Source organism: Hyla sarda, chromosome 5, assembly GCF_029499605.1.
Source record: "Hyla sarda isolate aHylSar1 chromosome 5, aHylSar1.hap1, whole genome shotgun sequence".
Taxonomy (NCBI): domain Eukaryota; kingdom Metazoa; phylum Chordata; class Amphibia; order Anura; family Hylidae; genus Hyla; species Hyla sarda.
Window position 1 is genome coordinate 324,724,325 of NC_079193.1, and position 140,466 is coordinate 324,864,790.

General features: G+C 43.8%; 2 protein-coding genes across 5 annotated transcripts; one reads left to right on the plus strand and one right to left on the minus strand.

Moving 5' to 3' along the window:
• Positions 1-47,160: 47,160 nt before the first annotated feature.
• LOC130274240 (RNA-binding protein 12B-B-like) lies at positions 47,161-83,971 on the minus strand. 2 transcript variants are annotated; one of them, XM_056522320.1, is made up of 4 exons: positions 83,752-83,971; positions 79,494-79,542; positions 64,295-66,571; positions 47,161-49,217 (listed from the first exon to the last, which is right to left on the minus strand). In XM_056522320.1, the coding sequence occupies exon 3, from the start codon at positions 66,547-66,549 to the stop codon at positions 64,315-64,317; it is 2,235 nt and encodes a 744-aa protein (XP_056378295.1). In that variant the 5' UTR covers positions 66,550-66,571; positions 79,494-79,542; positions 83,752-83,971; the 3' UTR covers positions 47,161-49,217; positions 64,295-64,314. The 2 variants fall into 2 exon arrangements, with proteins under 2 accessions (XP_056378295.1, XP_056378294.1); XM_056522319.1 differs by lacking the exon at positions 47,161-49,217 and adding an exon at positions 54,281-54,501 and having other exon boundaries at positions 83,752-83,969.
• Positions 83,972-84,138: 167 nt separating this feature from the next.
• Positions 84,139-108,844, plus strand: RBM12B (RNA binding motif protein 12B). 3 transcript variants are annotated; one of them, XR_008844296.1, is made up of 3 exons: positions 84,139-84,274; positions 91,598-91,630; positions 105,606-108,844. XR_008844296.1 is itself a non-coding variant. In XM_056522321.1 (3 exons), the coding sequence occupies exon 3, from the start codon at positions 94,417-94,419 to the stop codon at positions 96,265-96,267; it is 1,851 nt and encodes a 616-aa protein (XP_056378296.1). In that variant the 5' UTR covers positions 84,139-84,274; positions 91,598-91,630; positions 94,393-94,416; the 3' UTR covers positions 96,268-97,708. The 3 variants fall into 3 exon arrangements, 2 of the variants coding, with proteins under 2 accessions (XP_056378296.1, XP_056378298.1); XM_056522321.1 differs by lacking the exon at positions 105,606-108,844 and adding an exon at positions 94,393-97,708; XM_056522323.1 differs by lacking the exons at positions 91,598-91,630; positions 105,606-108,844 and adding an exon at positions 94,393-97,708 and having other exon boundaries at positions 84,163-84,274.
• The last annotated feature ends 31,622 nt before the right edge of the window (positions 108,845-140,466 follow it).

The window sequence follows — 140,466 nt, forward strand, 5'->3', positions numbered from 1 at the left end:
CGGACCACTGTTCCAAAAATCTGTCAGACACATGTGGGGCGTAAATGCTCACTGTACCCCTTAATACACTACATGAGGGGTGTAGTTTCCAAAATGGGGTCACATGTGGGGGGGGGGGTCCATTGTTCTGGCGCTATGGGGGCTTTGTAAACTCATGTGGCCTTCAATTCCGGACACATTTTCTCTTCAAAATCCCAATGGCGCTCCTTCTCTTCTGAGCATTGTAGTGCGCCCGCCGAGCACTTTACATCCACATATGGGGTTTGTTCTTACTCAGAGGAAATGGGGCTACAAATTTGGGGGGGCTTTTTTCCTATTTTCCCTTGTGAAAATGAAAAATTTTGGGTAACACCAGCATTTTAGTGAAAACATTTTTTTTTTTCATTTTCTCATCCAAATTTAATGAAAATTTGTCTAACACCTGTGGGGTGTTCAGGCTCACTATACCCCTTGTTACGTTCCGTGAGGGGTGTAGTTTCCAAAATGGGGTCACATGTGGGTATTTATGTTTTTGCGTTTATGTCAGAACCACTGTAAAATCAGCCACCCCTGTGCAAATCACCAATTTAGGCTTCAAATGTACATGGTGCGCTCTCACTCCTGAGCCTTGTTGTGCGCCCGCAGAGCATTATGCCAACATATGGGGTATTTCCGTACTCAGGAGAAATTGCGTTACTAATTTTGGGGGGATTTTTTTTACTTTTACTGCTTGTGAAAATAAAAAGTATGGGGCAACACCAGCATGTTAGTGTAAACACTTTTTTTTTTTTTTTACACTAACAGGTTGGTGTAGCCCCCAGCTTTTTCTTTTCATAAGAGGTAAAAGGAGAAAAAGCCCCCCAAAATTTATAGTGCAATTTATCCCGATTACAGAAATACCACATATGTGGCCCTAAACTGTTTCCTTGAAATACGACAGGGCTCCGAAGTGAGAGAGCGCCATGCGCATTTGAGGACTAAATTAGGGATTGCATAGGGGTGGACATAGGGGTATTCTACGCCAGTGATTCCCAAACAGGGTGCCTCCAGCTGTTGCAGTGGCTGTCCAGAAATGCTGGGAGTTGTTGTTTTGCAACAGCTGGAGGCTCCGTTTTGGAAACACTGCCATACAATATGTTTTTCATTTTTATTGGGGGGACAGTGTAAGGGGGTGTATATGTAGTGTTTTACCTTTTATCATGTGTTAGTGTAGTGTTTTTAGGGTACATTCGCACTGGCGTGTTACGGTGAGTTTCCCGCTAGGAGTTTGCGCTGCGGCGAAAAATTTGCCGCAGACCAAAATTGAAGCAGGAAGTTTACTGTAAACCTGCCTGTGTGAATGTACCCTGTAAGTTCACATGGGGGGGCAAACCTTCAGCTGTTTCAAAACCACAACTCCCAGCATGTACTGACAGACCGTTCATGCTGGGAGTTGTACCTTTGCAACAGCTGGAGGCACACTGGTTGGAAAACCTTTAGTTTGGAAAATTCTGAGTTAGGTAACAGAACCTAACTAAAGATTTTCCAACCAGTGTACCTCCAGCTGTTGCAAAACTACAACTCCCAGCATGTACTAATCGACAAAGGGCATGCTGGGAGATGTAGTTATGCAACAGCTGGAGGTTACGCAACTACAACTCCCAGCATGCTGAGACAGCTGTTTGCTGTTTGGGCATGCTGGGATTTGCAGTTTTGCAACCTCTGGAAGACTACAGATTATAGACAACTGCACAGTGATCTCCAAACTGTGACCCTCCAGATGTTGCAAAACTACAAATCCCAGCATGCCCAAACAGCAAAGAGCTGTTTGAGCATGCTAGGAGTTGTAGTTTTGCAAGATCTAGAGGGATCCAGTTTAGAGACACTATATAGTGGTCTCAAACTGCAGTCCTCCAGCTGTTGCAAAACTACATATTCCAGCATGCCCAAACAGCTGGGAGTTGTAGTTTTGCAACATCTGGAGGGCTACAGTCTCAGACTGTAGCCCTCCAGATGTTGCTAGGCAACTTACCGGCTTCCGTAGGATCCAGGGAGCCGTCCTCTTCTGCCGCATGACGTCGCTGCCCGCCAATCACCGTCGCCCGCAGCCTCCGGAGGGGTAAGTGGACCTTCGGCGTTCGGTCCCCTTCAGTTCCCCGTTCTGCCCCACCTATTGTGGGTGGGCAGGAAGGGGAAAACGAAAGTAAACCCCTCCGCCCCCAATCTGCTATTGGTGGTTGCGTCTAGACCACCAATAGCAGGGATAGGAGGGGTGGCCACCTCACTCCTATGCCTTCAGGGGGATCGTAGTTGTCTTAGACAACCGCGATCCCCCTTCTATTCCGGGTCACTATAGACCCGTAATGACCCAGAATCGGCGCAAATCGCAAGTGTGAATTCACTTGCGATTTGCGCCGATCGACGACATGGGGGGGTCTAATGTCCCCCCTGGGCATTTGCACGGGGTGCCTGCTGATAGATATCAGCAGTCACCCCGGTCCGGTCCCAGTGCGGCGGGGACCGAAATTCCCACGGGCGTATGGATACGCCCTTCGTCCTTAAGTACCAAGACGCAAGGTATTCGCCCTTCGTCCCCAACAGGTTAAAATTGTCATCTTCTGACCCCTATAATTTTTTTACAGGGCTATATGAGGGTTCATTTTTTGAGCCGTGGGCTGTAGATTTTATTGGTACCGATTTTTGTTTTGATGGGACTTTTTGATCGCTTTTTATTAGTTTTTTAGGGTATATGAAGTGATCAACCCATGCGGTTTAGTTAACCTTATAACTTAAAGGAAATCTGTCACCAGTGTCACCTGCACTAACCTGTCGGTACCGACAGTGCAGGTGACACTGATGACAACGGTACTTTCCTTGTCCAGTTCCGTGGCGGGGATTTTCGGTAATCTCCATTAGCTCCGCTCCGGGCACCAAGCATGGGGCACGGGCGGACCTTTCTGACGTCACCGCTGCTGTTCTCTCACAGCGGGACCCAACAGGGAGCAGCAGCGGTGACGTCACTAAGCTCCGCCCATGCCCCAAGCTGCTGCTGCTCTCTGCAGGTTCTCGCAGCAGCGGTGACGTCAGTAAGCTTTGCCCGTGCCCCAAGCCGGCTGCAGGGACTGGACCTTACGGAGGAAATGACCAAAGATCCCCGCCACGGAATGGGACAAGGTGAGAACCGTTGTCATCAGTGTCACCTGCCGACAGGTTAGTGTAGGTGACACTGGAGACAGATTTATTTTAATAGTTCAGACATTTACACACGCGGCAGTACCACATATGATTATTTTTAATTTTTATTACATTATTTTATTTAAAAAGTGGGAAAAGGGGGGTGATTTAAACTTTTAATAGGGAATGGGTTAATTAACTTTTTTTTTTTAGCCCTTACAGGGGGCTACAACATGCAATCTTTTGGTTGCTTACACTGATCAATACTATGCAATAGCATAGTGTTGATCAGTGTTCTTGGCACTCTGCGGCTGTAGCCTGCTGAGCAGGCTTGGAGCAGGAGATCGCCAAACGGACAATGAGGAAGCAGGTGAGGACCCTCCGGTCATTCAGTCAGCTGATCGGGACTCGCAATTTCACAGTGGATGTCCCGATCAGCTCCACTGGGCTAACTGGCACCATTAACCCTGCACTTAAGATGCCATGATCAACTTTGATCGGGGCATTTAAAGGGTTAATGCCGGGCATCGGCCTGAGAACGGTTTAAACCCCATAAATGTCACCAGGGCATACAGATACGTCCTTGGTCCCTAAGTACCAGGGCGTCAGGGCGTAACTGTACGCCTTTGGACCTGGACAGGTTAAAGGAGTACTCCGGTGGAAAACAAATGTTTTCAGATCAGCTGGTGCCAGAAAGTTAAACAGATTTGTAAATCATTTAAAAACATTAATCATACCTCAAGGATTTTACCATCGCAAATGGTACACAATGAAAAACAAGTTCACAGAGAGACGTGTCAGCCAGCACTGCTGCAGCTTGATAGCAATAAGACAATCACTGTAGACTGACCACTAAGAACCACTCCTAATCCTTGAGCGTGCAGTGTAAGTTTCAAATCCTCAAAGCAAATGTGAATAACGTGAAGAAAAGAAGACAACTGCACTCACCATCCAGTGAAGAAGGTAACTTTACTGTAGTCCGTTAGGCATACACAGTACAATAGTGACAGGCGTGCATAAAGCAGGAGGCAGAGGTGGTTATGGGCCGGGGGTCGCGTAACTAGTTAGCATGGAGGAGTCTCGTTCGTTATCAGAATTAACCAGACAAATTGCTCCACCAACTAAGAACGGCCATGCACCACCACCCACAGAATTGAGAAAGAGCTATCAATCTGTCAATCCTTTCCGTGTCCGAGCCGGGTGAGGCTGTTTCCACTTGTTTTTTTTTTTTTTTTGTCCTGCGTTTTTAGGGATTAAAAAAACGCCAGAATAAACGCCAGTGCAATCTACGTCATCATGCGTTTTTTCTGGCGTTTTTTCTGGCATTTCTTTTTTCATTTGTGTGGAAATTGCACCTTGGCGTTTTTTTTTTGGTACCCAAAATTTGTTGGGTACCAAAAAAAAAAGGATGCAGCAGTGATGGAAAAATTGTTATTAACCACAATGTATATATTTTATAACCCAATTTTTATAATTTTTTAATAAAGTGTGTGTGTTTCACTTTCTTTTCTCAATTTTTAAGATTTTTTATGTAGTACTACTAGTACCTGTACTATAGATATCGCCTCAGTCCTGACACCCGATGCGATCGTCCATAATATAGCAGAGAAGCGAGCGGGTCTATGCAGCGCTCGCCTCTCAGCACTATACTCTGGCCAGTGATGTCAATAGAAATTCATATCACTCATTCATATTTTCTGCCCAGAGCTGTGATTGGCCGGATGGTTGCAGCCAATCACAGCTCTGAGGAAAAGATGAATGAATGAGTGGCCGGCCCGGAGTATGGTACAGAGCAGGGATGCGAGCGATGTATCCAGCCGCTCCATCTCTGCTATAGACAGGACCATCACACCGGATGTCAGTAGTGATACCCGCTGTGATCTGTTCTTATCTGCAAGTACTACTACTCCCAACATGGAGCACACTCTGCTCCATGCTGGGAGCTGTACTATCTGCATTAATAGACAGATCACAGCGAGTGTAACTTCTGACACCCGCTGCGATCTGTCTATTTAATGCAGGTACTACAGCTCCCAGCATGAGGCAGAGTGTGCTCCATGTTGGGAGTAGTAGTAGCTGCAGTTATGGAAAGATCTCGGCGGATGTCACTCCTCCTGACACCTGCTGTGATCCTCCTGTATAATGTATAGATGCATCGGCCGCTCTTATGGTCCCTTGCACGACCGTATATATACACATGTTCCTATTTCTCACAGAGAGCTGTGATTGGCTGGAACCATCTGGCCAATCACAGCTCTGCTGGAAATATGAATAAGTGTATATATACGTCAGTGCAGGGGACCAGAGAAGAGTGGCCACCGCATCTATACATTATACAGGAAGATCGCAACGCCGATCTGTCTATTAGTACAGGTACTACTACTCACATCATGGAGCAGTGTGTTCCATGCTGGGAGTAGTAGTACTAACTAAAGTAAATGTAAAAAATAAAGCAAAAAAGTGAAAAACACACTCAATACATTTTTATAATTGTCGGCTACATTTTTATTTCCCCACACACATAAATTGATCCGTTTAAAAAGTAATAAAAATTTTTTTTAAATAATATAAATTTCGTTAGATACAATTTTTTCCTTCACTACTGTATATTTAAAAAAAAAATGTATAATGGTACCCTACAAAATTTTATCTCCATCACTTTTTTGGAAACTGCCCACAAAAACACCAAAGTTAAAGCCCACATATCGTTTTTCTTGGCGTTTTCTCACTCCCATAGATTTCTATTGGAGCAAAACGCAACGAATTGGCGAAAAAATGCCGGTTTGAGCGACATACAGCGTTTTTTTCAAAACACCAAGGAGCTGAAAAAATGCCAAAAGGTTTAAAAATACGCCAAGTGGAATTCGAAATTTGCGATTTCTCATTGATTTACAGCTAACATCTGGCCGCAGCATTTTTTGGCCCAAAAATCGCCATGCGGCAGAATTGGCGTTTTTCTTGGCGTTTTGACGGAAAAAAAACAAGTGGAAATTTAGCCTGAGGTTTCCCGTGTTGAAAAACAAATTGTCTTAAAATAATGTAAAATGTATTACACAATTGTAAAATAATTATAAATAAACATAAGATAGAAATTAATTAGAATATTGCACTATTGGACAAAAGAATAAAACATTCACAAATAAAATAAATGGAATATTAAAATGTAAAATGAATTATGCACTATAATTGTACCTATTTACCATTGGGCCCTAATGGTAGAAATATGGTATATGAAACACTGTTGCTGGATCTCAAAGCGCTATTCCTGGATGTATTGTATCTGTAGCTTAGATGTTCTGATAGTCCGGCACAGAATATTACTAATGAGATGGTAACTGTGGTTTGAACATTAAGACAGTCCTATATCCTGTATAGGACTGAAAGTATCCTCCTATACAGTTGTTAAATTGTATCTCACCGATCCTCCGGCCGCTGGTCTCGTGCTGCGACGGACCTAGTAAAAAGTCCTGCGGGCACTGGAGTTGCTCTCTCTAATGCGGGCAGCTGTTAGCTCCGTGTATGCTGTATGGAGTGATCTCCCGTGAGGCAAGTACAGTGGTCCCTCAACATACGATGGTAATTCGTTCCAAACGAGCCATCGTTTGTCGAATCCATCGTATGTTGAGGGATTCGTGCAATGTAAAGTATAGGAAGCTGTACTCACCTGTCCCCGCCGCTCGAGATGGTGTCCCCGCCGCTCCCAATGGTGATCCCGGGCCTCCGCTGGGCTCTTTGCTGTCTTATCCGGTCCTCCGCTGTCTTCTCCGGTCCTCTTCTGTCTTCTCCGGTCCTCTTCTGTCTTCCGCAAGGCCTTACTGGGCCTGCGTAGTGATGTCATTACGCCGCTGCGTACGCCATTCCTATTGGATGGCGTGCACAGCAGCGTATTGACGTCATCGGAGAGGGCCGAGAAGACGCCGGAAGACCAGCGCTGGACCCGGAGGGCACCCCGGAGCATCGTGGAGGGGTAAGTAATACTTACCGCACCACACGGGGAACATTAAGCTACTATACGGCAACAGCTTAAGCATTTGGCGCTGCCGGATAGCACTTAATGCGATGGCCCCGACATAAAAAAGCATCGTATGTCGATGCTGACATCGACATGCGATGGTCTCTGAGAGGCCATCGTATGTCGATTACATCATATATCGGGGCCATCGTAGGTCGGGAGGTCACTGTATAGTTGTTACTCCGGCAGGAGACTCGTGGCTGACTGGCAGCGTTCCCGGACACAGAACATAGGATCAGGTGTGGTAGGCTGGGATGAATGAAGCCGGTACTTCAATACAGATTATAGCCAAGCAGCAGTGCTTCTTTTTAGTGCTATATTCAGACAATATAAATTACTCTAGACGCGTTTCAGGGTATTTGATCCGACCCCTTCCTCAGTAGACGAATTGTATAGAAAACAGCAAGCGGGTTACATTTATATGATCAATCTGCACTTGTTTCATATTAACCCCTTAAGGACTCAGGGTTTTTAAGTTTTTGCACTTTCGTTTTTTCCCCCTCACCTTTTAAAAATCATAACCCTTTAAATTTTCCACCTAAAAATTAATATTATGGCTTATTTTTTGCGTCACCAATTCTACTTTGCAGTGACATTAGTCATTTTACCCAAAAATTCACGGCGAAACGGAAAAAAAATCATTGTGCGACAAAATCGAAGAAAAAAATGCCATTTTGTAACTTTTGGGGGCTTCCGTTTCTATGCAGTGCATATTTCAGTAAAAATAACACCTTATCATTATTCTGTAGGTCCATACGCTTAAAATGATGCCCTACTTATATAGGTTTCATTGTGTCGTACTTCTGGAAAAAATCATAACTACATGCAGGAAAATGTATACGTTTAAAAATGTCCTCTTCTGACCCCTATAACTTTTTATTTTTCCACATACAGGGCAGTATGAGGACTCATTTTTTTTGCGCTGTGATCTGAAGTTTTTATCGATACCATTTTTGTTTTGATCAGACTTTTTGATCACTTTTTATTAATTTTTTAAAGGTATAAAAAGTGACCAAAAATACGCTATTTTGGACTTTGGAATTTTTTTACGTGTACGCCATTGACCGTGTGGTTTAATTAATGATATATTTTTATAGTTCGAACATTTATGCACGCGGCGATACCACATATGTTTATTTTTATTTACACTGTTTTATTTATTTTTTTATGGGAAAAGGGGGGTGATTCAAACTTTTATTAGGGAAGGGGTTTAAATGACCTTTATTAACACTTTATTTTACTTTTTTTTTTGCAGTGTTATAGGTCCCATAGGGACCTATAACACTGCACACACTGATCTTTTACACAGATCACTGGCGTGTATTAACACGCCTGTGATCAGTGTTATCGGCGCTTGACTGCTCCTGCCTGGATCTCAGGCACGGAGCAGTCATTCATCGATCGGACACCGAGGAGGCAGGTAAGGGCCCTCCCGGTATCCTGTAAGCTGTTCGGGACGTCACGAACAGCCCGACTGAGCAGCCGTGTTACTTTCCCTTTCACTTCAGACGTGGCGGTCTGCTTTGATCACTGCGTCTGAAGGGTTAATACAGGGCATCACCGCGATCGGTGATGTCCTGTATTAGCCGCAGGTCCCAGCCGTTGATAGCCGCCGGGACCCGCCGTGACCCTGCGGCATATCGAGGGAGTCGGCGGAGGACGTAAATATACGTCCTTCGTCGTTAAGGGGTTAAAATAAATTGTGTTCAACGTTCAACATAAGAAATGGATTAGAAAGAAATGGATTTTCTGACACAAGGGCAATATACAAAAACCAGGATTTTCTTAATTTTGTTAGAGACATACACACATAAAAAAAAAACAGAATGGCAAAGAATAGCATTTTGTTCAAACCTTGTTCACACTGGTGTATCATGGACCAAAATGCACACAGTGTGAAACTGATTTTCAACCCCCATACATAAAATTCAATACAAGGAAGATAAATACAATAGAACATTAATTTCAAAATGATGGATTATATTAACACACAAAAATAAATAAAATAAAAAGCAAATACAGCATAAAAATAAAGATAATGGCCCTCATATACTATTGCAAACCCGACGTGTTTTGTCGGGTTGTGTGCCAGATTCTGTTGCATTGCGCCAGAAATTCTGTCTGCACCAGATTTTGCACCAGAATTTGTGCCAGAATTAAAAAAAACCTGACTAACTCTCCATTTTGCTAAGAAAACCGAAAAATGGGCGTGGCCACCGGGAAAAGGGGCGTGGTCTCAGAAAAGGGCTGCGTTCCCGACATTTTCACAATTACCCAATTTACTAAGGTTTCAACATAAAATGTGGTTGATTTCAGCGGAGGAAAACCCGACAGATCATAGCATGTGTGAAAAAAGCAAAGTGTAGGTAAAGTGGAAAATGTAGGGAAACCTTAGTAAATACCGTGGAAAGTAAATTGTAGGGAATTAAAACCCACAAAGAAACCTACACAACACTCTTAGTAAATGAGGGCCAATGTGTACACATACACACAATGCATACGTGCACACACATATATTTTAAAAGGTGGATGAAGCATGAAAAAAGTAAATACTAGTTGAATAAAATGGATGAAATAAAAATAACATGACAATAAAATAAAATGGAATAAAATAAGATATGAAATATCAAATAAAAAATAAAAAAAATAATGTAACAAATAAAAATAATGAAACAAATACAAATTGAACATAATAATAGGAAAGTTGAGTGCAGATTAATTGAAGGTCTGGTGTGGGACCGGCCTCCGCCGACCTTTGTACCACCCGGAGGTGGGCGACGATCCCAGACTAGACCTTTCAAAGGAAACCAAACAATTCAAAACTGGAATTAAGCCCCTTGGGCTCCATTGTATTAAATTCATAATTTTTTTTACTCTCGGCTTTGGACATTTTGATCATATAGCTTCCACCTCTCCAATCTTTCCTTATAATCTGTAAACCTATAAATGTTAAACTTGATGGATCCTTTTTGTGGTGTTTTAAAAAAAATGTCCATCTATAGCTTTGATTTCTAAATCTAAAAATTCTATACATGTAGTGCTAATAGTCGAAGTGAAAGAAAAATTGTGCGAATTAGTGTTCAAACTGTGAATAAATGACTGTAAATCAACTAAAGACCCCTTCCAAATCAAAAAAATATAATCAATGTACCGCCTCCAGAGCACCAGGTCCACGCCAAGTTTGGGATTGAAGGTTTCCTCTTCCCACGCCGCCATAAAAAGATTGGCGTAACTTGGCACGAATTTGGTGCCCATGGCAGTACCAGTCTTCTGTAAATAAAAGTCACCCTTAAAGTAAAAATTATTGTGAGTGAGAATAAAGTAGATTGCCTGTGTTATAAAGTCCACCTGTTCTGTTTTAATTTTGCCATCTGTCAAATTTTTTTTACTGCCTTTATACCTAAATCATGTTTAATTATAATATATAATGAAGACACATCAAGCATGGCCATGATATGTTGCTCCGCCCAAGGGAAAGCCTCAACCATGGTCACCACTTGAGAGGTGTCTTTTAAATATGACTTGGTTCGTTGAACAAAGGGCTGCAAAAATTTGTCCATGTATTGGGACAGATTAGAAGTAAGAGAGCCTATCCCTGATACGATTGGTCTACCCGGGGTATTTTTTATATTTTTTTGTGTTTTGGGTAGACAATAGAACACAGGCAATCTACTTTGTGTGCCCAAAATAAACTTAGAGTCGTTTGTGGTGATAATACCCTTACCCAGTGATAAGTTACATAATTCGTGCAATTGTGAAGTATATTCCTCCGTGGGATCCATAGTCAATTTCATGTATGTACAAATGTCTTCCAGTTGTCTCAGACATTCACGGTCATAATCTACGGCACTGTTGTCAAACACAAGGCCCGCGGGCCGAATCCAGCCCGCCAGACCTCGTCATGTGGCCCGCGTAGACGCCGCCGGCCACCAGCCTTCACCAACGTCTGCCCTCTAGCGATCCTCCTTCGGTCCTCCTGGTACTCCGCCTCTATGGTTGTACGCACGGGGCGTCAGTGACGTCCCGTGCGTACAACCATACAGACGCGGGAGGACCAGGAGGACGGCAGGATCATCGCAGGAGGATGCTCTACGGCCAGGGCCTGGTAAGGTGGCGCGTTATCTTCTTCTCTTCAGCGTTCCGGTCACCGCTAGAGCGGTCCTGGCACCTACTGCTATGGTCCATAGGCCATAGCAGTAGATTGTGACCCCGAGCCGGAGGAGCGGTGACCGGATCACAGTGGGGGCAGCACACAGACATACAGCCTCCAGCCATACACTGTATATGGCTGGAGGCTGTATGTCTGTGGGGAGGGAGGGGGGGTGCTGCCAACCTAATGTGGGGGAACTATACTGCCAACTAATGTGGGGGAACATGCTGCCAACTAATATGGGGGAACATGCTGCCTACCTAATGTGGGGGGAACTATGCTGCCTACCTAATTTGGGGGGAACTATACTGCCAACCTAATGTGGCAGTCAGTGACGTCCCGTGCGTACAACCATAGAGACGCTGGAGGACCAGGAGGACGCTCTCCGGCCGGGGCCTGGTAAGTGACCGGCGGCACATTATCTTCTTCTCTTCAGCGTTCCGGTCACCGCTCGACCGGTCCTGGCACCTACTGCTATGGTCCATAGGCCATAGCAGTAGATTGTGACCCTGGGCCAGAAGAGTGGTGACCGGATCACAGTGGGGGCAGCACACAGACATACAGCCTCCAGCCATACACTGTATATGGCTGGAGGCTATATGTCTGTGGAGAGGGAGGGGGGGGTGCTGCCAACCTAATGTGGGGGGAACTGTACTGCCAACTAATGTGGGGGAACATGCTGCGAACTAATATGGGGGAACATGCTGCCTACCTAATGTGGGGGGAACTATACTGCCTATCTAATTTGGGGGGGACTATTCTGCCTACCTAATGTGGGGGGAACTATACTGCCAACCTAATCTGGGGGAACATGCTGCCTACTAATGTGGGGGAACATACTGTCTACCTAATGTGGGGGGAACTATACTGCCTACCTAATGTGGGGGGAACTATACTGCCTACCTAATGTGGGGGGAACTATACTGCCTACCTAATGTGGGGGGAACTATACTGCCAACCTAATGTGGGGGAACTATGCTGCCTACTAATGTGGGGGGAACATGCTGCCTACTAATGTGGGGGGAACATGCTGCCTACCTAATGTGGGGGGAACTATACTGCCTACCTAATGTGGGGGGAACTATACTGCCTATCTAATTTGGGGGGGGACTATTCTGCCTACCTAATGTGGGGAACTATACTGCCAACCTAATCTGGGGGAACATGCTGCCTACTAATGTGGGGGAACATACTGCCTACCTAATGTGGGGGGAACTATACTGCCTACCTAATGTGGGGGGAACTATACTGCCAACCTAATGTGGGGGAACTATGCTGCCTACTAATGTGGGGGGAACATGCTGCCTACTAATGTGGGGGAACATGCTGCCTACCTAATGTGGGGGGAACTATACTGCCAACCTAATGTGGGGGGAACTATACTGCCAACCTAATGTGGGGGGAACTATACTGCCAACCTAATGTGGGGGGAACTATACTGCCAACCTAATGTGGGGGGAACTATACTGCCAACCTAATGTGGGTGGAACTATACTGTCAACCTAATGTGGGGGAACATGCTGCCAACTAATGTGGGGGAACATGCTGCCTACTTAATGTGGGAAGAACTATACTGCCTACCTAATGTGGGGGGAACTATAATGCCAACCTAATGTCGGGGAACATGCTGCCTACTAATGTGGGGGAACATGCTGCCTACCTAATGTGGGGGGAACTATACTGCCTACCTAATGTGGGGGGAACTATACTGCCAACCTAGTGTGGGGGGAACTATACTGCCAACATAATGTGGGGGGAACTATACTGCCAACCTGATGTGGGCAAATATCTAAAAACAGCAAAGGAATAGAGAGGGCGCTACCTAGCGCATTACCACTAAAAACCAGGGTGAACAGAGGTAATTACAATGCTCACCCAGAATGTTACACTCGCCAAGTGTAACAATGGAAAATAACTTGTGTGTAAGTATGCCGGCAGCCGGTCCACCTTCAGAAAGATGCACAAAGAACACAAGGAGCCTCCAAGGAGGTGGCGGACATCAGGAGGCGCTGGACACACTCGGAGGGTAGAATCAACTTTAATCACCCATCATGCAACGCGTTTCTGATGGGTGATTAAAGTTGATTCTACCCTCCGAGTGTGTCCAGCGCCTCCTGATGTCCGCCACCTCCTTGGAGGCTCCTTGTGTTCTTTGTGCATCAACCTGATGTGGAGGGAACTATACTTCCAACCTAATGTGGGGGAACATGCTGCAAACTAATGTGGGGGAACATGCTGCCTACCTAATGTGGGGGGAACTATACTGCCTACCTAATGTGGGGGGAACTATACAGCCAACCTAATGTGGGGGAACATGCTGCCTACTAATGTGGGGGAACATGCTGCCTACCTAATGTGGGGGGAACTACAAGGTACTGTAAATTGCGGTAGGAGGGGTAGTCTTATATGGCGAGTATATCCCAAACTCTACATTTTAACTGTAAAAGTTGGGGGTCGTCTTATACACCCAGTCGTCTTATACGCCGGCATATACGATATGTTGGGGGGGAGGGGTCTTACAGATACAACCGGCCCTTTGAGGGTGACCAAACTGCTGATGCGGCCCCCGATGAATTTGAGTTTGACACCCCTGATCTATGGTGTTCAGTAGAACTATTACCCCCCCCCCCCCCCTTATCTGCATAATGGATTGCATCCTGGTTCTGTTGTAATTATTTTATTGCTTGTTTTTGCTGATAGTTTATATTCCCTTTATTGTACTTTGGTATTTTAATTTCACGCAGATCACTTTCTACAAGTTTTTTAAAGGTGGTGATGTCTGCTCCCATCTCCTGTTTTGGAAAAAACTATGATTTGGGTTTACAATCAGTTTGTATATAACCAGACTCTATCATCTGTCTTTCCACAGGATGTTTTATAAAATGTTTTTTTAAACATAAATTCCTATGAATTTCTCCACCCCTACATACACATCAAATTTCTTCAACGGATGGGTGATTACTTAGATGAATAATTGATATTTTGGGTGTTTCTAATTTGATTTTCCTATTTTCTGTGGAAGTTGGGACAGAATTTCAATTTCTGGTTCTTCTACGTGTGTTCTTTTTCTGGGGGTTGTGTTTAGATGTAACGGTTGATGGATTCCTGCTACTACTATCTGGGTTTTTGGTTTTGGATTTTAACTGTTGGAAATGTCTTGACTGGGGGGGAAATTGTTTTTGATTTTGTATTTGCTGGGTATGAAATTTTTTTGGGGTGTATGGTCTGCGATATGTGTAATAATTTTGGTTCTGATAAGGCCTTCTGTGTGTCCTGTATGGCGAGTTGTGGTTTTGCCAATGTCAATGCCAATGGTGATTGTGATTTTGTGATGGGGGTATATGTGTCACATTCTGATTTTTCCCCAAAAAATGTTGTTTATCTTCCACAAGGGGAAAATACCTGTTTTGAGTAGGGATCCCATAGGGATCTTCATCTACTCTATTTTCAGACTTATTTGAATTGTTTGTTTTCTGCCATACTAATTTCTTGGTTTTTCTATTCATTATTTCCATTTCTAACTTATCCAATTTTTTATATAAAAAATCCTGTTGCTTTAAATATTCAAAATTTTTCTCAAAATTTGCAAGTTCTATCTTCAATTTATTTATTTCTAAAACGTGAATTTGTATCAAATTAATTCTTCTTTCTATTACAAGTTTCACCAGACCTCTTGAGTAATCCTTCAAAGTGTCAATCCATTTTTTATTAAATTCTGGGTCATCCAGATCCCCAGCTGGAGATCTTGACAAAGTCAGACCCTTGGGAATTAAATCTATTTCTAAAAGACGGGAGAGACTTTTCACTTCCCATTGATTTTTTAATCTTTTAACCATAACATTTTCAAATTTTTTTAAATTCTGTATTAATGAAACATTGGTCTGATCACCCATAGAGGTCTGATGAGACTCCTCCCTAGTGAATATATAACTGTCAATAGACTTTTTTTTAACCCCTTAAGGACCCGAGGGTTTTCCATTTTTGCATTTTTGTTTTTTCCTCCTTACGTTTAAAAAAATCATAACTCTTTCAATTTTGCACCTAAAAATCCATATGATGGCTTATTTTTTGCGTCACCAATTCTACTTTGTAATGACAACAGTCATTTTACCCAAAAATCTACTGCAAAACAAAAAAAATAATAATTGTGAGACATTGAAAAAAAAACAACGCCATTTTGTAAATTTGGGGGCTTCCCTTTCTACACAGTATATTTTTCGGTAAAAATTACACATTCTCTTTATTCTGTAGGTCCATACGATTAAAATGATACCCTACTTATGTAGGTTTGATTTTGCCGTACTTCTGGAAAAAATCATAACTATTCTGACCCCTTCAACTTTTTTATTTTTCCGCGTATGGGGCGGTATGAGGGCTAATTTTTTGCGCCGTGATCTAAAGTTTTTAGCGGTACCATTTTTGTATTAATCGGACTTTTTGATCGCTTTTTATTCTTTTTTTTCATGACATAAAAAGTGACCAAAAATACACTATTTTGGACTTTGGAATTTTTTTGCGCGCACGCCATTGACCGTGTGGTTTGATTAATGATCTATTTTTATACAGAAAAGGCACAATGTGCACAGCACCACGATCATATTCCCCTGCTGTCGGTTGATACATTGTACTTTGGGAGTCATGGCCGCAACATTGTTTAACTGCTACTTTGTTTTCGCGGTCGCAGTACCACTAATTCTACACAGTGGAAAATACTATATGGTTGCAATACCGTCGCTTGAACTGGTGTGAACTGTTATACGGTCGCAGTACCGAGATCATATATAAAACACAGACTTGAAAGAACTCCGTCCGGCACCAAGGTATGAGGTAAAAAAGGCTTGTCTTTATTTATCCCACAGCAGGATACATACAGATAAAGATTGCTGACGCATTTCGCCCTTTGCAGTGCTTAATCGTAGACTAATACATCTTATAACAAACACGATTAAAATACTGAGCGGTCCGGTCACATGACCTAACGCATCATCACATTAAAATTGCATGGAAAAACTGGATACCTGGATAATACATGGATCACACCCTATTTTAGGAAAACCTGAGGTGGCTCTCTACGAGCTAATTCACACCATCCTATTTGGCCGTTACTCCTGTGTGCGAATTTATCCTAAATTTATACCGATATGGCTGTAAGCCTGACTAATTTGATAATCCCAAATATTAAGTACAATTAGTATGAAACAGAAGGGCCATGTATAAAACTATATAGCTTATAGGAGTGGTAGAAACGCCAAAGTGACTAATACTATCTGAGATCTAGTTTAAGGCTATACGGTATTTCTGAGATAGTGCCAAACTCACGCTTATTTTAATTTTTTATCTTTATTTTATTTAAATTTTCTGTTATTCTAGATATTAAAGCCTGTAATGATTTTACGGATAGAAATGGATTCTACATATATTCATCACACAGGATAGAGATGTGGGTGAATTTAGGTAGTGCTTAGTACATATTATTTTATTCTTGTATATAAAAGTATTTATCGATCATGGGAAACTAGATTATAACGTTGGCTATAACGATATATACCTATGGTTTTATAGTTACTAATGTATATTCTTCCCAATTTCATGATTATTATATTTATACTTTACTATATTCTTGTTTTATTTATATTTTTATTTTATTTTTAATATTATTATTACATTGTAACTTAAGTTTTTATTTTATTATATTTTTATTTTTATTGTTATTATGATTTTAGTTTTTTTACTATTTACTACTATATCACTTTAATTGTTAGTGTTTCACCAAATATTATGCGCTATAATGGTTATCTTTTATTACCTATTATTTTATTTTAATTTTACTTTTATTATTATTGTTACCTTTTTTAATATAATTATAGCAAGACTCTTCTTTTTATATATTGATGAATAGCATAGTTAATAGGTATTATTTCGTTATATATTATTAATTTATTTCATTATATTTATTTGTAAACGGCAATACTCTAACAGATGCAGACCAATTTTTTACACGTATAATCAATATGAATGGGACGATATATTTCACGGACAGGTAATTATCAAATCTAGTCTCTTATTCAGACCTTGCGGATGTCTTGTTGCTAATAGAAACATCCAAAATGTTTCCCGATTATATAGCCGTCTCCTTAAATCACCTCCCCTGGCTCCTAGTTGTATTTTTTCCACTCCTGTGACCCTCAAAAAGCTATCGTCCCCTGCGTGTACTTCACTAAAGTGTTTAGAAAGCATCGACACACTGGATACATTGTTTTTGATGTCTGCCACATGTTTACGAAACCTTGTTTTTAGGGTGTTGCCTGTACAACCTGTATATTGGATCCTACAGGCAATACAAGTGGCCACATATACAATCGATTTTGAATTACAATTAATGTAATCTTTAATTTTATATTCTTTTCCTGTGCAACATGATATTATTTTGTTTGTTTGTTCTATAAAGTTGCAGGTAATGCATCTAGTGTGTCCACACTTCCAACACCCTGTTGTTATATAATCGGGAAACATTTTGGATGTTTCTATTAGCAACAAGACATCCGCAAGGTCTGAATAAGAGACTAGATTTGATAATTACCTGTCCGTGAAATATATCGTCCCATTCATATTGATTATACGTGTAAAAAATTGGTCTGCATCTGTTAGAGTATTGCCATTTACAAATAAATATAATGAAATAAATTAATAATATATAACAAAATAATACCTATTAACTATGCTATTCATCAATATATGAAAAGAAGAGTCTTGCTATAATTATATTAAAAAAGGTAACAATAATAATAAAAGTAAAATTTAAATAAAATAATAGGTAATAAAAGATAACCATTATAGCGCATAATATTTGGTGAAACACTAACAATTAGAGTGATATAGTAGTAAATAGTAACAAAACTAAAATCATAATAACAATAAAAATACAAATAAAAATATAATAAAATAAAAACTTAAGTTACAATGTAATAATAATATTAAAAATAAAATAAAAATATAAATAAAACAAGAATATAGTAAAGTATATATATAATCATGAAATTGGGAAGAATATACATTAGTAACTATAAAACCATAGGTATATATCGTTATAGCCAATGTTATAATCTAGTTTCCCATGATCGATAAATACTTTTATATACAAGAATAAAATAATATGTACTAAGCACTACCTAAATTCACCCACATCTCTATCCTGTGTGATGAATATATGTAGAATCCATTTCTATCCGTAAAATCATTACAGGCTTTAATATCTAGAATAACAGAAAATTTAAATAAAATAAAAATAAAAAATAAAAATAAGAGTGAGTTTGGCACTATCTCAGAAATACCGTATAGCCTTAAACTAGATCTCAGATAGTATTAGTCACTTTGGCGTTTCTACCACTCCTATAAGCTATATAGTTTTATACATGGCCCTTCTGTTTCATACTAATTGTACTTAATATTTGGGATTATCAAATTAGTCAGGCTTACAGCCATATCGGTATAAATTTAGGATAAATTCGCACACAGGAGTAACGGCCAAATAGGATGGTGTGAATTAGCTCGTAGAGAGCTACCTCAGGTTTTCCTAAAATAGGGTGTGATCCATGTATTATTCAGGTATCCAGTTTTTCCATGCAATTTTAACGTGATGATGCGGTAGGTCATGTGACCGGACCGCTCAGTATTTTAATCGTGTTTGTTATAAGATGTATTAGTCTACGATTAAGCCCTGCAAAGGGCGAAACGCGTCAGACATCTTTATCTGTATGTATCCTGCTGTGGAATAAATAAAGACAAGCCTTTTTTACCTCATACCTTGGTGCCGGACGGAGTTCTTTCAAGCATAAGGAGTTGCCGGAGGCGGTGCCGGCAGTCCGCAGCACAGGTGCAAGAGGTGTCCGGAGCTGGTGAGAGCGGTATCCATATCCCTTTGCCTTAAAAAACACAGACTGTCCATTATGGAATTAGATTTGCTGATTTGCGAGCAAGTTATCTGAATATCTGTATTAGTGCTTCAGTCTATTGACTCTGCTGACTATCTGCTTATTATTGATATTTATGTTTTATTGTAAATATTGGAAAGTATAAGTGCTAGGGCCCAGCACTTTTTCCTTTTTTATACATTATAATAAATTGAACTAATTTTGAATCTAATTTGAAAGAAGGACTTGGAGTGGCTCTATGTTCAGACCGTAACCAATAGCAACCCGGGCTACCCAACAGTAACACCTATACCCGATGTGAAATAAAAAAAAATAGTACTATTTACAAGAAAGAATTGGGGCTCAGGGTAAAGGATGTATGAACACAACTGGCTTGTTATATTAAATGTTGGTATTTATTATATTATCCAATGATAAAAAAAACTATTTAAATTATAAAACATGGTAAGTACTGTGACCCACAGGGCCCTTGTAGAGCCACGGCACTCCCTACAAATAATTAAGTAGTGAATATAATAGATATACAATAATGCTTAATAAAGCATGATAATCCTACTGAGACCAATCAAAATGTATAAAATAACTAAAAAAGTTCAATTAAAACAGATCGTCCTCTTTAAAATGGAGACCCCTTTGTATGGTGGTAACTAATAGCAACCAGTGAAGTTAAAATGTATAGCAAATTGTCCAAAATTAAATAAGTCTTTTAGTGAATAGCTTCATGGGTCAGTATCCAGTTCATAAAGTACATCAATGTCCTGCAGCGCTGTTGTGGATATATGTCACTTAGTGGAAAAGTTGCAAAATAGTTGCCGGCAATTATAACAATTGTAACAGTTAGTAGCAACAGTGTGAGTGGTTTGGCAGATAATGATTACAGTTGTGAGCGGTAAAGTGATACAATTATGCTCACCGCCCCGGGACCGATGTTTGTCAGGATGCTGTTGCTCTTTGGGGATGCTACGATCCCTCCTGCGGCTCTTGGGGATACTGCAATCCATCTTGCAGTCTCTCCTGGATACTTGGCTGCAAAAAACACAGTTGAGTCTCTCACTGCGGGAGAGGACACTACTGGAAGACTCGGCCATCTCCTATGATAGTATTGCCGTGGCTGGCGGTGGGCTCCAGGTATTGTAGCTCCAGCGCTTGTGTTCTGAATAGAGGGCGTGTCCTCGTGGCTTCAAGGAGCGCGTACGTGACTGGCAACTGACCGGGTAGGACACGAATGTTTGTGGGGCTCACAGAGGATAAGTGGGGATGGTCTCAATGGTAGTCTTTGGGAGGCTGGACGCGTTTCAAGTCTATACTCAGACTTTTCTTCAGCAGCTATATAAATTATATATGGTTCCCGTCTCAGACTTAAGCTTATATATAATTAATTCCTCCTCTAACAAATTCGTCACTTCCAGTGTAAATAAATACATAGTAGTAGTATTGGAATGAATGGGATTCGTAATATTAATATTAATAGTGATAATACAACCTAGAAAATGGTTATATTTTGTTTATAATGCAACAAGGTGCATATAGATTAGCTAATAAATATAACGTATAAAATATATGACCTATATACACTGGAAGTTGGACAAATCCTACTTTTAATAATAAATATATATGAAATCAGTGAATATGATAGAAACTGTAAATCTATATATATATATATATAGTGAAAAATACATAAATATACATATATATATAAAGATCTATAAAATATATAGAAAAAAAAATATATAATATATATATATAAAAATGGATATTAAAAATATAAGAAATAGAAATATAATTGTACATCAAGACACATTGTGATAATATACGAAATAGTGTTTAAATTAAGAATATATACTTATAGATATATCTGTAAAAATATGTAAATAATCTGTAAATAATTTAGTAGAAATAAATATTATACAGTATGAAATACAATTTATATGTTGTGAACTATAATGAAATGTATAAAAATGATCGAACTGTCTTGTGTAGATGGGGACTTCTATGTGTATATAATGTATATAAGAGTGAATGTGAATGGTGATGATATCATAAAAATTATGGATTATAACTTTGAATCTATCCAAGTTTCCCCCATTTTTCTTCTCTCTGTCTCTTGTTTTCTTCCTTTTTTTCTTTTCTCTCTTCCTACCTCAGTCATAATCACAATTAAAGCCATAACTACACTTATACACAATTTAACTACAAACACAATTTCTTCAATCTGACAATAACTAATTTATATTACACCACCAATAACTCATCAGTTAAAACCTACCTATATCACACCACCAAAAATACTTCTCTAACTCTTAGAATCAATCACTTAACACATCCATAACTACATTCATACACCTACACCATCTTTTCTCCTTAAGACCTTGAGAACTAGTCACTTCATTTTTTCTATTTTATATATATTTTTATAATTCGGACATTTCCGTACGCAGCGATACCACATATGTTGATTTTTTATTTACACGTTTTTTTAAATTTTTTTTAAATGGGAAAAGGGGGGTGATTCATACTTTTATTAGGGAAGGGGTTAAATGTTCTTTATTCACTTTTTTTTTCACTTAGTTTTTTTTTGCAGTGTTATAGCTCCCATAGGGGGCTATAACACTGCACACACTGATCTTTTACATCGTTCAATGGTTTCTCATAGTAAACCATTGATCGATGATTCTGCCACTTGACTGCTCGTGCCTGGATCTTACGCGGCCTGGAACTTTGAACGCCGCGTCTAAAGGGTTAATCGCGTGTGGCACCACGATCAGTGCCGAGCGCTATTAGCCACGGGTCCTGGCCTTTGTTAGAGGAGAGGCCCGACCGGCTATGACGCGTTATAGAACGGGAGCGGATTCATGAAGTACATGTAAGTCATGGGTCCTGTAGGGGTTAATTTTCAAGATGAGACCAAATATTCATTGTGTGGTTGGAGCATGTTCACACTGAGGATATAATGGCAAAAAATGAGAAGAAAGAATTGTGTGTGCAGCTCACAACCAAAAAATCCGAGGTATATATGGTTAATAAAGTCGATCTTCACCGACTAATAATAAGGAAGAATTTTATGTATGGGGGTTGAAAATCAGTTACACACTGTGTACATTTGGTCCGTGATACACCAGTGTGAACAATTCTATTCTTTGCCATTCTGTTTTTTTTCTATGTGTATATGAAGAAAATCCTGGTTTTGTATATTGCCCTTATGCCAGAAAATCCATTTCTTTCTAATCCATTTCTTATGTTGAACACAATTTATTTTAATATGAAACAAGTGCGGATTGATCATATAAATGTAACCCGCTTGCTGTTTTCTATACAATTCGTCTACTGAGGAAGGGGTCGGATCAAGTACCCTGAAACGCGTCTAGAGTCATTTATATCGTCTTGGCTATGATCTGTAAAGTACCGGCTTCATACATCCCAGCCTACCACACCTGATCCTATGTTCTGTGTCCGGGAACGCTGCCAGTCAGCCACGAGTCTCCTGCCGGAGTAAAAACTAAATTTGCCTCATGGGAGATCGCTCCATACAGCATACACAGAGCTAAAAGCTGCCCGCATTAGAAAGAGCAACTCCAGTGCCCGCAGAACTTTTTACTAGGTCTGTCGCAGCACGAGACCAGTGGCCGGAGGATCGGTGAGATACAAGGATATAGGACTGTCTTAATGTTCAAACAACAGTTACCATCTCATTAGTAATATTCTATGCTGGACTATCAGAACATCTAAGCTACAGATACAATACATCCAGGAATAGCGCTTTGAGATCCAGCAACAGTGTTTCATATACTATATTTCTACCATTAGGGCCCAATGGTAGATAGGTACACTTATAGTGCATAATTCATTTTACATTTTAATATGCCATTTATTTTATTTTTAAATGTGTTATTCTTTTGTCCAATAGTGCAATATTCTAATTAATTTCTGTCTTAATTATTTTACAATTGTGTAATAAATTTTACATTATTTTCAGACAACTTGTTTTTCATTGTGTACCATTTGGGATGGTAACATCCTTGAGGTATAGTTAAAGGGGTACTCCGGTGCTTACACATCTTATCCCCTATCCAAAGGATAGGGCATAAGATGCCTGATCGCAGGAGTCCCGCAGCTGGGGACGCCCGTGATCATGCATGCCCGTGATCATGTTCGCTCCGGGTCTGATTACGGTCGACCGCAGGGCCGGCGGCGTGTGACGTCACGCCTCCGCCCCCGTGTGACATCATGCTCCGCCCCTTAATGCAAGCCTACGAGAGGGGGCGTGACAGCTATCACGCCCCCTCCCGTAGGCTTGCATTGAGGGGCAGAGCGTAACGTCACACCTCGGCGGCCCTGCAGTCGACCGTAATCACGGGCGTCCCCAGCTGCGGGACTCTCGCGATCAGGCATCTTATCCCCTATCCTTTGGATAGGGGATACGTTGTGTAAGCACCGGAGTACCCCTTTAATGTTTTTAAATATTTCTTCCTTATTATTAGTCGGTGAGGATCGACTAATGAGGATCGAATTCTTTCTTCTCATGATTTGTAAATTAGCCCTATATAATCCCACACCTCTCCACTACCTATCATGCATCTGATGAAAGGTAACATGTTCTGAAACGCGTCATGCCAAGCGTTTCCTGAGTTTTATCTCATTACTAGAGATGAGCGAATCGAAGCAGACGAACCCAAATTCGCTACAAATTTCAGGATTTATTCAATTCGTATCAAATGCAAATATAGACACGATTCTATAGCGTGAATCGTTTTATCAAACTTCATTTTACAGCGTTACAGGCTCCTGGACACCCAAAATGGCGGATCCACATGTCAGTACATGGGGCAGGGGATGCTGAGAAGGGAGGTAGGCGGGATGACCCTGAATCACATGCAGGATGCAGCCGATCAACATTCATTGACCCTTGTGATGTCACAGCCCTATATATTCGGCAGCCATTTTGCGGCTGCTCATTTCATGCCACTCACTGCAGAGAGAGAGAGGACGGCTGCGTGTCTGTGTGTTACTGAATTGATCATACCGCAGGGTTCCACTTCCAACTGCTAGTCACATCAGCGTTGTGGACAGAGAGCAGTGCAGTACTTTGCTTGTTGTCACTGAGAAGGATTTTTATGCCAGCCATAAACCTCCCAGTCTCTTTATTCAGCATTTTATCAGCGACAGGACAGATAGCTTTTATCAGGACAGATAGCTTTTCGTTGCCTCATATATATCAACAAGCTGCCTGAACTTCATGAACCGTATCACAGGAGGCAGGAATGATTTTTCAATTCTGTGTATTTTTTCCACAAGAAATCATCTGCTGCTTATACTAGTCTGTAGACGGTATAATAACCAGCAGTTCACACCATTTTTAATACTCTGTGACAGAGTGCAATTATTATATTTTTGTTGTTGTGGTGCTGCACTGTCGTGTCCTGCTGCTGTGCAAAAATACGTTTTTTTCAGCAGGCTGTAGTGCATTTTTCTGCCCTCATATGTGCATACTACATACCTACATCAAAGCAGTCTACTATTTTGTATCTGTAAATCTGTAACAAGTCTAGATACTGGGAAAGTCCATGCAAAAGTAATCACCGGCTGCTTTACGAAAATACGTCTTCAAAGTGTGCTGTAGCACATTTTTTTGCACTCCATATGCCTACATCTAAGTAGTGCACTTTTTTGTACCTGTTAATCTGTCAAGGGCCTACATACTGTGAAAATCCAAGAAATAATACTCACTGGCTGGTGTTTTACAAAAATACTGAGTTTTTAATGCATATTGTAGCGCATTTTTCTGCCCTCATCAGTGCATACGGTATATGTACATCTAAGCAGTGTACCATTTTGTACCTTTTAATCTGTCAAGGGCCTACATACTGTGAAAGGACAGCCAAAAGTAATCACCTGCTGCTGTTCTAGACAAATACTGTTTTAAGAGTTGTGAAGCGTATTGTAATACACTCATATACGCACTAAGTATGTCAGGCAGAGAAGTGCCAGGACGTGCACAGAGGAGTGGCAGAGGCCTAAATCCTTCAGGCAGAGGTCGCAGCAGACTATGGGCGAGTGGCAGCAGGAGTCGCAGCGAGAGGCCTGAGCTCCTGTTATCAGCTAGCGGTCGTGTCTCGACCAGCAACTCATCTGCCGTCGTCGATTGGTTAACACAGTCATCCACTTCATCACAAGTGACATCTGACACCCCCAGTCAAAAGTCGGTGGGTTCCTCAGACACAACCCTCAGTTGGCATGGCCTGGGAGTAGTCCCTGTCCTCCCATTGCCTGTGTCCCATGCTGTTCCCTCTCCTACAGAAGTATCTTATGTCGGCAGAAGGTGAAGAATGGCCAGGGTCCCAATGTTGGCACCACGGCCCTGCGTCAACACATGCTTTGCCACCATAAAGCGGCCTGGGAGAACCATGGCTCCGATGTAGTGGTCCAGCCTGCTGCATCACCCAGTGACCAGCTGCTCCCTCCTTCAGCCAGCCAAGGCTCCACCACCTCAGCCGAAGGGAGCTGTGTGTCATACCCTCCTGTCGCTCCAGATGCTCCTGCTTCTCCCACTTTTAGTCAGCCATTCCGCCAACAATCCATCCGCGAAGCCATGTCCAAGAGACAACAGTATGCGCCCACTCATCCAATGGCGCAGAAGTTGAATGTGCTCCTATCTAAGTTGCTGGTGCTGCAGTCTCTCCCTTTTCAAGTGTGGACTCTGCACCTTTCAGAGAACTGATGACTTGTGCCGAGCCGAGGTGGAGAGTACCAAGCAGTCATTTCTTTGCGAAGAAGGCATTACCAGCCCTGCAGAAGTTTGTGGAAGGGAAGGTGGGCCAGTCCTTGAGCCTGTCGGTGTGTACCAAAGTGCACGGCAGCGCCGACATCTGGAGCTGTAACTACGGTCAGGGACAATTCATGTCCTTTATGGCTCACTGGGTGAATGTGGTTCCTGCACAGCCACAACCCCAACTTAGACAGGTAACGCTGCTTCCTCCACGCTATCAGCCCGTTGGTCCTGTGACAGTGTGCGACTCCGCCTCCTCATCCTCCACCATGTCCTCAGCCTCCACTGCCCGGACAAGTCTCAGTGGCCCTTCAGCATACCATGTGTGCAGGGCACGGCGGTGTCACGCTGTTCTTCACATGGTTTGCCTTGGTGAAAAAAGTCACACAGGCGAGGAACTGCTAAAAGTCATTTGTAAAGAAATCGTAGCATGGCTTACTCCTCGAAATCTGGATATTGGAACCATGGTGACAGACAGAACATCTTGGCTGGGCTGCGACAAGGAAGGTTGAAACATGCGCCCTGCATGGCACACGTGTTAAATCTGGTTGTCAAGCAGTTCCTGAAGTGTTCCCCCCATTTGCAAGACATCCTAAGAATGGAAAGGAAACTTTGCATGCACTTCTGTCTCTCGTACACCGCAAAGCACACCCTCCTTGAGCTGCAGCGTCAGAATGGTATCCCCCAACATAGTCTGATTTGTGACGTTGTCACACATTGGAATTCCACCCTGCATATGTTGGACCGTCTGTACGAACAGAGAAAAGCCACCACTGTTTTCTTCTTGATACAAGCGGATAGGGGTAATCTCGTGTGTAATTTCAATGTGAACCAGTGGCAGTTCATACGCGACACCTGACGTTTGCTCAGGCCCTTTGAGGAAGCCACATTATACGTAAGTCGCAAGGATTACGGAATGAATGACGTCATTCCACTGCTTCATATCCTACAAGTGTTGGAAACTATGGCTGCTCAGGGCAATGGAGACGTTGCGCCTACATCTCACGGCCACATGAGCCCTGTGGGGGCTGAACTGGAGGAGGAGGATGAGGGGCACAGTGGAGCACAGTTTAGGTTTGATGAGATGGGCGGTGTTTCTAGTAATCTGACAGGAGAGCAGGAGCAGGCAGAGGAGCTAGAGGGTTATGAGGAAGGCAAGACAGAGGACCCAGACACACCATGGCAGTATGCAGTGGAGATGGAGGCAGGGAGTCCCTCCGAGTCACTTGCACCAATGGCACGATGCATGCTCACTTGCTTGCGTAGTGACAGCCGAATTGTCACCATTCGGCAGCGGGATGACTTCTGGGTGTCCACCTTATTGGACCCTCGCTACCGGCACAAAATGGGTGCCTTTTTTTCACCCAAAGGTGTAAAGGGGAGGGAGGACAAACTGGCCTACTACAGAGAGATCCTATGTAGTCAGTTGGCTGATGCCTATCAGCGCCATCGCCCATCCACTAGCAGGTCTTACTCGGGGGGCCCTCTGTGCTCACCTTCCACTGCCATGGCTGCTGGGGAGGGGTGGCAGGAACAGTACCAGTTCCATCAGCAGCAGCCTCAGTCTACAGTCACTGATGAGTAGCTTTCTTTGCCCACATAGTGAAGCAACTCATCAGCAGCAGGTAGACATGGAGCAGGACTTAAAGGGGTATTCCAGGCAAAACCTTTTTTATATATATCAACTGGCTCTGGAAAGTTAAAAAGATTTGTAAATTACTTCTACAAAAAAATCTTAATCCTTCCAATAGTTATTAGCTTCTGAAGTTTTCTGTCTAACTGCTCAATGATGATGTTATATCCCGGGAGCTGTGCATGATGGGAGAATATCCCCATAGGAAATGCACAGCTCCCGGGACATGAGTCATTAGAGAGCAGTTAGACAGAAAACAACAGAAGCTAATAACTATTGGAAGGATTAATATTTTTTAATAGAAGTAATTTACAAATCTGTTTAACTTTCCGGAGCCAGTTGATATATATATAAAAAAAAAGCTTTGGCCTGGAATACCCCTTTAACCAGCAGGTGGTGGCATACCTTGACATGCCCATGCCAACACAACTTGAAGATCCGCTGGACTTCTGGGCAGCCAAACTTTGTTTTTGGCAACTTGCAGAGTTTGCCCTGGAAAAGCTGTCCTGCCCGGCCAGTAGTGTGGCATCAGAGCGGGTGTTTAGTGCGGCGGGGGCCATAGTCACCCTAAGTAGAACTCTTCTGTCCACGAAAAATTTTGTGAAGATGAATCAGGCATGGATCAGCCAGGATTTCCACCCACCAATACCAGATGCGTCAAAGTAGATTGACACCAACACTTCACAAATATGGACAGTGCAAAACAGACTGAAGGCACTGCTCCCCAGTTACAAACATTCCAGCCACCTTCATCACTGGGTACTGGTATTGCCATCCACCGCACCACTCTGTCACCAGGTCGCTTTCAGGACTCCTGATGCTGCCACCTCCAGGCTGTTTCATTCAGCCACTATTTTGTCTCCATATGCTTCTGCCAACTCCAGGCTATGCCATTCAGCCACTATATGGTCTCATGCTTCGGCCGACTCCAGGCTGTACCATTCAGACACTATATGGGCTCTTATGCTTTCCCCCATCTCCAGGCTGTGTGTTTCAGCAACTATATGGTTTAGTGATGCTGCTGGGCCTGTGCCAAAAATTTTTTGAGGTTAGCACTAGCTAACATACATCTTGTATACAGATTTCAACATTAACATTTTAATGTTAGTGGTTGTGAAGCCCTCTTGTAAACTGATGCTGATGCCTACTCCAGGCTGTGTGTTTCAGCAACTATATGGTTTAGTGATGCTGCTGGGCCTAGGACATTATCTATATATGTTTATGGCAGCACTAGGTACCATACATTTTCAATGAAAATTTCAAAATTCATCTTTTATTATGAGAGATTGTGAGGACCTATTGTCTCCTCATCTGCCGCCAACTCCAGGCTGTGCCATTCAGACACTATATGGTCTCCATACATTGACTGTGTATTGTAGGAAACATGTGGCTATCCTTGAGTTACTCTCCCAGTATTATTGCCATGTTGATACCAGACCAGTAATAAAAGGAATATTGCCAAGGACTAACAGAAACAGGGAATTGTGGATACTGACCACCAGCTGTTGGAATTGACTGACTATCCCAGGTAATAGATTTACCATTTTGAAGTTCCTCAGTTTGAGTAGGCTTTAAGTCATTCATTACTTGGCATATTGATGCTGCTGGGCTTGGGCCTTACATTTTTGGATGTTTAGCTCAAGTTAAATACATGCTTAATAGAAATTTCAATATTGATCTTTCAGTGTAAGGGATTATGAAACCCTCAGGTGTAGTGCTGATGCCTGCTCCTGACCTCTTCTGTGTCTTTCAGGATTTACTTGGCTTACTGATGCTTCTGGGTTTGGGCCTTACATTTTTGGATGTTTAGCACTAGCTAAATACATGCTTACTAGAAATTTCAACATTGATCTTTCATTGTAAGGGGTTATGAAACCCTCTGGTGTACTGCTGATGCCTGCTCCTGACTGTATGTTTCAGGAACTACTTGGCTTACTCATGCTTCTGGGCTTGGGCCTTACATTTTTGGATGGTAGCACTAGTTAACATGCATCTTCAATAGAGATTTCAACATTCACCTTTTAATTTTACCATGTATGCAGGGCACGTTAGTGTCACGCTCTTCTTCACATGGTTTGCATTGGCGAAAAGTGTTGGAAACAATGGCTGGTCAGGGCAATGGAGTCGTTGCGCCTACATCTTACGGCCACATGAGCCCTGTGGGGGCTTGTTAGATTTGGCCCTTTGTACCCACACGCCGGGGTCCGGGACACTAAAACTTGGGAGTTAAAAGTTCAATTTCAAAATCATTAATTGAAATTTCAAAATCTTTAAATAAAACAATCGTACATTTCAATGGTCTCCTCATACTTCAGCCAACTCCAGGCTGTGTCATTCAGGCAATATATGGTTTACTGATGCTGCTGCTGGACCTGGGAATAAAAATATTGTTATGGTAGGTAGCACTAGCTATCCAAAATCTTCGGTTTACATTTCTGAAGTCATCTTTTAATCTTAGGGATTGTGAAGGCCTAATGTCTACTCATGCTCCTGCCAACTCCTGGCTGTGCCATTTAGCCACTATATGGTCTCCTCATGCTGCAACATCTCCATGCTGTGTAATTCAGCCACTATATGGTCTCCTCATGCTGCCAACACCTCCACGCTGTGTCATTCAGCCCCTATATGGTCTCCTCATGCTTCAGCCTCATCCAAGCTGTGTCATTCAGCCACTTTATGGTCTCCTCATGCTGCCAACACCTTCACGCTGTGTCATTCAGCCACTATATGGTCTCCTCATACTGATGCCACCTCCAGGCTCTGTCATTGTGCCACTCTATGGCAGTGATTCTAAAAGCGATGCCGGTAATCTGCATGTTATTTTGAATAACAGTATAATTTCACTACCCTAACACACTCCATATGCTTGTTAGAACACAGCAAAAAGATTTTTTAACCTGGATGAAAGATGAAGTTAATTTTACCGCTGACTTCTGTTGTTCTATTGCTACTATTGCAGACTACTTGCCGTGCGGAGGACTGAGTCGAGCTGACTGCTTTTTGCACTGTCCATGAACTGTTCCATAGGTGTAACTCGCACCTGTCATGCTCCAAGTCTGGGATATCTTCACCTCCAGAGACTGATGCAGCATCTCCGGTACAAGATGAGGACCTGCTTCTCCTCAAAGATGTTGAAAACCGGATTGAAAGATGTGATGCAGCTCTTGAAATTTTCAACGTGGATCAGGCGTCTCATGACATCAAATAAAAAATGCACCTTAACTCTTTCGAAAAGTTGCTCGCGAAAGAAATGAAATTATGGTGGGAAGTTACCCCAATGGCTTACGCCTGAAGAAAATTCCCACAATTAACATCAGTGAACAGCTAGAAAAGTCATGGAACAATGCTCTGAATGAATGTTCTGCTAAACTGATCAATATTCTGCTTATATCCGAGAAAAATTCCTTGCTACAGGTTAAAGCGTACCCGTCAGATTTTTTTAAAAATGTATCACTCAGTACCTAATCCTGAACATGTAAGTCTAATTTTTATGTGTCTAGCACCTTTATTTATTTTATTACACTTTTAATTTAGCTCATTAGTCTGAATTCCTCTCAAAGGGAGGGAACGTGGCCTCACTGTTCAGGTCGTTACAGACGTTACAAGTAAGCATGACTTCGGATGTTATTATTTTGTTTTGTCACCACTCAGATTGAATGCCTCCCATATTGCAGTATTGGCCAAAGGACTAGGTTTTTCCTCCACCTCTCACTTCAATGTCTACAATACTATCCTGTACGTTAACAAGTTTATCAGAACTCTTACCTTAAAAAAACAAAAACACTTTGATTCAATAGACAATGATCCTTCAGATGGGACTTTATAGTGTGATATCAATGCGGTTCCTAGCCTGTCATTAACCACCTTTTCTTCCTTTCAGGAACAAAATCCTTTTTGTGACCTAAAGTCTCTTGATTTTGAGACATGGCGACAGGATAAATTTGTGTCCAAGTCCCAGTCTTTCAAAACCAAAAATCCTGATTTTATCCGGTCCATTCTAGAAGTCCTCTTCTAGAATGGACACATTTCAGGATTTGGTTATGAAGGAGTTAATTGACTTAAAAACAACAGTGCTAGTTCTAGGGTTGGCAACCTGATGAAATCTGAAAGAATATCTCTCAAGGAACTTAGGGACATTAAAAATAGCACCATACGTGCTGCAGCCAAGGGAGGGGCCATCATCTGCATGGACACTGAGCTGTATTGTATACTTAAAGCCATATTGAGTTATACTAAGACGTATACACCTATTGCTTTCAATCCCACAGCCCTGTTGAGCAAAAATTTGGAGATGCTGTTGAGGGAGGATCTGTCTCTCTGCATCATCTCCCAGAAAAGGTATGATTAAATGTTGGTTAAAAACCCAATAACTCCCATTTTCCACTCATTACCAAAAATACATAAGGGCAGGAATCGGTTCCTTAAATGAGCCCTATGTGTTGATTCCATTCTTCAACCACTTGTCGCCATATGTCCTAGTCACATTAAGGATACGCAACATCTACTGTCCATTATGGACAACATTAAATGGCATCCATCATACTCATGGCTCACTATGGACATTGAGTCCATTTACTCCTCCCTTCCCCATTCCTTATCTTTGAGCAGTTTCAGACATTATGAGGAATTTCTCAGCCTACAATGATGCTTTATGTCAATTCACTGAGAAGCATTGTCCTACATTTTGTCTCAACTTTTTTAGTTTTCAGGAACAATTTCATGTTCAGAGGACAGGAGCTTCAATGGGGGCCAAGTCCTCCCAGTCAATGGCAAATATTTTTGTCCACTGGTGAGAGATGTAATACATTTTTGGGATACCAACCCTTTCTTTTCTTATATTGTTTGGTATGGAAGGTATGTGGATGAAAGAGGACGTCATAAGGAGGAGTCATTTTTAATTAATTATGTTAACAATAACCCTCACAATTTGTTTTTTTACACACTCCTGGCATAAATCTACTACTCCACTTTTGGTAATTCTCTTAGAAGCCAAAGAGGCATGTGTTCACACTACCACATACAGGAAGCCTACTTCGGGCAACACTATCCTCCGGGCCAAGTCATGCCATCCCAACCATACGGTTCTTGCCGTCCCTGTGGGTGAGCTGACTCAAGCCCAGAGGAATTGTTTGCCCGAAGAGGCTTACCAAGCTGAATTGGACATGGTATGTCACCAGTTGCCTGATAGATGTTATCAGCCCTTGTCCCTGAATAGAGCAAAATGCAAAGTTCAGCTTAAATCTTGGAAAGACCTCCTCACTGTTAAACCACAACAATCTTCGCTGCTCCCCTCCACATTTAAGCCGACTTTTGTCCCTACATACAGTTTGGAATTCAATAAGTATCATAGCAAAGTTCTTGCCAGTATTACAAGATCTTGTACTAAACAAATTTTTACAATCAGGGGTTAATTTCTCTAATAGACGGGCTCAGAATCTAGCCAATCTGTTATCTCCTAGTGCCCTTCCATCTCCACATAGTTCTAATGCCCATTCCTCTTGGTTGTCTATGAGAGGATTTTTTAAATGTGATCAAGCGAGGTGCGTTGTATGTGAATACACGGTTAAAACTACCAACAATGTGACTGAATCCAAAACTTTGGAACCATTAGGGTTAAACCCTCAGTTGCTACTAGCACACCTGTTCTATTTAGCCCTATATAATTCCACACCTCTCCACTAGCTATCGTGCATCTGATGAAAGGTCACGACCTGAAACGCGTCATGGCAAGCATTTCCTGAGTTTTATCTCATTACCGATGTTCCTGACACTATTCCATGTCAATGTTTTAACCTGGATGAAAAAAAGGTGAAGTTACTTTTACCGCTGTCTTCTGTTGTTCTATTGCTAGATTTGTAAATTACTTCTATTTCAAAATCTGAATCCTTCCAGTACTTATCAGCAGCTGTATACTACAGAGAAAATTGTCCAGTTTTTCAGTCTAACAACAGTGCTCTCTGCTGTGCACCTCTGTCCGTCTCAGGAACTGACCAGATTAGAAGCCTATCCCCATAGAAAACCTCTCCTGCTTTGGACAGTTCCTGACACTGACAGAGGTGTCAGCAGAGAGCACTGTGGTCAAACTGGAAAGAACTACTCAACTTCCTCTGTAGTATACAGCAGCTATTAAGTACTGGAAGAGTTAATATTTTTAAATAGAAGTAATTTACAGATCTGTTTAACTTTCTGGCCCCTGTTGATTTGAAAGCATTTTTTTTTTACCAGAGTACTCCTTTAATAGCATCCTTTTGTTAGTATGGTCCGTTTAGCAGCAATGGCGGGAGAATAGTGGGAATGTAGACAACAGCCGTGTGAACCCAGCCTTAGAATTCAGAACATAAAGGGGGTGTTGTGTCAGATTATTGGCCCAGAAAGGGGTCCCATGTCACTTCCAATTACACAAAATCAGCTTCTCAGGTTATTGGGAACAGTTGCTCATATGCAAACATCGCACATGCCCGCTCTGCTTAGCAAAAATGACATCACTCGCAGACAGACGGAATCTATGGCAGAGCACCTTCCGCTCTTTGCGTTTCTCCAAAAAAGTGTTTCTCTTGCCCATCTAGTGCTACCGGCACTTAGAGGTGGCAATGTATGGGATTAGGATGTGGGGATAGGGTACAGAAACCTTTAACCATATACCAGGTATAGACCACCTTCGACACTGCAGATGTTTTGGACTAAATCTCCCATGATGCTTTGGCAGCGTCTAGGCTGTAGAAGAATCATGGGATATGTAGTTCAAAACGTGCAGTGCCGAATATTATCTATGCCTGTCCTATACGCTAGATGCATGCACAAGGTGGGTACAAGCAGCACTCCCAGAAGAAGCACTATGAGCAGAATGCTTGATTGCTTCTGCCTGCGAGTGGTCATTTTTTGTGAAGCAGAAATGGATGTGTTAGCGCATGCACAGCTGTTTGCAGTAGCCAGCAAAGCTGATTTTGCATCACATGGGACTGCTTTTCTAATAAAGGACAATAATCTATCACAACAGGGGCAGCACCCTAGTAGTGTTACATTGCAGCTACTATTACAATTATGCCAGTTGTGTCATTTTTCCTGGCCCGTCGAATAGTGTCACTTTCCGTTGACGCAGTCTGCTGTTCCTCTGAAATTAGAGTTACTACACATATGTGTAAGTGTGTGCTAAATGCAGTGTTTAGGTTAAAGGGTTAGCCTATGTATAAAATAGAAACTAATACTGTGGTGCTTAACAACTCTTCCCCTATACAAAGAATGGGGGATAAGTGTCTGATCGTTGGGGGCCTGACCGCTGGGACTCCCCTGTGATCTCCTGCATGATGGGCCGGTCTTCACATGAACAGAGCTGTGTTGACCATTGCACATACCCACCGGTGACTGGTGCCCCTCCATGCATCTCTATGAGAGAGCTCTCAAATGGAGATACATGAAGGGGACATGTTGATCACCGCTTTGTGCTAAGATTGACAGTCTTCTTGCATGGAGTAGAAATCACTCCATGCACTAGGAGAGTGGGGCACCGGTCAGGAGATTGCAAGGGTCCCAGTGGTTGGACCCACACGATCTGACACTCATCCCCAATCATTTAGATAGGAGATAAGTTGTTTAGCCCCACAGTACTCCTTTAACCCCTGAACCTGTACACTGCTGCCCCTTAGAGCAACAGAATAGCTCTGCCATTGCTTGATACTGCCTTCATGTTTTGTCAAACAGAGCAAGGATGGCTGTGTGCCCACGTTGTAACATTTCAGGGGAACAACTGAGACTGACACCAGATTCTCCACAATGTTTTTTTTCCTTGTGATTGGCACAGTAACAAAGCCGCAGGCTCAGGTTTTGATAAACCTCACCAACTTCTGACTTTTAGCAGTCAGAAGTTTTAGGGGTCCTAGCGTTGGACCTGTCATGACTATTTTCTTCTCATCCCTATGGTACAATGTACCCTCCAGGCTTCACAATTTTTTTCCATCTGTCCTCTGTTGCATTTCTTGTAGGACTAAACAACCTTGCAGAGATTCTAGAACAGGGTCTCTACTTCAACCCAGAGGTTTGCCACCACCCCTTTTCCAAAGACACTATTCCACCTGTACTTATCAGAAATCTTAGTCAAACAATAGCCAATTCCTCCTTTTACAACTAGTGAATGTGGCTAGATCCTGTAGTCTAGCTCATTAGAAATTCTCCTCACCTCCCTCCTTGTCACACACACACTTTATTAAGCAGACAAGATTAAGTGAATGAAGACTTTAACGGCATTGTTATCAGGATGGTCGGGAGCTTCCTTTTCTCTATGGTATCTGCAGACACAACCAGTTACTCTCCAGCGGTTGAGTCCTGTGGTTTCTTGCTTCTTAAAAGTGACAATGTCGATATTCTTGTGTTGTCGTTTTTCTTTTACAACTCCCCCCCCCTTTTTTTAACATCCTCGCTTTTTTTTCTGTAACAAACACTGTTACCATTTGTCCATTCATATCTACATACTCTAGACTTAAAGGTATTTTTTTTTTTATTGCTAGTTCTCCCTAGGAGGTAGACTAGTTCATGACTTCTATTTCATGTTCTCCGAAACGTTGATTGAATGACCAAAGCACATTGGTCTATTTTGATCATTATGCTTCTACTTTTGTATTAAGTTCAGTGTTTCCTCTTTTGGCAGATTGCATTCCCACAAATGTTATACTTGTTAGGTTATACGTTCCCTTTAATCATGGCAGAGACCACCCTGATGACATGTGCATACAGCAGCATAAAAGTAATGAGAGGGTTCCCTCTGAAGAGCTTGAATGGAGTCCTAGGAAACCTCAGACTTTTCAGAACAATCAGGGCACTTTTGCTCAAATTAGACCCATAACAAACTCACCTCTAGTGATGAAAATCGTCCCCACTTCTCACCTTTTTTCCAGTTTTCATAAAAAGGCCTGATATATGAAGACCATTCAAGCACCATGAATCAAAAGAGAAGAGTCATTGTGGGAAGCGGTTCCTGAATATACATATTTTGCTAATAGACTTACTGCACTCCTACCTCCTTAAAAATATGCCCACTTCCATCCTGTGTGTTTTTAATTCAGTTGAATCCTTTCTTAATGGGCAGCAAACGAAAGAGATTGAAATGCGGCATTTCATGGACTGGAAGAAATAAATGTAGAGCTCAAACTTTTGGAGTTTTCAACACAATTTTTCTAAAAGAGATCATGTTCTCAGCTTACCCATCCTCTCTCCACTGAGAATGTAACAATCAGCTACGAAGAACATTCATGTTTATGGTGAGATCAAAAGAGAGGACTGTTGGACAAACTGTTCGGGTGGCAGCTAATAAAGTTGCAAGGCAACCTTTTAAAGTGTGATAATCTTTCCCATAGTATGCTGCACTATTTTGGGCAGTATGTTTAATAACAGAGCCTTCAATGCCTAACTGGGAAATAACCTAAACTTCCTGGAACTGTAAAGGAGTATTCTCACAATCCCATGTTAACATATTTCAACGGTGCCTCAACTTGGTACTGAGTAAAGGGTACAAATACTTATGTTCATGCAAGGTCTTAGTTTTTCTTTTTAAAGAAATTAGCAAATACTTTAAACATTTTGTTTTCACTTTATCATCATGGGGAATTGAGAGCAGAATAAAAAGGGGGGGGGGGGGGGGGCTAAAAAAAAATTTTTTTGTACCACAAAACTGCAAGGTAATAAAACTGAAAAGAGTGAAAAGGCCCAAAGCCTTTCTGAATGCATTATATCAATCAGCAAGGCAGACAGAAGGCACCTGGAATTATCTGAATGACTCACAGTTCAGGCAGCAGGAAAGATAAGCTGCGATTGGTTGATATTTCTCAAGACAAAAATCAGACATTTTTTTTCTTAGGATGGGTTCACACCACGTTTTTCAAGTACGTTTCCCGTGTACGCTTTCATTATTGAAAACATATGGAACCGTATTGAAAACCGTATAGACAAATAATTGAAACCCAAATGCATCCAGTTGTGTACGGTTTGCTTGCAATACGGTTTTCTCCAGTACTCAAAACCGTGGTTGACCACGGTTTTGTCTCCGGTTTAAAAACCGTACTGCAACCGCATAAGTTTTTTTTTCTTAACATGGACGTCAATGGGAAACACACATGTATACGGTTTTTACTTTTCACATGCGCATTTGCATCCTAAAGCCCCCACCCAAGACCCCTCATTAAAAATGGACAATTTTCTAAAACTTTTTTTATAAAAACAGAACTGTATGCACTTTTAAAACCAGTATACAGTTTAAAAACGCATACGGTTTACTTTTTCCCATACTGCTCCATCCATTTTTTTGCCATACACTTTTCTTTAGAAAAACAGATTGAAAACAGTATGGCAAAAACGTGATGTGAACCCAGCCTTAGATTGATAAATCTGGAGCAGCTAAAGTCTGTTTGTCTGCACATTCTAATTACAGTCCAACCGGCAGATAATGTAATGATATATTGGGAGAACAGAGCTCAATGGCTATTAGTTTTGGCTACTAATATTTGGCAGGATAGGACAAGAGGAAGGCAGTTGTTTTCCTTGCTGGAGTTGCACATTTTTTCCCCCTGTTATTTACCATTTGCATCTTTTTGAGGATGGGGTCAAACATCTGAGATAAGCCTCACATGAAAAACATTTTACCTCAAAACTAGTTGTTTTGTAATGCTGTAATATTAGGTACACAGATTTTATGTGTTTCACCTGTAAAAAACACAGCCAATAGACAAAACATGCCATTTTGCTACATGGTAATTAAACATGCTACTACTATGTGTAACCTCAGACTAAGGGTAGGGTCACACGTGCTGTACTTTGCTACATACCATCTGCAGCTGCGTAACCCTACCCTAACAGACTTCCAGCATCCATAAGATTTTTAAGTCAATATAACACTGCTGTTAATAAAATTGACATCCAATGGCTAATAGTTAAAGGGGTTATCCAGGAAATATATATATATTATGTATGACTACACAATATATATATATATATATATATATATATTATGTATGAATACACGGCCTCATGAAGCGCCAGTGGGCGTGATACGGTCCGTGGCCAGCGTCTGAGGCTCCCCTCGTTACACCTGCCGCCTCCCCGCCCTGGACACCCGGGACCGAGACCATCTTCAGCCGACAGCCTTCGCTCAAGTGTCACAGTGTGAGTGCCCCGTATCTGCTTTTCTATTACAGTTACTATAATTTACAAATCTCTAACTTTCTGGAGCCAGTTGATATATAAAAAAGGTTTTTCCTGGAATACCCCTTTAAAAATAACTTTTTATACTTCCCCCAGGTTAGGCCAAGGGAAACCTCATGTCAATGATATTAACTAGGAGTACCACCTTTATCTTTTAAAGAAAACTTGGACCACGTGATCAGCCCCTTTACACATAAATAGTACCATGCCTCATCATCACCAGAAAACTATGTATATTCTGTGCACTCTTTTTACCCTATGTGTACTTATTAAGTGTAAGAAAGAAGCAATTGTTTCAAAGATCTTTTATTTATGACATTGCAGTCGCACGTCCTGAAAAAAGAGAACTTACACTGGGTGTATAAAGTCCCCCCCAATATACACAGAGAAAAGGTAAAGGAAATCAGTTTGTCGCAAATACATTCCAAATTGCTGCCACTGTTAAAGGGGTTATTAAGGAATAGAAAAACAGATCTAATTTCTTTCAATAAAATGCACCCCATGTGTCTCCATGTTAAGTGTGGTATTACAACTTTGCTCCATTCACTTTTATGGAACTGAGCTGCTGAACCACACGCAACCTGGAGACAGACAGGGAGCAGTTTTTGAAAGAAAATAGCAGTTTTTCTCTTCCTGGATAACCCTTTTAAAAGGGGTACTCCGGCGCTTAGACATCTTATCCCCAATCCAAAGGATAGGGGATAAGATGCCTGATGGCGGGGGTCCCGCCGCTGGGGATCCCCGTGATCTTGCACGCAGCACCCCAGTTAAAATCAGTCCCCGGAGCATGTTCACTCTGGGTCTGATTACCGGCAATCACGGGGCCGGCGTGTGACGTCACGCTCCGCCCTTCAATGCAAGTCTATGGGAGGGGGCGTGACTGCTCCCATAGGCTTGCATTGAGGGGCAGACCATGACGTCACAGGGGCGGAGGCGTGACGTCAACGCCGCCGGCCATGTGGTCGCCGGTAATCAGACCCAGAGCGAACATGCTCCGGGGACTGATTTTAACTGGGGTGCTGCATGCAAGATCATGGGGGTCCCCAGCGGCGGGACCCCCGCGATCAGGCATCTTATCCCCTATCCTTTGGATAGGGGGTTAAAATGTCTAAGCGCCGGAGAACCCCTTTAAATAGTTGTTAGAGCAAGGAGAGACATTGTACCTTTCCTATATTTCTCTGTGCTTCCATAATGTAGCAAAATGATTTTATTCTCTGGTACAAAGTTTTAAAGAAGAGTTCCCAAGACCTTAAAGAGCTGAGGGCTACGACACCTCCTCACTCCACCTCCCATGTTTGTTCCTGCTTGATTGCCAGTCAGCTTGAAGCCAAAGCTTGTTTTTCAGATCTCTCATCTGGACACAACTTGTATTAGGGCCGCACGATATGAGAAATATGTGCAATTGCCATCATGGAGGTAAATATTTCGATTTGCGATATAATAAACAAATCGTGAAATCCCCCCCCCCATTTCATGTTCAATACCCTTCTTTCCTATAGCCACCACCCACCCACTGGAAGTATGTGATGTCCCTTAACAATGCCGGATGTAAATGTACGGCCTGTTGAGGTGGTACTTAACGCACCAGGACGTACATTTACGTCCTATACTTAACCACGAGCATCAGAGCGATGCTCAGGTCATCCGCGGCTGGTCCTGGCTGCTGATAGCAGCCAGGAACCCGCCGGTAATGGCCGACATCCACAATTAACCCCTCAGATGCCTTGATCAATATAAATCACGGCATCTGCAGCACCTTAGCCCAGTAAATGTACAAAGTCCCATTTTCCCCATTTCACCCCCAAAAAGTGAACAAAAAAAATTAAAAATAAATGTACCGTATATACTCGAGTATAGGCCGAGTTTTTCAGCACGATTTTTCGTGCTGAAAACACCCCCCTCGGCTTATACTCGAGTGAAATCCCCCACCCGCAGTGGTCTTCAACCTGCGGACCTCCAGAGGTTTCAAAACTACAACTCCCAGCAAGCCCGGGCAGCCATCGGCTGTCCGGGCTTGCTGGGAGTTGTAGTTTTGAAACCTCCGGAGGTCCGCAGGTTGAAGACCACTGCGGCCTTCAACATCATCCAGCCCCCCTCTCACCCCCTTTAGTTCTGAGTACTCACCTCCGCTCGGCGCTGGTCCGGTCCTGCAGGGCTGTCCGGAGAGGAGGTGGTCCGGTGGGATAGTGGTTCCGGGCTGCTATCTTCACCGGGGAGGCCTCTTCTAAGCGCTTCGGGCCCGGCCTCAGAATAGTCACGTTGCCGTGACAACGACGCAGAGGTGCGTTCATTGCCAACGTAATTCTGCGTCATTGTCAAGGCAACGGCTCTATTCCGGGCCGGAAGCGCGGAGAAGAGGCGCCCCCGGTGAAGATAGCAGCCCGGACCACCTCCTCTCCGGACAGCCCTGCAGGACCAGCGCCGAGCGGAGGTGAGTACTCAGAACTAAAGGGGGTGAGAGGGGGGCTGGATGATGTTGAAGGCCGCAGTGGTCTTCAACCTGCGGACCTCCGGAGGTTTCAAAACTACAACTCCCAGCAAGCCCGGACAGCCGATGGCTGCCCGGGCTTGCTGGGAGTTGTAGTTTTGAAACCTCTGGAGGTCCGCAGGTTGAAGACCACTGAGGGCGAATGATGAGAAGAGGATGATGAAGGGGGGGGTGTGGGGGTGATGAAGGGGGGGGGGGGGTGTGGGATGATAAGGGGATGATGAAGGGGGGATGTGTGGGATGATAAGGGGATGATGAAGGGGGGATGTGCGGGATGATAAGGGGATGATGAAGGGGGGATGTGTGGGATGATAAGGGGATGATGAAGGGGGGATGTGTGGGATGATAAGGGGATGATGAAGGGGGGATGTGTGGGATGATGACAAGGGGATGATGATGAGGATGTTAATGACGGGTCTGGATGATGACAGGGGGGGATGAGGTATTTCCCACCCTAGGCTTATACTCGAGTCAATAACTTTTCCTGGGATTTTGGGTTGAAATTAGGGGTCTCGGCTTATACTCGGGTCGGCTTATACTAGAGTATATACGGTAATAAAACATATTTGGTATCCCCGCGTGTGTAAATATCCCGAACTATTAAAATATGTTAATGATACCGTACAGTGAATGTTAAAAAAAATAAATAAATAAGAGTCCAAAATTGCTGCTTTTTAAAAAACATTTTACTCCCCCAAAAAATTGATAAAAAAAAATGTATTAAGTTTTATATATGCAAATATGGTATCAATAAAAAGTGCAGATCACGATGCAAAAAGAGCCCTCATACCGCCGCATATACGGTAAAATGAAAAAAAGTTATAGGCCTTCAAAATAAAGGGATTTTAAACGTACTAATTTGGTTAAAAAGTTTGCGATTTTTTTTTAAGCTTAAGCGCAACAGTAATAGAAAAGTATGTTATCATGGGTATCATTTTAATCGTATTGACTCAAAGAATAAAGAACACATGTCATTTTTACCGTAAATTGTACGGCGTGAAAACGAAACCTTCCAAAATTAGCAAAATTGCGGTTTTCTTTTTCATTTCCCCACACAAATAGTATTTTTTTTAGTGGAAGCACACTAACTGACTGTTGAGTCACCGGCAGATCCACAGCGCAAAATACACTGCGGATCCGTGTCGTATGACCCTACCCTTAAAAATGAGAAGCTCCCACCACCTTTTTTTCCCCCTGTACCTACCTATTGCTCATCTATCCCTAACGCGGCACAGATTCAGTGCGCGCAGCCACCAGACTGTATATGCCGGGGGCGGGCACGGCCGGCACATTAGGCCAGGGAGCCAATGCGCGCCGCCCCGACGTTCACAGCACTTGCTGCCGTGTGTCTGACATGCAGGGAGAGAGAGCGCAGGCTGACTGATTTCGGACTGATGCCGGGATCAGTCCAAATTCAGCTGTGACGTCACCCACTCTGCAAGCCCGCCACTAGGAGGGAGACCCCTAATGGCCGTAATTTCAAAGGGGAAATTAAACTAATTTGCAGACAGAAAAAAAAAAACAGAAGTATATTAGAGATATGTTGTATTGCATAAGTACATACATTAATTAAAAATTATGATAGTGCCCATTTAAACTTTCATTTTATTTAATTTTATTTTCAATTTTTAGGGTAGTGTTTTTCAGTTTGTCTCCAGTTGTTGCAATACTACTGGAGACAAAACACTTTTTTTTTTTACACTTTAATAGTCCCCCATAGTCCCCATAGCAATACCATGATTGCTAATACTGATCTGTTCTATGTATAGGACATAGAACAGATCAGTATTATCGGTCATCTTCTGCTCTGGTCTGCTCGATCACAGACCAGAGCAGGAGACGCCGGGAGCCGCACGGAGGAAGGAGAGGGGACCTCCGTGCGGCGTTATGAATGATCGGATCCCCGCAGCAGCGCTGCGGGCGATCCGATCATTCAAATCGCGCACTGCCGCAGATGCCGGGATCTGTATTGATCCCGGCACCTGAGGGGTTAATGGCGGTCGCCCGCGAGATCGCGGGCGTCAGCCATTGCCGGCGGGTCCATGGCTGCGATCAGCAGCCGGGATCAGCCGTGCATGACACGGGCATTGCTCCGATGCCCGCGGTTATGCTTAGGACGTAAATGTACGTCCTGGTGCGTTAAGTACCACCGCACCAGGACGTACATTTACGTCCTGCATCCTTAAGGGGTTAATACAGTCTATAATCAGGAGCCAGAAGTTCTGTCTGAAAGCATTTTTGGATTTTGTCCATCTCAGTGATAGGGCCAAACAGATTCTTCTGGCCCAATTTCTCTAATTCCCCATTGTGGATCCATAAATATTTCCTTAGGAGAAGATTCCTATTCTAAAACTTAATTGGAATAGTAAACTTGCTAGTATACATCTGGAAAAGCTGCAGCCGAAGTCTAAGGTCTAGCTATCCCTAACCCCTGGCTATACTTTTTGGCAGCACAAGTCCAACAATTTATGGGTGGGGCATTTGTGGTAAATTGGTGATGTACTGGTCGGGTGAAAAACCGCCATATATCTTTTAGAAATTGTGGTCTATTCTAGACCTCCCGATGGATTTCCAATTGTGGCCTTAATGTGCAAGTTATGAAAGAAACCAAAATCTCTCATATACTTTGAGGGGCCTACAAAATTTACATCTCTATGGAATAACCTGAGTTTGTCTAAGTTGAGTGATCTTTGGGTTGTCTATTTGTGTGCCTAGGTGGGTTGAAAGACTGTCTTATTTAATTTTGATTTTTCCCAACTACAGCATAGCATCTTTATGCTCAATTTTACTTTCTATAGGTATTTGCAGCTGCATCATACAGATGAAGGCCAATCTTGGTCAGTTCCCTTGTCCATGCAGTCTTATTTTATAATTGAAAACCTTCTTAGTCCTATTGCTACTCAATTTTAATCTCCAAGCACTCCACTTCCAAGGGATTTTTAGCCAGCACAAGTGGATTCTAACACATGTATTTACTTAAACTTGTTCAAGCAGTTTTATTTCAGAACACCACGTTTCAAAACCTGGACTGGCCTCTATCAGGTTCATATGAATGGAGATTACTATTAGGCTAGTATTCCACTGAGATTTTTTTTCCCACCAGCAAAAACGCCAGGAAAACTGCTACGAATTTTCCTTGCATGCTGGCAGTTTTTCTGGCATTTTTTATGGTGTGTGGAAATAGCCAGTTTTGTCCCCTGTGGCAGTTTTCTCACTGCCTTCAGGGTACCACTCTGTGGGTAGGATGCGGAGCGCCCGGTCCACAGAGTGTAGGGAGATGAGGATTGATGTATAGCATCACTACTCACCTCCCCGGCACTATAGTATACAGGGGTGCATAGTGTACCCGTGTATACTATACAGGAGCAGAGAATCCTGTCATTATACTGACAGGACTCCCTGCTCCTATAGCCTTTTGGGCAGTATACAGTAATCTATAGATAGCTGTATAGTGTATAAAGAAGACGAGGTCCACTTACCTTCCTCACTGAAGACGAGGTCCACTTACCTTCCTCACTCCCTATCCCCGCCAAGTCCTTGTAGCTCCGCCCCTAGTGATGATGTGATTAGGGGCGGAGCTGCAGAAGGGAACCAGGCTAGTAAATCTGAAGCTCTGTTCATATTGTCAGTTTTGTATTATGTGAACAGACCCTTCTGGCAGTGTCTACCCAGACAGGGAGACTCCAGCTGTTACTATAGATAGCTGTATATAGTGTATACAGAAGACTAAGTCTGCTTTTTTCCCTCGAGTCCCGGGCAGGTCCGTGTAGCTCCGCCCCCTAGTGATGACGCTTATTATAGGGCGGAGCTACAGAAGGGAACCAGGCTAGTAAATCTGAAGCTCTGTTCACATTGTCAGTTTTGTATTATGTGAACAGACCCTTCTGGCAGTGTCTACCCAGACAGGGAGACTCCAGCTGTTGCAAAACTACAACTCCCAGCATGCCTGGGCATGCTGGGAGTTGTAGTTTTGCACCAATTAGTGGCTCTGTTTTGGTATACATTGCATTATGGGTGCTCTCCCCAGCAGACCGCGCCAAAAATGTCAACCAATTTTTTGTGTTTTTTTTCTTTTTGTTTCAGATCCGTGTATGCAGAGGATTACGGCGTCTTAATTTTTTTTTCTTTTAATAAAATGGTTAACGAGGGCTGTGGGGGAGTGTTTTATAAAATAATTGTTCCAATGTGTTTTTTTTATTGAATTTTCAGGCTTAGTAGTGGAAGCCGGTGTTATTGACAGAATCCATTACTAAGCCGGGGCTTAGCGCTAGCCCCAAAAACAGCTAGCGCTAACCGCCAATTATTACCCTGGTACCCACCGCCACAGGGGTGCCGGTACAAATGGGCCCTAAGCGTTAAAAATGGTGCTCCTTGGCCTAGGCGGTAACAGGCTGTCGTTATTTAGGCCAGGGAGGGCCATTAACAATGGTCCTCGCCCACCATGGTAACGTCAGGCTGTTTCTGTTTGGTTGGTCTTGTGCTGAGAATGAAAATACGGGGAACCCTATGCTTTTTTTTTTCTTTCATTTAAATAAAATAAACGTATAGGGTTCCCTGTATTTTCATTCTCAGCACAATACCAACCAAATGGCAACAGCCTGACGTTACCAGGGTTAGCGAGGACCATTGCTACTGGCCCTCCCAGCCTACATAACGACAGCCTGTTACCGCCTAGGCCCAGGAGCACCATTTTTGACGCTTCGGGACAGTTTGTACCGGCTCTTCCTGGCACCCCTGTGGCGGTGGGTACCGGGGTAATAATTGACAGTTAGCGCTAGCTGTTTTTGGGGCTAGTGCTAAGCCCTGGCTTAGTAATGGATTCCGTCAATAAGACCAGCTTCCACTAAGCCTGAAAATTCAATAAAAAAATAAAAAATAAAAAAAACACAACACATTGGAAAAATGTTATTTTAAAAAAACTCCACCTACAGCCCTCGTTAACCATTATTAAAAAGAAAAAAAAAAAAACAGGGAGCCACCATTTGTGCAAAACTACAACTCCCAGCATGCCCAGCCAGCCTTTGGCTCTCTGGGCATGCTGGGAGTTGTAGTTTAGCAACAGCTGGAGTCTCCCAGTCTGGGTAGACACTGCCAGAAGGGTCTGTTCACATTATACAAAACGGACAATGTGAACAGAGCTTCAGATTTACTAGCCAGGTTCCCTTTTGTAGCTCCGCCCCCTAATGATGTCATCACTAGGGGCGGAGCTACACGGACCTGCCCGGGACTCGAGGGAAGAAAGCAGACTTAGTCTTCTGTATACACTATATACAGCTATCTATAGATAGCTGTATATAGTGTATACCACCCAAAGGGTTAACCTACAGCAGTGTAAGTTAACTCTTTCCTTGCTGGGCTTGCGCATAGCACACAGCTCAGCAAGGGGATAGGTGAGCCAGCAATGTGTATACTGTATACACATTGCAGGCTCACTAAGTTCTTGCTGGGCAGTAGATATACTATGTATACCTACGGCTCCGTATCAGCTGTTCTCCCGACTCTGTAGCCCTGAGAACAGCTGATCCCGACATTCACATCAGGTGTCAGGAGGAGTGACATGCACTGTGATCTGTTCCTTACTGCAGGCACACTCTGCTCCATGCTGGGAGTTGTAGTACCTGCATTAATACACAGATCGCAGTGAGTGTAATTTCTGACACATGATGCGATCTGTCTATTAATGCAGGTACTACAGCTCCCAGCATGGAGCAGAGTGTACTCCATGTTGGGAGTAGTAGTACTTGTAGTTAAGGAAAGATCACAGCGGGCATCACTACTGACACCTGCTGCGATCCTCCTGTATAATGTATAGATGCGGCTGCACTTCTATGGTCCCCTGCACTGCCGTATATATACAAATATTCCCAGAGCTTTGATAGGCTGGAACCATCTGGCCAATCACAGATCTCTGCGGGAAATATGAATAGGTGTATATATACGTCAGTGCAGGGGACCATAGAAGAGCGGCCGCCGCATCTATACATTATACAGGAAGATCGCAACGGACGATCTGTCAATTAGTACAGGTACTACTACTCCCATCATGGAACTGTGTGTTCCATGCTGGGAGTGGTAGTACTACCTAAAAAAATGTAAAACAAAAAGTGAAAAAAAAAAAAAAAACACATACACACTACATTTTTAGTATTGTCGGCTACATTTTTAGTGCTTTACCCGCACAGATAAATTGATCCCTGTTTAAAAATGAATAAAGATTTTGTAATAAAAAAAAAAATGCCGTTAGATACAATTTTTTCCATCACTACTATATCTTATTTTTTTTAGGGTACCCTACAAAATTTTAATAAAAAAGGTATCTCCATAATTTTTTGGGATCGCTGAAGTACAAAAAAGAATAAAAACCGCTTGCAAAAACGCAAAATTTTAAACCAACATAGCATTTCAGGGCAAAAAATGCCAAACTAGGTTTTGTCGGGCGTTTTGAAAATCCAGCCTCTGAGCCCGAAATTGCTGAAAAACGCCAAAAGGATAAAAAAAAAAAACGCCAAACTGAAAAACGCCAAGTGAATCTGGCATTTTGCAGTTTACTATTGACTTGCAGCCAACATCTGGACATGGGAAAATTGCGGGAAAATTGGCGTTTTAATGGCATTTTTGCACAAAAAAAAACCTCAGTGGAGTTCCAGCCTTAGACCTGAAGGGCAAAAGGATCGGCTGCACCTGGATTGTACCTTGTATGCATTCATCAGTGTTGTGCCTGCTCACTGCACAACTAAGCGGGTAAGCGCTTCCAGTAGTTTTATGTGCATATGAGTGACGGATGATTGCACTATGGAGCGCTTTTGTATTTGTGCTACCGAATTTTGACAATAAAAGGTATGCTAGGAACCAGATTTTGATCCTCTTTAGAATAATCACTGGCCTCAGCCCTAACTGCTACATTTTGTTGATAGAACACCCTGTTTCTGCATAAAATTGGATTAAATCCTGACTCTAGATGTCTGCGTTGTAAGATAGATGGTGTCCACTTAAGGCATCTTTAGGTGGGAATGGACTGCTCTTGGTCACTTATGGAGAGATGCTGGATTTTATATCAGGCTAGAAAGCTCATAAAATAATTTTTGTAATAGATTTTGTGTCTCTGGACTAGAAAAGGGGGGGGGTAAGGGTATGGGATTGTTTTTTGTTTGTGTATGTTGTTTTCTTTTCTGAAAAAGGTCACTAAAAGTCATTGGATTTTTTATTCAAATAAAAACAGCTTACATATACCTTCCTGGCTCCCCATTGTAAGAGCGCCCATCCACAGGCTGGTGAATCTTGAAAGACAAAATCTTCTTCCCAGCAATATGTACATGACATCACAGCATCTCTCTGTCAATCACTGGCCGCAGCAGCGTCCCACCTCAGTGATTAGGGAAGCAGCACTGTAAGCTACTTCACGGAAGATGCTACACTCTGCAGCTCTGGGAGAAGAACACTGGCCTGTAAAGGGAGGACCCTGACACCAGAGACTTACAGTGAGTCAGGAAGGTATGTGTATAGGCTGCTTTTATTTATTTTAATAGTAAGCCTCTGGTCCCGGCTTCACCGCAGGCCTTATAAGTATTGGTTTAGACCAGAGGTGATGGCGGGACGTTTGTCAATAAGATGGACACAAAAATGTGTCTATATTACATTTGTCTGAAACTGGTCCCATACTCATTTTTCCAGTGGAGAGAATATGCATGCAGGACATCCTTGCAGTAAGAAGAGTGGAAGCCTAACAAACTCAGCTAAGGCTACTGTCATACACTAGTGACTTTAGTGTGTCTTGTTTTTCTTTTATCTAAAAACCACAAGCTTTGCTGGCAACATTTCTAACTATTTTGAGAAGACTTTTCCTTCGTGGTTTGGTCACTCCATCTTCACTACTTACTTGGAGACTCATCACTGACTGTTTACTTACCATTATTGCTTGAACCTGTAACAGAGAAAACAAAAGAATTGAGTTACAAAAGCAGAAAATTTATGGCACAGGAATCTATAGCCTGTACATCTAATATAGTAAAGTTACAGGACACTGCAACAGTGTATTACAATTACATTTTTGACTTGCAGGTTCTATTAGCATTATAAGCAATTTCTACTGACAGAGAAAACAAGGAACATACTGCATTTATTTTTTTGTTTTAGGACCTTTTGTTAATACATAGTTGGTGCTAGAGAAGTCTAGGAGCAGCTGATGAGACTCTAAACATACAAGTGCCTATAAGAACAGGGGGAAATCTGAGGTCTACAGCAAATAAATTCAGCTCCAGACCCCACAAGTTCACATGTAGTATTTAGTTAGTATTTTTAGCCAGAACCAGGAATAAAACCAATGCAGAGAAAAAAAAGTATAATAGAAGGATTTGCACATTTTCCTGTGTTATTGCTAAAATTCTGACCAAAACGTGATCTGGATCAAAATAGTAACCAAAATGCTACATGTAAATCTGATGCATGATTTAAATGGAGGTTCACAAAAACAACATTTATCCCCTTCCTGCTGTACCAATTTTTGGCAGCACTTATTCTCCTCGCATTCTTTTTTTTAAAAATCTTTTCATTGACTTTTAAAGGTTTGTTTTTTTGCAGGACGAGTTGTATATCTTTAATGATACCATTTACTATATGTATTGTACTAAACTTTTTTTTTTGTTTTACTGTGGTCCTATTACTCTTATTACACCCCAAGTCATACAGGATGTAATAGCAGTCGCCATGTTAACTGCACAGCACCCCTTGAGGTCTTCTCTAAGGAGGCTCCTTCAGGTTAGATGGCCAATATCAGAGACCCCTCCAAACCCACCTACTGCCAGCTAAAAAAAAAAAAAAAAAGTGTGTTTGATTTACACATAGCAACCAATCACAGCTCTGGTTTCATTTTCGTAGAGCTCGATAAGATATGAAACATGAGCGGTGATTGGTTGCTATGGGAAAATTAGAAATTTTTTGATAAATCTATGCCAATGTTTTGGGGAAAAAAAAGACAGGCCACAAACACTGCATTATGTAGAACAAAATAAAATGTTCAGTGTTTTTGTGGCCCTATTTCAGATGTGGGGGATAAAAACATGTCAGAAAAACATTACAAATCATTTTGCTTCATTTGAAAGAGCCTTACTTAAAATAAAATGTTCAGCAGAAACAAGAAGGGCTTTACAACAAAACTACATATTAGCCACAAACCTATAGGATTTGGTTTGCACAGAAAAACAACAACAACATAGATTTACAGCTCCACAAAAGCAGAGAGGTTCTCCTTTGGTAAAAAGATCAAGAATTAGGGTCTATTCACACGGCAGAATTTCCGTGCTTGTTGCTAGCTACATGTCTGTTTTATTCAGTCCCAATACCACAGATGTATAAAATCAAGCACCTACCAATGCAGACTGCCCTTACAAACAGTTGTGAAAAAATGAGTTAGTGTTTTAGACTGATGGCAGTAAAAAGATACATACCTACCACCGCTCCCCCAGTGCCTCCGGTAACCAGCTCAGACCTCCACCGTGATCCTCCTCCTGGTTGGAGAGTCATACTGCACTCCGCCAATCACCGGAACCCAGCAAAGTCCCGCCTCGGCCGGCCATAGGCTGAGCAGTAGTGTGACGTTTTTGGCCCTGGCACCAGGAAGAAGACCAGTGAGTGCGGTATGACTCACCAACCACCGGCAACCAGGAAGAGTATTGCGGTGGAGTTAACGGAGGAGCGGCAGCAGGCAGGTATGTATCTCATTGCCGCGATCTGTACTGATGCACTGATCGCGGATGTCGGCCATTACCGGCGGGTCCCCGGATGCTGATAGCAGCCGGAACCTGCCGTGTATGACACAAGCACTGCTTCGATGCTCGTGGTCATACACAGGGCGCTCCCCTATCCCAGCCGCATCCGGCCCACGTGTAATGCATTTCAATGAGCCGACCGGAGTCAAACGCTGACTCCGGTCGGCTCATTTTTGCCCCATATACGGTTCTCTAAAGGACCCAATACCGTGGTAGACCAGTTTTAGGTCCGGTGGGAAAACTTCATACGAAAAAAAAACGAGCCGACAGGAGTCACCCCCCCAGCTGCATACGGTCACGCCTTGCTTAAAACGTAGCGTGAACCCAGCCTTACAGCAGGCACGCTTCTGCAATGGTCGGAACGAACTTACACCTACCCTAGCCTCTTATCTGGAAACTAAGGGGGAGACTTATCAAAACCTGTCCAGAGGAAAAGTTGCCTAGTTGCCCATAGCAACCAGATTGCTTGTTTCACTTTTAACAAGGCCTCGGCAAAATGAAAGAAGCAATCGGATTGGTTGCTATGGGCGACTTTCTTTGCACAGGTTTTGATAAATCTCCTAAGTGTTCACTCCACTGGATCAATTGCAAAGGCTTAATAGGGTTCTATAAAAGGTTACGCATTTTTTAGTTTACACAGACAGGCACAATAGCATGCAACAGGGAATTACTGCAGAGTATTACGTGTAGTATTACATGGCCAATCCTCCTAGTGAGACTAAAAGAAATAAACTTAAAAAAAATTAAACCTAAATAAATAAACACAGCTTGTCCTGCAAATAAACAACCTTCTCATTTTCAAGTGCCACTATCTATATATTTTTTTTATAGTATCTTTTTTGGATCTTCTGTGAAGGCAGCTGCAAAAAGATCAATATTAGTAAATAACACAAACTGTTCAATATTGAACAAAGAAATTTGGTGTGTCGGGATGGGGAGTAATTAACACTTACCTTCAGTCCACAGCAACAAAAGCATCTGTGTGTTACACTGGTCATAGGAAAAAACCATATCAGCATTAGGTGGAATTTACCATACGTTACACTTACCAGGCATCTGCTCCATCATTCTTCAATTGCAAATTGGCTGCAGCTTTGGAGGAACAGCAACCAGGGCCAGTGTCTTCTGTGTCCAGGATAGTCCATCCCACGCAGGGTCAAATTTTAATCCGAATCACCCTTCAGTTACAACACCATAACACCCAGAGAGTATGTACAACTTACATTGTGCAGATTCGGGGAAATTCAGACTTCTTATACGGTTTCTTATCCAAGTAGTGAAAACAATTTTCGTTACTACTGTTTGAACACAATAACCCAACCCAATTAAGGGATAATTCCACCTAACACAAATATTCACACACAAGAGGCTTTAGCCTATGGTTCAGCGATGTAATGAGAATTTTCATTCTGCGTCTTCCTACAATGATGTCACCAGCTCCAAACATAGTTTTAATTGTGTGCATTATTGTACGGTTAATGTCAGGCGTCATTCATTGCATTGCAATGAATAAAACCAATGTGAAAATCTAAAGCCTTTCTGCAACAAATAGGGAATACTATATGTTTTAAAAGTCTGCTACATTCCTACAATCTGCAGTAGACTTTCTACACTAAGTACATGGGGTTTCTTAAAACCTCATTGACTAAAATTGCACTGTATTTTATTGTGGAATTTTGCTACCAAAATCTCACAACAAAGTACGCAACGTATGAATCCAGACTAATAAAATAGCTAATGCACATGGCATATTATTTTTCTATTTAATTCTATTACATCTCTGTTCAGCTTGTATAATATGGCCAGGTGCGTTAGCTCCTTCTCCTAAACTGCCATCAGCATCTTCATAAAATTCCCAAAGGTACCACCAGGGCTGTGGAGTCTGAGTCGGAAGAAATTTTGGGTACCTGGAGTCGGCAAACAATGCACCGACTCAGACTCATACTAAATTTAGATTGGAATAAAAAAAATGTAAAAAAAGTAAGTTTAAATGTCCCAATTCACAAAAAGTTATAATTAATGACTTCTCTACTTTAAGAATGAAGACCAATGCATGCAGTGCCTCACGTAACCGCAAAACAAACACGTTAAGTGACCATGAAGAAGCTTTTCATATGAGTCACTATATGGCACGCAACGCACAATTTGGAGCAGCAATACTTCTACTTTCCATAGTGTTGTGTTTTGCTGTTACAGGGAACCCATGGGTAACCTAGCCTCTCACTGATAAGGGATTAAGTAAATATGTTTTTTGCAGGACTAGAGACAATTGTATAAGTGAAGGGAATGGAGGGTCAATAGTTTAAGACTGAAGCTGTAAACCATTAGCCTGTATCCATTCAGCTAAGGCTATAAAAATGTGTAAACTCGATAGTTAGCTTAAAGGGGTACTCTGCCCCTAGACATCTTATCCCCTATCCAAAGGATAGGGGATAAGATGACAGATCATCGGGGTCCCGCTGCTGGGGACCCCCGGGATTGCCGCTGCGGCACCGCGATATCCTTACTGCACAGAGCGAGTTCACTCTGTGCGTAATGACGGGTGATACAGGGGCCGGAGTATCTTTATGTCACGGCTAAGCCCATCATGATGTAATGGCCTGCCCCCTCAATACAAGTCTATTGGAGGGGGCGTGGGGCGGTCATCACACCCCCTGCCATAGACTTACATTAAGGGGGCGGGCCGTGATGTAATGAGGGGCGGAGCCATGACATCACGCTGCTTCTTCCCCTGTATCGCCCGTCATTACGCACAGAGCGAACTCGCTGTGTAGTAATGAAAGCGCGGTGCCGCAGCGGTGATCCCGGGGATAGGATAGGGGATAAGATGTCTAGGGGCAGAGTGCCCCTTTAAACATGACTATGGGATTCTACTAGGGAAATCATGTTTTATAATAAATGCCCCTTCCTGGATCCTCCCACTGCCCTATCTTCAGCAGCAGATCAGCACACAAACTGTTCAATACAGTAGACTGTTGGCTTCCCCAGCCAGTAGTCTTGTGGTAATGACATGTATGTTGCCTTTCTTTCCTTTAAGGAATGTATAAAATACATTCGCATTCGGAGTCGGAAGAACAGAAAACTCCGGAGTCGGAAAATTTATCTACTGACTCAACAGCCCTGGGTACCACTACATTTTCAGTCTGGCCAGCTTCTTACAAGGGACACAACACTTTAGCTCATGAATTACCTCAAAAGTCATTTTCATATGCACAGTAAGCATTTTTGACGGATTTTATTTTAAAGAAAAGTCAACAACTACAAATAAAAAAAAATAAAAAAAAAAAGAAGCTGCAAGTTGAATGGCAGCATCGATTTCCTCGATATGATCCCACATTCACCATCACGTTTCTTGCCATCCTGGATCAGCCACATCTGCCGATGATGCATCATGTCAGGTCCGGACCCCATCCATTAACAGCTGTGCTTATGTCTGATGTCCTGTGAGAAAGCCAATAAACCAGAAGTTTTTGGTTGGCAGTCAGGAATTGTGACTGTGCTTTTTTGCAGTGAAAACGAGGAATGTCTCATTTTTCACTTGCCATACACTAATAATTCATCTTGAGGTTAATCATTTTCCAGATACCACTAAAATTTTCAAGAGGTTATAGCTCCCTGGGACAGCTGCCAAGACTATAAAACCAGCCACAGATTTGCAGTGAACGCTTTAGAAACTTACAGCACCATTAATATGGCAAAAGAGGATGAAGGGGCTACAATTTGTGAAAACAGCCCTATTCCTATTGCATCAAAAATCAATGAAGATAAAAGTGAAAACTGTTGGCTGCACCACTTAGTACAGTTATTTTAGTTAAAGGAGATCTTCAGTATAAAAACCTATCCTAAAGGATAAGTGTCAGATCGCGGGGTCTGACCACTGGGTCCCCGGCTCTTCTCCTGAATGGCCCCCTCAATGCAGCTCTATAGGAGAGCCGAAGCATTGCATTCAGCAATCTTCGGCTGTCCCATAGAGCTGCACTTAGGGGGCATGTTTGCCGCCAATTCATTCAGTTGTCAAAACGCTAATTGGACGCAGAGCCGGGTCAGACTCCCCGCAATCTGAACCTTATCCCCTATTCCTAGGATATGGGATAAGTTTTTATTTTTTTTATTCAAACAAAAAAAGTTTATTGGAGAGTAAAGTACAAGTGAAACAAGGCCCAACTGAGCCATAACATATCAAAGCACATGTTACATAAATGGAATAGTATCAAAACATAACGCGCATGGGATAAGTTTTTATATCATGAGTACGTCGTTAAATCGCACCTCCAATTCTAAACAAGGAATGTGCACTAAAATTATTGTACCAAGTTATTTTCACTTTTCATTTTGCAGCTAAAACACTGCCTGGGCTCCTGGACTGGCCATAGTATGTGTTGGTAGCTGCTCATAACCAAGTATTAAAAGGGGGTTTATAACAAGTACTATTTTTAACTGTAACAAATTAACAAATATTGTTCTTCTGATGCAAACTGCTCTGGCGTCTTCAGTGCCCCACTTTATGTCTAGTGTACATTAAAGGGTACGTCTCATTCAAAAAACTTTTGATATATTATAGATTAATGTATGCAGAATAACTTTACAATTGCATGTTATTAAAAAATATGCTTCTTTCTATTTAACCCCTTAAGGACCGGGGTTTTTCCGTTTTTGCATTTTAGTTTTTTGCTCCTTGCCTTTAAAAAATCATAACTTTCAATTTTGCACCTAAAAATCCATATGATTGCTTATTTTTTGCGGCACCAATTCTACTTTGTAATGACGTCCGTCAATTTGCCCAAAAATCTACGGTGAAATGGAAAAAAAAAATTATTGTGCGACAAAATTGAAAAAAAAAACACGCCGTTTTGTAACCTTTGGGGGCTTCCGTTTCTACACAGTACATTTTTCTGTAAAAATGAAACCTTATCTTTATTCTGTAGGTCCATACGATTAAAATGATACCCTACTTATATAGGTTTGATTTTGTCGTACTTAAGGAAAAAATCATAACTACATGCAAGAAAAATAATACGTTTAAAATTGTCATCTTCTGACTCCTATAACTTTTTTATTTTTCCATGTATGGGGCGGTATGAGGGCTCATTATTGGCGCCGTGATCTGAAGTTTTTCACGGTACCATTTTTGCATTGATAGGACTTAAAGATCATTTTTAAATGATATAAAAAGTGACCAAAAATGCACTATTTTGGACTTAGGAATTTTTTTGCGCATACGCCATTGACCGAGCGGTTTAATTAACGATATATTTTTATAATTCGGACATTTCTGCACGCGGTGATACCATACATTTTTATTTACACTGTTTTTTTTTATTGGAAAAGGGGGGTGATTCAAACTTTTAATAGGGGAGGGGTTAAATGATATTCATTCACTTTTTTTTTTGCAGTGTTATAGCTCCCATAGGGAGCTATAACACTGCACACACTGATCTTTTACATTGATCAATGGTTTCTCATAGGAAACCAGTGATCGATGATTCTGCCGCTTGACTGCTCATGCCTGGATCTCAGGCACTGAGCAGTCATTCGGCGATCGGACAGCGAGGAGGCAGGTCGGGGCCCTCCCGCTGTCCTGTAAGCTGTTCGGGATGCCGCGATTTCGCCGCGGCTATCCCGAACAGCCCACTGAGTTAACCGGCAGCTTTTACTTTCGCTTTTAGCCGTGCGGCTCAGCTCTGAGCGCGCGGCTAAAGAGTTAATAGCGCGCGGCGCCGCGATCGGCAATGCGTGCTATTAGCGGCGAGTCCCGGCTTCACTAGGACGCCAGGCCCGCTGTGATATGATGCGGGGTTACCGTGTAACCCTGCGTTATATCACGGGAGCAGGACCAAGGACGTACCTGTACGTCCTTGGTCCTTAAGGGGTTCATTTTCCACTTTGAAGAAATGACCACTAGGGGTCTCCCTACCAGTCCTGGCAGCAAGCATTTCAGACTCATGCTGGAGTCCTAAACACTATGAGCTGCCAGTCTGCTTTGTTCACAAAGGAGAACACTCAGAGCTGCCAGCCTGCTTTGTTCACAGCCTGTTTGGCTGTGAACAAAGCAGGCTGGCAGCTCTTGAGTGTTTAGGACTCCAGCATGAGTCAGAAATGCTTGCTGACAGGACTGATCGGGAAAAATACAATAGAAAGAAGCATATTTTTCATTAACATGCTATTGGAAAGTTATTCAACATTCATTAATCTAAAATATATCAAAAGTTTATTTGATGAGAGGTACCCTTTAACAGTGCATTCCAGTGTGCCACCACACTGTTGGCAGAAGCCTTCCGTGTCGCAGAACCATCCCGTCCCACAGCAGCAGCCGCTGCTGTTATTATGGCACTTCGGCCCATGCTGCCCCATCTTGTAATGGCAGCCGACATCACAACCATTTTAAAGAACCAGAGAGCAGTGGTGTCTGCAGGGACTCATAAATGAGACCCCTGACACAGCACTCAATGAGTGGAGCAAGAGGACATCACTTGTCAGGAGACAAGCAGGGATTGCCGAGCCTGCCAAAGCCGGATAGACACAGGCCAGGTGTGTGACAATGGAGTGATGAAGGGGGTTAAGGGGGACTCTGGGGGGAAAAAAGTTTTCAAATCAACTGGTGCAAGAAAGTTAAACATATTTGTAAATCACTTCTATTTAAAAATCTTAACCCTTCTAGTACTAATCAGCTGCTTCATAATACAGAAAAGTTATTTCCAGCCTGATAGCAGTGCTCTCTACTGACACCTCTGTCCGTGTCAGGAACTGTCCAGAGCAGGAGAGGTTTTCTATGGGGAGATTCTAATCTGGACAGTTCCTGACACGGACAGGGGGTGTCAGCAGAGAGCACTGTTGTCAGACAGAAAAGAAATTCACAAAAGTCTGTTTTATACAGCAGCTAACAAGTACTGGAAGGATCAAGATTTTTTTTTAGAAGTAATTTACAAATCCGTTTTTTTTTCAGGCACCAGTTTTTGAAAACATTTGTTTTCGACTTGTTTCCACCGGAGTTCTCCTTTAATAAAATGGCACAAGGGTTGATGAAGTGGCACGGGGTAGGAGCAACCAAATTTGCAATGCCGATACTGGCATCAGATCGTACGTCCAACACGATACATGCAATTGGTGGCACACCAAATTATATCTAAAAAAAAGGGGGGGGGTCACCAACATTAAAAGTTTGGAAAGCTTTGTTGTAACAGAAGGGTTCTTCCTGCTGTATCCTCAAGCTGAGAATTTAACCATGTCTAAGGGAGGGGTTATAGTATTTTGGGGGAGCTATAGCTGGCCAAGTTCTCAGCCATAGTGTACCACAGGAACGGGAAGTCTAATACAGGATGTACACAAGATAGGAAGTGGAGCAACAAAAAGAGCAGACAGCCTGCATCAGAAGGAAAGTATGGAAGACCACCGAAAGACAGTAAAAATAAAATAAAAAAACCTTTAACAACTATGTTAATTTACTTTAAAAATATATCTATTCAACAGGCATATGACGGGAATGTGTGGAATTTTTTACATGTCCTAAAATAGTTGTTCCAAGCATCTTCACTTTTAATAAGATGCTGACAGGTTGCCTACTCCTAAGCATCTGTATCCTGCATGAGACTCAGTATTTTAGGATGTAATTTGATTCTACTATGTTCCATTCCGTACTGGAGACGGGATCCATGGAAAGCACTGATTCTTAAAGGGGTACTCTGCCCCTAGACATCTTATCTCCTATCCAAAGCATAGGGGATAAGATGTCTGATAGCAGGGGTCCTGCCGCTGGGAACCCCCGAAATCTCACCTGCAGCACACGTCATCTGGTGCATGGAGCAAGCTTTGCTCTGTGCCTGACGACTGGTGGTGCAGGGGCCGGAGAATCGTGACATCATGAGGGGGCTGGGCAGTGATGTCACGATCCTGCGGCCCCTGCACCACCAGTCATGACCAATCAGCTCATCAGATTCCCCGAAAACATGTTGCCTCTCGGAGTGCCCTAGAATTACCCTGCATCGCTAGTCATCAGGCACGGAGTGAAGCTTGCTCTGTGCATCAGATGACAGGGGTGCTGCAGGAGAGATCACAGGAGTTACCAGTGGTGGGACCCCTGCAATCAGATATCTTATCCCCTATCCTTTGGATAGGGAATAAGATGTCTAGGGGCGGAGTACCCTTTAATGCTTAGTTAGAAGCAGCCACTAGCACAGGGGTCAACTGGTCAATGCAGCGATAGCTGCAAATTTAAAAGTCAAAGTAATTAAGAAAGAAATATAGTGCGCATTCCTGCACTATAATGATTTTTTGTATAGAATTGTGAGTAAACTTTAAAAGGGAATCTGTCAGTTCCCTTGCCCCCTTCACCAGTTAGCCACCCCCCTCTGTCACTGGTCACTTATCTACGACCCTGATTGCCTAGTCTGTACTGTAATCCCTGCCTCTCCCTATAATCTAACAGCCAAGTGAAACACCCAGTGGCTCCTAAGCCAAAATTTGCTTTAAAGCATGCTCCTGTATACTTCTATCTATAATTGTTGGATGTGCTAACCAATTTTTGCTTTTTCTTTTGTATGTGGAGGGTGTGGCTGCACTCCACCCATCTCCCTGAGTGTTTTAAAGAAAGGAATAGCGGGGATCCTAGATGCCCAGAAATTTGTAGGCTTAGTGCTAGCCCAGGAAAGGCAAATCTTTAGTGTAGGCTCCTTCTGTCTCTCTCTCTGCTGCTGTAATGTTTCGACTTGGATAAAACACGGCAACTTTCTTGCCAAGACATTGCAACAAATTCCGCTTAAGTGCAATACTATACACCTATAAAAACTTACAAACGACGGACACCAAAATTGGTATACAATACTTTAGTGATATCAAGAAAAAACAACAGAATAGCCCTCACAATTAAAATAACCCACCCTTAAAATACCCCCCCCAAAGGAAGAAGAACAGATGGGGAAGCACTGCCAACAATAATCCCCTATTACAACAGCCAATCTAGAAGGTGTAACATATACTCAAAATCCAGCAAGGGTGGGTTGCTTTAATTGGGAGAGCTATTCTGTTGTATTTTGATATCAATAAAGTATTGTATACCATTTTTGGTGTCCATCGTTTGTAGGTTTATATGGTTTTGGTTTGCACCTTGTGTTAGCTGGATTGTAGGATTTGGCAATACTATACACAGCCTGCAGACAGGTTGGGTGCTTTTTCTATTACTGTCCAGCCCCTTTAAACTGAGTAGTGTGATCCCGAAGTCATGTTTCTTCCCATAAGATCCTTAGTTCTTGATAAAAGACAGAAATTCAAGAGACCAGTTTTTTGAGTCAGCTACCATGGACACACAGAGGTCTCCATAGGAGCTGCAGATAAAAAAATAAAAAAAATAACAGTTTGTTCACGCTACAGAATTTTCATAAACTGAAATCCTTATTCCCAGCGCATTCCGAGGAAAGAATGAACATGTTCATTTTTTCACTGGTGTCTGGGATCTGGAAATAACATTGTGTTTATGGTGCAGCAGAATCCAATTAAATGCAATCGGATGCAGCTGCACCGTATTTTCCCCAGCGGAGCTCTGGAGCGGCGTTCTGCTCAGAAAATAGATCGTGTGAATGGGCCCTAACAGTTTATAAAAACAATAAAAATGTTGGCTGTTATAATGGCCCTTTTTTTCAGGAAAATTACATTAAAGGGGTTCTCCGGTGCTTAAACATCTTATCCCCTATCCAAAGGATAGGGGGATAAGATGCCTGATCGCGGTAGTCCCGCCGCTGGGGACCCCCGGGATCATGCACGCGGCACCCAGTTTGTTATCAGTCCCCGGAGCGTGTTCGCTCTGGATCTGATTACGGGCGACTACAGGGCGGGCGGCGTGACGTCACGCCTGTGTCGGCGTGTGACGTCATGCTCCGCCCCACAATGCAAGCCTACGGAAGGGGGCCTGATATATATCACGTCCCCTCCCCTAGGCTTGCATTGAGGGGGCGAAGCGTGACGTCACACGCCGCCTGCCCTGCTTTTTTCTGCTGACTTGTCATCTGCAGCCCCAAGCCAGGTCATGTTCTTCATCCCCCAAAGGACCTTGTGAACTCTGCTCGACAACCTCTCCTTCTCAGGTCTCCACATGCAGATGAGGTTACCTTATTTACCTTCAACCCTCCCTTCCCCACCCCTTTACACTTTTAAGAGTAAAGGTTAAAAGGGAACTTGTCACCTGTTCCATGCTGCCCAAACCACAAGCAACATGAGAGAGGCAGCAGGATGCAAAGACAATATGATTTTTTTTTTTAGCACTCCAAGAAATCAGTTTTAAAAAGCTGCCCGGACCCTAAGTAGTCATGGAAGGCAGTCCCTGCGGCAGCTTCCCACTGGCTCTGAGAGACACATCTCTTCCTATACACCGGGAAATACTGCTCACACAAGGCCTTCAAGGCAGGGAGCAGCTGCAGGGAACCACCCCAATGACTACTTGCTTTTTTTTTTTTTTTTTTTATGTGTTTATATCATTGTGTGCTGGCATCCTGTTGCTGTTTCCGTTTCATGCTGCCCGTGGTCTGGGCAGTGAGCAACAGGTGACAGGTTACCTTTAAAAGGTGTGACCTCTATTAGGTTGCTACTTTCCTTTTTCAAAAAGCGTTTAAAAAAAGGCAAACGGACATCTGATTGGGATCTGAAAAACCATTCAATTTAACATAAAGTGATTGTAATACCCTGACTATGCATTAGCATATAGATTGGTTGCTATAAGCAACTTTTCCTCTGCACAGGTTTTGATAAATCTCCCCCAAATTGAATAGGCGGATGGAAGAGCTGGGAGATGAAGACATTAGTATTGCTAAAAAGAGCAATGGGAATGCCACCATTTCTATTTTCCCAGAATAACCATACATACATTTTGGAGCATTTCTATTGGACAGCTGCAGCGAATGGGGTAAGAAGCACTGATAGAAAGAAGGCCACCTGCACTATAAGAATGTATATTCAGGTTAGTACAGGTGACCCTCCTGTCAGTTTTCCTTTAAAGGTGTTGCCTTAGTATATTCTAGTGGTTCTCCTCTCCCTATCTCCCCAGTCCCCTGATTTACAGGTGACATCTTCTCTAACCGGAGTGGTTTACTTTTCTTTACTATTTGGCCTAGACCGCCATTAAGATTTCTCCCATACAAGACTTCTCCACAGAACCAGCCAAACAAACATTTTTGGCTCCTTTCTGCATTACAATACCCACCTATTTACAATTTAGTCACACACTGTAATAGTACCCGCTTTGCGTCCCCATAAAATTGTTAGGCCCCCTTTGTGCCCCCGTATATAGTTGTAGGCCACCCTACTGTCCCGAGAAAGAAAAAGCACCTTGTGTAATTCTGTGAGGTATCGGTCCCCAGGTACCCTTGTGAGGTGTAGTGCTCACCTGAGATGACCCTTGGGTTCATGCATATACCCCTTTGTATGGGGTACAGACGTGGGATCTCTAGCTGCAGCCTGCAAATTTTCGGACCGGTTTCCTTGTGGCAGCGAGAAGTCCGGTAATGAAGAGAACTTTAAGATCAGGAAAAAATCCTTTGCACTGGTGCTGCTCTCAGGTGATCACTTTCAGGCATCAGTCCAGTATTATGTATCAAATGTTATTTATTGGCACATTAAAATCAATAAAATTTAACAGACAGTGAGGCAAAATGCGTTTTGGGAGTAAGTTCTCCCTTTTTCAATTGCAAGAAAGAGCTGTCTAATGATTAACATGCAAAGGCTCTTTTAAATACAGTTGTTACTGGCGCCAAAATACAAGGGTTGAAGGTCAAGGTGAAATCGTGCCAGTCAGGACAGGTGGTTTAAAAGCTCTTTTTCATGGCATTTACACATAATAAAACACATATACAGACATTTCAATAAAAGAGAAATGAAATATATATATTATAATAAGAATTAAGAATATAGAGCAGCTGGTATAAAGTCGCTCTGTAAAGCCAAACGAGGCTGGGTTATTTGGGACTGAGGTCAATTCTTGGATGTGTAGTATGTTTTGAAACGCCCGCTTTTTCATTAATGAAAATCACAGGGCTTATTCATCAGAGGACAGTATCCGTAGACAGACATCTGGTTACAGTGTGACACTATATATACCAAAGAAAGATTAATCCTAAGATTCAATCACTGTTAGGCTAACATCCTTGACGGCGCGAATATGCGGCCATGTATGCATATACAGTTAAATCTCCCTCACTTTGTATGATTCAGGTAGTTTCAATACATACTACACATCCAACCCTTGACCTCAGTCCCAAATAACCCAGCCTCGTTTGGCTTTACAGAGCGACCTTATACCAGCTGCTCTATATTCTTAATTCTTATTATAATATATATTATATTTATATATATTTATATATATATATTTATATATATATATATATATATATATATATATATATATTTCATTTCTCTTTCATTGAAATGTCTGTATACGCTTTTTATTATACATGTCTAAATGCCCTGAAAAAAAGCTTTTAAACCATCTGTCCTGACTGGCACGATTTCACCTTGACCTTCGACCCTTGTATTTTGGCACCAGTAACCACTGTATTTAAAAGAGCCTTTGCATGTTAACCATAAGACAGCTCTTTCTTGCAATTGAAAAAGGGAGAACTTACTCCCAAAACGAGTTTTACCTCACTGTCATATTTTATTGATTTTAATGTGTCAATAAAAAACATTTGATACATAAAACTGGTCTGATGCCTGAAAGTGATCGCCTGAGAGCAGCGCCAGTGCAAAGGAATTTTTCCTGATCTTCAAGTCCTCTGGTCTGGGAACCTATTACTATGGCTCATAGCAGTAGGTCCCCAGTCTGCAGGGGCAGTGGAGCAACAAAGCTGATGGTAGTTACTGCCCACAGCAGCCCAGTGCCCACGCTTCCCCTTTGCTGTCCTCCTGCTCCGTTCCTCGGTGCAGTAACGTCAGCCTACCATTTCTTTCAAAGTGGTCCAGACCAGTAACCAGTGGCTGCCATTACTGATTTTTTTTTCTCAAGTACCCCCTGGAGAGCTGCTAAGTACCCCTGGGGGTACTTGTACCCCAGGTTGAGAACCACTGTTCTACACTAAACTGAAAACAAGCCTCCTTGCTTGTTTTACTGCTAGACATATCACTTTGCACAACTAAATGGATTTGTCACATTACAAAACACAAGATTGCCCAATATTAGCAACACAAACAATTAAAAACAACCCCATATTGGAAAAAAACAACCCCATATTGGAAAGTACTGAATGCAAACACTTACCAAGGACACTGTTCCAGAACTCAAATTAAAGTGAGGAACACTTGTTTTTGGCCCACTTCTTTCTTGTGAAGAGTTTCTATGGCAGACACTGCTGTCGCATAGTTTGGCATGCGAAGAGTGGCTATGCCTCTTTCAATATTTTTCAGATTCACAGAGATCACTTTGTAGTCACAGAAAAAGTCTAAAATTTCAGCAGCAGTGACAGAAGAAGGTAAGTTCCGCACAAAGAGTAAAGTTACTGCACTTTTCACTGATGCAACTTTCTCGCAGGGTGGTTCCTCTTTGCAAACTTTCTCATCTTTCGGTTTTTCCCCTGTATTGTCTGGATTGTCCTGAATCAAAGGAGTTTCCTGTACAATATCCGAATCTGCCATGGTTTCAGATTCTTTATTTGAAGGCAGCACATTTTCTGAATCCAACTGTTCCTCTACCTCATTGGACTCCAGTGCAGAAGACTCTCCATTGGCTGGCACTGGTGGGGTCTTCACACTGGGATCCAAATCAGGTAATGAATCTGAAGTAAGATCAGGCTCGACACTGGGAGGCGGATTGGTTAATGAATCTGAAGTAAGATCAGGTTCGACACTGGGAGCTGGATTGGGTAATGAATCTGAAGTAAAATCAGGCTCGACACTGGGAGCCAGATTAGGTAATGAATCTGAAGTAAAATCAGGCTCGACACTGGGAGCCAGATCAGGTAATGAATCTGAAGTAAAGTCAGGTTCGACACTGGGAGCCAGATCAGGTAATGAATCTGAAGTAAAATCAGGCTCGACACTGGGAGCCAGATCAGGTAATGAATCTGAAGTAAAATCGGGCACATCATCTGCTTCAGTAACAATGGCTTCTTCGGATTTGTTAGCCTCCTGTAAAGCCTTCATTTGTTCCTCAGTAATGCGGCTCAAAAGGATTTTGATCCCTAGATGTGTTTGGCCATTTTCTTTTTCGGCTTTAGATGCCTCCTTTTCATCTGCAAATTTTACCAGTGCTTCCCCAAGCCCGACTCCTTTATTGTCAAGTAATAGAACAATGGCATCTTCTTTTACAGTTTGCCCAGTGAAGAATTTCTGGACATCAGCTTTAGTAACATCAAAGGCAAAATTTCGCAGATACAAGTACCTCTTTTCCTTTGAGGATCGACTTTGAGACTTCTCCTTAGGTGTGTAAACCTTACAGACTCTGACTTTCATACGCTCGATCAACCCATACATATCCCTTTTAGAAATGGGTATTATTGTTACAGGGTGGCCCATGAAAAGTGCCCCGTCCAAGCTGAGGGCTCTTTTATAATCCCTTTCTGTAGTAAACATGGCAAAACCTTCTCTTGTCCTTTTACCCTCTTTGTCAATTAGGAAGATAATCTGAGAGTCCTTCATGTCAAGGTCAAAGAAAAACTTCTTAATATCTTTTCTCTCAGCTCTGTAGCTCAAATTAATAATATGCACATAGAAATCCCGCACATAAGGTGATCTACGCCTCAATCTTCTGTATGGTGACCTGGATCTGTACCTGGATCTAGATCTGCACCTGGATCTACACCTGGATCTGCACCTAGATCTACACCTGGATCTGCACCTAGATCTGCACCTAGATCTGCTGCGTCGTCTATCACGGCTAGAATAATGGTGAGGAGACCGCGACTTATTAACAACAGGTTCTCCACCATTTTTGACCCATTCAACCTCATTAGAAAGCTTGAGTGTCACTGGCGAACCGCAAAGGGGCAGGCTGTGAAGTTTCAGCCCTTCGCTGGCATCATGACTTCTTCCAAACTTGACAATGGCATTCCCATTCCTTACTCCATTAGTAAATCTCAAAAACACCACATCTTCCACAAGGAGTCCCTTGAAAAACTCTCTTATTTCTACCTTTGTGGTTTTCACTGGCATCCCATGTATGTATATATATGAAAATGAAGACGAAGGTCTATTGTCAGGACTTCTTCGATTAACCTCTGGGTTGTATGATGCGCCCATTGATGGCTTCAGACCTATCTGGTATACCTCCAATGCACGTCTCATTTCCTCTTCGGTGCTGTATGTTAAACGGATGTATGAATCCCTAAGAATATGGCCAGACAGGTTTAAGGCACACCGAGCCTCTTCATATGTTCCAAACACAATATAGGCCTCACCAAATTTTCCACCTGTGATATACACACCACCTCTAGGAATACTCAATCCAGAAAAGAATTGCCGAATATCAACTGAATTTGCTACAGCAGGAAGACCCTGCAGACGGATGATCAGCGACATTTTCAGGCAAAAGCAATTATATCTGCAGATAGGGGGAAAAAAAAAAAGTTCTGTAATTTTCTGGTAAAATGAAAAGAGAATTGACACATACAACTGACAAAATATACATTTTACATAATATAAAAATTCCCCAAAAATTATACATTTCTAAATAAGGCTTAAAATGGGTTATTAATCTGTTCAATAGAATCTGGAATCCCTGGTTTGACTCCCCTATTCTACAGATATGTCCTATTACGTTTCTTGTAGTGGTACCTTTTTAATTATTTTCTTTGCATATTCTCTTCATGCTGACCATTGTTTGCTGGTTGCAGAATACTGTTTTCTAATTGTTCTGCTTTTATATTTTTTCCTGAGCTAGGGTTTACGGTGTCTGTTTGTGGTGACACATTTGCTTTGCAATGACTCATTGGTTTTCAATAAACTTGATACGTTTGATACTTAAAGGGTTATTGACCACTTCAGGACTCATGACGTAACGTTACGTCATGACACCCTGGGTCTTAAGGACCCATGACGTACATGTATGTCATGGGCAATTCCGGTCCCCGCCATGTGCTGGGCGGGGATCGGACCCGGGATGCCTGCTGAAATCATTCAGTGCATCCCGTGCAAACGCCCAGGGGGGTCATCAGACCCTCCCATGTCGGCGATTGTGGCAAATCGCAAGTAAATTCACATGCGCGATTCCGGGTCAGTGGCCACCCCCTCCTATCCCTGCTATTGGTTGTATAATCGCGACGACCAATAGCAGATCGGGGGCGGGGTACTTTAGGTTTCCCCGCTCTGCCCACCCACAATAGGCGGGGCAGGACAGGGAAACCGTCAGGGACAGATGACAAAGGTCACTTACCGATCTGCGGAGGCTGCAGGCGACGGTGATCGGTGGGCGGCAATGTCGTGCGGCTGGCTCCCTGGATCCTACAGAAGCCGGTGAGTTGCCTAGCAACATCTGGAGGGCTACAGTTTGAGACCACTAAACAGTGATCTCTATACTGTAGCCCTCCAGATATTGCAAAACTACAACTACCAGCATGCCCAGACAGCTGGAGGGCTACAATTTAGAGATCACTGTACAGTGATCTCCAAACTGTAGCCCTCTAGATTTTGCAACTCTACAACTCCTAGCGTATTGTATGGCAGTGTTTCCAAAACGGAGCCTCCAGCTGTTGGAAAACAACAACTCCCAGCATTTCCGGACAGCCACTGACTGTTCAGGCATGCTGGGAGTTTAGCAACAGCTGGAGGCACCCTGTTCGGGAATCACTGGCGTAGAATACCCCTATGCAATCCCTAATTTAGTCCTCAAATGCGCATGGTGATCTCTCACTTCAGAGCCCTGTCGTCTTTCAAGGAAACAGTTTAGGGCCACATATGGGGTATTTCCGTACTCTGGAGAAGTTGCACTACAAATTTTGTTTTTTTTTCTCCTTTTACCCCTTATGAAAAGGAAAGGTTGGGGCTACACCAGCTTGTTAGTGTAAAAAAAAAATTTTTTTTTTTTGTATTGTCCCATACTTTTTATTTTTACAAGCGGTAAAAGGAAAATAAAAAATAAAATAAAAAATAAAAAAAAACACACCAAAAATTGTAAAACAATTTCCCCAGAGTACGGAAATACCCCATATGTCGGCGTAAAATGCTCTGCGGGCGCACAACAAGGCTCAAGCGTGAGAGTGCACTATGTACATTTGAGCCCTAAATTGATGATTTGCACAGGGGTGGCTGATTTTACAGCGTTTCTGACAAACGCAAAAAAAGAGATACTCCCATGTGACCTCATTTTGGAAACTACACCCCTTACATGTAATGTAATAAGGGTACAGTGAGCATTTACGCCCCACATGTCTGACAGATTTTTGGAACAGTGATCCGTGAAAATGAAAAATTAAATTTTTCATTTGCACAGCCCACTGTTCCAAATATCTGTCAAACACCAGTGGGGTGTAAATACTGACCGCACCCCTTATTCAATTTTGTGTGGGGTGTAGTTTCCAAAATAGGGTCACATGTGGGGGTCCACTGTTCTACTAGCAAGGGGGGCTTTGTAAACGCACATGGCCCCTGACTTCCATTCCAAACAAAAACATTTTCCCAAAGCTCAATGGCGCTCCTCCTCTACTGAGCATTGTAGTGCGCCAGCAGAGCACTTGATGTCCACACATGGGGTATTTCCATACTCAGAAGAGATGGGGTTACAAATTTTGGGGGACATTATCCCTTGTAAAAATTAAAAATTTGAGGGAAAACTAGCACTTTAGTGGAAGAAAAAAAAATCATTTACACATCCAACTTTAACGAAAAGTCATCAAACACCTGTGGGGTGTTACGGCTCACTGGACCCCTTGTTATGTGCCTTGAGGGGTGTAGTTTCCAAAATAGTATACCATGTGTTTTTTTTTTTTTTTTGCTGTCCTGGCACCATATGGGCTTCCTAAATGGGACATGCCCCCCAAAAACCATTTCAGCAAAATTTGCTTTTCAAAAGCCAAATGAGACTCCTTCACTTCTGAACATTGTTGTTCGCCCACAGAGCATTTTACGTCCACACATGGGGGTATTTCCATACTCAGAAGGACCCAGCCAATTTTCACTGTAGGACCCGGCCAATTTTTGCACATCTGACCACTTCCACTTTAAGCGTTAATAACTCTGGGATGCTTTTACCTTTAATTCTGATTTCGAGATTGTTTTTTTTCGTGACATATTCTACTTTATGTTAGTGGTAAAAAAAAAATTTATTTTGCATTTTTTTTACTTTGAAGCTCTCCGATTATAAAGGAAAATGAATATTCTGAATAAATTATATATTGATTCATATATACAATATGTCTTCTTTATGTTGGCATCATAAAGTTGACATGTTTTTACTTTTGGAAGACATCAGAGGGCTTCAAATTATAGCAGCAATTTTCAAATTTTTCACAAAATTTTCAAAATCGAAAATTTTCAGGGTCCAGTTCAGTTTTTAAGTGGATTTGAAGGGCTTTCATTTTAGAAATACCCCCCATTATAAAAATTGCACCCCTCAAAGTATTCAAAATGACATTCAAAAGGTTTGTTAACCCTTTAGGTGTTTCACATGAATAGCAGCAAATTGAAGGAGAAAATTCAAAATCTTCATTTTTTTACACTCGCATGTAAAAGGAGAGATCTTCCTAAAATGTGTTACCCAATTTCTCTCGAGTAAGAAAATACCTCATATGTGCATGTCAAGTGTTCGGCGGGCGCAGTAGAGGACTCAGAAGGGAAGGAGCGACAGTGGGATTTTGTAGAGTGAGTTTTTCTTGTGGTTTTTGGGGGGCATGTCCCATTTAGGAAGCCCCTATGGTGCCAGGACAGCAAAAAATAAATATAAAATAAAAACACATGGCATACTATTTTGGAAACTACACCCCTCAAAGCACGTAACAAGGGGTCCTGTGAGCCTTAACAGGTGTTTGGCGACTTTTCGCTAAAGTTGGATGTGTAAATGATTTATTTTTTTCCCCCACTAAAATTCTAGTTTTCCCTCAAATAATTTTTTTTTTTACAAGGGATAATAATAGGACAAAATGCACCCCAAAATTTGTAACCCTATTTCTTCTGAGTATAGAAATACCCCATGTGTGGACGTCAAGTGCTCTGCTGGCGAACTACAATGCTCAGAAGAGAAGGAGCGCCATTGAGCTTTTTGAAAGAATTTGTTTGGAATGGAAATCAGGGGCCATGTGCGTTTACAAAGCCCCCCGTGGTGCCAGAACAGTGGACCCCCCCCCCCCCACATGTGACCCCATTTTGGAAACGACACCCCTCACAATTTAACCCCTTAACAACGCAGGACGTATATTTACATCCTGCGCCAGCTACCGCATCACATCGCGTCAGTCCCAGCGCTCATCAACGGCCGGGACCCACGGCTAATACCACACATCGCGGCAATGTGCAGTATTAACCCTTTAGAAGCGGCGGTCAAAGCTGACCGCCGCAACTAAAGTGAAAGTATCCCGGCTAGTCAGTCGGGCTGTTCGGGACCACAGCGGTGAAATTGCGGCGTCCCGAACAGCTTACAGGACACTGGGAGGGCCCTTACCTGCCTCCTCGGTGTCCGATCGACGAATGACTGCACCGTGCCTGAGATCCAGGCAGGAGCAGTCAAGCGCCGATAACACTGATCACAGGCGTGTTAATACACGCCAATGATCAGCATAGGAGATCAGTGTGTGCAGTGTTACAGGTCCCTATGGGACCTATAACACTGCAAAATAAAAGTTTAAAAAAGTGTTAATAAAGGTCATTTAACCCCTTCCCTAATAAAAGTTTGAATCGCCCCCTTTTCCCATAAAATAAAACAGTGTACATAAAAAAAGAAGTAAACATATGTGGTATCGCGCAAAAAAGATTCCAAAGTCCCAAAAAGCTTATTTTTGGTCACTTTATACCATTAAAAATTAATAAAAAGTGATCAAAAAGTCCGATCAAAACAAAAATCGTACAGAAAAAAACATCAGATCATGATGCAAAAAAATGAGTCCTCATACCGCCCTGTACATGGAAAAATAAAAAAGTCATAGGGGTCAGAAGATGACATTTTGAAACGTATACATTTTCCTGCATGTAGTTATGATTTTTTCCAGAAGTGCGACAAAATCAAACCTATATAAGTAGGGTATCATTTTAACCGTATGGACCTACAGAATAATGATAAGGTGTCATTTTTACCGAAATATGCACCGTGTAGAAACGGAAGCCCCCAAAATTAACAAAATGGCGTCTTTTCTTCGCACAATGATTTTTTTTTCCCCGTTTCGCTGTGAATTTTTGGGTAAAATGACTTATGTGCAAAGTAGAATTGGTGACATTAAGGGGTTAATAAGGGGTGCAGTGAGTGAGTACACCCCACTGGCGTTTGACAGATCTTTGGAACAGTGGGCTGTGCAAATGAAAAGTTAAATTTGTGGGGGTAAATGCTCACTGTACCCCTTATTACATTATGTGAGGGGTGTAGTTTCCAAAATGGGGTCACATGTGGGGGGGGGGGGGTCCATTGTTCTGGCACTATGGGAGCTTTGTAAACACACGTGGCCTTCAATTCCGGACAAATTTTCTCTTCAAAATCCCAATGGCGCTCCTTCTCTTCTGAGCATTGTAGTTCGCCCACAGAGCACTTTACATCCACATATGGGGTATGTTCTTACTCAGAAGAAATGGGATTACAAATTTTGGGGTCTTTTTCCTATTTTCCCTTGTGTAAATGAAAAATTTAGGGTAACACCAGCATTTTAGTGAGAATTTTTTTTTCTTCTTCGTTTTCCCATCCAACTTTAATGAAAATTCGTCAAACACCTGTGTGGTGTTGAGGCTCACTATACCCCTTGTTACATCCCGTGAGGGGTGTAGTTTCCAAAATGGGGTCTCTTTTTTTTGCGTTTATGTCAGAACATCTGTAAAATCAGCCACCCCTTTGCAAATCACCAATTTAGGCCTCAAATGTACATGGTGCGCTCTCACTCCTGAGCCTTGTTGTTTGTCCGCAGAGCATTTTACGTCCACATATGGGGTATTTCCACATTCAGGAGAAATTGTGTTACAAATTTAGGGGGTCTTTTTTTTTGCTTTTACCGCTTGTGAAAACCGAAAGTATGGGGAAACACCAGCCTGTTAGTGTAAATTTTTTTTTTTTTTACACTAAGGCTGGTGTAGGCCCCAACTTTTCCTTTTCATAAGGGGTAAAAGGAGAAAAAGTTGTAGTGCAATTTCTCCCGAATAGACAATACCCCATATGTGGCCCTAAACTGTTTCCTTGAAATACGACAGGGCTCTGAAGTGAGAGAGCTCCATGCGCATTTGAGGACTACATAGGGATTGCATAGGGGTGGACATAGGGGTATTCTACGACAGTGATTCCCAAACAGGGTGCCTCCAGCTGTTGCTAAACTCCCAGAATGCCTGGACAGTCAGTGGCTGTCCGGAAATGCTGGGAGTTGTTTTGCAACAACTTGAGGCTCCATTTTGGAAACACTGCCATACAATACATTTTTCATTTTTATTGGGGGGGGGGGAGAACATTAAGGGGGTGTATATGTTGTGTTTTACCCTTTATTATGCGTTAGTGTAGTGTAGTATTTTTATGGTACATTCGCACTGGCGGGATACGGTGAGTTACTGTAAACCTGTCCGTGCGAGTGTACCCTGTACTAGGGATCGACTGATTATCGGTATGGCCGATAATCACGATTTTGGGCATTATCGGTATCGGCAATTACCTTGCCGATAATGCCCCGCCCCCCGCACCACCCCCACCGCACCGCGACCGCCCCCCCATAGTGCTGGGCGGTATACCGGTATGGATTTTTGCCCATACCGCTATACCGGTCGGGCCTCTCCCACACCGGTCGAGTCCATAAAAAAAATTGAACTTACCCGTAATGGGGGTGGTCCGGGCCATCCATCCTTCCTGTAGTGTCCGGCGGCATTCCGGGTGGAGGGTGAACCGGTCCGGGCTGTCCTTCTCCGGGGGTCATCTTCTGCACTCCGGGCAGGCTCCGGCCTAGTACGCTGCATAGACGCCGCGACCTCAGGTGTGTCGCTGCGCACGGGCGTCACTGCGCAGCAGCGTCTATGCAGCGTACTAGGAGTGGAGAAGAGGACCCCGGAGAAGAAGTAGCCCGGACCGGTTCACCCTCCACCCGGAATGCCGCCGGACACTACAGGAAGGAAGGATGGCCCGGACCACCCTGACAGGTAGGGGGAGAGAAGCGGGTGGTGGCCTATGGCACCGCAAAAGCCACTGCAGTGCATTGATTTAAAGCGCCCGCTTTAAATCAATGCTCTGCAGCGGTGTCGGGGGGGATAAATAGCCGATAACTTATACCGGAATATCGGTATAAGTTATCGGCTATCGGCCCTAACCTCCACTGATTAACGGTATCGGCCCTAAAAAAAACGATATCGGTCGATCCCTACCATGTACATTCACATGGGGGGGGGGGGGGGGCAAACCTCCAGCTGTTTCAAAATTACAACTCCCAGACCGTGCATGCTGGGTGTTGTACTTTTGCAACAGCTGGAGGCATATTGGTTGGAAAACCTTCAGTTAGGTTCTGTTACCTAACTCAGTATTTTCCAACCAGTGTGCCTCCAGCTGTTGCAAAACTACAACTCCCAGCATGTACTGATCGCCGAAGGGCATGCTGGGAGATGTTGTAGTTGCGTACCTCCAGCTGCTGCATAACAACTCCCAGCATGCCAAGACAGCTGTTTGGGCATGCTAGGTTTTGCAACATCTGGAGGTCTAAAATTTAGAGACCACTGCATGGTGATCTCCAAACTGTGGACCTCCAGATGTTGCAAAACTACAAATCCCAGCATGCCCACACAGCAAACTGCTGTGTGGGCATGCTGGGAGTTGTAGTTTTGCAAGATAGAGAGGGCTACAGTTTGGAGATCACCATGCAGTGGTCTCTAAATTTTAGACCTCCAGATGTTGTAAAACTAAAACTGCCAGTATGCCCAAACAGCTGTCAGGGCACGCTGGTAGTTGTAGTTTTGCAACATCTGGAGGGCTACAGTAGAGGGACCACCAGGGAGCCATCCTCTTCTGCCACATGACATGCCGCCCGCCGATCAGTCGCCCGCAGCCTCCGCAGATCGGTAAGTGACCTTCGGCTTCGGTCCTTGTAGGTTTCCCCGTCCTGCCCCGCCTATTGTGGGTGGACAGAATGGGGAAAACAAAAGTAAATCCCCCGCCCCTGATCTGCTATTGGTTGACGTGTCTATACGACCAACAGCAGGGATAGGAGGGGTGGCACCCCTGCCACCTCACGCCTATCCCGTCAGGGGGATCGTGGGTGCCTTGGAAAACTGCAATCCCCCTTATATTCCGGGTCACCATAGACGCGTAATGACCCGGAATCGCAAGTGAATTCACTTGCGATTTGCGCCGACGTAGGGGGTGTCAGATGACCCCCTCGGCATTTGCGCGGAGTGCCTGCTGATAGATATGTGGCAGGGACCGAAATTCCCACGCCCGTACATGTAAGTCATTGGTCCTTAAGTACCAGGGTCCCATGATGTACCGGTACAACATTAGTCCTGAAGAGGTTAAAGGGGTACTCCCGTGGAATTTTTTTTTATTTTTTAAATCAACTGGTGCCAGAAAGTTAAAACAGATTTGTAAATGACTTCTATTACAAAAATCTTAATCCTTCCAGTACTTTCTAGGGGCTATATACTACAGAAGAAATGCTTTTCTTTTTGGATTTCTCTGATGTAATGACCACAGTGCTCTCTGCTGACCTCTGCTGTCCATTTTTTTGGAACTGTCCAGAGCTGGAGAAAATCCCCATAGCAAACATATGCCACTCTGGACAGTTCCTAAAATGGACAGCATGGGAGCACCCCTTTAAGCCCTACAAAACTGGTATGATGAGCTATCCTTGGATTAGACCATCAATATTAGATCAGCGGGGTGTTCTGTTATTGTGTGAATGTGCCAACACTGCAGTATCCTACACTGTTGCTACTAATACTATGGCGTTGCAAGGGCGCGCAGCGGTAGACATTGAAGAGGCTCACACAAGCACTCCGGCCCTTTTTAACCGCTGATCAGCAGGGGTGCCATGAGTCGGACCCCCGCTAGTGTAATATTAATGGACTGTGCTGAGGAAAGGTCACCAATTTTATAAGGCTGTATAACCCCTTCTTGACAAAAAGTTAAATATATATATATATATATATATATATATATATATATATATATATATAGACATTTATTAAAATACTGTGCAGTGTTGAAGTTAACCAGTTGCCCATAGCAACCAAACAGATCGCTTCTTTCATTTTTATAAAGGCCTCTGAAAAACAAAAAGCAATCTGATTGGTTGCTATGGACACCTCTTCCTCTGCCCAGGTTTTGAGAATTTTTTTCTACCCCATAGGGCTTTCACATCAGAATCAAACGAACATAAATGATGATTGCATTGTCAACATATCACATGATTAAAAAAAAAAATAATAATAATAATTAAAACAACACAATGTACAATAGACGTTATCTTTTTCTATACACTCACAGCAAGCATTTTCCATTTCGGATCCTGCTTCAAATTGCAGTAGCTGAGGGCTGCAGCTAATAGACAAAATGTGGCTATTACCCTTTTGATTGCTGCTGTCACAGCTGCCAGCAACATCTAAAGGGTCCTTTAACCCCTTAAAGGGGTACTCCGGTGCTTAGACATCTTATCCCCTATCCAAAGGATAGGGGATAAGATGCCTGATCGCGGGGGTCCTGGCGCTGGGGACCCCCGGGATCTTGCACGCGGCACCCCGTTTGTAATCAGTCCCCGGAGCGTGTTCGCTCCGGGTCTGATTACCGACGACCACAAGGCCGGCGGCGTGTGACGTCACGCTCCGCCCCTCAATGCAAGCCTATGGGAGGGGGCGTGACAGCTATCACGCCCCCTCCTGTAGGCTTGCATTGGAGGGGCGGAGCATGACGTCACACGCCGCCGGCCTTGTGGTCATCGGTAATCAGACCCGGAGCGAACAGGCTCCGGGGACTGATTACAAACGGGGTGCCGCGTGCAAGATCCGGGGGGGGGGCAGGGGTCCCAGCGGCGGGACTCCCGCGATCAGGCATCCTATCCTTTGGATAGGGGATAAGATGTCTAAGCACCGGAGAACCCCTGTAAGGACAATTTTATTTTTAAGTTTTCGTTTTTTCCTCCTCGCCTTCAAAAATCATAACTCGTATTTTCATCACAGACTAGTGTGAGGGCTTGTTTTTTGCCTGACCAGTAGTATGTTGTAACGGCATCACTCACTTTACCATAAAATGTATGGCGCAACCAAAAAAAAACAAAAACTATTTGTGTGGGGAAATTAAAAAGAAAACCGCAATTTTGCTAATTTTGGAAGGTTTCGTTTTCAAGCCGTACAATTTACAGTAAAAATTTGAATTGTGACCAATTGTACTTTGTAACGAAACCTCTCATTTTACCATAAAATGTGCTGTGAACCCAAAAAAAAATTTTTTTAGGGAGGAAATTTTAATGAAAACCTAAATTTTGCACATTTTGGAGGGTTTTGTTTTCACACTGTACACTTTACGGTAAAAAGGACACGTGTTCTTTATTCTGTGGGTCAATACGATTAAAATGATACCCATGGCTAGATACTTTTATATTTTTGTACCGCTTAAAAAAAAAAAATCTAAAACTTTTTGTACAAAATTAGTAATCTAAAATCGCCCTATTTTGACCACCTATAACTTTTTCATTTTTCCGTATATAGGGCGGTATGAGGGCTCATTTTTTGCTCCGTCATCTGTACTTTTTTTTTTAGATACCACATTTGCATATCTAAATCTTTTATATCATTTTTTATTAACTTATTTTTGAATAAAATGTGACAAAAAAAGCAGCATTTTTGGACTTACATTTTTTTACGTTTACGCCATTCACCTTACGGGATCATTAACATTATATTTTGATAGTTTGGACATTTACGCACGATACCAAATATGTTTTTTTTCAAAAATTACGCTTTTTAGGGGTAAAATGGGAAAAATGGACAATTTTCATTTTTATTGGGGGAGGGGGGGGGGATGAATTTTCACTTGTTTTACTTTTTATTTTGACATTTTTCAAATATTTTTTTTATTTTTACACTTTTTATGTCCCCATAGGGACTTTGTCTAAACTACTTGCAGGAAAATTTATACGTTTAAAATGGTCATCTTCTGACCCCTATAACTTTATTTTTCCGCATATGGGGCGGTATGAGGGCACATTTTTTGCACCGAGATCTGAAGTTTTTAGCGGTACCATTTTTTGCATTGATAGGACTTATTGATCGCTTTTTATTCATTATTTTTATGATATAAAAAGTGACCAAAAATACACTATTTAGGACTTGAATTTTTTTGCAGTTTAATGGATATTTTTTTTATAATTCGGACATTTCCGCACGCGGCGATACCACATGTTTATTTTTATTAAGGATGCGTTCCCACAGGGCGTATACGCAGCGTATTTGACGCTGCGCAAATGTTACGGCAGCAGCGGGAAATACGCTGCGTATCCCTTGCTCACTATACACACAGGGCTTTCCGGCGGCAGCCCTATGTGTGTAGTGAGTTTTGGAGGCGGGGCCGTGTGCCGGCGTATCTGTGATGTGCAGCTCCGCCTCCAGAACTCACTACACACATAGGGCTGCCACCGGAAAGCCCTGTGTGTATAGAGAGCAAGGAATACGCAGCGTATTTCCCGCTGCTGCCATAAATTTTGCGCAGCGTCAAATACGTTGCGTATGCCCTGTGGGAACGCACCCTTACACTTTTTTTTTTATGGGAAAAGGGGGGGGGGGGGTGATTCAAACTTTTATTAGGGAAGGGGTTAAATGATCTTTATTCACTTTTTGTTTTGCAGTGTTATAGCTCCCATAGGGACCTATAACACTGCACACACTGATCTTTTACATTGATCGATGATTCTGCCGCTTGACTGCTCAGGCCTGGATCTCAGGCACTGAGCAGTCATTTAGCGATCGAACAGCGAGGAGTCAGGTAGGGACCCTCCAGCTGTCATGTAAGCTGTTCGGGATGCCGCGGCTATGGCATGGTTTCACTTTCATTTTAGATGCGGCGTTCAAAGTTGAAAGGGTTAATAGTGCGCGGCACCGCGATCAATGCACGCTATTAGCCACGGGTCCCGGCCGTTGTTAGAGGCTGGGCCCGACCCGCCGTGGCCCCGCGTTATAGATCGGGAGCGGACTCAGGACGTACAGGTATGCCTACGCCCTGGGTCCTTAACAGGTTAAGGTATTAATAATGATTTTACAATTTAAATACAATATTATTCTGGTGATCCTCAACAAGGCTGGAAGTACACATGCAGATTTTGTGAAATTGATAAGGTTTCTAGAGTCAAAGCCAGGAGTGGATACAAAAAAGGAAGGAGAAGTTTTAAGGAAATACTGATTATTTCTTCACCTTTGTAACCATTCCTGCATTTAGATAGAGAAACTGCATGTGAGATTGCACCCTTAGGGTGTATTCACACATACAGTATCCTGTGCATATCCGATGCTGTGTTCAATTAGTTAGTTTACATTGAAATTTGCAGCTTCAAATTTGCGCAGGATACTGTACATGTGACTACAAGGAACATTATTTCAGCATACACAAGTTACTCTTGTATCACTGCAACGATCTCTCTGTCCAATTTTTTTTTACCTACAGCAGACAAAAAGTCAGTGAAGAACTGTTTGTGCCCCTTAGGCTGCATTCACATCTCTTTTGCAATACGGTTCCCATATCCGGTTTCGGTGTAAAAATCTTATGGAACCGTATGTATAGACATGTCATTGAAAACTGTATGCAAAACGTAGCATCCGGTTGTGTACGTTTTGCATCATTTACGGTTGTAGCCGTTTTTTTCCCCCCATAAACAAAACCGTAGTATACTACGGTTTTATGTCCGGGTGAAAAACCGGATACAACCCATATACATTTTTTTTAAATGGTGATCAATGGGATCCGTACTGAACCGTATGTGTATGCACAGTGCACGCCGAAAGTTCTTCTCACAACTAGAACAAGAAGAACTTTAAAGGACAAACAAAACAATATCCGTTTTTTTTCTTCAAAAAACGTATTAAACTGTATGCAACCGGACATCCATTTTCAAACCGTTATCGGTTGAAAACTGTACAGAGGTATATAAGGTTCGGTCCGGTTTTGAGACATACGTTTCTTTACAAAAAACCTGATACGGGAACCGTATTGCAAAAACAAGATGTGAATGCAGCCTTAAGTTCCATCGGTCATGCCATGGACACACAGGTGATTGAGACACTGTAGCGGGGTGTGCATCTGTGTGTCCATAAAATGCCCAGGACGATTAACAATGGCAGCTCCTATATCGATCAGACAAACAAAGGTAACAAACCAAGAAATTCCATACCTGTATGATACTTGAAGATGTGTGCTGGTTATAACGATTGGATTACTACCTGCAAATATAAAAAGAGGAAAGATGAATCACAATAGCATTATTATATGCATATACAGTATCTCACATAAGTGACTACACCACTCCCATTTTTGGAAATATTTTATTATAACTTCATGTGACAACACAAAGAATGACCCTTTGCTACAATGTAAAGTAGTGAGTGCACAGCCTGTATAACAGTGATTAACCTGTATGTCCCGAGTCCGCTCCCGTTCTATAACGGCGTGACCACGGCGTGATCCCGGCGTGACCCCGCGTCATAGCGGGTCGGGCCCAGCCTCTAACAACGGCCGGGACCCCTGGCTAATAGCGCGCGGCATTGATCGCGGTGCCGCACGCTATTAACCCTTTAGACGCTGTGTTCAAAGTCTAAAATGAAAGTGAAACCATGCCGGTTAGCTCAGGGAGCTGCTCGGGATCGCTGCGGCGAAATTGCGGCATCCTACCTGCCTCCTCGCTGTCCGATCGCCGAATGACTGCTCAGTGCCTGAGATCCAGGCATGAGCAGTCAAGCGGCAGAATCATTGATCACTGGTTTCCTATGAGAAACCACTGATCAATGTAAAAGATCAGTGTGTGCAGTGTTATAGGTCCGGGCATGCTGGGTGTTATCGTTTTGCAACATCTGGAGGTCCGCAGGTTGTAGACCACTGTTAGAGGAAGTTGTACTCACCTGTCCCCGCCGCTCCGGACCGTCAACGCTGCCCGGGACGTTGCCTTCCATCGCTGTCGCCGCGTCCCCGGGGTGTCCCCGACGCTCCGGCAAGGCCTCTGCTTCCCCGTCATCCGCGCTCTCTGTCGTCGCCATCACGTCGTTACGCACGCTGCTCCTATTGAAATCGGGATGGCGTGCGCAGCGACGTGATGACGACGATGGAGAGCGGCAACGATGAAGAGGATTCATAAGAGGACACGCCGGAGCCCCGAGGACAGGTAATTGATCATCAGCGGAGCACACGGGGCACCGTAAAAGGCTATCTGGTGGCAGCTGAAGCAGTCTGCACTGCCGGATAGCAGTTTATGCGATGGCCCCGACAAACAAAAGCATCGTATGTTGATGCTGCCTTCAACATGCGATGGCCTCTGAGAGACCATCGCATGTTGAAATTATCGTCGGGGCCATCGTAGGTCGAGGGGTCACTGTACATGATAAACTAGTGACCACTGCACAAAGTCATCTAAATCTGATCAGTTCGTTGTCATAAAAATTAAACAGTCTAAATGAAAAGTCGAAGGAAAAGTTGCACGGAACCAGCCTGCGACTTCTCCTGCGACAAATTTAGATGAAAAAAAAAGCGGTCTAGATTGTTTGATAAATTCCCCTCATAGAATCATTCACATGTACTGTATCCTGCACATATTTGAAATTTTTTTTTTTAAGTGAAAGAAGCAATCTGATTGGTTACTATGGGCAACTACACCATTCTTCCTCTACACAGGTTTTGATAGATCAACTTAGGGTAGTTTACATGAAAAATTTGGAGCTTCAAATCCTATGCAAATATGCGCAGGATGCTGTATGTGTGAATAGACCCATAGGGGGAGACTTATCAAAACCTGTGCAGAGGAAAAGTTGCTGAGTTGCCCATAGCAACCAATCAGATCGCTTCATTTTTAACAAGGCCTCTGCAAAATGAAAAAAGCGATCTGATTGGTTGCTATGGGCAACTCCGCTACTTTTCCTCTACACAGGTTTTGATAAGTTTCCCCCATAGGGTACATTCACATAGGTGAACATTTAGGTGGAGATTTATCAAAATCTGTCCAGAGAAAAAGTTGCCCAGTTGCCCATAGCAACCAATAAGATTGTTCTTTTCATTTTGCAGAGGCCTTGTTAAAAATTAAAGCAGTGATCTGATTGGTTGCCATGGGAAACTTCTGCACAGGTTTTGATAAATCTCCCCCTTAAAGAGTTCCCCACTGCGGGTTTGAGTCACGACAGGTTTTTTTCCAACAGAAAATCCGTAGCAAACCCCATTCAAGTCAACATAATGTGCTGTGGAAAGTCCACACGTGAATATTTGGCAACAGATTTTCTGCTGCTCATTTTGCTATACAGGCATGATGGGAGTTGTAGTTTTGCAACATCTGGAAGGCTGCATTTGGAGACCACCATCCTAAGACAACAATCCTAACAAGGCCATGAAACCCTCCACCACACTGATTTCATTTAGGCCCCTTTCACACTACAGGTATCATCCTGTAAAAACCTTAATTATTACTCCTGGCAAAAAGGCCTGAAAACAGCCATCAAAAAAATCCCATTCATGTCAATGGGATTTTTTGAACATCCTTTTTGCATCAGGCATGTCCGTTTTTACTAATGTCAGTTATTTTTGCTGGGACAAATGACGGTGCATGCACTCATTTTTGGTGCGGCAAAAATAATGGGGAAAAAACGTCCATTAAAATTTAACACTGAAGTCTATGGTAAACGGATGTTAAAAAAAAAATCATCAGTTATCATCCGCTCTTGTCCGTTTTTTTAACAACCGTTTTTTTTGTACTGAGCATGCTCAGTACAGCTTTACAAAAATAGGGTTGAAAACCCGATATATATATATATATATATATGCTCGCGCACACGCGCACACACACACACACACACACACACACACTTGGGGGCTTCAGCACGTCCTCTCCGGGATCCCCTCCATCGCCGTCGCTCTCCATCGTCGTCATTACGTCGCCGTGCACGCTGTCCCGTCATGCAATAGGAGCGGCGTGCGTAGTGACGTGATGACGGCAACGTGAGAGCGACGTTCCCAGGCAGCAGAGACGTTCTGGAGCTGCGGGGACATCACAGGGATGCGGCGACAGCGATGGAGGGCGACATCCAGGGCAGCGGTGACGGTCTGGAGCGGCGGGGACAGGTGAGTATAACTTCCGATACTTTACATTGCACGGATCCCTCAACATACGATGGTTTCAACAAACGATGGTTCATTTGGAACGGATTACCATCGTATGTTGAGGGACCACTATATATGAAAAAAACGGATGTAACTGGTATTAACAAATATCATCAGGTTTAAAAAAAAAAAAAGAAAATATTAAAAATAACGGATGATGGTCATCAGTTATCATCAGTTATAGCATCAGTTTTTTCCCCCCATCCGTTATTGTAAAATAACGGCAGTAGAAAAGCAGGATGATACCTGTAGTGTGAAAGGGGCCAACTGGTTTTGCTTGTCATGGCAACTACTATATAAGTCCCCTTTCACACTACAGGTTTTATCCTGCTTTTTTACTGCCATTATTTTACAATAACGGATGAAAAAGAAAAAATTTAATTAAAAAAAGATGCAACAACTGGTAATAACCAATGATAACTGATGACCATCATCCGTTATTTTTAATGTTTTTTTTCCCTTAAGAAATGATGTTGTTCCTCCTTTATCATCTGTTACCAGTTACATCTGTTTTTTTTTTCTTTCAACCCCTTTTTTTGTAAAGCTGTACTGAGCATGCTCAGTACAAATAACAGAAAACTTTTTTTTTTTTTTTGGACATCTGGTTCCCATAGACTCCAACGTAGAATTTTAACGTCCGATTTTTCACCATTTTTTTTTATTTTTTTTTTTTTTGCCGTTTGCCGGACAAAAATTTGTGCATGCACCGTCTTTTGTTCCGGCAAAAATAACTAACATTAGTAAAAACGGACATGCCTGACGCAAAAGGATGGTCAAAAAATCCCATTGACGTGAATGGGATTTTTTAACTGACAATTCCAGGAGTAGTAACGGAGGTTTTTTACAGGTTGCTTGCTACCTGTAGTGTGAAAGGGGCCTAACTCAGGGTTTCCCCAACCAGGGTACCTCCAGCTGTTGCAAAACTACAAGTCCCAGCATGCCCGGACAGCCGAAGGCTGTCCGGGCATGCTGGGACTTGTAGTTTTGTAATAGCTGGAGGCACCCTGGTTGGGAAACCCTGATATAATTTATGGTTCTCCAGCTGTTGCAAAACTACAACGCCCTACATACTGGGAGTTGTAGTTTCACACATACTGGAAGCAGACGGGAGAAATACACGGATTTAGATAAATCTCCATTTACATGGCGCCCAGCCACGAGACTGTGCCCACATCTAGCCCTGGTAACCATCAGGCTGGAGCCATAGTCCCCCTGTGGAACTTCTCCCTATCACACCTTAATCTTGAGACTGAAGCTAAAAGAGGAGAGAACAGGTTACCGGCTATAATACTCACCATAGGGTTCACGGACCTGGCTCGGTACATCCGCCCTCCTCCGCTATTCTGACCAACGTCGTCTGAGAAGAAAATGGCGCCGCATCCAGCGTTCTGATAACTGCGCATGCGCGGTGCATTCACTGCGCACTCCGCTTTACCTCACCGTCGCTCAGGCCTCAAACACTGCGCAGAAAACTGGCGGATTACCCCCTCCCCCTCGATATCCCACAGTAATGCCACGGCCGACCAACAAAACAACTGTGCCAACCCACAAACCGTCTGCTTGTCTGATCAGCGGCGATATAGTCGGAGCCAATAGCTGCTCGGTGACGTCACTAGCGCTTCGACGGCGAAAATTCTAGGCGTTCCAAGGTCTGGAAGGTTAAGTGTAACTGCTCACGTGATCGCCGTGACGTCAGCGCGCTAGCTTTCACCAGACAGGGGGAAGTTCGCGGACGGCTGCCGCCATTTTGTAGCGCGTGTGATTGAGTGTCGGGGCTGCTGCGCTCGTCTGTGTCCGGTCCTGGGAGCGTGAGATTCGGTAAATAAGAGTTCAGTTGGGAGAGTACGGGTGCCGGGAGGGGTGTGCTGTGTGAAGGGGCCTCATGGGTGTGTTTATTGTGGGATCGGCTACTGCTGCGTTGGTGGTGTGCCTGCTGGGACTTGTAGTGCGCCGACATGTGGAATATCGCTTACGTGTTACGCTTTCCTTGGTCTCTGGGGGATGAACATCTTGGCGCCAAAACCGGAATATACTTTACTGTGTGAATGAGATTACTTTATTTTTTTTGCAAAAACAGCGCCACTTTTGCCCTTGACTAACTTCTGGTATTACAGCTCAGCCATATTGTTCTCTTACGGAACTAGGTTGTAATACCAAACGCAGCCTGCAGAGATTTATTAAAACCTGTTGCCCATAGCAACCAATCAGATTGCTGCTTTCATTTTTAAAAAGACCTGAAGAATAAGAAGCTACCTGGTTGCTGTGAGCTGTGGGGGGGGGGGGGGGGGGGGGGGTGTCCGACCGCTGGGGCCCCCTGCGATCTCTCTGTACGGGGGCCAGGCTCTCCGGCCAGATAGCGGGTGTCTACCCCCGCACGTAGCGGTGGCCGACACGCCCCCTCAATACATCTCTATGGCAGAGCCGGAGATTGCAGAAGGCAGCGCTTCGGCTCTGCGATAGAGTTGTATTGAGGGAGTGTGTCAGCCGCCGCTTCGTGCGGGGGTCGACACCCGCTATCTGGCCGGAGAGGCTGGCCCCTGTACAGAGAGATCGCAGCGGACCCCCTGTGATCTCAAACTTATCCCCCTATCCTTAGGATAGGGGATAAGTTGTTCATCACTGGACTACCCCTTTAATGTGGATTTAAGCTTCTTATCCCATTATCATTATTTCCTATAGCCTTTGCTAAGCTGTCTATCGTCCTATAGCTATACAATTTATGGCCCAACTTGATGTCCATTCTCCACATATGTTTTAGCCCCTGCATATTATGTGAGATAGAACCTGTGTTTTCCCCTTGTGAGCTCAGAAATGCTTATGACTTGATAAAGGGAGGAATCCCGAAAGCTTCTACAAAAAAAGTCTCTACAAAATCTTGTTAGTCTAATAAAAAAGGTATTACAAGATACTGCAACTACAGATGATCTTGCTTTTTGCATCACTGGACTAATACGGCTACTCCTAAAAATAAATATATATATATATGTGTGTGTGTACTTTTGTTGCTAGAGATATATATATATATATATATATATATATATATATATAAATATAAATATAAATATATGTATATGTGTGTGTGTGTGTGTGCATACACAGTGGTCCCTCAACATACGGTGGCAATCCGTTCCAAATGAACCATCGTTTGTTGAAACCATTGTATGTTGAGGGATCCGTGCAATGTAAGTATAGGACCGTGGTCTACAACTTGCGGACCTCCAGATGTTGCAAAACTACAACAGCTGTCCGGGCATGCTGGGTGTTGTAGTTTTGCAACATCTGGAGGTCCGCAGGTTGTAGACCACTGTTAGAGGAAGTTGTACTCACCTGTCCCCGACGCTCCGCCAAGGCCTCTGCTTTCCCAGCATCCGCGCTCTCCGTCGCCGCCATCACGTCGCTACGCATGTCGCTCCTATTGGATGATGGGACGGCGTGCGCAGCGACGTTATGCAGGGGATCCCGAAGAGGATGCGCCAGAGCCCCAAGGACAGATAAGTGATCGTCAGCGGACCACACGGGGCACCATAACCGGCTCTTTGGTGGCAGCTGAAGCAGTTAGCGCTGCCGGATAGCCGTTTATGTGATGGCCCCGACATACAAAAGCATCGTATGTTGATGCTGCCTTCAACATACGATGGCCTCTGAGAGGCCATCGTATGTCGGGGCCATCATAGGTCGAGGGGTCACTGTGTGTGTGTGTGTGTGTGTGTATTTAGGGATCATCATATTATCGGCCGATATTCCTGATTTTTTACATTATCGGCAATTACCTTGCCGATAATGCCCTGAGACCGCCGCTGCCCCATTGCCTCCCTGATTTTATAATTACCTGTTCCCGGGGTCCGCGGTACTTCTCGCTCCTGCAGCGTCCTGCGCTATTGCTGTCTGCTGCCCTGCGCAATGCCGAGTGACGTCCTCAACGCAACATCACCGTCAGTGCGCACAATTTCAGCAAGCTCAGGACGCCGCCGGTCACAGAACGCTTCAAGACACCGTTTTCTTCACTACATCGGTGGAGGTAGAAGTAGCGCGGACCCCGGGAGCAAGTAATTATAAAACTGGGGATGGGGGAGGCAATGAGGCGGTGGTGGTGGTTGGACTTGGGAGGACCCCAGGATAGGCAGGGGCAGAGAAGCGGGCGGCGGCGCCGGTCTCTGGCCCTGCAAAAGCTGCTGCACTTCATTGAATTAAAGCGCCCGATTTAAATCATTTATCTGCAGCGGCTTCCCGGGGGGGGGGGGGGGTCAGGGGTTTATGGTGGGGGGGGGGAGTTGGGAATAGCCGATAATTTATACCGGAATATATATATATGAAAATGTATTGACTTATATTTCCCAGCAGATTCTTTGTTGTCCATGTCAACCAATCACAGCTTAGCTTTCACTTCTCATATTGCTCTGAACCAGTGTTTCCCATCCAGGGTGCCTACAAGTGTTGCAAAACTACAACTCCCAGCATGCCTGGACAGCCAAAGGCACCCTGGATGGGAAATAATAATCTGAACAAATGAACCCTGGCTTCTGTGGACAACAGAGATACTTACTGTAAGGCTGGGTTTCGACTGCTTTATTTATTTTTTCTCTTTAGTTTTTTTGTAGATGCGTTTTAGACGCTTGAAAAGGAAATTGATGTAAACCTTATCGGATGCTATTAAACCATTGGTCTGCAAACTGGACCTCCAATTGTTGCAAAACTAGAACTCCCAGCATGCCCTGCAACTGTGGTGTGGAATAGGCTTGTAAAGCCGCCCTAAGGCTTCACAAGCCTTATTTTAGGCCAGTGTTTTCCAAACAGGATGCCTCCTGCTGCTGCAAAACTACAACTCCCAGCATGCCCGGACAGCCTTTGACTGTCCGGGCATGCTGAGATTTGTAGTTTTGCAACAGCTGGAGGCTCCCTGGTTGGAAAACACTGTTTTAGGCAAATAAAAAAAAAAAAAAAGCTGCTTAACATAAATGGCTTTGTAATCCCTTTCAGCATTTGTCAGGGGAAGGCGGGGTCTGCTATACTCTGTGGTCGCACCACTTCGCTCTGGCTATATCTCTCTGACTGAAAGCGCACAAGAAGTACACATTTCCATCGCTGGCATGCGAGACCTGTGTGTCAATCGACAGTGTGACATAGCCAGCAAGAGGCGCTGCAGATACCAACGGTCCAGATGACTCCTAGATGGGATTGCAAAGCTGTTTATTGTAAGTATACTAGGGATCTACCGATATAGTTTTTTTAGGGCCGATAATCAGTGGAGGTTAGGGCCGATAGCTGATAACTTATACCGATATTCCGGAATAAGTTATCGGCTATTTATCCCCCCGCGACACCGCTGCAGATCATTGATTTAAAGCGGGCGCTTTAAATCCATGCACTGCAGTGGCTTTTGCGGTGCCATAGACCGCTGCCGCCACCCACTTCTCTCCCCCTACCTGTCCGGGGTTCCTGAGTCCTATAACCGCCACCCCCTACCACCGCTCCGCACCCCCCACCGCCCCGGCCCTATTGCCTCCCCCATCCCCGGGGGCCACTCTACATCTGGCTCCGGTGGTGTCCTCCAGAGCTGTCACTGTGCGCACTGACGGTGATGTCACGTCGCGCACGTCTCGTCATTGCGCACAGCAGGACGCAGCAGGAGCCAGAAGTAGCGTGGGCCCCGGGAACAGGTAATAATAAAACCGGGGATGGGGGAGGCAATGGGGGCGGTGCGGTGGGGTCGGAGATGGCCGAAGGCAACGCTTCGGCTCTGCCATAGAGTTGTATTGAGGGGCCGCCGCTTCGTGCTGAGGTCGACACGCCCCCTTCCCGCGGGCTGTCGGGGCTCCGTACAAGAGATCGCAGGGTGCCCCAGAGGTCGGACCCCCCGCGATCTGCAACTTATCCCCTATCCTTAGGATAGGGGATAAGTTATTCACCACTGGGTCACCACTGGACTACTCCTTTAAGGACCAAGCCCATTTTAACCTTAACCCCTTAAGGACGGACCCATTTTTTTACCTCAATGACCAGGCTCTTTTTTTTTATTTTTATTTGACATGTTTCTCTTTAAATGGTAATAACTTTAGAACGCTTTCAGGGGTGTGGAAATTTTTATAAAAAAACTACTTGTCCACGGGACTAAAATGGAGCAAAATCTACTTGCCCTTCATGACGATCCACTTGTCCGACCAATTTTCGCTTTTGGTGGTTTTTCTTTTCTGCGCCATTTACCTTGTGGTTGAGGTAACATGTTAGTTTTATACTTTTGGCGCCTGGTTACAGCGATACCAGATTTGTATCGTTTACGTCATGTTTTACTAATTCTGGACTTTTTCAAATTTTTTGAATTGCCATTTTTTAACCCCTGTAGCTTTATTTTTTTTCCCGCATACCAGGCTGTATGAGTGCGTTATAATTTACATTATAGTTTTATAGTACACGTCATTACGGACGTGGCAATACCGATTTAGCTATATGATTTGTGTTTTTGATCTTTTTTGGGTCATAATACAAGGCTTTTATTGGGAAAGGGGCATTTTTTTTTAAATTTTTTAAATTTTTTAAATTTTTTTTTTTACACTTCATACTCTTATTGAAGAACTTTTTATCAACCCCTTAAGGACCAAGGACGTACCTGTATGTCCTTGGTCCTGCTCCCGTGATATAACGCGGGATTACACGGTAACCCCGCATCATATCTCATGGGGCCCGGCGTCATAGTGAGGCCGGGACCCACCGCTGATAGCGCGCAGCGCCGATCGCTATTAACCCATTAGCCGCGCGCTCAGAGCTGAGCCGCGCGGCTAAGAGCGAAAGTGAAACCATGCCGGTTAACTCAGTGGGCTGTTCTCAGACCATTCTAGCTGCAAAAAAGGCAGCATCATAGCTTTAGGCCATGGTTAATAAAGCATTACTGTGATTTTAATAAACTTTAGACCTGTCAAATGTTTAGATAAGTGCTGAGACTACCTTCTACCTCATTATATAGCACAGCTTGCAGCTTAGTCTGACTTATTGCAAAAGATGAGTTCCATAGGGGTCTCCCTCCTAGTGGCCGGTTTTCAAATGTAAAATTCACCCTGAAAATGAAAAAATAATGAAAATATATTACAGATATGTTGTAGTACATAAGTACTACAACAGATCAAAAAATAAAGTTGGTGACAGTGGCCATTTAAGGACGCAGGGCGTACCTGTCCGCCCGGCCCCATTGTTTAAAACGGTGACCCCGCATCAAACCGGGTCGGTCCCAGCTGCTAATGATAGCCGCGTTCAAAACGAAAGTAAAAGCTTCCTGGCAGCTCAGTCGGGCGGATCAGGACTATCGCGATAAAATCGCAATGTCCTGATCAGCCAGGACATGAGCGGAGATCCCCTCGCCTGTCTCCGTCGCGTCCGATCGGTGTTTGATTTCTCCAAGCCTGAGCTACAGGCTTGAGCAGTCGAGCCCCTAGAACGCTGATCCATGCAAAGCTATGGCTTTGCAGGGATCAGGGTAAAAGATCAGTGTGTGCAATCTCGGCAATCTCCGACGTGCGCGACCCATAGAAGTGTATAGAGGGGGCGTGTCGGCCACAGCTTCGGCTGTGGTCAAAAACGCTCTGCTCCTGCATTGAGCAGGAGTGAGCCGGCTCCCCATACAGGAGATCGCAGGGGGCCCCAGCTGTCAGACCCCCTGCGATCTAACACTTATCCCCTATGCTTAGGATAGGGGATAAGTTGTTTTTTCCCACCCATACCGGAGTTCTCCTTTAATAAGTCATTTAACCCCTTCCCTAATAAGTTTGAATCACCCCCTTTTCCATAAAAAAAAAAAACTGTGTAAACAAACATAAACATATGTGGTATCGCTACATGCGTAAATGTCCGAACTATATAAATATATAGTTAACTAAACCACATGGTCAATTGCGTACGCGCAAGAAAATTCCAAAGTCCAAAATAGCGTATTTTTTGGTCACTTTTTATATCATAAAAAATTAATAAAAAGCCATAAAAAAAAATCAGATCAATACAAAAATGGTAGCGATAAAAACTTCAGGACACGGCGCAAAAAATGAGCCCTCATACCGGCCCGTACGCAGAAAAATAAAAAAGTTATAGGGTTCAGAAGATGACAATTTTAAATGTATAAATTTTCCTGCATGTAGTTATGATTTTTTTCAGAAGTACGACAAAATCAAACCTATATAAGTAGGGTATCATTTTAACCGTATGGATCTACAGCATAAAGATAAGGTTTTTACCAAAAAATGCACTGCGTAGAAACGGAAGCCCCCAAAAGTTACAAAATGGTATTTTTTCTTCAATTTTGTCGCACAATTAATTTTTTTTCCGTTTCGCCATGGATTTTTTTGTAAAATGACTGTCACTGCAAAGTAGAATTGGTGGCACAATAAATAAGCCATCATATTGAATTTTATGTGCAAAATTGAAAGCGTTATTATTTTTAGAAGGTGATGAGGAAAAATGGAAAAACGCTGAGTCCTTAAAGGGAACCAATCATCAGATTTTACCCTATATAACGCTTGGCAAAGCGTTATTTAGGGTAAAATCTTTATTTTCACCATTCCCGGGGAATGCTTCTGCCCCCAGGGATGGTGAAGATATGAAGTTATAAACTAGTCACCGCCGCCGCCGTAAGTAGTCACCTGGGCGGGGAGCTCTTCTCACCTACTCCCGTTCTTCGGCCAGCAGCGACGCCCCCTCCGCTTGATTGATGGGCCGCGTCATCACTCTGCTCTGTCTATTCAGTGAGCTGAACAATGACGCGGCCCATCAATCAAGCGGAGGGGGCGTCGCTGCCGGCCGAAGAACGGGAGTAGATGAGAAGAGCTCCCCGCCCAGGTGACTACTTACGGCGGTGACTAATTTATAACTTCACCATCCCTGGGGCAGGAACGTCCCCCAGGGATGGTGAGGACAACAATTTTACCCTATATAACGCTTTGCCAAGCATTATATAGGGTAAAATCTGATTGGTTCCCTTTAAGGGGTTAAATGGTGAGTAAAACTTTACCTTACTACCACAGTGCCCATGTCAAAAACTGTCTGTAATGCCTGCGTTAACATACCCTTATTCTGATATAAGGGATCGCGCTGAGTAAGCTTGTAAGTTGTCGTTTTTCCTGTCATCATTCCAGAATTTATTATTTCTTTTATTTTTTACAGTTAAAATCCAATAGAGCTCCTGGATCATAACAGGTAAGAGGGCAGTGAGACTGCCAAAGACTTAGGGCGACGTCTATTAAGGTATTTAGAGCCTTACCTAAGCAATTTGCACTTTTCACTTTGCAGTGGCCCTAGTATGTGAGCAAATTTTAAGTCTCATAAGTCTCAGCTGCAACTTTTTTGTTTTGCTTATGTGCTCCAAATTTACCTGTTATAGTATGATAAATATGTAGCACATAAGCAAAACTAAAGTAAAAAAAAATGCCTTCAGAACTTGTTTACCAAAGGAAACAATTATACATTTCCCCCTTAGTGGTTGCTGTCTGAATGTTTCATGGGAACCTGTCTTCAGGAAAATGGTGCCCTATTAGGATTAGAGAAATTGTGTAGTGTAGGGATGTAAACTTTTATATTGATAGATTTTTTATTTAATACAGTCATGGCTGTAAATGTTGGCACCCCTGAAATGTTTGTAGAAAATTAAGTATTTCTCACAGAAAAGGATTGCAGTACTATACACAGTTTTATTCCCTTTGTGTGTATTGGCACTAAACCAAAAAGGAGGGGAAAAAAACAAATTGGACATAATGCCACACCAAACTCCAAAAATGAGATGGACAAAATTATTGGCACTCTTTCAAAATTATGGAAAATTAAGATTGTTTCAAGCATGTGATGCTCCTTTAAACTCACCTGGGGCAAGTAACAGGTGTGGGCAACATACAAATCACACCTGAAAGCAGATAAAAAGGACAGAAGTTCACTTAGTCTTTGCATTGTGTGTCTGTGTGTGCCACACTAAGCATGGACAACAGAAAGAGAAGAGAACGGTCTGAATACTTGAGAACCAAAATTGTGCAAAAATATCAACACACTCAAGGTTTCAAGTCCATCTTCAGAGATCTAGATTTTCCCTTGTCCACAGTGCGCAACATTATCAAGAAGTTTGCAACCCATGGCACTGTTGCTAATCTCCCAGGGCATGGATGAAAGACAAGAATTGATGAAAGGTGTCAACACAGGATAAGCAGCCCCAAACAAGTTCCAAAGATATTCAAGCTGTCCTGCAGGCTCAGGGAGCATCAGTGTCAGCGTGAACAATGAAATGAAACGCTATGGCAGGAGGACCCCATTGCTGACACAGACATAATAAAGCAAGACTACATTTTGCCAAAATGAACATGAGTAAGCCAAAATCCTTCTGAGAAAATGTCTTGTGGACAGATGAGACCAAGATAGAGCTTTTTTGGTAAAGCACATCATTCTACTGTTTACAGAGAATGGAATGAGGCCTACAAAATAAAGAACACAGCACCTACAGTGAAATATGGTGGATGTTCAATTATGTTTTGGGATTGATTTGCTTCCTCTGGCACTGGGTGCCTTGAATGTGTGCAAGGCATCATAACATCTGAGGATTACCAACGGTTTTTGGGTTGCTCTGTACAGCCCAGTGTCAGAAAGCTGGGTTTGTGTTCGAGATCTTGGGTCTTCTAGCAGGACAATGACCCCAAACATATGTCAAAAAGCACCCAGAAATGGATGGCAACAAAGCGCTGGAGAGTTCTGAAGTGGCCAGCAATGAGTCCAGATCTAAATCCCATTGAAAAACTTTGGGGAGATCTTAAAATTGCTGTTGGAAAAAGGAGCCCTTCCAATAAGAGACCTGGAGCAGTTTGCAAAGGAAGAGTGGTCCAACATTCCGGCTGAGAGGTGTAAGAAGCTTATTGATGGTTATAGGAAGCGTCTGGTTTCAGTTATTTTTTTCCAAAGGGTGTGCAACTAAATATTAAGTTAAGGGTCCCAATAATTTTCAAAATTTTGGGAGTTTGGTGTGACATTATGTCCAATTAGCTTTTTTTCCTCCCTTTTTTTTAGTTTAGTTCCAATACATACAAAGGGAATAAATGTGTATAGCAAAACATTTTACTGCAATCCTTTTCCTATGAGAAATACTTCATTTTCTTGAAAAATTTCAGGGGTGCCAACTAGAGATGAGCGAACTTATAGTAAATTTGATTCATCACGAACTTCTCGGCTCGGCAGTTGCTGACTTTTCCTGCATAAATTAGTTCAGCTTTCAGGTCCTCCGGTGGGCTGGAAAAGGTGGATACAGTCCTAGGAAAGAGTCTCCTAGGACTGTATCCACCTTTTCCAGCCCACGGGAGCACCTGAAAGCTGAACTAATTTATGCAGGAAAGTCAACTGCCGAGCCGAGAAGTTCGCGACAAATCAAATTTAATGTAAGTTCGCTCATCTCTAGTGCCAACAATTATGGCCTTGACTGTATGTAGCACTGCAATGTACTTTGTGCTGTATACAGCTTCTCTAGAGCTAAATGTGTTTTTAAAACTAAAATGAACTTATTAATAAACTTTGTACAGTAGCTGACCCAACATGTTTCTCCACTTCTGGGTTAATTACTGCACAGAATGATCTTACTTTAGCCTATATGTAAGCAAGTGACTTACCTGGTGGGGGCTGGCTGGGTAGCCCAGTATATAGCCCCTTTTTCCTGGCTGATGGAGAGAAGGGAACTGGCTTAGCTATTGAACTTAGCCACACAACTAGCTCCCTTCATGTGCAATCAGTTCCAAATCTTGCACAGTTTTCTTGATGGTATGTGATGAGGTTATATAGGTTTGTGTGCTGTTGTCTTGGATATGTTACCTTTTCTCAGATGTTTGTGCTAGACAGGAAAAAAGTTATAAACTGCACATGTCAAATGTTTTCTAATTTATGCATGTAGTTTCACAATATATTTAAATTTTTTTGTTGTGCATTTCTGTTTTCAGGTGACATTCTTTCAGACCCTAGAAATGGCTGTAGTGATCCGCTTACAGGGTCTTCCTGTTGTTGCTGGTTCGGCTGATATTCGCCGTTTCTTTTCTGGGTTGCAAATTCCTGATGGAGGAGTGCATATTATAGGTGGAAATCTTGGCGAAGCATTCATCATATTCTCAACGGATGAAGATGCCAGGCGAGCTATGAGTCGGACCGGAGGTGTCATTAAGGCCTCAAATATTCAGCTTTTCCTTAGTAGCAAAGCAGAAATGCAGAATACTCTAGAAATGAGCCGTAAAACGAACAAGAATCCAAAGCACCCAGCTGTACCACCTTCTGGTGATAAAAATAGATCAGCAATGATGAAGAGAGGAGCAACTCAAAATAAAAGCGAAAAGAATTATGATTTTGATATGAAAAGCATTGGGTCTAAACATAGTGACACACATTCACAAAAGTATGACAAAAAGGAGGTAAACGGCTCCGATGATGACTTCTACCGATATCTGTTTGGGCTACCGTATGGTGCAAATGAAGATGATGTCAGGAATTTTTTTAAAGGCCTAAATGTAGTTGATATGATTTTTCTGTTGCGAACAAATGGTCAAAAGAATGGGAATTGCTTTGTGAAATTTGGAAGCATTAAGGATGCTGAAGAAGCTATGAAATTCAACAACGAATATATCGGTCATAGGTTTATATCTATATCGAAAACAACTGAAGAGAAGTGGGTGAAGGCTGGAGGCACAGTTGGCGAAGTTCATGTTAAACAGGCCAAGAGAAGAGAGCGGTCTAGATCGCCGCTAAACCAACAGCTTTATGTGCATCTGAAAAACCTATCATTTGGAGTGGAGAAAGGAGATTTAAGGCTTTTTTTTGGAGCACCTGATATAGCTGACTCAGAGATCAAATTTCTGCTTGACAAGAATAACCACAGGACAAGGGAAGGCTTCGTCATGTTAAAAAGTGAGCGTCAATTTGAGAAATGTCTTCATTTACACAAAAGCATGTTAAAGGGCCGGCCAGTGTTTATCTCTCCTATTGCTCGCAAGGCTATGTTAGATTTAATAGAATCGTATGAAACACAGATACAGCCTGAGGGTGCCTATGAAAATCCAAGCGAAGAGTCCTCTAATCTAAAGACATGTATATATGTAAGGAATTTTCCCTTTGATGTGAATAAAGCTGAAGTTCAGAAGTTCTTCAGTGGATTTCCCTTGCATGAAGCGGATATATTCTTGCTTTTTGATAATAAAGGAGTTGGATTGGGAGAAGCTCTAGTAAGGTTTCCATCTGAAGAAGAAGCTATTCATGCTGAAGGCTTGAATCGTCAACTGTTTTTGGGCACAGAAGTTCTTTTGAGACGTATTTCTGATGAACAGATGAGAGATTTTGGTGCTTTTGTTGATACTCCAGGTGAAACACATGCGGAGTATCCACCACTGGGCGATGATGAAAGATCTTATATGATGTCTGAATATAACCGTAGAGATTATAGAGGGTCTCCAGAAAGACTACGTGACTCCTGCTCAATGGATTTTGTTGGCAGAGATGAGTCTTTTGGCAGGCGTGACATGGAAAGCTCTCAGTTTGACTACAATCGATCTTTATCTCCCCGCCAAAACTTTGATGGTGGGGCAGCAGGAGCAATAATCCGCATGGTAAACCTACCATACACCATAACTGTTGAAGAAATTCTAGACTTTTTTTATGGTTATAACCTCATTCGTAATTCTATAGATATAAAATTTAATAGGCAAGGTATGGCCACCGGACAAGCTACGGTCTGCTTTTATAACTATGATGAAGCAGTGGCTGCCTTGAATGAGCTCAATGAAAGACCAATCGGAAAACGTAAAATCATCCTGAATTTGAATAGGCTCTAAAATGTCTACATGGACTTGGTTTTAAGTTCCTTTTTTACCACTATATTTGCATGGTCCTATGAAGTTTAAGTGGTTGGAAAGTTTTTGTTGTAAAAGTCTGGACTTTTTTGTTTTTCTAAAGTTTCAAACATCTGATTATAAGAAGATATACAAAAAGATTTTTTTGTTTATAACACATTCCACATTTTGTCTTTAGTTGTTTGTTCGTCTCGGATTAAAATGTTGACCTGTAACCAACAAGTATGTCTGAAAATTTCTTTAGCGAGTAAGTAGTGAATACACTATTTTGATAAGCAGAGGAAACCTTATTGGTTCAGGAGGCGTCCATTTATCTTCAGTCTAGGCACGTTTATGTTGGACCGGAAATGTCTTTGTTTTGCAAAGGCTTCAATATTTTTCCCAAAATAAATTTTGTTGGTTACATTATTGTGGTGCAGGATTAAGGGTACAGTACATTCAGTGTTGAGGTGTAAAACGGATGAAACGATGCACGTTGGGTAGTGTTGGTAGCAGATCTGTAGTGACGTTGTGCCGCTTAGTAATGGGTGCCAGTTCCTGGAGGCCTTTTTTCTTTGCTTCTCTCTGTTCTGCATTCTGGATTAACTGCTTGCTGTTAATGCCTTTTTGTGTTGTTTTTTTTCCTGTGTTAAGTTTGTGATTTTGCATTTTGAGCAATCCTCATTGCCTTTCTTTGATTCGGTCTGTTCTGTCTTCCACGTTATTCAGCTGCAGGATTCGGAATATGGGAATTTTACGTAGTTTATGAAATCTAGCAAAAATGACTGCTGCGTGACTCGTATTGTCATAAAATATTTTAACTAAAGGCGCCTGTGAATGATCCACAGTTAACCATACAGAAAACAAACTCCTGATCAGTGTTCCATGTGTTTTTATCCAGCTTTTCTATCGAGTGGAAAGCCTGCACTGGAGAAAACTTTTTAGGTAGCAGGAAATGTTTTTTGTTTGAGTGGACTCTATTTTTGTTAGTATGGTATATTTTGAATATGAAGCAGGAATTTACTGGGTGTTATAAAGACTGCATTGCTACTTTACCAAAGCTGTCATGGGTTTGTTGTTGACATGGCTAGAATTGTCATTTGTGCAGCAGGTGCTGTCAGCTTTGTAGTGTTTGTGAGCCAAGATATTGAACCTGTCTTCCAAAAAAGGCATTTTGGAATATTTGTCCAATCCTATTCAGATGTTAAGTTGCATCGGATAAGGATGCTGCAAGGCCTGCAATGGTGCATTTGTCCTAATTTACATGCCTATTTCTAAGTTTTGTTAGCTACATCTTTCTAAAGTTGACAAGTTGGGTCAATGATTTGGTATTAATACAGGTAAATAGAATTTGCTCCAATCGAACATGGTAACTTCAGTGGTGACATGGTCCTTTTAGTGAAAGATGATCCGCAAGTGTGGTGATTTTTTTTTTTTTTTTTTTTTTTTTTTTTTTTTTTTTTAAACAACTTTCCCAGAAATTATGCAGTTGGTTAACAGGACTGAACATGGCATTGGGCCCAAAATAGGCAGTTGTGTACAACTGTATTTTGGATGGATAATGGCAACCGATTTTCCATCCTTTTGTTGCTGTCCATTGCAAGTTATGCTGGTAACCTATGGTCTACAAACAGATGAAGCATCAGGATTGGCGTAAATGAAAGTTTTGTTTTTTTGTTTTTCCGGGATGCCCACTGTAGTAAAGGGTTTGTTTGCAGTTTTGGTACAAGTAGCTCAAAGTTAGGTTGGGAAGGACTTAACTACGAAGGCCCCCATCTCTGCATAATTTGTTGCACATCTAAAATTGTCATGAAAAGGCTTCAAGAATACAGGTCGTTTTTACCATAGAGCTTAAGCAAGCTCAATCATTGTATGGTTTTGGATTAAATAGGTCTTCTAAACCCCTGACTTGGTTGCTATGGGTAAGATGGACCAGGCCCACTGGGAGACATTCGGTGGTATGGAATTTCTACAGTATGCTTTAATCCTTCATCAGTCTGTTCTCACAAATCGCTCACTTATGGAATGAGGTGGAGATCATTATTTGAAAAACTAGTCAAATAGATCAATTAACTAATACAGTTATCATATTGATAGTCTGTTATCTATGACAGTTATAATGCAGAAAGTGCATTTTGTCCTCTAGTACCTTCACCAGAAGGTTAGCTTTTGTCTTATTAAAGTCCAGACAGATGGATCAAAGCAATAAGTTATACTGTCTGATCAGTTAAGATTCTCATTACATACATATACAGTTTTTGATTTTTCATTACTTTTGAGGCTTGGCCTTTCTGAAACTGTAGGTATTTTTCTCAATCAATTAAAAGGTAATCTTCTCTGTGTACCTATTCTGGATAAAATGAAATGCTTAACCAACGGGATTGCAAGCGGTCTTTGTTCTCTTACTTCAACTGGAGGTTTGGGAAGAAATTTTTTTCATCCCCAATTGGGAAATGAAGCACCACATGTAAGACAGGATCCAGGAACTGTATGTCCACTAAGTGTTTTATGCTACACTATGAGAGACAAGGAACTAGGGCAAAAGGTTAAAAATAGGTACAGTACTTTTGGAAATCTGTTCTGGAGGATGACAGTGTCCCAGAAGAGCTGTGAGAATAGCTGACATGGTACGACGCAGTTCAATACCACAGTTAGCATGGCCTACCAATGACAAGGGCACAATGGACACCTAACAGTCTTTTTTTTTTTTTTTTTTTTTTTTTTTTTAAATCCTCTTTTTGCATTCTTGATTTGTACTTGTGGTACAAAACACACTTTTGCTGCAGGTCTATATTTATTTAAAATTGTTTAATTCTACAGCCTCTTGCAATCTCCTCCTTTTTCACAGTGAATTCCATCTGGAGCAGCCTAACAGGCTCAGTCTTAGCCTTTGTCTCTTTTCTTGAAAAAAAGGTGTTGCTGTATGACACACCTCGAAAGAAAGTGCACCAGTAGTCAACATCTTTCCTTACTTTTAAGTAGGGTTACCTCAAACTTCTAATGATTTAACCTTAAAGAAGATATCCCATGCAGCAAAGAAAAAAAAAATACCTAGCCATTCCATAGTATATTCACCTATCACCTCTCTGACATGTGTGTCATTTTTTTTCCGGCCCCCATTCAACGGCTATTCAGCTCATAAATTCCAGTTACTTCCTGGTTATGGTGGCTATGCCTGTGATCTCAAAGACTACATTTCCCTGCATGCACTGCTCACATTTCCTGCTCTCAGCTGCCTGAGCAGAGAACTTGTTACCACCCCTAACTTATGTTAGTCACTCCCACATAACACTGAGCTCCTATCATATCCCTATACAGCAGGGTGGCCACGAGGAAACAAAATGTAATCTCAGTGCTCAGAGAGAGGGACCCTGGAGTTGAAGCTGCAGTTTTACACTGTAAAATCACTCCCTCCCCCTCCTCCTCTCAATGAAACAGCTTTACACTGACACAATCACCTCCCCCCTCCTCTGCCCTGCACTCCTCTCTCCCCAGTGCTCAGTGTGACAATTCTACTCTCCCTCCCCTCCATGCTCAGTGTGACAGGTCTATGCTGGCAGCTCCCTCCCCTCCCCCCTCTCCTCCGTTATCAGTGTAAAAACATTAGCAAGGAGAGGGGAGAGAACTATGATCTGAATCTGCCTGCATATAGGCAGTGCTGCTCAGCCAATCACTGCAGAACAGAGGGAGGACAGTGTGAATATTCATCAGATGGGAGGGGCTAAGGCCCGAGCTCAGGGAGCTCTCTGCAGCACAGGGGTTTTCTGGGTAATTGTCACGTCACGGCCCCTGGATGCTGCTGATAACAGCCTGAAAGTCATGAAAACCTGGAACAGCTGAATTTCCTGTCAGACAGAAGAATGCAGATAAAGCTGGTTTCTAAGCAGCACTGGTAATGGAAGTGATTTACAAACCTGTATAACTTTACCTTCTGCACTAAAAGCTGAACAATTGTTTACTGTGAGACTTGTCCTTTAAGCAGTTGTTTCCGTTTTACGTATCTAGTCAAAGTAGGGAGACAGAGGTTTCTATAATGGTATCATTTTATGTTTGGCATGTGTGTGCACGGGAGGGTTCACCCATAAGGGTGCAGTCACACGTAAGAGTATCCATAGCATATTCCACACTGGATGTGCAGATGCTATTCACTAGAGCGAGCTCCCTGCTGCGGCTGAGTAGCCCTGTGTCTTCATGTAGAAGATCTACAGCGGGAAATCCACTGCTACTAGCAGACGTGCGCACACACAACTGACCTCACTAGAGGGCTCACTCAAGTGACTGGCATTGGCGCATTCGCAGTGTGAAATACGTGTAATCCTGCCCTATGTGTATTGATTTGAGAGAGATCCTTAAAATGTCAAGCGGTAAGAAATGTATCCCCTATACCCAGGTTCTCTCATTGGGGCCCTGGCTCTGCTCTGTTAGAGCTTGTTTCAAACCAGATATACAAAACAAACTACCCAAGGGCAGTAGGAAGGCAGCAATAGTGTGTATTTTAAGCGATACCAGTATGATCTAAATCTCAGTAGCCACTGCAGGGCTGCATAACAAATAAGTGGAGACTGTTCTATCATAAGTTGCACTTATATTGGATCATCTGGTTATCAGTTTTAACCACATATTCTCTTGTTTGGATCTTTGTATTTTTAAACAATCACAAGTAAAAGTTAAGTTTTAGGGGTAGCTTCATAGGGGGTTTCATACCCCGCGTTAAGGCCCAGGGGTTTAGTAATTTTTGTTTCAAACCCACCGCGTCACCTAGTTGAAACATAGACTCCCCATTTATCTCTATAGGAGAGGCGAAGACGTGTGTTTGGACCAGCTGATGTGCTGTGTGGAGCTGAGCTGGGGCCCCATACAGGAGATCCTGCAGCTAGGAAAGAAGTTTCTTACCGCTGGACATCTTCTTTAACCCCTTAAGGACTGAGGGTTTTTCGTGTTTTTGCCCTTTCGTTTTTTCCTCCTCCACCTTTTAAAAATCATAACCCTTTCAATTTTGCACCTAAAAATCCATCTGAATGCTTATTTTTTGCGCCACCAATTCTTCTTTGCAGGGACATCAGTCGTTTTACCCAAAAATCTACAGCGAAACGGGAAAAAAAATCATTGTGCGACGAAATTGAAGAAAAAATGCCATTTTGTAACTTTTTGGGGGCTTCCGTTTCTATGCCGTACATTTTTCAGTAAAAATGACACCTGATCTTTATTCTGTAGGTCCATACGATTAAAATGATACCCTACTTATAGGTTAGATTTTGTCGTACTTCTGGAAAAAATCATAACTACATGCACAGAAATTTATACGTTTAAATTTGTCATCTTCTGACCCCTATAACTTTATTTTTCTGCATATGGGGCGGTATGAGGGCTAATTTTTTGCGCCGTGATCTGATATTTTTAGTGGTACCATTTTTGTATTGATCGGACCTTTTTGATCGCTTTTTATTCATTTTTTCATGATATAAAAAGCTACCAAAAATCCGTTATTTTGGACTTTGGAATTTTTTTGCGTGTACGCCATTGACCGTGCGGTTTAATTAATGATATATTTTATAGTTCGTACATTTACGCACGCGGCGATACCACATGTTTTTTTATTTTTATTTTTTTATTTACATGGTGTTTTATTTTTATGGGAAAAGGGGGGTGATTTAAACTTTTAAGGAAAGGGTTAAATTACATTTAACTTTTTATTTATTTATTTTTTTAACCCTTTTTTGCAGTGTTCTTGCTCCCATAGGGACCTATAGCACTGCACACATTGATTGCCAGCACTGTTCACTGCAAAGCCATAGCTTTGCAGTGATCAGTGTTATCGGCGGTTGATTGCTCCAAGCCTGAGATGCAGGTCGCTGAAGGGACATGCCGTAGGCAGGTAAGAGGAACTCTGCTCGTGTCCCAGCTGATCGGGACACTGCATTTTCACTGCGGTGGTCCTGATCAGCCTCACTCAGCAGCCGGGCAGCTTTCGCTTTAGACGCGGCGTTCAATAGCGATCGTTGTCGCGCGATATTAGCCCCGGGTCCCGGCTTCAGACACATGCCGGGGCCGACCCGATATGACGCGGAGTCACCGCGTGACCCCGCGTTATATCGCGGGAGCCGGCCAAGGACGTAAACATACGTCCTTGGTCGTTAAGGGGTTAAACATCTGTCCCTGTTGCTGATCATTTTTGTACAAAATTTGACCAAACTATTCCTGGACATTTCACCTCTGTATGAACTGAGCAACACCATGTTAGTGCAGCCTGTGATCTGTGCATTGTTAATGGCAGTGTTTTCCTAGTAGGATGCCTCCAGCTCTTGCAAAACTACAACTCCCAGCTGGCCTAGACAGCCTTAGGTTGTAGTTTGAGTTTTGTAGTCTTGACACAGCTGGAGGCACCTTGCCATGGAAACACTGGTGTATGGAGTGCCCAAGGCCAGTGTTAGTGTTTGGCACTGTCTAAAAGCCTCATTGGGCACGAATGGTGTGTGTAATTCAGTCCAATTTCCCTTCATTCTATTGATTGTTGGGGTCTTAGCATTCATACCTACACTAGTCAGCATGTTATCCACTATTAACAATAAGTAAAAGACGTGGGGTCGGCACTGCTAAGTCTGGTTTGTCAATCAGGTAGGTCACTATTCATGAGATGTCAGCATTGTTCAATGTTGTATGTCCCAGTGGATGAAGAACCAATGATGAACTGGAATTGCAGCAAGAGGCAGAGGGGTAAATCTGTGAATGGACCATGTAGACCAAGCCTATGCTGTCAAACACAATCAGAGGGTGCTCACATGATATTGGGCTATGAGCCAAACCCTTCATTGACCACACACCACCACTGTTAACCCCTTAACGACCATGGACATAAATGCACATCCTGGTGTGGCAGTGCACCAGGACATTTACATTCTGTACATGACCGCAAGCATCAGAGTGATGATCGGGTCATGGTAACTGCCATTAACCCCTCAGATACCGTGATCCCTAAAGATCACGGCATCTGCAGCAGCATTTTATGCTGATCTGATCGTCCGCAGGGGATCAGATCAGCTATCATGGCGGACAGAGGTGCCCTCACTTGCCTTCCTGGCTTCTTCTGGTCTGAGATTGAGCTGAAGATAGCCGATAACATCGATCAGTCCGATGCATAGCACTGAACAGTATTAGCAATCAATTTTTTTTAACGTACTAATTTGGTTAGTTTTTTTTTTTTTCCCAACAATAGAAAAGTATGTAATCATGGGTATCATTTTAATCGTATTAACCCACATAATAAATAAAGAACATGTCATTTCTACTGTAAATTGTAGGGCGTGAAAACTAAACTTCACAAAATTTGCAAAATTATGGTTTTCTTTTTAATTACCCCACACAAATAATATTTTTTGGGTTGTGCCAAACATTTTATGGTAAAATGAGTGATGTCCTTACAAAGGGCAACTGCTCATGCAAAAAACTAGCCCTCGTACCTAGTCTGTGGGTGAAAATATAAATGCAGAAAGAAAATGGGCTTGCTCCTCAACGACGCAGGACGTATATTTACGTCCTGCGCCGGCTCCCGCGTTATGAAGCGGGATCGCGCCCCGATCCCGCATCATATCGCGTCGGTCCCGGCGCTCATCAACGGCCGGGACCCGCGGCTAATACCACATATCGGCGATCGCGGCGATGTGCGGTATTAACCCTTTAGAAGCGGTGGTCACAGCTGACCGCCGCTTCGAAAGTGACCCGGCTGCTCAGTCGGGCTGTTCGGGACCGCCGCGGTGAAATCGCGGCGTCCCGAACAGCTGACAGGACACCGGGAGGGCCCTTACCTGCCTCCTCTGTGTCCGATCAGCGAATGACTGCTCCGTGCCTGAGATCCAGGCAGGAGCAGTCAAGCGCCGATAATACACGCCTGTGATCTGTGTAAAAGATCAGTGTGTGCAGTGTTATAGGTCCCTATGGGACCTATAACACTGCAAAAAAAAAAGTAAAAAAGTGTTGTTAAAGGTCATTTAACCCCTTCCCTAATAAAAGTTTGAATCACCCCCCTTTTCCCATAAAAAAAATAACAGTGTAAAAAGAAATAAAAATAAACATGTGGTATCGCCGCCTGCGTAAATGTCCGAACTATAAAAATATATCATTGATTAAACCACACGGTCAATGGCGTACGTGCAAAAAAATTCCAAAGTCAAAAAAAGCGCATTTTTGGTCACTTTTTATACCAATAAAAAGTGATCAAAAAGTCCGATCAAAACAAAAATTGTACCGATAAAAACTTCAGATCACGGCGCAAAAAATGAGTCCTCATACCGCCCTGTATGTGAAAAAAAAAAAGTTATAGGGGTCAGAAGAGGACATTTTTAAACGTATAAATTTTCCTGCATGTAGTTATGATTTTTTCCAGAAGTGCGACCAAATCAAACCTATAAAAGTAGGGTATCATTTTAACCGTATGGACCTACAGAATAATAAGGTGTCATTTTGACCGAAATATGCACTGCGTAGAAATGGAAGCCCCCAAAATTACAAAATGGCGTTTTTTCTTCGATTTTGTCGCACAATAATTTTTTTTCCGTTTCGCCGTGCATTTCTGGGTAAAATGACTAATGTCACTGCAAAGTAGAATTGGTGACGCAAAAAATAAGCCATACTATGGATTTTTAGGTGGAAAATTGAAAGGGTTATGATTTTTAAAAGGTAAGGAGGAAAAACGAAAGTGCAAAAACGGAAACCCTGAGTCCTTAAGGGGTTAAAGGGATATTCCAGGAAAAACCTTTTTTTTTTTTTTTTTTTTTTTTTTTTTATATATATATCTCAACTGGCTCCGGAAAGTTAAAGAGATTTGTAAATTACTTCTATTAAAAAAATCTTAATCCTTCCAATAGTTATTAGCTTCTGAAGTTTTCTGTCTAACTGCTCAATGATGATGTCACGTCCCGGGAGCTGTGCATGATGGGAGAATATCCCCATAGGAACTGCACAGCTCCCGGGACGTGAGTCATCAGAGAGCAGTTAGACAGAAAACAGCAACTCAACTTCAGAAGCTTATAACTATTGGAAGGATTAAGATTTTTTTAATAGCAGTAATTTACAAATCTGTTTAACTTTCTGGAGCCAGTTGATATATAAAAAAAATTTTGGGCTGGAATACCCCTTTTAAGCGGTTAAAGGGTATAGTAGTGCAGAGAAAGAGGGTTATGGAGGTCTATACCTTTTCAGTGATGAGCTCTGTTTTCTGGGACACAATGATGGCTAGAGACCACATGGGCAATATTATGAATAGGCCCTACTGAGGTAACATCACACATATTATGGTGTAGGATAATATAAGTACAATAGCTGGACCCCTTTACTTTCCATTTCAGGTACAATAACTGGTTAGCATTACATTGATTTGACCATGGAACCAGTGGAACACCCATTTCTCTAAAATGTCTAGGAGCAATTTTTCAACACAGTCAGGCCCATGTTGCTTATGTTACCATGACACAGGGGCTCTTGACTGGTCACTCATAAAGGACATCATTGGTTGGGAATTGCAAAGGGAGCTGCCTCCAGTGGATATTGATGTGTAAGTGCGTCCAGCGTTGCAGAACATTCCTCAGTCGACTCTTAACCTGACAGAAATATGTGCGTTTAGAAGCCTTGGCATGCTGTGTGTGGTCCTCATACTTGATATTGAATAAATTGAGATGTTTTGAATATTATTTTCATTTTTTTTTTTTTATCATTTGCATATACGTAACCTGTCTATTGATCCTAAGATGTCCATAGTACTATTACTGGCGTTCTTGGTGTTGCAGTTTCAATGTTGCAGAGGGTATTTGCATGTTCCACATCTGCACCGCTGTAATCTACAGTATTTACATCTCGTATGCAGTTATCATTCCACTTTGGGTTTGAAGAAATCTCACTTGACTTTATTCCGATAACCAAAACAGAATTTCAGTTTTTGTTCAGGCTAGATATCCTTCTAAAAGGAAGAGAGAAATAGGATTGTAACCTCTACCACCACGAAAAGGAACTGGACTACGTCTGGCTGTCAGTAAGCACTAGAAAACTTCACCCTTTAATGAAGAAGGCACATGAAAATAAGTTTCATGAGAACAGCTGATAAAAACGACTTGAAATACATGCCCTAGTGTAAGTAGAACAACTACAATAGTGTGGTAGGAACATTTTTTTTTTTAAACTCCTGGCAACCCTGTTTTTTTTATTTTTATTTATTTTTTATTATTTTTTTAATATATATAAAGCAGCGGGCTGTGGAGTTTTAAAATGGTTTCCAGACCCCCACAACAGCATTAGAGTTGAGCTTTGAAGGGGTACTCAACATTTTGTTCCGAATGCTGGGTGTGGGCTGAAGGGGTCGTGACGTAACTCCACACTCCCTCAATGCAAGTCTATGGGAGGGGGAGTGTTGGATGCTATTCAGAAGTGTTAGTGTAGTGCTCGAAGTACTTTTCTCCAGTTTTATAAGACTCCTAAATGGCAGAATAGTGTGACATCTGTTCCCCCTCTTCATGTCTTCTTTGGCTGATAAACTAAATGCTTGGAAAATTGTTGCAGTAATGGGGAAGCAAGCATTTGATTTTACCATATATAACGCTTGGCGATTTGTTACAAATAGTAAAATTTTCTACCTCACTATCCGCGGGGGCCATTCCTGTGCCCAGGGATGGTGAGAATATGAAGTTTTTAAGTTACCACGCCACCCTGTAAGTAGGCCCCTGGGCGGGGAGCTATACTTACCTAGTCCCGCCGCTCTGGCTGTAGTGACAATCCTCGGTGAGATTGACTGCTCACGTCACCGCTCTGCTCTGTCTATTTAGGGAGCAGAGCGATGATGCTGGCCTCCAATCCAGCCAAGGGGGCTCCACTACGGCTGGAGCGATGAGACCGGGGAAGTATAACTCCCTACCCAGGGGACTACTTACGAGGCAGCCAGGGAGAATTTATAATTTCATATTCCCTCCATCTCTGGGGGGGGAAAAAAAAAATATCCCCGGATAAAAATGTTACTATATATATCAATCGTTATATATGGTAAAATCTAATGCTTGGTTCCCTTTAAAAAAAAATGAAATAAATTGTAAAATGTTAAAGGAACAATCCTGTTGTTTTGTTCTGCAATTTTAGCCAGTAGCTACAGTTTCTTCACTAATGTCAAAGCGTGAGAGGAATGCTCCTTGGAAACCTGCATTTTGGTCACCTGAGTGAAAGAAATAATAGAGCTCATGTTTCTACACCAGTGTTTCCCAACCAGGGTGCCTCCAGCTGTGGCAAAACTACAACTCCCAGCATGCCCGGACAGCCAAAGGCTGTCCGGGCATGCTGGGAGTTGTAGTTTTGCCACAGCTGGAGGCACCCTGGTTGGGAAACACTGTTCTACACCATTCTTTGGTTAAAAAGACAATTCACTACAGAAACAAAGACAAATACTACTGATTTGATGACTAATGGAGTTTGTGAAGTTTACAGGGCTTATAGACCACAAAGTCACAAAACACTTTTAGGACACAACACTTCATAGGAGTTGTCTAGGCTTTAATAAAGTAAGAATATCTGTTACTTAAGAAAAAGACTTTATGTCCTAGCAACATGTTCAGACCTTCACAGATTAGGAGATTGAGCTGGGAGAGGTCTGCGCTGCCACACGCTCCTCTCTCTGTTCTGTGTGCCGTGATTGAGACATGCTCCATAGACTTACGAGTGTGTCTTGATCACATGACCTGAATCCAGGAGAGAACGCGTTCCCAGCTTGTTCTCCTGATCTGTGGAGGTCTGTCTGTGGCCATTTAATGAAAAACCTTGGGGAAATTGGCAACGCTGCAGTACTGTACAAGCACATGTAAACAGTGAAGGGGCTGCAGTGCTTGTATCCATACTGTGGCCCCTTTCCATGCTCATTCTTTTAGAGGAATCAAATTCTGTGGCGTTTAAAGGAAAATGGTTACCCGTTCAACCCGCACTATAACCCGATACACCACAGGAGGCCGATGCAGGGTCTGTTCCTGCTATACCTACCTGCAGTCTGGAGCCCTGATCCCCGAAGGTCCCCCTCTTCCAGCTCTGACTTGTGCTTTGAGGCAGGCCTGCTGGCTAGATTTAAATATTCATAAGCGCCGGTCACATGAGTGCTCAGAAGGCATGAGCACTCACGTGCCAAGTGCTTATGAATATTTGAATTCAGCCGGCAGGCCCATCTCAAAGCGCAAGTCAGCGTTGGAAGAGGAGGACAGAGGTAGGTATAGTAGTCCGAGACCCTGCATTGGTCTCCTGTTCACCTGCACAATAACACCGGTGTATCTGGTTATAGTGACTGTTTTCCTTTAAATTTTTGCAGCAGAATCCTATTGAGAGCAAGGGGAAGTTGCAGTTTTTGGGCCGAACAGGTTGATTTAAAAGGAACGTGAAATATAAAGGAAGGATTTATACTTCTCCTTTCTGTAGGATCCACTTCTGGCTTTGGCTCAAAAAGACCTGGACTACACTTTTTTTTTTTTGCACTACATATTAGGGATCAACTGATATTGATTTTTTAGAGCCGATACCGATAACCTGTGAACTTTCAGGCCGATTGCCGATAACTTCAATCATAACTAGCGACCTCATCTGTTTTTAATGTTAAAAAACAATTGTTAAATAAAAAAAATTACAATATAAATGTGTGTGTTGTCTTAAAATGAAACTGGATAGCATGGCTAGAAATTAGACTACATTTTACCAGCTCAGAGATCCCTCTCATGATGTTGTTCTAGTAGCTATAAGCTGCCTGCGCGATTCTGCTGAGAGACAGAAATATACATCCCAATGATTTTCATATCTCCCTAATGGGGCCAGCAATCACCCAGTGAACAAGCTGTTTCTCGGCTGATCACATTTGGGGCCATTTATCATTGTCTTTAGAGCTGTTATTGTGTGTAGATTTGTCTCTATTTTGGCGCAGCGCTGCATCTCAGGCAATTTTTTGCACCTTTTTGATTTACACTTTTTTTTTTTTGTGTGTGTGTGTTACAGACTAGCTGTTGAGGTTAGTCTTATGCAGTGGTAATGCATTTATCAAAAGAGACTCTTTGTGAAATGGATCAAAAAAAGGCGCAAAGCCGCTGAAAAGTCTATACACCAGCCCAGACATAGCTTAGCTTTTTGGTGCATGTGAAGAGTGAAATTTCAGAAAATAATGTATCCTCCACAAAATTTATCAAATGCCCTGCGACCATTTAATAAATTTATTGGAGTGACGCAAAAAAAATAATTTACTACATCACACATATCTTAGTAAATGCCCCCCGTTATTCTTACATGTATAATTCCCTATCTTATAGAAGATATATGGCCAATGAATGATGGAAGCCATGGGTCACACTAACAACCCAGTGATTTTCCATACAGTGCTCACTGTGCAAAGATAGAACCTTGTAAATATGCTTAGTAAACAAGCGCTGATATTAGGTTTTCACTTTATATTGTTTATTGGTACTTGAAATTGAACCCCAAAGCATAACTCCAATGATGCTCTGGCGGCAAGATATGTTTAAAGCCTCCAGCAACTCTATGGGAATTTTAGTAAATCGGTTTCCTGATCGCTGTAGTCTTGGGTTACAAAGTTGATAGAAGATTTAAACATATCCTGCTGCCTGTTTTTTTTTTTTTTTTTTTTTTTTTTTTTTAAACCAGAGGACAAGGGATAAAAAACAAAACAGAATAGCAACTGTTGCAGCTACACAGGTAATAAACTGCAAATACACAGACTTTGAATAATGTGTTAGCCACAACATCAGGATACACGTACAGGTTCTGTGTATATGAGGAGAAAGACTCATCAATTGAACTTTCAGAGTGCCCCCCTGTCCTGGGAATTACTGGCAAGATGGTATGGGATTTGGTACACCCTATACTAGACCAGGGATACCACCTGTACCTGGACAATTTTTATACAAGCGTCCCCCTATTTAAATGCCTCACTGCACGTAGTACAGTAGCATGTTGCACTGTATGTAAAAATCTGAGAGGCCTCCCCAAACCTCTTCTAGCAAACCTCATGCGAAAGCATGAAAGTACGGGTACAAGGACAAGAGAGATGTCCTTTTAACGAGCACAATACATGACACCACCACCCCGGTTTCTGTACGTGGCAACCGTACAGAAATCCATAAGCCAGACTGCATCCTGGCTTATAATAAGTTTTTGGGAGGGATGGACTTGTCTGACCAGATACTGAAGCTATACAGTGCCATAATAAAGACAAGGGCATGGTATAAGAAACTGGCTGTGCACATGGTACAGATGGCCTTATATAATGCATTTGTCCTGTACAGACATGCCAGCCAGAGGGGGGGCGTTCTTGGAATTCCAGGAGGTGGTCATAATGAACCTGATATTTGGGGACCAGGAAGGTGCAGGACCTTGCACTTTTAACGAGTCCTCACGGATTGTGCCAGGGCAGAATTTCCACTACATCCCAGTGCGAGACCTGCCCCACTCAGTCTGGACTGTGCATGCTGTTTTAAAATTTGCCACACATCCCTGCTATATTAATTTGATCCCTCTAAAACCCCCTTGTACCACATCACATGCCACTGTTTATCCCAAAACAATTCCAGCAAAATACGAGGTGACGATGGCACTCACCGGTGATGTTGAAACAGTGACTCTTTATTGGTGACAACCGGCAGACTACAGCATGGGGATGAGGGATGCCGCGAGATAGCTATTTCATGCGCTAGGCGCACTTCTTCAAACCACTCCCCCACTGTCGTCAGCAGCTGCATAAAATACCTGGTGGAGACGTCAGTGGGTGTATTCTTTCAATACAATATAACACCATAATAAAAACTGAAAAATAGTGCAAAAAGTTCTAAACATACAAAAAGGAAGCACAATGTAAAAAAACTACAAAAATTATATGAAAATGCTTAAAGGAGAACTCCAGACCATAAAAATTGTCCCCCATAGTGCCGGCAGTAAAAAAATAAAGATTTACATACCTTCCTCCGCTCCCCCGGGGCCTCCGGTAACCGGCTCCGGTCTCCGCCGCAATCCACTTCCTGGTTGCCGGTGGTCGGATGAATCAGCCAATCACCAGCTGTCCGACTCAGCCGGCGATAGGCTGAGCAGCAGTGTGAAAACGCTTCAGGACGTCACACTGCCGCTCAGCCTATCGCCGGCCGAGTCGGACTGCGCTGGGGCTGGTGATTGGCTGATTCATCCGACCACCGGCAACCAGGAAGTGGATTGCGGCGGAGACCGGAGCCGGTTACCGGAGGCCCCGGGGGAGCAGAGGAAGGTATGTACATCTTTATTTTTTTTACTGCCGGCACTATGGGGGACAATTTTTATGGTCTGGAGTTCTCCTTTACATCCACTTTATAGTTAAGGCTAGCTGGACCCTGAACACGCGTGCGCAGGATCCAGTTAGCCTCTTTCTGTAGCAACACTTTTCTTCTATCTCCCCCAGCAACAGGTTGGATTCTCTCCATTCCAAAAAACTTCAGGACGGAGGTATCGCGCTTATGTTCTTTATTAGTATGTTCTATAATTCTAGGACAGCTTTTTAATGTTTTTACAGAGTGTACGTGTTCTCGGAAGCGAGTGTGCATAGGGTGTATAGTACTCCCTGTATAAAAACGACCACAGGCACACACTATTACCTGCCGCACAGACTACGTGGTGTACAGAATCAAGTACCTTACAACCACTTTAGAACCTCCTAACAAGGTTCTTTTTCCCTCTTTTTAGTTGTGGGCACCACTTACAACTCACATACTTATATTTAACCGAGGTGATCCAAAAAAAAAAACTTTTCCCCATATATAAAAAATTGTACTTTATTATTGAGTTATTTCTCACACTTAGGACACACAGATTAAAAATGCAGTGCCATTCTTTCCATATAGTGATCCGTGTATACAGATGGTGCCAGTCTGGCTACCTAACACTAGTTATATGATCACCGCATGCACCTGCAGTGTGCTATGCCGATTGGAGACTTCACCGTGTTTAAAATCAACTCTCAGGGGGCGTGTCTAAGCCATGCAGCAGTGAGGACGCGTTTCAGGAGAGCTCCGTCCCTGACCGTTCCCTTGAGGGCCCTAAAGTCACTGACCATGGGGAAAAAAATCGCTCCAGGAGGGGCTCCAAGTGCTCCGGAACCCCTGCTACTCGTGGGGTCCCCATCTCCAACTTTTTTACCACCTTGGACTTGGATCCCGCAGCTACTGACCTGCGCGGCCCCCATCTTGGACCACGCGCTCCTCCTCTGCCTCCGCTCCGGACCTGCCTGCCGCCGCGCACCGTGGGTCCTCGGGGGCTACGCTGTGCGAGTCGCCCCTGCTTCCTCAGCCTGCCGCGGTCCACCTCCTGGACCTTGACACACCGGACTGCCCGGCCCCGGTCCTAGAATGTTCACCAGCGCCTCCACGGCCCCGAGACGCAGAGGACTCGGCCCCCCCCCCCCTCATCCTCCCTCCCCAGACTGGCCGCGTCTGCCGGCGCTGGCTGTAACGGAACGCAGCACTACAGTTTCTGTCCCTCGCAGCACTGGAGGGACTGTCCCTGCACCCTCCTGCTGGTTGTCTCCCGTTGCAGACCTGGAGGAGTCTGCTGAAATGGCCGCTGTGGCCCCACAGTCCCCTGTGCTGGATACTGATTGTTGCTCACAGGTCCCCCAGTGTGCCTCCCCCCTGTTATTTGGGTCCCATGAGGGGGTCTCCAAGGGCCCAGTGAACGCTGACATGCCTCCTATGCCCTCTGTGAATGAGACTGTGACCTGCCATTCTGAGGACTACAACCACCAGTTGGATCCCTTTGCACACCCTCAGTCCCCACTAAATCACCATGCTGAGTCCCCAAATCCTTCATGGGACTCAGTGAGTGCTTCTTTATGGCCTCTCTCTGGACCTGATCCCCCTGTGGTCCCCATGCAGCTGCCAACAGTGAGGCAGCCTGTCACTCCTGCAGGTCCTGGCTCCTCTGTCCCACCTTTGGCCTCCAGGATCCCTGCTCCATTGACCCCTACTAGTCACCTGCACCCTCAGCCTCCCGTGCACCACCTGCCACCCCCTGATGAAGCATTGCAGGCTTTAAATGGACTTCCGGAGCTACGGGCCTTACTATCTTTGTTACCTACTAAACATGACCTATCCACTCTGGCAACTGAACTTAAGTGTGCCTGGAAGCAAGATCTCACTGCAGTGCAGCAAGAAGTCTCTGCTCTATCTACTACCGTTCAGGAACTTCAGACATTTTGTCACTCAGTACAGATTCAAGTAGACAGACTGCAAGAACTCGTTACCACGCACTCTCGCCAGCAACAACTCCTGCATGCCCAATTTGATGACCTGGAGAATCGGAACCGCAGGAATAGTATCCGTCTGCGAGGGCTTCCGGAATCTGTTAAACCGCCGGACCTCATCCCAGTGCTCACTGGCCTCTTTAACTCTATTCTGGATAGGCCTGCCAGGACTTTGATTGAAATAGACCGGGCCCACTGGGCTCTGCAGCCGCAGAGCTCGGATCCTCTAAAACCGCGGGACGTGATTTGCCATATTCACTACTTTGCTCTTAAGGAATCTATTCTACCGAAAGCTAGACAAATGCGGACCTTGGACTATGAGGGAGCTCGTCTCTCTCTTTTTCAGGACCTTTCTAGTCATACCCTGCGCCAGAGGGCGACACTGAAACCGCTTCTAGCAGTTCTCCAGGAACGCAATATCCCGTACCATTGGGGCTTCCCGTTCTCTCTCTCTGTCCGCATGGAGGACAAATTGATGACGTTGCGCCACCCCTTGGATTTGCCGCTATTTTTACAGACCCTGGGATTACCCCCTCTAACTCTACCGCAATGGACTGAACTTTTACAGGACCCCTTCTATCAACCTTCAACTGACACTTCTCCGGGGGTGGTGTCCGCAGCCCGCCCTCCTATTACGCCTCGTCCGCAACACTCCCGTGGACGACGATTTAGCTCTTCCTGCTCGGGCAGATGCTCACAACATTCACCTTGAGGACATGAACGGACATTAGGATCCTCTGCTCCGCTGAGACCCCCTCGTGATTTGATGAGTATATTGTTTCACCTGATGTCTAATGTTTTACTTATTCTATTTGTGTTGACTTTGGGTACCCCTCACACTGTTTTATGGTTTTCTTACTGTTATGTCACTTGCGGTCATACGGAGCTCTCCGGTTTGCGGACCTGTTTTGCCGCGGCTGGTGTTCCCCGTATATCCATTAATTGCTCCTACGCCCCTAGTAGGTTATTGGTAGATTAAATCCTCTACCAGGTGTTTGCCTTTTGGCACTCCTAATAGTTCGATATGCGCCTTATTGTTGTGCGCTTTCCGTCCTATCCCCCTTCCATCTCCCCTAATTTACCTCTATCTTTGTCTCCCCCCCCCTTTTTTTTTTCTTTTTCTTTTTTCTCTCTTCCTCCCTCCTTTTTGCCTCTGGTTCTTCTGCTTTTTCCACTCACTCCCTGCTCCCCCTTCCTTTTCCTCCCTCCTCATTTCTCTTTTCGCTTTTGTGCTATAGTGAGAGGCCCTGGTTTTTGCTCGCTCCTCTGTAACACCTTTCTACCCCACTATTGACTTGCCATCCCTGATGGCGTCGCTGAGGGTCTCTTCCCTGAATGTTCAGGGTTTTAATGTTCCTGGGAAGCGAGCGAAAATTCTTTATGGCTTTCACAAACGGAAGTCTCAGGTGGTGTGTCTGCAAGAAACGCATCTGAGACAGGACCAGCTGGCGGGGTTTCACAATAGGTACTACCCTTTATGGTTTCATAGCAGTTCCCCATCACAGAAAATCAAGGGAGTTGCCATCTTCTTTCATAAATTGCTAGCGGTACAGATTGTAGACACCCGCTCAGACAGTGACGCACTTTATGTCTTTGTTAAGTGCTTGATTCAGGGGAGGGAATACACGGTGGCGTCTATGTACGCCCCTAACCAAGGCCAACGTGCCTTCCTAGACAAAGCGATTGAAGACTTAAACGCCTTCTCACTAGGCACTTATTGTGTGTGGTGACCTTAATGTGACCCTCAATCCTGCCCTCGAGATGTCGTCGGGCTCTAGTACCCTTTCCTATGCTGCCCTGAATGGGATCAAACGCGCTTTGCATAGACAACAGCTGTGTGATTCCTGGCATCTGAGTCATCCCTCGGACCGTGATTATACTTTTTATTCACATGCTAGGAGGGTGTACTCGCGGCTCGACTACGTCTTCCTCTCTCATCATCTCCTTCCCACCTTGGGAACGACTGCCATTGATCCGATTATACATTCGGACCATGCGGCTGTTACTTGCACCCTTCATCTGCCACATCTTGCTAAGGGGGAGTTTACTTGGCGTCTCAATATGACGCTTCTTTCAGACGCCCTTTGCCTGGCTGATCTTAAATCGGCATAGCTGAATTTGCTTCGGTACATGCGGCTGACACTACATCCCCACAGACTCAGTGGGAAGCACTGAAATGTGTACTCCGTGGTACCCTGATCAGACACAGAGCCAGACACAAGAGAGAGGCCGCTGCCAAATTGGCTGTCCTTCTGGACCAGCTTCACCGTTTGGAGGCTGATCATAAATGCTTGCAGTCGGAGGAGGTCCTTAGAGACCTTCTCAGGGTGCGTAAGGAAGTTCAGGTCCTTATAGAACATAAACATAACCGGTATAGACAAATTTGCGCAGTGTCCCATTATGAATGGGGAAACAAGGCAGGTAGGCTATTGGCACGAGCACTGCGAGACAAACGTGCGGCCCTCTATGTTCTGTCTCTTCGGAATTCTGCGGGGAGACTAGAACATCTCACATTCAATATCTTGAATTGCTTCCACGATTACTATGCGCAGCTGTATGGTTTGGAGAATTCTGCCCCTAGGCCATCGCAACCTGCCTCTGACATGGTCTCATTTATGAGACGTACTGCCCTTCCCTCTCTCCCCGCAGAGGCCTTGGCAGACATTGACAGACCCTTCACGATAGCGGAGCTGGAGGCAGCAGTCTCTCACTCCCCTTCGGGCGAAGCCCCGGGCCCGGATGGTTATACCGTCCGGTTTTACAAGACCCTCCTACTCGACTTAGCCCCTCAACTCCTAACGGCCTTTAATGCAATATCCCCTACCTCACATTTCCCTGACTCCTTCCTGGCTGCATATATTACTGTGATCCCTAAAGAGGGGAAAGACCCCAACCTATGCCCCAGCTACCGCCCCATATCACTTCTCAATGTAGATACTAAATTGTAAGCCAAATTGCTAGCTATACGCCTTACTCCCCTTTTGGACTCCCTGGTTCACCCGGACCAAGCGGGTTTTATACCCTCCCGTGAGGCACAGGACAACACGCTCAAAACGTTTTCCCTACTTAACTATGCTCAATCGGCTAAGATCCCCTGTATGGTACTATCCATTGATGCTGAGAAGGCGTCTGATCGGGTGAGCTGGGTATTCCTCGGGGGCGTTTTACAACAGATAGGTCTTAGCCCGTTGGCCCTTATTCGTATCCTGGCGCTGTATAGTAATCCTACGGCGAGGATATGTGTTAATTGTTCCCTCTCTCACCCCATCGAAATTCGTAACGGCACACGTCAGGGCTGTCCCCTCTCCCCCCCCTGCTCTATGTGCTGGTCATGGAGCACTTATTGTAGGCTATACGCCTCCACCCAGACATTCGGGGCATTCAGGTACGTAACATGCACTTTAAATGTTCAGCCATTGCTGATGATCTCCTTCTCTACGTATCCTCCCCTGATACCTCTCTCCCAGCTCTCATGATGGTCTTAGATGAATATGGTAAGTTTAGCAATTTTAAAATTAATTGCTCTAAAAGTGTGGCCATGAATGTGTCCCTAGAGCCCCTTGTGGTTCAGTGACTGTGTACGTCTTTCCCGTTCTCCTGGCACCCCTCCTCCTTTAAATACCTGGGTGTTATAGTCCCCCGTAATTTATCCCAAATTGTAGACCTCAACCTCCTTCCCTTGATTTCTAGATTTAAGGGTGATCTGTGCAAATGGAACCGTAAAGATTTCTCATGGCTAGGACGCATTAATATTCTGAAGATTAATCTCCTTCCCCATTTGCTCTACCTCTTTAAAACCCTTCCCATGGTCCTATCCCGAGCCTTCTTTCACCCCCTCACTGGTTTATTCACAGATTACATCTGGTCCCACTCACACCATCGTATTGCTAAGGACTCCCTGTCTAGGCCTAAGTGGGATGGTGGTTTGGCCTTTCCTGACCCATACTCCTACTACTTGGCAGCATCTGCTACCCGCATTTTAGATTGCTTTCACTTTATACGGGTGAAGCTGTGGGTGCAATTGGAACAGGCTTTATCACCGTATCCGCTTACTGCCTTGCCATGGATTCGTCCGGCATTCTGGACTAAACATACCACGACTGGCCTCCCTCTCATCTCCCGCACCTTTCTCCTCACCTGCCACCAACATCTGTATAGGACAGGACTCCTCCAGCCCTGGGCCCCATGACCCCCCTGATTGGTAATCCCGACTTCCCTCCGGGTTTGTCCGTAAGTAGTTTCTTAGGGGTTAATTCTGCCAGTCCCTACCCGATCGTCAAAGCACTCCAGTCCTCATCCCTGACTCCCCTCCCAGACATCTTGGGTGCTCTCCCCACCTCTCCTATCTATTCATTTCAACACATGCAGTTACAGCACTTTTATATGACTTTGAGATCCTCTGGAGATTTCCACCGAGATCTTACTGTGTTTGAACACCTCTGCATATCTACTGATGCCCCGACCTGCTTGGTATCCCAACTATATGCGCTGTTGCGCCCGCGAGGCTCCAGTGATCTTCCCTTTAACCCCTTAAGGATTCAGGGTTTTTCCACTTTCGTTTTTTCCTCCTTACCTTTTAAAAATCATAACCCTTTCAATTTTCCACCTAAAAATCCATATTATGGCTTATTTTTTGCGTCGCCAATTCTACTTTGCAGTGACATTAGTCATTTTACCCAAAAATGCACGGCAAAACGGAAAAAAAAATCATTGTGCGACAAAATCGAAAAAAAACGCCATTTTGTAACTTTAGGGGGCTTCCGTTTCTACTCAGTGCATAATTCGGTAAAAATTACACCTTATCATTATTCTGTAGGTCCATACGGTTAAAATGATACCCTACTTATATAGGTTTGATTTTGTCGCACTTCTGGAAAAAATCATAACTACATGCAGCAAAATTTATACGTTTAAAAATGTCATCTTCTGACCCCCTATAACTTTTTTAGGTTTTTTTTTAAGTTTTTATCGGTATGATTTTTGTTTTGATCGGACTTTTTGATCACTTTTTATTCATTTTTTTAATGGTATAAAAAGTGACCAAAAAACGCTTTTTTGTACTTTGGAATTTTTTTGCGCGTACGCCATTGACCGTGCGGTTTAATTAATGATATATTTTTATAGTTCGGACATTTATGCATGCGGCGATACTACATATGTTTATTTAAATTTTTTTTTACACTGTTTTATTTTTTTTTATGGGAAAAGGGGGGTGATTCAAACTTTTATTAGGGAAGGGGTTAAATGACCTTTATTAACACTTTTTTTTACATTTTTTTTGCAGTGTTATAGGTCCCATAGGGACCTATAACACTGCACACACTGATTTCCTATGCTGATCACTGGCGTGTATTAACACGCCTGTGATCAGCATTATCGGCGCTTGACTGCTCCTGCCTGGATCTCAGGCACGGAGCAGTCATTCGTCGATCGGACACCGAGGAGGCAGGTAAGGGCCCTCCCGGTGTCCGATCAACTGTTCGGGACGCCGCGATTTCACCGCGGCGGTCCCGAACAGCCCGACTGAGCAGCCGGGATACTTTCAGTTTCACTTTAGAAGCGGCGGTCAGCTTTGACTGCCGCTTCTAAAGGGTTAATACCGCACATCGCCGCGATCGGCGATGTGTGGTATTAGCCACGGGTCCCGGCCGTTGATGAGCGCCGGGACCGAAGCAATATGATGCAGGGGTTAAAAGGCACATCTGACTGGGAGACTTCCTTCATGCTATGTCATAAATCTTCCATAGCAGTAGCGATCCAGGAGACCAATTACAAACTGCTCTCGCGGTGGTACAGGGTTCCAGTGCTCCTCCATAAATTCTACCCAATGGTCCCGGATGTGTGCTGGCGGTGTGGCCAACCTGGTGAGACGTTGACGCATGTGTGGTTATCCTGTCCCATTCTAACTCATTTCTGACAGTCGGTTTGCAAGCTTATTACTGACATTACATATTACTGGCGCTCAATTACCGTTCACCCCGCAGGTACTGCTGTTGTCTATGCTAGAGGGTACCCTTAGGTCCCTTAAAAAGAGTCTTACGAGTCTGTTGTTGGCAGCGGCTAGGCGGGTCATCCCTAGATGCTGGAAGACCACCTCTCCCCCCACGGTGACGGACTGGCTGAGGGAGGTACTTTATATCCAGGGGATGGAGGAGAGTTTGGCGGAAATGAGTGGCACCTCTGATAGGTTTTTGCTGCACTGGCAACACCGGCTAGATTTTCTTTTCACTCCTCAATTCCTGCAATATGGCCTTTCCCCCTCCTCAACAACCACAGGTTAGTCCTACGCTCCTCTCTCTCTCTCCTTTCCCTCCTCTTCACCACCCTCCTCCCTCTCTTCATCCCCCCTCCTTCTTCTATCCCTTCCCATAACTCTTCCCTTTTATGTCTGCTTCTGCACTCCCTTTCCGGTTATGATTCCCACTTAAATTTGTAGGGATAGTTTGTTATCTCTCCCGTTATACCTAACCCATATCCCTGGTTGGATGCCCTTCTTAGGTGTTTATAGGGTTTTCAGATAGCCCTTTCCAGACGAGCTAGTTATGTGCTGCCTTATGCTCTTGATTGTATTCTTGCTAAACTTTGCATACCAGTTTTTCCACCTCCTGCGTGAGGTGGACTGTTTCATTGTTTTATCATATTTGTCTTTTGTAGTCTTGGACATCTTCATTGAATTTACTTACGCATCTTTTATGCTATGTAACCCAACTATGTGATGTTTAATAAAGCGCTGAATTTGAAAAAAAAAATCAACTCTCAGCCCCCCCTCGACATGTTTCGCTGCTAGACGCAGCTTTGTCAAGAGGACAATGGGCACTGAGCTCAGAACGCCAAAACAGGTTTTTAAAACCTCCCTTAGTGACATCACCAGGCTGAACATGCTAGAAGCGGATTGGCTAGTATGTTCTCCATCCTATCGGCATGCTATCATTTAGATTGAAGTTGTAAACTGCCTATCAGTTCACTTATATCCTGACCAATCAGCTTCAGTTCCTGGTATGCAGAGCGTGATAGGTTCAGCATCAACACATGTGCCTGCAACGTGACCTCTGCGCCGGCACTTGTGTTTACATTCACTTCTCTCTCCACTGATGTGCAGTGACACCTGCACCAACTTAGTGTTTACACAGCGTGGACTGGGGACTGCGGAACTCCTGGGAGGCGGCGTGAAGCAGGTGAGAGGCTGGTACAGGCCGGGAGGGAGCAGGAGCGCCCTACATCAGTCACGCCGGAACCGGAAGTCAAAGTATATCTTTCTTGATGTTACTTGGAATAAAGTGTGATGGAGCAATGTTTAGAAAACTACCCAACCCACCTGGCATGCTAGTCTGAGAAGTACTAGGAGTGGGATTGGCCTGCGAAGCTGGAGGTGTATCTCTATTGTCAACAGCTTCCAACCTGGATTCTATTCTTGAGATGGAGGATGACATACTATTTAACATGACATGCAATTGTGACAAAGAAGTTTGAATAGTGTCCGGATGTGCTGTTTTCTGACTGGGACCTGCCACGTCCTCACACAGGAGACAGAAGAGTTCAGCTTTCCTAGCAGTAGCAGGGTATGGAATGTGTCTCCTGTGCAACTCTGCCATCAACTTGTGGATGGTCCATGCTCTAAGTCAGGGATGTGGAATTCCTAACGCCCGACGCCCGGGACATGCAGTTCCGGGTGCATGAATTTTTCCGGCCCCTAGCCCTGCTTGGGGCAAGCATTGCAGGACCTGACAAGTACGTCGGCGCTCAGAGCTCTGTATGGAGCGGGCTCCTGACTCCAGCCTGCTGGGGAAATTTGCATCCTCCGAATGCAGAGCAGGGGGAGGGGAGATGAGAAGCTGTGTACATCCTCTCTCCCCTACTCTGCCTTCTTTCTCCCATGCAGACCTGTGTTCTCCGGGAGGGGGAGAGGAGGGGGCGTGGCTTCTTTCTCCCTGTCCTCTGCCTTCGCTCCACCCAGCTCCAGCTTCGGAGCTGAGGGGAGGAGCAGTCGCAAGCCTACACAGGGCGCAAGTTTCCACCTCACACCGCCGCTAATAGCCAGCATGCGGCGATCGCCGAGGCAAGCTATTAAACCTTTAGACAGCGGCGTCTAAAAGGACATGTGAATGCTCCCTGGTGGGCTAGATCCACTATAGAGGTAGCTGGAGGGCTTACCTCTGATTCCCTAGTGTTCATGGCTCTGTTATTGATAGAGCCTGGCTGGACTAGGCTCTATCAATGGATCACAGAGCACACAGATCAATGGAGTTCAATAGAACTCTATTGATCTGTATGAGGAATCTAATGATTCCTCCTAAAAGTATAATAAAGTGTAAAAAATTAAAAAAGTTTTAATAAAAGTTTAAAAGACACATTAACACCTTCCATGTTAAAAGTTCAAATCATCCCCTTTTCCTATTTAAAAACATGTAAACATAATAAAAATAAACATTAAGTATCGCTGCGTGCGTAATTGTATAAACTATTAAAATATAAAACATTGTATATCCCATACGGTAAATGACGTAAATGTAAACACAAAATTGCAATTTTTATAATATCCCAGAAAAAAAATTAAAAAAGCGATTAAAAAGTCAGATCAATACCAAAATGGTACCGATACAAAAAAAACAGATTATGGCGCAAAAGATGAGCCCTCATACAGCCTGGGATGCGGAAAAAAGCAGGGGTCAAAAAATGGCAATTAAAATTTTTTTTAAATAGTTCAGATTTTTTTTTACATTAGTAAAACATGACGGAAACTATACAAATCTGGTTTTGCTGTAATCAGGCCGTCCTAAAGTATCAAAATAACAGGTTAGCTCAACCACAAGGTAAATGGTGTAGAAAAGAAAACCACCAAATCTGCAAAATCATCTTTTACTATTTCAAATTTCACTTCACCTATTACAGTGGTCCCTCAACATACGATGGTAATTTGTTCCAAACGAGCCATCGTTTGTCGAATCCATCGTATGTTGAGGGATTCGTGCAATGTAAAGTATAGGAAGCTGTACTCAACTGTCCCCGCAGCTCGAGATGGTGTCCCCGCCGCTCCCGATGGTGACCCCGGCCTCCGCTGGGCTCTCTGCTGTCTTCTCCGGTCCTCTACTGTCTTCTCCGGTCCTCTTCTGTCTTCTCCGGTCCTCTTCTGTCTTCCGCAAGGCCTTACTGGGCCTGCGTAGCGACATCATTACGCCTCTGCGTACGCCATTCCTATTGGATGACGTGCGCAGCAGCGTATTGACGTCATCGGAGAGGGCCGAGAAGACACCGGAAGACCAGCGCTGGACCCGGAGGGCACCCCGGAGCATCGTGGAGGGGTAAGTAATACCGCACCACACGGGGAACATTAAGCTGCTATCCGGCAGCAGCTTAAGCATTTGGCGCTGCCGGATAGCACTTAATGTGATGGCCCCGACATAAAAAAGCATCGTATGTCGATGCTGACATCGACATGCGATGGCCTCTGAGAGGCCATCATATGTCGATTTCATCATATGTTGGGGCCATCGTAGGTCGGGGGGTCACTGTATATATTTTTGGTTCGGAGAATATGTTATTGAAAAATTAAAAAGGTATCATTATGGGGGGGGCGTGGTCTGCCATGTGAGGTGAAAGCAGTGGGACTCCCGAGCTCCGTCTACCCAGCCTGTAATTCGGGGATTTTCTACTTCCTATATGGGAACCAGAAAGTCGGGGAGAAACCACAATAAAAGGGGATCCTCCCAGGCACCCCCAGTGCCGATTATGAACTTTTTTGCACCTCTCAGGGAGCTGAGAGATACCCCTTCTAGGCTGGCGGAGCAGTCTAAGATGGCGCGGGCGCTGGGTGCTTCCCGGGCTCCCGCCCCTCCCTCCTCTACAGCGCAGTTGCGGGTCTCCAGTGACAGTGAGAAGCCGGGACGACGAAACCGCCACCTACCTGCTGACCAGAGGACTGCCGACCGGGCTATCCTCGCTGGCCGCGGGAGGGGCCACAGCGCTCCCAAGCCTTCCTCTCGCTCCGCAGCACGGGATCCACGTGAGCGCGCCTGCCGGCCCTCACTCACCTGCCGGAGAGGACACAGGACTGTGCGCTCTGCAGAAGGAGCTGCCGCTCTCCCGCCCTGACAACCTGGATGCCGGGATTGAGCGCGCAGCCACACCGCCTCATACCAACTACACGGGACAGCGCTCAGAGAAGATGGGTGACGGTGGGGCCTACACTAGCGAGCAGTGGTGGGCACAGATGATACCTCTCCTTCCTCTCCCCCTGCAGGGGTGAGAGCTGCATCCCCTACAATGTCCCAGAGCATCCCTGCTATATTCAGAAGCCCTCCTTGCCCTCGGCCCCCTCAACCCTCCACCTTTGCTGAGGGGGCAATTACTACCACAGGAACTGCTATGACCCCATCTACTGGTCCCTCATTGGGGGGGCCACTGCTCCACCGCCCCCATTGGGGGATACACACATCAACGGCCAGCCATTGCACCAACCTGGACCCTCTCTTGCCCCTAGGCCAGCTCCTGGGTGCTTGCCTTGTACCCCCTCTGCATCCCCTACCTCTGTTAGTCCTCCTCCCTACCAAAGCGGATGTCTCGGCCCTAGCCCATGACCTGAAGGTTACTTTGCAGCGGGATCTTCAGCCGGTCCAGCAGGAGGTGTCAGCTCTGCAACATAGGGTTGAGGCCCTGGAGGAATTCCAAACCTCAGTTCTGAACTCTGTGAAAGATATGCAATCCTCTATGCTTTCCTGTTCTATTACTCATCATGCCCTGGCTGAACATTTAGACGATATAGAGAACAGGAGTAGATGGAACAATGTACACCTTAGGGAGCTCCCTGAGGCCACGCACTCCCAAGACCTGCTTCTCACAGTCGTGGGCATCTTCAATATGCTCCTTGGACGTCCCCCCGAGACTCATATCGAAATTGATAGGGTACACAGGGCCCTGAGGGCACCCAGTACGGACCCAGCGCGCCCCAGGGATGTAATTTGCCGCATACACCGGTACAGCCTTAAGGAACAAATCATGATGAAAGTGCGACAGAATGGGGACCTGGACTTTGATGGGGCTAATATTCAAATATACCCGGACCTTTCCAGACGCACCCTCTGCCAGAGAGCTTTACTTAGACCTCTGTTGCAAGCTCTCCAAGATCGTTGGTTGGCTTACAGATGGGGCTTCCTGTTCGCGCTCCACGTTTCTTTGGACAATTCCACTGCTACCTTGAGAGTCCCAGATGACCTCCCCAGATTTTTGGCGACTCTTGATCTGCCTCCTATTGCCCTCCCTGAATGGGTTGATTTCCTGAAGGATCCGTATGCACCGATTCAGGCAGTTGGAGCTGCCCAGAGAATGGCCACTAGGAGGCCTCATCCGGACTGGCAACTGCCGCAACGTCAGAGGCACCCCCGCTATCGTCCAGCGTGCCCTCCCGCAGAGGACTGATCCATACCTCATTGATGCTAAACGCCCATTCCTGATTTGGCATATGGCTGGTGACAAAATTAGTACTTTTTCTTTTCTGGGACTTACCCTAGCTGGCCGCCTGGTTCCCACTCATTCCATGTTTCCTATAGTATTTGTATTCCCCCATTGACATTTGTTCTTTTTATGACCTATTCATGTCTGTGGACGGTCCTCCAATGTCCCTTATAATATTATATTGTCTCACGAGTCCATAGAGTTTTGTATGGCGTTTGCCTCACCCTGGTATACTTTACCCCGATAGGGCAGGCTCGGTAATACACGTCTATTTGGCAGATTATATTTCTGCAAGTTTTTTTGTTTTTTTTAGACCCTTGCAAGACATCTTGCTTATTGTTTTGTGTTGCTTACCTGTTACACCCTTTCCTTCTAGTACCTTACCCATCCCCACCCCTCACGTTTCTTTGTCTGACACTCTCTCCCCCCCCCCCTCCCCTCCTTTTTCTTTTCAGTGCACTCCTGTGGGTCCCTGGTCGGCACTCCCTGGCTGGTCTAGTCTGCTGTGGCTGAGAGTCTTCGTCCTCCGAACTGTAAGTATGTCCCCTATCACCCTAGCCACCCTAAATGTCCAGGGATTTAATATCCCAGAGAAAAGGGCCAAGGTTCTGTACCATATGCATAGACGTTGGGTGGGTATTCTATATCTGCAGGAGACCCATTTTAAAACAGGCCACATCCCTGCCAATATCAGTCATTACTATCCCACCTGGTATCATTGTTCTAACCCTGACTCACGTACTAAAGGGGTATCGATAGCGATTCACCGCTCGTGCCCCTTCACGGTTCAAGATGTCATGATGGATTCTGCTGCCAGATACCTTTATGTCAGAGGTCGGATCCTTGACCAGGTGGTGACTGTGGCGACTGTGTATGCTCCCAATACTGCCCAGTTGCCCTTCTTCATGCATGCATTGGAGGAACTTTCTTCCTTCTTCCAAGGCATGTTGCTCCTAGGGGGGAAACTTCAACCTTCCCTTGCAGCCTCTCCTTGATACCTCCTCCAGACATTCCACGGTTTCTCACCGCCAATTGAACAATCTTCGCAGACTCCTACACTCCTTCTAGTTGTGTGATACCTGGCGCATTCAGCATCCATCAGATAGGGACTACACGTTCTACTCTGGTCCCCATGGGACCTATAGTAGAATCGACTACATTCTGCTCCCTCATTACTACCTGCCACGCCTCACATACACATACATTGGGAACATTTGCTTATCGGATCATGCTCCGGTTTATTGTTCATTTATGGTCCCTGCACTCACAGCCTCCAGCTTCATGTGGCACCTCAATGAGTCCCTCTTGTTAGACTCCTTATGTATGTCGGACCTTAAGTCCACGATTGCTAATATCCTGGGGGACCACGCCACCGACCCCACGCCTCTTCCGACCCAATGGGAGGCCCTCAAGTGTGTCTTGAGGAGGGTGCTGATACGTCATGGCTCCCGCCTTAAATGTGAGAAGGCGGCCAAATTGCAAAGCCTCTATACGACGCTTACTGCGCTGGAGACCTTGCATAAACAATCTCTCCAGAAATCCACCCTACGGGACCTGACATCAATACGCCATGACATCAATACCCTCCTGAACGACTCTTACAAACATTTTTGACAACGATGCTCCAAATCATTTTACGAATGGGGCAACAAACCTGGGAGATACCTAGCTAGAGCCCTTAGAGCCAGGAGAGCGGCCCTTTATTTCCCCTCCATAAACACGCAGGGTGGGACTAAAAGCCACCTTACCAGAGACATCTTGCAAGCTTTTGAAGCCTACTACGCCGATCTATATAATCTCCCTCCTCCGCCTGATGGTTCTCCTGGGGCTGGACCTAGTCCTACTCTAGCAGATTATATTAAGGATACCGCTCTTCCCACACTACCTAGCGATGTGGTCGAGGACTTGGAGAGGCTGTTCACGGAGGAGGAGATTGAAGAGGTGATAAAGGTATTGCCCTCTGGGAAAAGCCCGGGCCCGGAGTTTTTTTTTAAATAACAATTTTATTATTTTTCAATAAAACAGAAAAAGAGGATCATAATAAATATGGAAACGTTATACATCACAATTTCAACAGCATAGTAATCCGTATCTCGGTACACAAGTGTCCGGGCAAAGTGCACAGGCGACATCACACCTTCAAAGATAGGCATCATAAGCACAAAGATATAAATTAGCAACTAAGGAAATATGCCTAGAAACAAATATATGTTAGCTGATCTTAATCATTAATTATGATCCCAAATCCTAGAAACCTTAACATGTAAACAAAAACAGCCTACATCTTCAATAGGTATACATGTGCATCCTCCATGGACTCCCACCCTCGAATCTTTGATCCAGATACATGTAAAAGGTAAGTATTCGGTGCATACATGAACATAGGTACCTTTACTATTAGTCAACCGTCAGATTGCCCAACGTGCCTTTAAGAGATTCTAAGGCGTACCATTCCGTCATTGCAAATGTATTCATCAGATGCCGTCTGTCCTCCGCAGACATCATTTTTGCTATGGGAACCCTCCACTTTTTAAAAAACGCTTTGGTGTATTTATCAGGGTCCTTAAGGGTTTCTCTAGACTCCATATCCATCAAGTGCAAGAACGTGACCGTCACCTCCGATATCGTCGGGAGCGTGTCCGCGAGCCAATGTCGCAATAAACACTTCCCCCCACCAGCATCAATAAGTGTATCTCCTTTGCCGCTAGTGTGGACTCCACTCCAGACGAAGATATAATGGTTATATAGTGAAACAGATAGTATATAGTGAAACAGTGCATGGGTTCCAACGGTATGGTTTTGTCTCACACCCTACATATCAGGTCATGAATGGACTTCCAGTAAACCTGAACCTGCTCGCAGAACCAGAGACAGTGCACGAGACCAGCCCCATTCAGGTGGCATTTAGGACAGGCTGTCAAGTAATGAGGGGGCACTTCCGAGCGGGAAAAATCAAAGGCATATGTAGCCTTATGTAAAATTTTGAGGTACATCTCCCTCCAATCCTCGCCAATTGCTGCATCGCGCACATGTCTCAGACCCTGTCGCAGCTTTGCAGTCAGATCATCCTGCCTCAGAACCGGTGCCCACTGGTCAAATAGTGTAGAAGAAAGGGTGAAAGTGTCCCTATCTCTCAAAATTCTATAAAGATGTGATAATGCATGACATGTGGAAGCCTGTCCAATCAGTGTTGCAAAAAGCGTTTCCTCCGGTAGGTTGTCAAACTGTCTCGCCCTTGATCTGCAAAATGTTTTTAGCTGGATAAACTGAAGGGTCTGTGAAGATGGGAGATTATATTTGTCCCTAATTTCTGGCCAGGACAGCAATGAATTCCCCGCTGACGACATTAAATCCCTTACTGTGTAGACTCCCACCTCCCTCCACTGTCCATAAAGCTTGTTTTCAATACCCACGGTGAAAAATGGTGAATGCCATAGCGACATCATAGGAGAGATACTGAAAGGTAAGTTATAAATTTTCTTATTGGCTTTCCATGCAACGATGGTATCGCGCAGCAATACACTCCGTCTGATGTCTAACGGTAGTTCAGAGTATTTTGCGTGTAATAGAGCCGTAAGACTCCAGGAGCCAGCTAACTGCTTGTCCATCGACAGGTCAGAGAAATATGAGCAGTTCAATACCCAGTCCCTCACATGTCGAAGGAGAGCGGCAAGGTTGTAAGTTCTTATACAGGGCATATTCATATTACCTAACTGTAGCTTTTTATAAGCAATTCTGGGACACTTCCCCTTCCACAAAAACTTTATGATCCAAGACTGTAAAAGTCTGACATCCGCATGTTTAAGCAGAAGGGGAATAGTTTGTAAGGGATATAATAATTTGCCGAAGCACATCATTTTGAACAAATGCACCCTCCCCACCAGTGACGGGGCAATGAGGCCCACCTATTTAGGTCATTTTTGATCTTGCTAAATAATGGGAGGTAATTTAAGTTGTAAAGATCAGTCGAGGTCCTTCCTATTTTAATTCCCAGATACGTTATTTGGGATGAGGCCACTTCAACCCCCAGTTGAGAGAAACGCAGGATCGCTCGCGATCCCAAAACCAATAACTGGCATTTAGACGGATTTATTCGAAATCCCGAGAAGGAGCCAAAGTGGGTCAATTCCTGCAAGACCGCACCAACATGAGCTTCGGGATCAGCAAGATATATGAGCATATCGTCTGCAAAGCAGGTAAGTTTGAGCTCACAAGAACCCACCGATATACCCCGAAACCTCTTTGAGTTAATAAGGGAAAGCGCCAAGGGTTCCAATGCCAAGTCAAAAAGGAGAGGAGACAAAGGGCACCCCTGGCGAGTCCCCTTCTTCAAACTTATTGGTGTAGATAGAAAAATAGGCGTGTATACACGTGCCACAGGGGCCCTATAAATAGTATCGACATAACTGCGGAAGGTCCCTCTAATTCCGAATCCGTCCAGGACATCCCCCAGCCACTCCCAGCTTATGTTGTCGAACGCTTTTTCAGCATCAATTGCCAACAGAGCTGGGGGAGTCCCAGAGGGACCCATCCTACCTGCCATAACCTGTGCCGTTAACACTGCCCTGATGTTCGCCACTGCCGAACGCCCCTTAACGAATCCAACTTGGTGTCGGCCTATCAATTTTGGCAGAAAGGCAGAGAGCCGGTCAGCTAATATTTTGGACAACACTCTGCAGTCCTGGTTGATAAGGGATATTGGGCGGTAAGAGGACACGAGGTCAGGAGGTTTATCAGGCTTTGGCAACACCTTGATGTAGACTATGTCCCCTGAGGGTAGCATTGTCTTCTCATGTAGAATGGAATTAAATAGCTGGACCAAGGTCGGGGAAACCTCCTTCTCTAACATTTTGTAGAAATCCGGCCCAAAGCCGTCGGGTCCCGGGGCCTTCCCCTTTACCAATCCCCTTATAGCTAGGCCGACCTCTTCCAGCGAGATAGGGGCATTAAGCATATCAAGATCAGTATCATTAATGCGTGGTAAGTTCAGCGAGCGCAAATAAGTAAGGCCTCTCTCCCTGTCCAGAGCATCCCCCTTATAAAGCTCCCGATAGTAGTCACCCAGAATGTTGTTTATGACTCTTTGGGTCGACTGTGGAGTACCGGTAGTATCCTTCAAAGTCCTGATGTCTGTCACTGGTCTCCAACCCCTCGCCAAGTTAGCCATCATTTTCCCCGCCTTATTCCCAAATCTATAGAATGTCGCCATCCGTTTATCACTGAAAAGCGCATCCAGTGTTTCCTGAGTGGTCTCAAAGTCAGAACGTGCCCTCACCCACCCGTCCTTATTGTTATTTGTTGGGTTTTCTAAAAAGACAGTATAAGATTGATGTAATAAGTGAGTAGCCGTCTGGAAAGCTAGGGCTGCACTCCGCTTCTTGTGTGTCACATAAGCCATGATGTTCCCCCGCAGCACAGCCTTTGCGGTGTCCCAAAACAGCCTTGGGTTGGCAGCATGTTCCGCATTTGTGGAGTGATATTCCATCCACCAACTATTGAGGCGCGCCTGGAAGTCAGAATCCTTGGCCAATACCACGGGGAAACGCCATAAGATATCCGTACCTTTCGGTGTGATCGGGGTCATCTCTATCAGCACTGGAGCATGGTCGGATATAACTATGTCCACTATGTCCGCCCTCACTATTCTGCTCAAAAGAGCCCGAGAGGCCAAAAAGTAGTCTATGTGTGACCAAGCCCTCCACATAGAAGAATAAAAGCTATACTCCCTATCATCAGGGTGCATGTATCTCCAAACATCAGTTAAGGTCATATAATCCGGTCATATAATCCAGTAGATCAGTCATCCAATGCTCCTCCCCCTCCTGTTCCTCCCCCCTTCATCCGTCCTCTTCCTATCTTCCACCGCTGAGTGCACCGTATTAAAGTCTCCTCCCACCAGTATATTACGCTCACCGTCATCCCTGATAGTATCATGTAGAGTGCGAAAGAAGGGTGTGCGATTATCATTCGGGGCATATACATTATACAGGCTAAGGCGACCCAGAGCAGAATTGATGACAATATGGCACAATCTACCCCCATCATCTACATGTTTAGAGAGCAAAGTATGTGCAAACGATTTCCGGATGAGAATGATAACACCTGCTTTACCATTGACTGCCGGAGATCCATACACAGTCCCCACCCACATCTGCCTCAATCTAAAAAAGTCTTCTTCCCCCAAATGTGTCTCCTGTAAAAGGGCAATATTAGTTTTCAGTTTGTTCAAGTGGCGAAGAACCATTCGCCTTTTAGCCGGGAACCTAAGTCCCTTAACGTTCCAGGAGGCGACGGTCATTTCATTGTCAGCATAAAGGTACAATGGAGTCTAGCATACCTGAGGACAAACGGCATCTGCAGAACACAGCCACTTCCACTCCACAGCCTCCAGAATACGTCGCTAGGCGCAGCGTCAGCAGAATATGTAGGCATATTAAGAAAACATACAAAAGGAACGGTCAATAATAAAGGAAAAACAGACATATAAAAAACAACCTGCACAATGCCTAACACATTACTGGCTTCACTTTTTTCACTGAGAGAAACAGGTGGGGCACTGAGCCACCCTAATAAAGTATTACCCATAAGTACTCAGAACATCTCCACCACCTCCCCCCCTATTACTAAAGCATGAAGAAAAATCTACCTCCCAGGCCACCCACCCCCCAAACTAATCCTTTGAAGAGTATAAGCAAGTATAGAGCGTCGGAATCCCCTCTACAGGAACTAAGAGAACAACATGAACATATCAGATATCAAATATCGATCCCTGAAAAGGTATAAACCCCCCAAATATCACAATTCAGTAATCCCCAAAAAGAAAAAAGAAAAACAAATATTAGTCCCGCAACCGTGCATAGGCTTGCTCAGGGAAATAAAAGTAAAGACCAACAAACACATCCCTCTCGTAGTGGAAGAGCAATAAAAATAAAGCTCCAAGGTAAGTCAGCCTGGGGGCGTAGATCCAGCCTGAGCTCTGTCGTCTCTTCTGCGTTTTTGCGCAGACCGCGTCGACACTTCCATTGCCTCCGGTGTCTCCAGCAAAGAGGCAGCCTCATCCGTCGTCGAGTAGGTTATGGACGCTCCATCCTTTCCAAACACCCGCAGCACAGCCGGGTATTGAAGAGTAAAGCGGACTTGTTGTTGCTTGACTAAAGAGGTGCAGATATGAGCAAAAGCCTTGCGTCTCTGTGCAACTTCCGCCAAATAGTCAGCAAATAGCAACAGTTTATGGCCTTGAAATAGCAATGGCGTGTTACGTTTTTTGAAGGTGCGCAGGACCAGGTCTTTATCAGCAAAATTCAGAAAGCGAGCTATGGCCTGACGAGCTTTGGTGGAACGAGTAGATTTAGTTGCATCAGCATGAGCAGGGGGTCCCACTCTGTGCGCTCTCTCTCTATCAGATAGCCCCCTTCCAATCCGAGTGCCTTAGGCAGGTCCACTGAGTAGAAAGTGATAAGCTGATTGTGAGGTATAGTCTCCGGTAATCCCACCACCCTCAGGTTGTTCCTCCTGGACCTGTTCTGCAGGTCATCAACTTTATCCTGCAACACCTGCTGGGATTTGGATAAAAGTCTCATTTCTCTTGAAAAAGTGTCCATTTCATTGTCAAGTTGCACATATCTATGCTCAAGCTCTTTTATCTGTGAGGTATGTGACGCCACTTCCATTGTTAACTGCGCCACTGCTGTAGTAATAGATGCCTCTATGGTGGCAGTTATCTGTGGGGACAGTAGTTTGGCCATTTCCATGGCATACTGCTTGCCTTTCATCCCTAAAGATGGGATGACAGAGTCCATTACCCCACTTACTTGTTCCCCCTGAGAAGCTGAAGACGGGAAGTGCAGCTGCTCCATCTCGGGGCACGTCCCGCTCGCCGCCATCTTGAGGGCCGCGCTGTCTCGCTCCAGGGATGAGAGAGCAGGCTGAGAGGAAGAAACTCTGCCGCGCATCACAAATTTCTCCATCGGAGGAGTGGCAGGGGAGATCCCGGCAAAGATCTCACCCTTTTGAGCGGTCCGGTGAGCGGGTAATGCGGCGGTATCGGGGAGGCGCGGCGGAGCCCTCTTTAGTGAGTCTCCTCCATCAGCGCGCCGGAACCGGAAGCCGGCCCGGACGGTTTTACGGGTAAATTCTTTAAATTACTTAGAACTGAACTTGTCCCCTCCAAGTGTAAATCTTTTTTTTTTTTTTTTTTTTTTAACTTTCAAAACAAAAGGTTTTATTATACCAAGTGTAAATCTTTTAATAGCATTGACTCTTCAGTGAAATTCCCTGCCTCGGCGCTTACTGCACTCATCACAGTCATACCCAAAGAGGGTAGGGACCCAAACCAGTGCTCCAGTTATCGTCCAATCTCCCTGCTCAACGTGGACACGAAAATATTTGCGAAGCTGTTGGCAAACCGACTGGCGGGGGTCCTGGGGCCCCTAGTTCACCCCGATCAATCTGGCTTCATTCGTTCGCGAGAAGCCCGTGATAACACTGTCCGCACGTTCTCCATAATTGACCGAGCCAACCACTGATGCTCCTCTCGCTAGACGCCAAAAAGGCTTTTGATCGGGTGAGCTGGGGGTTCCTGGAAGCCTCTTTGACTCAGATTGGGATCGGGCCCTCCATGCTGAGTCGTATTCTAGCCCTATATGACAATCCCCGAGCACAAGTTCGGGTGAATGGCTCCCTATCATCTCCCTTCCCCATCCGCAATGGTACGAGGCAGGGGTGCCCGCTCTCTCCTCTCCTCTATGTTTTATGCATGGAACACCTTCTCATTGCACTTCGTAAGAACCCGAACATTAAGGGATTCGAGGTTGGGGGCAGCGGGCATCTCTGTTCTGCCTTTGAGGACGACCTTCTCCTTTTTGTGTCCTCTCCGATCACTTCTCTTCCCGCTATTATCCACACCCTATACTCATATTCAGTGCACAGCAATCACAAGGTTAATATATCTAAGAGTGTGGCGCTAAATGTTACACTTCCCTCTGCTGACCTGACCGTGGCCCGCTCTGACCATCCGTTTCGATGGGCGGATAGGTCCTTCAAATATCTGGGCATCCAAGTCCCCGCCAACTTGCAGGATAGCTATGCCCTCAACTTTCTTCCTTTACTCTCAACCCTGGAAAATGACCTGACTCGCTGGTCGAGAGGTACGTTCTGCTGGCTGGGTCGGTCGAATATACTGAAAATGAATGTTCTCCCCCGCCTATTGTACCTTTTCCAGACTCTCCCGATTGCTCTGCCGCTTGCCTTCTTCAAGAAGGTGGAGAGGCTTGTCCGCTCCTTCATCTGGGAAGGGCGGCCGTCGAGGATCTCCAGGAAGACTCTCACAAGACGCAAACAGACGGGGGGGGGGGGGGGGGGGGGGTCTAGCGGTCCCGGACTGCAGGGCCTATTATCTCTCTGCCACGTTGGCTAGGTTTCTGGATTTCTTCCACGGCCGCTCCTCCAAAAGATGGATTGGGGTGGACTTGGGGGGAATGGACTTGGAAATGACAGTTCTACTCTGGCTGCTGCCCAGGGCGGTGTCCGTGTGGACCGGGAACGCTCTCCCATGGGTCTCAAGGGAACTACTCACTGTCATTCGTAGGTACTTGCCTAAAGATACACTATTCTCACCAGATGGACCCCTGACACCAATCTTAGGTAACCCTCAGTTCCCTCCCGGACTACGGGGCTCTTCTTTCCTCGGAGTCTCAGAACCACCTGCCCTACGGTACGGCCTTACGCCCCTATGAATCTCTGGTCCCGGCCCAACTGCGAACACCATTGCTACACATGCAATATTGGCAGCTCAAACACTTCATAGCCACGGAAGGTAGCAACCTTCCGTTAGCCAGACCTCTCTTACCCCTACAGCAGCTGTGCATTTCTTCCTCCCTGGCCTCCAGAATGGTCTCTCACATTTATGCCTGCCTGCTTGAAGCCACAGCTCAAACCCCACCGGCCTTTGTTACGGCTTGGGAGGACGAACTGCAGACCTCTTTTGCCACCTCTGATTGGAACGCCTCCTTTACGTTATGCCACAAACTTTCGATCTTGTGTAAGGCTCAGGAGACTAATTATAAAATTCTCTCCCGATGGTACAGGGTCCCGGTGACCTTGCATAAAATGTTCCCCTCGGTCTCTGAGCTTTGCTGGCGATGTGGTCTTGAAAGAGGCACGATGACACATGTCTGGTGGTCTAGCTCCCTCCTCACTCCCTTCTGGACGGCGGTGATATCTCAAATAACTTCGATTACTGGTGTAACATACCTGAACGACCCAAAGGTCTTACTCCTGACTATCTTGCCTATGTCCCGCAAGTCACTGGCCACAAGACTGGCCCACTTCCTGTTAATGGCAGCGCGTACGGCGATTCCCAGAAAATGGAAGGACCCCAGCCCACCAACAATGTCGTAGTGGTACTCAGAAATCCTTTTCCTATGTAGGATGGAGGAGTTGATGGCCAACTCCTCGGGCCGCAATGAACGGTTTGCAGTAATTTGGAGCCCCTGGCTCTCGTTTGTAGATTCTCCGCAGTTTAGAGAAAATTAGGTCATATTCCTTATCTGGGCCATCCCTCCTCCCCCTCCCCCCAACCCTCAGTGTTGGCTGCATGATCCTTTTGAGTTGGATCGGTTCGGAGGCGGATAGATGGCTGGCTGGCGGGCTGTGACGGCCTGTGGACCCCAGGTTAGTGTGCATGCTATTATTTTCTCTTTTTTCCCACTCTCCTCCTGCTCCTTCCCTCCCCTACTCCTGTTCCCCCCTTTTTTCTTGTTCCGGTTATGTTGGATGTATATTGCTTCTTCCTGCTGACATGTGGCTATTGTCCGCCACACCTCTAAGATAGGCCAGGATTTCAATATTAGTTTTCTATAATTGATTGTGACTATTAGTGTTGAGCGGCATAGGCCATATTCGAATTTGCGATATTTCGCGAATATATGGACGAATATTCGTCATATATTTGCAAAATTTACATATTCGTAATATTCGCGTTTTATTTTCGCATATGCGAAAATGCGCACGCCAGTCTCACACAGTAGTATTTGAGTCTTTTTTACACCACACAAGCTGGAAGCAGAGAGGGGTGATCACTGTGATGTGTACTGTGAAAAAAATAAAAAAAGAATATTCGTAATTACGAATATATAGTGCTATATTCGTGAATTCGGGAATATACGATATTCGCGAATAAAATTCACATTGCGAATATTCGTGAGCGACACTAGTGGCTACTCACTCCATGATTTAATGACTGTTCCTTATATGATGCCTATTTGTATGTTTCTAACCAACTGTGTTTGCTACTTGATTGTTGGTCGAGGACTCATCTTTGTGCTCTTCTGCTGTATGCTGTTGTCACTTGTTTACTTTGCAATAAACATATCTTTAACTATGGGGAAAAAAAAGGTATCATTATAGTAGGTAGTTATGGCTATTATAGGGCGAGGAGGAAAAAGTTTGGGTAAAAGCGAAAATTGGTCCGGACAAGTGAATCGTCATGAGGGACAAGTAGATTTTGCTCCGTTTTAGTCCCATGGACAAGTAGTTTTTTATTACATTTCCACACCCCTGTAAGTGATGGTATACTGTCGTGCTCAGATTGCTGATCCACATTATCTGGCAGAGAAGCAGTTTCCTCTATGTCTGATACGTGGACATGCTAACTGTGGACAAATCAGAGTAAAAGACGGACCAATCATGATTATGAAAACTGAGTCAAGGAAACCCCTAAATGCAATTGTTCACCCGTGGAACTACTGAACAAACCTTATGCATCTCAAACCCCCTCTAAGTTGGTGTGGAACATGCTGTAAACCAAAATGCTGTGGCTATGACAAGTCTAACGTAACCAACGTGCCTGTAGTCGTGACAGGTATAAATATAACCAACGTGCCTGTAGTCATGACAGGTTTAACCCCTTAAGTACCAAGGACGTATTAGTACGTCCTTAGTCCCGCTCCCATGATATAACGCAGGGTCCCACGGTGACCCCGCATCATATCACGGCGGGCCCGGCGTCATAGTAAAGCTATTAACCCTTTAGCCGCGTGCTCAAAGCTGAGCCACGCGGCTAAAAGTGAAAGTAAAAACTGCCGGTTAGCTCAGTGGGCTGTTGGGGATAGCCGCGGCGAAATCGCGGCATCCCGAACAGCTTGCAGGACAGCCAGAGAGTCCCTACCTGCCTCCTCGCTGTCCGATCGCCGAATGACTTCCTATGAGAAACCAGTGATCAATGTGAAAGATCAGTGTGTGCAGTGTTATAGGTCCCTATGGGACCTATAACACTGCAAAAAAAAAAAAGTGAAAAACAAAAATGAATAAAGATCATTTAACCCCTCCCCTATTAAAACTTTGAATCACCCCCTTTTCCCATAAAAAAAAAAAAAAACTGTGTAAATAAAAATAAACATATATGGTATCACCGCGTGCGGAAATGTCCGAATTCTTAAAATATATCATTAATTAAACCGCACGGTCAATGTCGTACGCGCAAAAAAAATTCCAAAGTCCAAAATAGTGCATTTTTGGTCACTTTTTATATCATGAAAAAATGAATAAAAAGCGATCAATAAGTCCTATCAATGCAAAAATGGTACCATTAAAAACTTCAGATCACGGCGCAAAAAATGAGCCCTCATACCGCCCAATACACGGAAAAATAAAAAAGTTATAGGGGTCAGAATATGACAATTTTAAACGTATTAATTTTCTTGCATGTAGTTATGATTTTTTCCAGAAGTATGACAAAATCAAACCTATATAAATAGGATATCATTTTAATCGTATGGACCTACAGAATAAAGATAAGGTGTCATTTTTACCGAAAAATGTACTACGTAGAAACGGAAGCCCCCAAAAGTTACAAAACTGCGTTTTTTATTTTATCGCACAATTATTTTTTTTCCGTTTCATCGTAGATTTTTGGGCAAATTGACTGACGTCATTGCAAAGTAGAATTGGTGGCGCAAAAAATAAGCCATCATATGGATTTTTAGGTGCAAAATTGAAAGAGTTGTAATGTTTTAAAGGCAAGGTGCAAAAAAACGAAAGTGCAAAAACGCAAAAAACAAAACGGTCCTTAAGGGGTTAAAGGGGTATTCCAGGAAAAAACTTTTTTTTTTATATCAACTGGCTCCAGAAAGTTAAACATATTTGTAAATTACTTCTATTAAAAAATCTTAATCCTTTCAGTACTTATGAGCTTCTGAAGTTAAGGTTGTTCTTTTCTGTCTAAATCCTCTCTCATGACACCTGTCTCGGGAAACGCCCAGTTTAGAAGCAAGTCCCCATAGCAAACCTCTTCTAAACTGGGCGTTTCCCGAGACAGGTGTCATCAGAGAGGATTTAGACAGAAAAGAACAACCTTAACTTCAGAAGCTCATAAGTACTGAAAGGATTAAGATTTTTTAATAGAAGTAATTTACAAATCTGTTTAACTTTCTGGAGCCAGTTGATATATATAAAAAAGTTTTTTCCTGGAATACCCCTTTAAGCGTGACCAAAGTGCCTGTAGTCGTAACAGGTTTAAACGTAACCAACGTGCCTGTAATCGTGACTGGTTTAAGCGTAACCAACATGCCTGTAGTTGTGACAGGTTTAAGCGTAACCAACGTACCTGTAGTTGTGACAAGTTTAAGCGTAACTAATGCGCGTGTAGTAGTGACCGATCTAATTTGTTCTAAACTAATGTGAACGTGCTAACACCTGCTATTGTGCCTTTGAACACCAGATATGCTGGCATGCTGATCGAATAAGGAGGCATGCAACCAGATCAACTAAAAGTAACTGCCCGTGATGTGTTTAAAGGGGTACTTCCATGCCTGTCTTTTTTTGCCTTTGGAATGTGTTTATTATGTGTATGTTTATTTATTTATTTTTTAAATCATCTTATCCTTTGCTATTTTTTCCTTACTTTTTGTTGCGGGCGGAAGTCTTTTAGTTTCGGCTCTGTCCTGGGTATTTCGACCACGCGTCACTTCCCGTTACTTCCCAGGTGGCTCTGACGTGTTCCGGCCTCGGTAGGGCATTCCTGTTGCCACCCCTCTGTTCATTAGTCTAATTGTATTCATGTTGTGTTCCTCCTCTTTTTTTTTTTTTGTGCTCACAATCTTCCAATTAGCCGACGTGTTATGCGCTTGCACATTGTTACGCCGCTTGGTATGTTTGGGACTTCCTCTGACATAGTTCCACGTTGCAATTCAGCGTCCCGAGCAACACTGTCTGTAAACTATGCGCATGCGCCTTTAGTAAACTATGTCGTCTTGCGCTGACATTTCTCCAGATGTTCACTGATTAGTGTTTTTAGTTTGGCTAGTGTGTTGGTGGGTTTGGAATTTGTCCTTTTTTTGCTATCTAAATGGACATGGGGCGAGTTATGATTATTGTTTGAACCTGTTATAGTTTTTTTTTCACCAAATAAAACGAGTTTTCTCTATAAAGCAGTGCTGTGTTTGTTGTGTTTATTCAGTGTGTATCTGTTGGGTCAGAGGCTGCTTGGCATATTTGCAAGGTTCTTTTTGTTTATACAGGTAATCTTCCTAATAAGAAGACTCGAGCGCCCAACAACCAGGAAGCAAAAGAAAACACTATGCAGCGGTCACATGATATAATCACATGACCAAACCAAAGGCACATGACGAGTCAGCAGACAGAAAATAACCAATGAATCAAAGGGACGTAACAAAAAAGGAAAAAGAGACAAACAATGGGCGTAAGTAAATTAGGAGGGCGAATTCAAAAAGAAAGTGGAATGGGGGAAAAAAAAAAGCCCACTAAATGATGCATGCAGCCACAATTACATGATGGGAAATATAGTTTTAGGGAAACACGGAACAGGAAGAAGGTAAGAATAAGAAACACACAGGACGCAAAGACAACAGATGAAAAAATAGGCACAAACAAATCGAGACTAAGGTTAAAAAAAACAAATACTCCCTGCTCGGAGTTGTAGTTGCGTACCTCCAGCTGTTGCATAACTACATCTCCCAGCATGCCCTTTGGCGATCAGTACATGCTGGGAGTTGAAGTTTTGCAACAGTTGGAGGCACACTGGTTGGAAAATACTGAGTTAGGTAACAAAACCTAACTGAAGATTTTCAAATCAGTGTGTCTCCAGCTGTTGCAAATGTACAACTCCCAGCATGCACGGTCTGTCAGTGCATGCTGGGAGTTGTAGTTGTGAAACAGCTGAAGGTTTGCCCTGCCCCCCCCATGAGTACAGAAATACCCCATATGTGGGCATGGGGAAACTACACCCCTCATGGAACATAACAAGGGGTATAGTGAGCCTTAACACCCCACAGGTGTTTGACGAATTTTCCCCCCCAAATTTGTAACCCCATTTCTTCTGTGTAAGAACATACCCCATATGTGGATGTAAAGTGCTCTGTGAGCGAACTACAATGCTCAGAAGAGGGAGCGCCATTGGGATTTTGGGGAGAAAATTTGCCCGGAATTGAAGGCCACATGTGTTTACAAAGCCCCCATAGTGCCAG

Excerpts from the sequence above, each read along its gene's own strand:
- LOC130274240 (XM_056522320.1), bottom strand. The coding sequence starts at position 66,549 with ATGTCGCTGATCATCCGTCTGCAGGGTCTTCCTGCTGTAGCAAATTCA.
- RBM12B (XM_056522321.1), top strand. The coding sequence starts at position 94,417 with ATGGCTGTAGTGATCCGCTTACAGGGTCTTCCTGTTGTTGCTGGTTCG.